Below are 144,179 nucleotides of genomic sequence, written 5' to 3'. Positions count from 1 at the left end.
ACAACAATATATAGGATCAAATTATTGAATGAAAGACATGGTATAATATTGAAAAGTCTTTGATTTCATAATTGATACAAAACATTTATTCAACAATATTAATAAGGTGCTTTAAAACAAATCATTAAAAATCAGTTAAAATGATATTGCATTTGTAATAATGAAACATTGTTATAAGACTTTATGAACATCTTTTTATTTCGTTTCGGTTTTTATACTTTTGGGGAAATGACCGCCCGGTTCATACACTGCCATATGGCCATAAGTGTCATAAATTATTTGTTTAATATAAGCTTAATATATGAACTGGAAACTGGGAAATTAAAGTTTGGGTTAGGCTGTATGTAGACTTTTTTTAGTGGTGAGGCCCCGCGGGCAAACACCCGTGGTTTCGCTGAATGTTCACAATACCGCAAGAAACACAAGAGGACAATGATTTTGGATTCTGTTTTGATTCTTCATTATACACATACAGTGCCTGGTCCAGGAAGGCAAAAAAAAAAATATAGATGAACGGAAAAGTGTTTGTCTGGAAGAGACACAAATTCTGCAACATTTAACCATTACCAAGGATTTATATAAATCCTTGATTAAACCAAGTCTCTAAACATTAGCGCCCTTTTACCTTTCTATTTCTTTCTCTTGTTATCTTATCAGCTGAATGATATATATACAAGTTTGTGATAAGTTGAAAATGTTTATAGAATGCCAATGTCTGGCGGATAATATAATATGGCTATTAACTCTTTAATGTATTACGGTGTATTATCTTACTTTTACTGGGATAAAATCACCGTGTTTACACAGAGATGCAGGAGCTATTATAAATTCTATATGTTGATATATTTCTTCAAGCGTATAAAGTAATGACTTAGTAATAATAATTCATAATAATTGTATACTGATTTGTTCCATTTTCATGACACCTTTTCCCAAGCCTTTTACCTTGCTTAGATTTTTCAATTCAAGAGTGATTGAATATTTTGATTCAGTGCCATTTTCTGGAGGCGAAACCGGTATTGGTTATACAGTTGGTTGGGGACAGCCATTTATTATCTGTTATGAGGAGAAAAACAAATATTGACAATTCACATGCAGTCTTGTCAAATGTTTTATTATATTTATAGATGATGATCTTACAATATGTATGTTTTTGTTTGTTCGTATGTTTGTTATGTTAATATGTCATCTGTTGTTTTTGTTTTGATTTGTTTGTTGTTTTTTTTTTTTTGGGGGGGGGGGGGGGGGGTCGGAAGGGGGCTGGGGTCAATTCTTTAAAACAACTCATAGAATATCATTAACCATTCTGCAGAAATGAGTTGAATGTGTAAAATTTGTTTCTTCCCAGGTTCACGCCGATGTCTTTATATCGGTCGTATATGGTACTTCTATTTTCTATTTAAGAATTATGCCACCAAAGGTGTATTTAAGGGGCAGGGTGCTCGGGTCCCCCCTTCTGGAACTAAATTTATGGTTAATGCAGACTTTTTACCTAATCAACTCCAAACATTGTCTTTTGTCCGCCTCTCCCCTTTTTTTAAAAATCCCGGATCCGTTTCTGACCACATTCACATACCATGTAGCTTGTTTTATCTTCATGTGTCTTGATGTCACAGTAAATTCAAATGTATCTAGTGCAGTGAGTAAATTTTAGATACTCTTGGGCGCTATCTGCTGTTCAGTATATGAGGTTGATATATATTCATAGGTATAGGTCTATTCTCAAATGTCAGTAGTTGACTCTTGTAAACATTTTGAATAGACTCAGTAGCTGCAACTTATTTTTCAACAAGTCGGTCACAGCTGGTCGGTCATACTCTGTGATTCGAGGGCTCGGTGTCTCTATGTTACTAACTGACATATGTTGGGAGACGCAACCTAGCCACATAAAAAAACATCTGCTATTAAAGTGAATATTACAATTTTCAGGAAAAGAAATGTGTTTTCCTGTCGTTTTTTTTTTTTTAAGAAAATCGTAACAAATTCCGGGGTAATTTGTTCAACTAGAATTTTTGTTTCTGTCTAATTTATTTACAACTTTTATAGTTTACGGATTATTTAGTGATTGACATATTGTATAGACACCTGACTGTCTATTGTTGAAGACTATGTTTTCATCTAGATTTCTTTTGGATATGTTTGTTGTTGGTTTGCTGTCTCCTTGACGTAAATACCTCGCCTACTTTCATTCACCCTAAACTGAAAATACAAATTTGATCGGAATACATCGGAAAAGTCCAAAAGAGAATTTATATAATATTATTAGAAATTTCCACAGCAGCTCAGTATAATGATGTACTGATCACATACTTGCTTGCAGCATATTAAAAACACAGCTTAATTCTATTTTCAGATTTTAAATTATCTGCTATTAACCTTTACTAAATAACAAATTATAGGTTATACGAAAAGATTTATGTGATTGCAATGGAAATTGTTCTATTCAGCGCAACGAAAATGTATAGCTTAACATCTTACTGTGACTTTCACTCTCTAATGGAAGGCCATTAATAACCTGAACTGCATCATCAAACCAAACGGTTCAATTGTTAAAAAGAGAACCAAAGTGCTCTTGGAGAGCTGTGCAATCAATTTGTTAATGTTAGTAGTACATTACAGGAGTTAAACCTGTTTACAATTCTTTATGCTTAACATATACTTAACTCTGACAACGACGGGTAAGGAAAGGAGGATAAGGAAGTAATTTCATATTAATATGAGTTACTTTTTTATACCCTGCTCGAAAGGAGTAGGCTTTGCTACTGAACCTACATGTATGTCTGTCCGTCTGTCCATAACACATGTCTGTCACATTTTTTTTGCAAAAAGCTCAAGTCAAAGGTTCTTGATATATGGTACCAAGCTTCATCTGGTGTCACCAACATGTGTGACATGCTTTTCAGTTCCTTCAAGGTTCTACTTCTGATTGCTGAAAAATAATATTCAAAAATGTCATGTATGATAAAATTTTCTTCGCATTTCAATAACATTGAGCGGCGATATAACTAATGAACAATTGCTCACACTTTATGTGTGTTTTTTTTTCAAATATGTTCAACTTTTAAAAACTGAACTTCATTTAACGAAAATATACAATACTTAGCAAAATAATAATTTTTAGTCAAACTACAAGAAATGTATGTTTACAAATTAGGATAAATGGGAGATATTCCAATATACGTGCTCCCTCTTTTTTTTTCTATAAAGTTGAATTCAGTAAAATTGATAGTGTCCAAATTATTCATAATTTGCTGTGAATAAGCTGTGTTTTTCCTCCCTTCAACTTAAGTTATTATTTAAAAAATCAGAATGTTATATATATATATATATAATAGCCTTTTAAATCGCCTCAACCTGTGTTAAGTAGGGAAAATACAACATATTTTTGAACTTTTTATTTTAGCTTGTTTAAAAAAATTTGGGGAACACAAATATTCTCCTTATTCAAAAGTATGTTCAATTGACTATGCCCTAAAATATTTATCAATTAGTAATTATTCGACATTTCTTTAAAATTCTTTAATGAAATTTCTGATCCAGCTATAAGTTTAAAATAATTTGAGTGTTGTCTGCAAACTGGTATAGTTTTACTTCAATTTCTTTTCTTATATTTAATTCCTCTGATATTTTGACCTTCTTATACCAATACCTAAAATTTCTGTACATATAAGACAACAATAGCATCACCAACTTTTCCATTAAATGCAGTTAATTTCTACACACATAACAAAATATACAAGAGGCAATGGTATAGTCTTTTATTAAAATATAGAGGTGATCATTTTTGGTTCAATTTGTTCTTACATCATCAAATTGTGTCACAATATACAAGGTACCTCATTGAGTTCTTGTTATAATATACAAGGGAACTCTGCAAACTCATGATATGATATACAATGGGCCTGAGCGAACTCATGGTATGAAACTATGATCTGCAAAGGGCCTAAGTAAACTAATATCATAATATAAAAGGGACTTTTTTGAACTCATGTCATAATTTCAAAATGGTCTCGGTGAAGTCTTGTCATAGAATACAGGAGGCTTCTGTAAACTCATGTCATGAAATATATTTCAAATTCATTACTTTTTTACTAAATTTATCATAAATTTAGAGATTAATTGTGGAAGTACGATTTCGCTTCGCGGAATTTAATAAAAAGTCTGCATCCAACGTTCTACATTTATATAAATAATAAAGCTAGCAAGTTTAGAAATCATTCTTGAAATCTTTTCTGTTATAATAGTGATTTTAGAGTTAAGTGCAATTCCTGTACTGATTTTTACTGTTATATGTACATTTTGTAAGTTCAGATTATAAATGGGGAGGGTATAGATCTCAAGAACTAAACAGTGTCACATATTCATATGCCTGTCTGGAAGTTGCAAATCTTGTCAGTGGTCTGAGTTTGTGTCACATCTTAATGTTTTTGTTATTTGGAGAATACAGATCTTTGCTTGTTTCTGTTAAATGTATTCCCAACGCTAATGGACTCTGGATGATTTAGAGCTTGACATATAGATTTAGTCAACCGTCTATTGTGGAAAACCGTATGTCCCCTTTAGATGTCTTTTCTTATTTTTGTCATTGGATTGATGTCTCATTGACATATGGTATACTGTATATCCCACATCTCATCCTTAAATATTCATCCTTTTAGTCAAATTGACATCATTGAACTCATGTCATAGTATAAAGGGGACCTCGAATAACTCATATCATAATATACAAGGGTTCTTGGTAAGCTCAATTCAAATAATACAGGAATAGAAACGGGGAATGTGTCAAAGAGACAACAACCTGACAGAAGAGCATAAAACAGCCCAAGGCCACCAATGAGTCTTCAACGCAGCAAGAAAATCTCGAAGGAATTCATCAACTCATGTTATAACATACATCATCCTGAGTATTTATGAAGTATTTCCAACTGGATATCAAGTAAAATAGAATCAATCGAAAAAAATATACAGGAAATCATGAGAACTAATAACATATCTGATGGACCTCAGTTTTAGTTCATAATACAGACAGGACTTCAGTATGCTTGTCATAAAATACATGTGGACCCCAGTGAACTTATGTCATACATGTACTATGCAGGGGACATTGGGGAACTCATGTCATAAATTACAAGGGACATTAGTAAACTTGTTATGTACATGGGACTCTATGGCAGAGTCAACTAAATAGTTGGTTTGAATCTTATTGTACAGACCAGTTCTACAACTACTATGGAAGGGGTTTGATAATCAATATTATTAGACTGTACTATCAAGAAATACCTCTGATTGGTCTAAATTACAAACGCATGACAATTGTCAAGTTTCTATTTACATCATCACAAATTACACTACCAAGGGGGACAATGATATTATTACCCTCATGACAACATAAAATGTCCTCCACCAAGTGATAACCAAAGGTCATAATTGAATATCTCCAGAATGTGATTTACTTCACACACTTTGGTTTCCTACAACAATCAAACTTACTGTCATTATATCGTGGTAAGTGTTAAACAACCCAACATAACAACATAACACAGAAATATATTATATCACAAACAAAGTTATAATTTGATTATTTTAATACATATACATAAGTCCACAATATCATGAACACATTTCTCATAAAATGCAGTCAAATTTCTTTAATAAATAATAAATTTACATTTAAAATTATATTAAATATCACATAACACATTAGAATGAGATCATTATACACTAATATCTCTTAAAATTGAAGTTAATTACTGAAAGGAGGTACTGTAGGTGTAATGGCATTATTTTATTCTATTTTTCATATATCTATTGTAGTTTTAATCTGTTGTATTGTGTAACCTAGTATGCCTGTATTAAAGCGTAGACAAAAAAATATATCATAATTAATATAATTGTGATGATACAGAAAAGCCAGTTTTCAACCTTTCCTTGAAAACACATATTTTTCCACTTTCTGAATTATTTTTTTAATACTCAAATATCCAGTTGCAAAAACAAGCAAGGCTTTTTACCACAAGATAAACGAAAACATATCTTCATTCGATTTTATTTTTCTTTTATTTCAAATTATGCAAAACTATGACGTCAATAATCCTGAAAATATTTTTGAAAAATAATGAGTACTGGCATAAGTCCAAGAAGTAATGTACAACAACAAAATTCACGCTATTTTGTGTTTATTCTAAGGCCAAGAATTTTAATCTAATAAATACAAGCCTTTATATACAGATTTACACACAAGTATTTGGTAAATTTCACTTTCTCAATGATTCAAGTCTTTGAGAGTGAGAAAATAATAAACTAAACAAAAAATTTAGATTAATTTTCATCAACTTTCATTTCCAGTTAATTGTATTTTCATGTGACATTTAAATTCTTTGTCCAATATTTGGGTATCTTAGCACAACTTTAAAATTGTTGTCAATTTCCTTGAAATTAGAGGAAAGGGGAAATTTTAAGAACCTTTCTAAAAAATATAATTTTAACACAAGAAATATCATAATGATATTAAACAATTATGTTTTGTAAGTTGTTCTGTAAATGATGTGTATGTATATCAACTAAAAAAATATACGATCATTTACTTCTGCTCTTTATAAAGTGATTATAAACCCTGAGGTGAATAAAATTGAATGCAATTTATTGAATATCTAAATCTTCATTGAACATATATAAGAAAAAAAAAGCTGCCAAAACTAAAATGAACACTAAAAAAGTAAAATTTCAGTATTTTGGGTTTTGGTCCTTTTTGATGCCCTTATATTTTAACACATATAGGGCTATACCAGACTTGTTGAAATGTTAGGGATTTTGTCATGAATTCATACACCACCTTTTTTCATTAATAGTATCGTTGATGATTGCAAGTTCGTTATGCTTGCAAGTTCGTGACATTTGGGGATTTCCACTTTATTTGTGATGTCATGCATAAGTATTTATCATCAGCAACGTGCTACTTCAAAAAAACTTAACCGGATATTTTGCATTGCATTTTTACTAATATCGGCTTGAAAAAGAGAAGTTGTGTATGTTCTTGAATATTGTTTGTTTAAACGTCTATTTCCACTATGACTGTTTTACTCCTATCCTAGAATTTCGTTGAATTCTTGGGAAATCCTTTCAGCAATGTTTTGGACATCTCAACAATGAGTCATCATCTATATTTAGGTTATGTGGCGCTCTTTTTCTTTTTTTAAGGCCAAGGGTATTATTTTTCAAAGTTTGTATGTGAGCGGATTTTTTAAGATCAGAAAATGATTTGATTTATTTTGATAAAACAAAACCTATGGAATATTGGCTCGTAAAATAAATTTAATCTTATGGTATTGAGTGCAAATTGAATGAAAAAATACTTTGATTCATTAATCACATCGTGACATCGTTGTAGTTATCTTAAATGTGTTTCCATTGTTTAATTCTGGACTTTCTCATTGACCATTGAAAGTCACGTGTAAAAATTAGAATACTTGTTGTAGGGAGAATACAAAAGTTAGTATGCCCCAATTTCTCTTTTTTTCAAGATATTCATTTGTTATTTGATCTCAAATTTATTATGTAATGCTCAAATACATAATACAATAGGCCTGACTTATATATTGTTGCACATGCACAAAAGCCAACGTCCAAGACAAAGGTCACGAACTTACAAGCATGTCTACTTATTTTACGGAATCGGGTCAAAATACGAAACATAGAAAGATTGACCATGTTTCTGAAGCTATTCATCAATAAAGTGTATCAGACTTTTTGCAAATAAGTAAAGAATAATTACATTCACAGTGGATAATAGTTGCTCCAAGGTTGTGATTTTTTTCTTCTGTTTCGAGTTAGGGTAACGAACTTCCAATCATCGAGGATAGTTTTTTTTTAAATATTTTACAAGTATACATACACTAATATCAGAACTTCCAAAGTAAAGATATCTTAATATTTTTCTATGCGCCTTAAATTGTGTATTTTTGATTTAACTCAAAAACATAAAAGGTAAAACTTGTTAAATCCTCAAGTACACCAAAAAATAAAGATTTCAGACAGAAACTGGCCAAATATTTAAACCAAAATTTTTTTTTCAATGAGTATATTATGGAATGAGAATAAAATAAAAACATTTTAACTTTATAATATGACAAACTATGGCTTTAACCTTTTATCTGTTCATCACATTATATGCTGTTGGTCGTTATGTTCTGTATTTCTTGGTTTTTCAGTGTTAAAGTCCAGTTTTTCAACACAGAATTTAACCAGATTTTTAACAAAAATTTTGGCAAATTATGATATGTACACTGTAACAATAATACTATTTCTAAGATCACAGAAGTATTGATAGCTAAATAAAGCTCTGACACAATCTTTGAGGAAACCAAAATCAGTAATACAAAGCTTATCTTAAAAAATAATAGATAAAACAATATCATTCACATTGTTTGTCCCTGACAACGTGTAAAATATAATGTAATATCAGTTACATAAAAAATAATTAGCAATGTAAAGTTTAATATCACAGCAAAAATAAAGCAATAAAATAAATATCTCTTTTTCTTAAAATACTCTGATAATCAATAAAAAAAAAGCTGAATGTAAAATCAACAAATTCATGATAAGTATTTTGAAATCTGAAATCAGATGATAATAATGCTTAACTGGTGGGTATAAATTCTTATAAAACATAATAGATATTGTGAACAGCTTTAAAAAAATAATTCAAAACATTTTCAAAATAACATTTACAAATGCTGAGTATTAAATGAACAAAGTAAATAATTCATGAATGCTATCTTTAAATGCCATGAAGAAGTTTTGAAAAATTTCAATTAAGAAAACAACTATAAATTTAATAGAGGTATGATTCAAAAATGCCCATTCAAATATAACATAGCGATTTCTCCATTATAATGTTTGGAGACGAGTGTACATACAGAACATGTATCACTGATCTTTGCTTGTTATGTTCCTATATCTAATATAACACATACATCCCAATCATGTCCCTGTCTCTGTGAAAATATCTTTAGAAGACAAATGAATTATGTTAATTTTTGTTTAGATTTTGTGTTAAAAAAACAGAACTAGTAATAATGTAACACTTAAAAATATCAAAATGAAACAAAATTTTTTAAACAAATAAATAAACACAGACTCGGAATAATAAAAACATAAAACAATTGAAATGACCAGCATAACAAAAAATGTATATTTAAATGTACACACTTGTATGTGTCAATATAAACACAGTGTAAAGTTATACTTAATTCATTGTTTGATACGTCTTTTTTTGCTGTGAATAAAGAATAGATTTCTAGAGTCCAATATAAATGAAAACTTCTCGATGAATTCATGAGACATGTAATTAAAATTTGTAGAAAATGTTAAATAGAAAAATGAACTTGTACTAATTTCCTGAATTTCATTAAACCTGATTTAAACCTTACCAAGATCAGGGCTGGTAAAATAGAGGAAATATTTCTATGTAAATTCATTGGTTGGAAATAAAGGAATTTATTTCATCTGGCTTAAATATTCATTAGACTTACAGCCTATAAATATTGTACATCATATATATTGGTCAAAGTAAGGCACAATAAAATGGCAAGGAGCTTTCCCACATGGAAAGAGTGATGTGTATCAACTGGGTGATTCAAAAATATACTTGTATATAAAAACTAATAAAAATTGAGATATAGAACATTCTGTTATAAAATTTTACAGATACCTCTGCAGCAGATATGGCAACATGACATATTTAATAGTTTAGGCAATTACATTAAATACTATTGAATACATAAAACAAGCATTTAACAAGAAAAAGTAGATGTACTTAAAATATATTCTCAATCATAAGTGGATTCATATATTTTTGTGGATACCAATATTTGTAGATTGAGAAACAAATGTATTTTCTTGGATATTTGAATTAGTGGTTTAGCCAAAGTCTCCATACAGGTCTAGATCTATAGAAAATTTATACTTATTAGACATTTAAAGTCGTGGTTAACCTGTACCCACGAAATACATGAAGATTGGTATCCCATGAATAATAATGAATCCAAAGTATATCAAATTGGGTGAACATTAAATGGGCGTTTGTAACCTTGAAAATAAAGAGTTATGTTGATATCCATTATAAACAAAACAAGCAGGTGTCAATTTTTTATTGTTTTAATCTGGCAGTAGCTGTCTGTTTTGGCACATCTGTTAAACTTAATACTGGCTTTCTTCTCCATCTCTGATTAGACTGTATCATACCTGTAAAGAAATTAAGAAAAATTTAAATCACTTTTGACGTTATAAATTGGATACTTATTTACATGCATTTCATTATTTTTCAGATATAATAAGTGTTCTCCCAAAACCAATTTTCAATATATTTTTCACCATCATAATCAAAAGTGTAATATGCTATAATTCTTGTTATACACTTTTTTAAATTAATATCTCAACAGAAACAAATAAGATTATCATTAGATGCAGAAGATCATTAATTAGAAAAAGCAATTTAGTATTTCATTTATATCATAAAACATCCCCCACTCTAGACTGTCTAAGCATACAGAACATTCATTGGTTACATGCACTAATCAGAATATTAATATAATGTGCACTATCAATTCTATCTAATGATGTCTTACGAGAGATGTACAGAAATATATTCATGCAAGAGAAATATAAACAACCATGCTTAAATGTAAAGTGTTTACAGACAAATAATCGTGTGATTTTCCAATCAAATTGCTTTGAGTACCAGCGTTCAATATATATATATATATATAAGTAGTAGATCTCTGATAGTCTCTAGTAAATTCATTCACAATTTTTGATTGATTGATTGATTGGTGTTTTATCGCAACTTTCAACACTATTGTGCTATTTCGTGGTGTTCACTTTTTATTGGTGGAGGAAGACGGAGTGCCCATAGTAAACCACCGACCTTTGGTAGGAAAACTGACAATCCCAGTCAATTAAGATTAGAGTCGAGTGCACCTGCCAAGTGCAGGATTCGAACTCACAACCTCAGTGTTGACTGGCTAGTTATAAAGTAGTTCGACTACTTAGACCACTTGGCCACCGAGGCCCCACACAATTTTTTTAGACTCGGGGTGATTTAGAGCTTGACATATTGTAAACTGTCTATTATAGAACAGTATGTTGACCTCTTAGATGTCTTTTGATTATTTGTGTGGTTTGGTTGCTGTCTTACTGTCATATAACCCCATTTATTTTCATTCATATATCTAAGTTAATCCCCTAACTGACATGGTGGTTTAAAGCAAGACCATATTTTTTCTAATTTGCAAATAAATTGGAGGATACTGATAAAAAAAAAAAAAGTAGAAACTTCAGAGCTAAGTACACAAAAAAAAATGTAAACCCCTCTCGTTATTGTACATTGATGACAAATTCAGAGCTCAATAGGTATCATAAAAATTTAAAATCTAAAATTCTCTCAGTCCATGATTTGGGTTATAATTCAAACTGTTGTTCATAAGCTATGTCTATTTAAGGCAGTCAGACATAATGAGTCTGACAGATGCAACAGTGCTGGATAGGTCATGTTTATCCAACCTATTGGCAAAGAACCATGAACTATTGCTCACTAAAGATGAGGACCCCCGTTTTAAGTTTTTGGTAAACAGGAAGTTGAAGAGCGATGAAGATTGATACAAAATTTTAGAAAATTCCTTATTGTAATATCTGAGAAAAATGTGAAGAAAATATTATGGGATGGACGGGAGGACACGGGTAATGCAGTCCCTTCTTTAAAGCGGCAGTGTATTAGTACAATTCAATCTATCAGTCAGTCACCACCGGTTTTCCTACATGACTTTAAATTGTAATCCTCAGACAATTATATTTTCAAAGCCGATTGCATGATTTATCAGATTATCAGGACAAATTTTGAAGGTAAAGTTTACCTAAGTCAGTTTTTACCTCAGCTTTCCAAAAATTTGGCTGTCAGTGAACCAAAACCAGAAAATATTCATCAATCAAAGCAAATTTGAAATGTTTTACTTTCATGATTGTTTATTCAAGATACAAATTTTTGTGGATAGTCCCTACAATTTTTAAAGAAAACTTCATGGTGGAGTAAATGTATATATTATATAGAAATACTTCATCTATAAAAAATAGATTCATACATATTTTTTTCTATAATACACTTTCATGCAATTTTTTTTCACAATGAATTATTGTACCGGTACTTATACATGTACAGCAAAACCATCAACTCAAGAAATGTAAAACGTACAAGGCATTTCGTACTAACCTCAATATCTACAAAGATCTAGAAAAACAAGAGCTATAAGATAGTGTGCAAGAAACAGACAGCAGAAAAAAGACACTAAAGAAACAAAAGACAAACATACACTACAAACAGTACAGATATTAAATACACAGAAACAATGAACAGTTAGTATAAGAGATAATTTATGATTACAAACAGCAATGATTTAAGTTGATTGACAAACAGATGATTTATCTCAAGGTTTTCAACAAAACTAAACAAGATAAAAATAATGGTAACTATTGTTAAAGAGAGTTAAGAATAACAACAACATTGAATGATGTTAGAAGTAACAGATGATTTTTAAAACAGGTACATTCTCAACAAATAGAGCATTTGTTTTTTCTGTCAGGCTGGACATATCATAAACCTTTATCAAAAGTGAATGATTCAACCTCATTAAAAAAATAATGGAGAATGTGTCCATGGGACACAGATGATGCCCCTGCTTGCATAGAATGTTATAAAGGGGCATAACTCGAGAAAAAGAGTGACGCCACCCAAATTCGAACTTGATCTGTGTTTTGTGGTAAGAAGCATTGTGTATAAGTTTCATGACATTTGGTTGAGGCAAACTAAACCAATTTTGGGACATACAGACAGACAGACAAGACAGACAGACAGATGGACAAGGGTAACACTTATTTTCATACTTACTATCTATATCATTTTCATATTTTTTCAATGCAAAAAAAAACCCAAATAACTAAATAATTACTGTTGAAAATTGGTCTATATTACCCACATGTTCAATTTAAAGGAAACAGAAGCAGGTGATACCAAAGGTACAATTAAAGAGAAGAAGTCAAAGAAAATACGGCAATACCATGGCATAAAATTAAAAAGACAATCAACAGTCAACAAAACACTACATAGAAAACTACCTTATTAACAAGACATAATTAACTATACATTATATATTTTGTATCTTCTTCTGAATTGTAATTTTTCAATAACAAAACAGACCAAACCATAGAAAGTTATGAAATAGAAAAAGATGTCCAAACACAAATTATTAATCCATATATAATCCTGAAACCTATCAAACATTCATTTAATAAATAAGTGACAAACTTTGACTTTACAAGCTAACAAGTGAAAATGTGTTCAATGAATTCAAGTAAAGGAGACAAATATATGATTCGAATCCATTTGATATTTGATATTAGTCAAAATATGAAGCATTTTAACAGAATTTAAAGCAAATGTCATAAACTGAAAAAGAAAGTTTACAAACATGTTGATTGAAGAAATAACCATACCTTTTCTCCTCTGAATCAATAAGATACTGAATTTTTGCCAATGAAGGAGCTCTTCCTAGAAACTGGAGTATTCTAAGATATAAATATCCTAGATTAATGATCCATCGTTCTGTAATGATACTATAGTCAAAGAGGAATCGTTCCCAACATGATTTCAGACGTCCACCTAGACTTAGATCCTGTCCTGCCATCTTATTGGCTCCAACTATTGCACTATAAAATTAAATGCAGTCATAAGTTTAAGTTTACAATCATGATTAAATCTAACAGATTTCTATCATAATTGATATTTATGGCAGTCTTTATGTTCTTCTCATATATTTTATGACGGTATAATACTAAACCCCTAACAGGAGGGATTGTGCCTGATATTCATATGATGAAGACATAATCTTTCAATCAGTTTAATTGAGGTCTGAAGCTGGCATGTCAGTAACTGCTAGTAGTCTGTTGTTATTTATGTATTATTGTCATTTTGTTTATTTTCTTTTGTTTCCTATTCTGACATCGGACTCGGATTTCTCTTAAACTGAGTTTTACTGTGCGTACTGTTGTACGTTTGTTTTTTCAACATTGGCTAGAGGTATAGGGGGAGGGTTGAGATCTCAAAAAACATGTTTAACCCCGCCGCATTTTTGCGCCTGTCCCAAGTCAGGAGCCACTGGCCTTTGTTAGTCTTGTATCATTTTTAATTTTAGTTTCTTGTGTACAATTTGGAGTTTAGTATGACGTCCATTATCACTGAACTAGTATACATATTTGTTTAGGGGCCAGCTGAAGGACGCCTCCGGGTGTGGGAGTTTCTCGCTGCATTGAAGACCTATTGGTGGCCTTCGGCTGTTGTCTGCTCTATGGTCAGGTTGTTGTCTCTTTGACACTTTCCCCATTTCCATTCTCAATTTTATTTGTCCATAGTCAGTAGCCTGTAATTGTCATTTGTTGCCATTTCCAAACTTGTATTTTTTTAATTATTTTTAGCATAAATAAGGCTGTTGGTTTTCTCTTTTGAATAGTTTCACATTTTATCATACTGGGGTCTTTTATTATTGAAGGCCTTACAATAACCTGCAGATCTTTACATCCACATATTTTGTATCTGGGGGATAGTTGTTTCCTAATTTTTATATCATTATGAATTCCATCCTGGATTATAATCTGTTATTTAGTAAATTTACATAATTGTAATACTTCTGTAACATGTAGAGTACTAATGAACTAGTCTTACCATGCCCTATTTCTCTCTGTCCAGTAGTTGTTCTCTTTCTAGAAAGATGTTTTTTTTTTATTCAAAATTTAATTTTTATCATATTAACCAATAAAAATCAACTGATAGACCCCCTACTGGGTCATTGAACAGCAGTAAATCTACTTTAAATTGGTTCAATTTTTCCCAAAAAGATGTTCGAAGTTTGTGCTAATAGTAAGACAGAAAAGACAGAAATTAAAGACATGACCACAAAATTTATTTAACAGTTCTAAAATAGGGTTCTAAAAACGTCAGATGAATGGAGCAGTGGTAAAATACTTTATAATATACTATGACCGACACAAATCAACAATTTCACTATGTGTTTTGTGCACAAAACATTATATATTTTTGAAGAGGAGTCATCAAATGCAACAAGAAATCAGGTCACTTGTGCAAGTTTTCCCCCATTAGAATCAAAATAATTGTTGGCAGCTTCTGGTTTGTTGGAGATTTTACCAAAGGAAGGTTGTATTTTCATTCAAATTTTTCACTGAGGGAACCACAAAGAAGCAAAGGGTTAAATTAACAAAAATAGAGCCTCAGCATGGTTAAATTGAACACAAATCCGGGGCTGCTATAAACATGATAAATTATTACTTTTAAAATTGGAATCATAGTACCAACAATATATACATCTGTCTTCAAGAATATTTCTAGTTCAATCTCATTTGCTTCAGCAAGTCACAAGTGTTTTCACCAGGCCAATATCAGTACTCAAGAATTGGAAAATATATTACAAACCTATTGGAGAGGTGATATTATCAGACTAAATCTTCTGTAATGATGACAGATTGGGGTTTAATGTCAAGTTGGCCAATATTACAAGCATATCAGGACAAGATTGAATATGAACCCTGCACTGTACTTTACCAACAAGCTATAGATATTTATCTTGCTAGTTCAAACGGTAACAGTTTGCTGAAAAGGAAGTCGTCACCCTACCTGTACACATCATGTGACTCTGGGCTGACGAGTCTTTGCTCTTACTTCTAAATGCTGGATGGAGAAGCAGCAAATAACAATTTTGAAGTCTTTGGTTTGACCATGCCAGGGAAGGAACCCACAAAATCCTGCACACAGAATCTTCTTTTATAAACTAACTTGAGAGTACATACCTTCTAGCCATTATCCCATATCTGTCTATAACATGACCATGTTCTCGGCAGATAGCTCTCACAGTATTCATGTTTCTGAAAAGAAAAGAAAAATTATCATCGTTGGTCTTTTATTTTTTTATAAATACATGTTAACAAATTAACTAGTTATTGCAATGTGTTGAAATATCAAGTTATGATTCTGAGATATACAGTGGATGGCCAAAAGTATTCTTTATTTGGGATATTTCACTATATATTTCACATAAAACTACGGTTTTTCCTGAAAAATATTGAGGGGTCATTTCTTGTCGGATTTTAATCAACTTGGTACCAATAGAAGCAGAATTGTCACATACTTATTTGTTTATTTGGTTATTTTTTTGTTGGGGAGCTTTTTCATCATCTGATGATTTAAGCACAAGTATTATTTTTTGTTCATAAATCTGCTATATATTACAATTAAATTCTAAAAAATCATTATACATGTTCATATCAAGAGAAAACAAAAACAAATTTACAACAAAACTATGACCAAATAAACAAATATACTTTAGACAATTCTGTATCTTTAAAAACCTGGTTTGTAAAACTCCAACAATAAATGGCTTCAAAATAATTTTTTGAAGAAATTTGTTTTAATATAAAGTATATAGCAAAAAAAGAAAGGTGACAAATACTTTTGGCCATACACTGTATATCTTTTTCACTTGCTAAGTATTGGTTTATATTACAGGTAAAATTTGTATCTGAAAAAACTGCAACAGATTCTGTAAGGGCATATGACAGAGTAGCAGTGGAAGATTATAACACATATAAAGATAACATGATGCTTTTGCAATGTTGCTAATAATACCCATTCAAAACTCAAGGAAAATTTACCGTTGTCAACAAATTGGGTATATGGATTTGAAAACAGTTGCAGAGTAAAATGAATATGTTGTTTATTTAGGCACACCAAATCTATTATGGGGACATTACATTCAAAGCAAATGAAGATTGTTTAATCTTCTATCACCAATAAGTTTCAATTTTTGAACATACCTCGTATTACATTTGATATACAGTGGGAATATCTCACAGCAATGTCTTATTAAGAATACATAACATAACTCGTATTACATTTGATATACAGTGGGAATATCTCACAGCAATGTCTTATTAAGAATACACTGCAATTTTATTTAGTGCCAAAAGAGGAAAATGGGATCTCCAGCATTAAAAAAACTATGTTTTTTATATTAGCTAAAAAATTGTCTTCAATGTTGAAAGTTGAAAAAATGTGCAAGAAATACTTAATAGAATTAAATATACTACAAACTATGTGTTCCAACTACAAAATGAACAATTTCACAAATGATTATTTCACAAACCTTATAATAAGTAGAAGTGATCTAGGCATTTCTTTTAATACAATCATTATAGCATCAAAATGTTGCTGTGCCCTTAATCTAATGTATTCTAGATCTTCATCAGATAATTTATTTGGGAGATGCAGAGTTTCCCTTTGAATTGGCCTCTGTACAATTATTTCACCTAGAACATGGTAATCTGTGAATGACAAAATGTTCAAGCAAATATAAATATTGAAGCAATTTGGAAAATTTAGATTTGTATCATTCTTTGTCATCAGCTACTGTCCTTGAAATCTGAAAGCTGTTTAAAGGAAATAAAATATAAAACCTTGGTTACTGGATTGCCGCTAGCATTGACTCAGGCGCTTTCTTTTTGTTTTCTTAAAATTCAGAGTTACTTCCCTTGTGAGCAATTATATAAAATTTAGATTTATGTTTCTGGTGTTTAAATTTTGTAATAAAAGATGAATGTATAAAATTAAAACATATTTTTCATTCAAATTCCCTTTACAAGTAACTGTAAAGATTCACAAAATTTTAACTATGTCATAAATTTTCAAAAGGAAAATAAATGAGAATTTTACATGTTTAACAAAAAGAAAGAACATTGAGTTCCTGAATACCTTGTGTTGACTGATTTTTTTTTATAATATAGATATTTTAGAATTTTTGATCATTTTGTCATTCTATTACCTGATTTATGATGACAGAAAATAGAATGCTGTGCAAAATAGACAAATAATGTAAATTTGAAGGATGTGAAGAATGAAATGTACAACAACAAAAGCATGCATTTCAAGTGAACATTTTAAAAAGAACAAGTATGGTTAGTAATTAGTCAATAGTGGAAATATGAGCCATCCCAAACATGGAGGTGAATAACAAGGTGTTCTGTATGTAAATGGTTTAGCCATAGAAGGTAGACAATTAATCATTGACTAACAATGGCACAATTTTTTTTCAGTGATCCTAGTTTCACTGGGGTGACGTTTGGACTTGATATTTTTTTTTGAAGTTGTTAAAATTTTAATCTAAGAATCCAACAATTGACAGTACAACCAACCAAATATTCAAAAAGGACTTCCTGACTTGCCAAAATTATTAAGAAGCCGAAATTTGAGTGGTAAATTCTATAAAATGAATGAAAAACAAGAAAAATTAGCCATACTACATTTTAGGTCAAAACCAAACACACACTTCCAATAGGCTATAATCTAGCTCTAATGTGCACCCTGGTTACCTAAATATAAAGAATAAAGGAGCAGGCATTGCCTTCATCACATCAATTGTACGGTCCCAAAGTCCATGGTAGTCCTCCAAAAAAATATCTTTCTTCTCTTGGTCCAGGTTGTAAAATTCTTCCTTTGTTGTAATTTTCACTCTAAATAATGGTGGGGCTTTATGTAACTTGACTGGACCTTGTTTCACCAAAAACACAAATATCTGATAATCTGAAATTTCACTAAATATTTTAATATTATCTACTGGCTAATCATACAGGCAAGTTTTTCACTGGTTTGGACTAAAATAATCTTCTGTGAACTTCACCTACAAACTACAAGCATGATTAAAAAAGTGTTTTCTTATATCTGTAATAAGGCATGTCAAAAGAATGATGTCTGTAAATCAATAAAGACCATATAAAAAAAATCTTTTGCTTCTTAAGCCAAACTTTAAAATTTAATGCCTTTCTTAATTCAGTGAGGAAAACCTGGAATCAGCTCAATTTCCCAAATAAAAACGGACAGGTTTTGTAAACACAAAGAAGGCTATGACAATCTTAATTTGTCTTCTCCTTTGCCTATGTATCATACCATTTAGAGTTGTACATCATTTGAGAGTTTTCATTTGATTTTTTTTGGTATCATTTGAGCAGAAACTGCTAACCATTCCTTTACTAAAGGTTATTGATTACCTCTTAGGTATCTTTTCTTTATTTTATAGAAAAAACATCAAAATAAAAAAAAAATGTACAACTATTTTTCATTTTGACCATGCATGATAAGATGGAAACAAACAAAAATCATTGTAAAATCCAAGCAAAGGGATTGAAGTAAATAAGTAATTTTTACAATCAAATGTACTGAAGAATTTCAATATCAGTGGACAACAGTTATAACAGAGTTTGCCAATTCAAGATTTTTCTTGACTAATTCTTTGCATTAAGTGCAGGGAATCACAAGAATTTTTGGGACAGAATAATTTTTATACAAAATCACCCAACAATCTATGTTATTACTATTTCAGATTCAAACCATGCTAATGATTACATTACATTTATCTTACATTGAAGAGAAAACTAAACATGAAACCTACAGCAAGTGACAGTTTATGATAATTATATATTTTATAAAATTGACTTAGTTAAAATCAATATGATCACAAACTGAAATGAATCTTCAATACCGTATTATGAAACTATAGATCATTCAGTAAAATAATGAAACTTTTATACAAATCATAAACAGTAATTCAGGATTACCTAATTAAATTTAGATTCTGAACTACTCAGTGCAGGGCATCTGAATGAAGACTTAGATAGTCCTAGATCTTTAAGTACCATAGAATATACTTTCAATCAAAGTCAAGAAGCATGAACAGTACACCAAACAGACTGTTCACCTATCCAATGTACTTTTTAAGCAGTTGTCAATGTGATAAATACTGGACTCTTCCTAATGATTCAATGTTTTGATTGGTACAGGTGCACATGTGTAGATGTGTGTAGATGTGTGTATGAAAGAGTTAAAATTTGGAAAAATAAAGCTAAAGCAAAGAGCACAGTTTCAAATTTACAATTTTGAGAATCGGAATCAATGCAACTCATTTCGCAAAAATTCTTATGAGAAAAATTACTTGTAAGTCATGAATGTTTCAGCATATCTTACGATCAAAGTTAGCCTTAAGATTTTTGGTGAAAAGAGGCGCCTGAACTGATCACTAAATTGGATGACCAATAAGTCAATCTTCCTAATAACTATGATATTTGAACTAATGAAAATATTATATAAGTTACCATCAACTCCTAGCTCCTTAGAGTATTTCATCATTTTATCTTCATCTTTCAATACAATGGCTTTAAACAATAGACTTAGTGACTGTCTGTTCTGTTGTGTTAGTGTGTCATACAGTCCATGGTCAAGTAATACTAATTCTGCTTTCTTATCTGCACCCTTTCTAATAAATACTGAAAAAAATAAAAAAGAAAGACTTTAGTTAATGGTTAATAATTGATTCAACCTAATGAATGAATTTTGAACAGCAAATGTGCAATAAGAACATGAACCATCCATCCCATTGGCAATTACAAAATAAATGGGGAAGTTTGTTGTAAATGGTAGAACACAGATATTATCTTAAATTAACTAAAAAAAAATGAAATCAATAACTTTTTTTCACTACGTTAAATTCAATGGTACAACTGTAACTGGATACAAAAATTATTGAGCCAAGAAAATTTGCATTCGTTTTAAATTTACACAGTATTCTGTCACCCACAAAAACATGTTTCTACTTTATAAAAAATAATTTATCTTAATTCTTCAATAAATAGATAGTTTTTGATAGACACAAATTGATTAAGAGTTACTTCCCTTTTGATGCCATGTTGGAGATCTAAATGCACAAATTCCTTCTTAAATCAGCCAAACTAAACTTGTTATACTGACAGATAGACTTTAGAAAAATTTTAATTTTCTGAATAATTTTAATTTCTGTATGATCTAGTAAGGATCCTTTATCAGACTTGTTTGTACCACATTTTTCAAGTTGGTTGTCAAATAAGAAATTCAACCATTTACACCTCCAAAATGACAACCAAGTGAAATTACTCAAACTCAAATTAAGCCTCATCGTAACCAATCTATTACCATTGCCTGGATGTGGATCAGCATGAACAAATCCAGTAAGGAAGATCTGGTCAGAAAAACTCTCAACTAACTTCTTATCTACCTATAAATAAAACAATTAAAATAAGAAAACAATCAAGATATTTTATCTAATATTTTGTAATAAATAATAGTGACTTTGTAAATAAAACGGAAATATAGAACTAAAACAACAATACAATTTTTTTACAAAGTTTTGAGTTTGTTATACTTGTTATAAGGAATAGAGACAAACTTATATGGAATGGATATTATCCCTTTTTTTAAACTGTCAAGTTTCTTAGGAGCAATATTTCAAATAATTTGAATTAAAGAAAAAAACAATTATAAGACCATATACTTATGTAAATGCTCTTTTGTTCCGACGTTGGAAAGTTCCGGGCGGAAAGAACTAACTAGCCGAAGGAGGATGGAACTTATTAACTAGTTACTTTGTTCTTCCTCTGGTTTAAAAGTTCCACCGGAACAAAGTGACTAGTTGAAAAGTTCCAACAGAACATATCAACTAGTTAGAAAGTTCCTTTTTGCCAAATTAGTCAAAACCGGAACTAACAAACTAGCCCAAAAGTTCCAACGGAACTTATCAACCAGTCACAATTTTAAAGTTCCATTTGGAGAAGTGATGCAAAGTAAAAGCGCAACATATTATATTTGAACATTTCAAAGGGAAACCAAGATACTGATTACAAAAGTCAAAAGGAACTTATCAACTAGCCACAAAGTTCCTCTTTGGCAAATAAGTCAAAACCGGAACTAACAAACTAGCCCAAAAGTTCCAACGGAACTTATCAACCAGTCACAAAGTTCCATTTGGAGAATTGATGCAAAGTAAAAGCGCAACATATTATCTTTGAACCTTTTCAAAGGGGAACAAAAGTGTCTTATATACTGATCCTCAATCTTCCCCCTCTTCATTATTATGGTACTTAACTCGGTCAGAATGTTGCCTTCATAACGGAATAAGTTCTAATTTATTGTTATACATTAATCTGAAATTGATATTTTTGAAAGTACCCACATGAGGAGGGGGATATTCTTCCCTCTCTTGAGGGTACTATGAATACTAAATTTGCATGATAATGCAACTTATTCTGTTTGCTACATTGTTCCAGGACTTTTCAACTAGCTACTTTTTTCCGGAACTTTTCGACTGCACTCGGAATAAAACAACTAGTTGGAAAGTTCCATCGGAACGAAATAACTAGTTGAAAAGTTCCGCCGGAACAAAGTAACTGACGGAACATAGTGGCTGTTACACTTACATCATGTAATGACAGACCCATGGCTTTAATCTGTTCTTTATCACTCACTTTACATCCATCTATATACTCTGAGGTCAAAACTCTCTAAAATTCAACAAATACTAAGTCATTATAGTGAAGCAAAATTATCATCTAGAAACTAAACTACCGGTAATGCAGGTTCTACAAATATTTGTTGTAGCAATGCTTGATGGTGTGCTATAATTGCTAATAATAACAGCTTTTGAACTCTGGTGGATAGTTGAAGGCCGTACGGTGACCTATTATTGCTTATATCTATGTCCTTTGGTCTCTGGTGGATAGTTGAAGGCCTTACAGTGACCTATAATTGCTTATATCCATGACCTTTGGTCTCTAGTGGATAGTTGAAGGCCGTACAGTGACCTATAATTGCTTATATCTATGTCCTTTGGTCTCTGGTGTATAGTTGAAGGCCGTATGGTGACCTATAACCACTTATATCTATGTCCTTTGGTCTCTGGTGGATAGTTGAAGGCCGTTCAGTGACCTATAATTGCTTATATCCATGTTCTTTGGTCTCTGGTGGATAGTTGAAGGCCGTACAGTGACTTATAATTGCTTATATCCATGTCCTTTGGTCTCTGGTGGATAGTTGAAGGCCATACGGTGACCTATAATTACTTATATCTATGTCCTTTGGTCTCTGGTGGATAGTTGAAGGCCGTACAGTGACCTATAATTGCTTATATCTATATCCTTTGGTCTCTGGTGGAAAGTTGAAGGCCGTACGGTGACCTATAATTGCTTATATCCCCGTCCTTTGGTCTCTGGTGGATAGTTGACTCATTCACAATCATACCACATCTCCTAATTTTTATATTTATACCAAATTTTATGACGTTGTATTATGTATTATACATTAGGTGATAACCCTTATTGTCCTATTCAAGATGTTTTCTATCTATTCCTTGACTTCATACTTATCTTTCAAATGTACACATAATCTATTTCAGTCCTGGTTACAATTTTATGGCATCAAATAAAATATGCTGTTTAATTAAAATTGTCAAAACCTGAAGTTACAATCCATGAAACACTAAGCATATTGGATTTAAAATGTGCTATTTTTTTAAGTTGTGAGTTTGCATCACTAAATATACAGATACCTTGCTTGTCTTGTTCCAATCCACCTTTGGCACATAAATATACTTTAGATGCTTCAGATCATTTTGACAACGCTCTGCATTTTTACCCTCATGAATGAAATCAAGTTCTTCTGCCAAAGTAGTCTTCATGTCCTGTAAAACATTATTGCAGATAGAAGTATTTAGTCTTTAATAATGCAAGTAACAGGGGATATATATAAAAGATCATAGTGCTATTGGTTCCCCTACCATTATTATAGAAACAAAACTATTACAATTAAAAGTATTTATGTAAGGAGATGTGGTATGACCGACTATGATACAACTATTTACAATAGAACAAAGAATGATTGAGGTTAAAACAATTACAGGTTACCATACAGCCTTTAATGGAAAGCAAATCATTTTTAACTAAATCAACTGGTGGGTTAAGACAAAATCCTGGCAAAGCTTGAATTGATTGCCTCGTAGTTTTAATGAAGATGAACTTTTCAGAAAAATTTAACATATGAAGTAAAATTGGCAATAGTTGCCATCTTATGGGAAGGAAATTAATAACCACTCATATTGATCCTATTGACCAGGCAAACTGTACCCATTTCTTGTCCCTAAAAATAGAGGTAACAAAACTGCACAGTACAGCGTTGTACTAAGGACATCCCCATTATATTTTAAAAGTATCAGAAAACAGGAAGTAGGTGCCTCACACATATGAAAGCTCATTCACTTTACAACTCATCGATGTTGAACTTCTGACCATATATGAATTCATTCTGTTCAGTGGTATTTGAGAAATGGGTGATGAAAGCTCATTCAAGATATTGAAAAATTCTAAGTCAAGAGTCAGCAAAGAGGAAGAAGGTATCTGACAGATCCTAAAAAGGTACAAACATTACAACGCATCACTGTCAAAATGCTGATAAAAAATCATTCCAAAAAAGTCATTCTAGTAAGTAGTTTCTGAGAAAAGAGTGACAAAACTATTCGTTGGACAAAGGGATGGACAAGCAGACCGACAATGTTATTGCAACAAAGCCCCAACTTCTATTGAAGTATTCAAATATTTTGAGGGTTAGATTCGACGTTCCGCCAGTCTGTAACTAAAGAAACCCACCATTTTGAGTTCCGAATTATTTTGGTATGTTATTTCTAAAAAAATAAACAAAAAAGTCACAATTTGTGCCTCAAAATCTTCTTTTTGCCAATATTTTAACCATTCAGAAGCATACTAAAAGTATAAAATACATCTAGTGTATATACTTGATGTAACAGTTTCTCAGACTTTTTCATGTATGACATTTTAATCCAAAATATTTACAAAAATGGATGTAATTTTAATATGTGGCATTAGAATGGAGATAGCTGTATTGTATTGAAGCTTGGCCTTCCTAAAACTTGATTTTACTGTCACAGATATCCGTTTTCTTAGCTCTGCTACACGTCACTAGGTAAACTCAATTTGCAAAAATAAAATCTACATTTTAGGAAGGCTAAGCTTAAAATATAATACAATTATCTCCCAAATACATGCATCAATTACCTGTAAAACCCAAGCAAATCCAAATTTAGGATGAATCCAACCAATAAGTTTCAAAAGAACCTCACATGTTCTGATATCTCCAGCAAATCTATCTTGTAAGTCTATATACTGAACCTGCAGGAAAATATTAATACCAATAAATATCTATATGAAAAACATTTCAGTTCATTTCATTTTATCTAACAAATGTACTATATACAACTGCATGAACAACTTTAGTGATTGAAGGATTTTCCAAATGGACTTTACCATAAAAATTTATAAACTTTGACAAATTTTAACTGAAAAAAAGGACTAGAAGTATTGGCAGTTCCACTAAGCACCTCTTTATCCTGTTGGTATAGGTCTATGAAAGAATTTTGTTGATCAAAACACTGACTACAACTTTTTTCATGCTTTTATAGATTTCTTCTTTTCTTCTTACCATCGATCATGCACAATATTTAATTTGTGATAATGAACATTATTAAAATATTTTAAAATACAAACATGGTTCCTTTTAACTACCATGTTAAACTGCCAACAAATTTCAGGGAGTGATTTTCATTCATAAAATTTATACAATCACATTAATTAGATTTCAAATTTTTGCCAAAGGCTAATTATAAGGAATAGTAACTAAGATTTGAATGCTTCTTTATGTAATTTTATTGGGCTATAAATAAATTTGGTGTATTTACTGTCTTCTGATTGGTTAAAAATATTACCTTTATTTTCAGTGTTGTCAATTTTTATGGCGACACGCCTACTCTGACGTTGTGTATTCATACGCCAACATGTGTGTACGTTGTTATTGTTAATATAAATGTTATAAAAAGCTCTTTGAGCCTTATCTTTGATAGAAATTTATTTATAATGAATGACAATAATTTATTTTGAATTTATTGAACCATATAATTAATTTTTGACTCTTCACATTTTACATAATCCGCTTCGCGGATTATTCAATGTGAAGAGTCAAAAATTAATTTTATGGTTCAATAAATTCAAAATGAATAATAGTCATTCATTAAGTAAAAGCATTAACCAAAGCACATTTTTTCCGCGCTTCATATTAAAAATGTGTGCAATCCTATAAAATAATAAAAAGAAGAATCCAATTTTTTTAATTACATTTTTATACTACTGTTAGGAATATGGTATTATACCAGCAGTTTATTCGGAACTAAATATACTTGGCTTTATCATTATCCATTTACACTCGGAGAACTACTACGTCATACAAAGGAATTCCGGGATTCCCCATGGATTATTGGGCAGTCATAGTTTAGTTGTTATCCTGATCGGACGTCCCCTTTTGATGAGCGGCCTATAAGATAACCAGTGACTCAAGCCTAAGATTGTGATATTTTAGGTAATATACTGCATACACATATCCCTATAAAATCATTACAGTGGTGTCAGAAGTCGGCACGATTCCACTTATTTACACTGCGGTTTATCGGTGACATTTATTCCCGCCGAATTTCATATTTTTTTCTTTGTTTTCGCGAGAGGAAAATTTTTGTTTCTTCTCTCCCGCGATTGTATTATTTCATGGCGCGCTGATTTATCAGTACTTTTGATATTTGCGCAAGTGATATATTCGTTTCATATCCATATTGTGATTATCAGACTTTCCGTGTGATAAAATTCCCATCCCCCTTTTTGTAACACATTTACAAAATACACAGATTTGCATACACCTTGAGAATAAGACAAAATAACCTTAAACAAACTACTAGTGGATAGTTTTTGATTATCTATTTGGTTTATTGCAGGTTTTGTTTATTTATATTAATACAAATCAACACAATTTTTTTTCCTCATTCATTGATATTCCGTTGTGCGTCAGATCTTCTGATGTCAAATATCATTTGTATGTTTTTCTTTTGTTTTTCATTAATTATTGATACAACTGTGTGCGTCAGATCTTCTAATGTCATAGTTGTTATCAAATTATTATTTTTTTTTTTTCATTTTGTTTAATTGCTTTTTCGGTGTTACCGTCTGAAAAGTGTTCACTCATTTACGATAAAAGAATGTGTTGATAATAAACTTGTACTACTATTTGTTGTGAATTGTGTATACATACGTCATTGTTTACAATTTCATACCTGTGTTTAAATAGTAATTTTTTTTTCTGAGTTTATGAATTTGTATATTTGATATTAAAAAGAAAGACAAATATAAATATTTGATTGTGTCACTTATATGTTTATTTACATTTATTCATATGTGGAAGTTTTAAATATTTATGTCCCTTAACTTATATAATACTATAAACAGGGTTATTAAAATTAGTTAATTTCTGAAACAGCTTTGCGCATCAGATCCTCTGATGTCATAGGTGTTTTCAGATTGTTTTTGTTTTTTTGCTATACTTGTGTTTTCCTTGGCAAATCAGAATAAAATCAATATACCAAATTTTCTAAAATTGTGATTGTATGTAAAAGTGTTTGTGATTTTAAAAAAAAACCAACTTATTCTGTTTGTGGTTGTAGTGTTTTTGAGCTTGTGTTTTAAAGAAAAAGCTTATTGTTTTGTGATAGTGCTTGTGTCTGTATTGTAATAGCCTATGCGTACATATTACTTTTGTTATTCATCTTAACATTAGTCAATTCTTATACTTTGATAGTAACATACATAGATTTTTTTTTTGTTTTTTTTGTTTGTATAAAAGTATATTAGATATTGGCCATTATGTCGCAACCTATCAATATAAACACAGCTTCGTTGGAACAACTAAAACAGATATCAGGAATAAGCGACAGAAGAGCACAAAAGATTATAAATAAAAGAGAAGAGAAAGGCTCCCCTCTTATTTTGGAAGACCTAAAACTTATGACGGACATTCCTAATACCATGTGGGATCCACTGATGAAGACTGGAGTTATAACATGTATAATATTAGAATCATCCGAAGAAATCCAAGAAGAGATCCAAGAAGATGTTACGGGGAAAGCAGAAGAAAATGCCAAAGAAATAAAGAAGATGGCAGCAATGATTGAAAAATTAAAAACAAGTTTTTCAAATGCAGAGAAAGAAAAAGCACTAATGAAAACAGATTATGAACACAGGATTGCAGCTGTAAACCAGGACTTCACAGTTAAGATGAAAAACAGAGAACACGATTACGAACAACAGTATGTAAACCTTGCCATGAGACATAAGGAAGAAATGGAAGAATTGATTAACAAATTTAACGAAAGAGAGCTGAAATTAAATCAATTTATAGAAGAACGAGACGAACAGATGAAAAAATTACAGATAACTATGAAGACGGAGACAGATGATAAAACGAAGTTACAGGAGATGATTGGAAAATGGTCATTACCAAAAGAGAAGCCTAGCATGAAAATAGCTGAAACTAAAGACGAACCTAGTTGGCAAACCAAAACCAATACACACACAGGACAGGGCAATAAACGACAAGATGGTCCATTGCCACCTAAGATGAGCACATATGATGGTAGGAGTGACTGGCGACCATACCTTGTCCAATTCAATCATATTGCCAATAGATATAACTGGACGAATCAAGACAGACTTGACAAGCTTATTGAATGTTTGAGAGACAGAGCACTAAAGTTTTTTACCACAATGCCAAAGTCAGTCCAGGAAGGATATCTAGCTGTTTGTAAGAAGATGGAAGACAGATTTGGAAGAAAGGACTTACCTCATGTTATAAGGAGACAACTGCAAGACCTTCGTCAATTGCCAGAGGAACCTCTTGATGAGTATGCAGAGAGAACACAGGATCTTGCAACTGATGGGTTTCCAGGAACGCCTGATGATTTTATTCAGATAGTTGCCACTGATGCTTTTTTGAAAGGCTGTATGGACAAAAAGGCAGCTCTAACAGCAATGGATAAGGATCCTGATAGTTTGGACAAAGCGCTTAAGTATGTAAAGAGTGCTGTTACCAATCAGAAAGTTATTTTAGGAAATAAAAAGCCTGAGGTTAAAAGGGTGACATTCCATGAAACAGAAACAGACATGTATAACTCACATGGGGATCATGAATCCACCACAAGTGTAAGAGCTTTGTACAGAAAAGGAACAGGTGATACTGATGTAATTAGTTAACTTGAGTCAAGACTTAAAAAGACAGAAGAAGATGTTCAAGAAACAAAGTCGAGCATCAAACAGATACTGGACATCCTGAAAAGAGATAATTCAACCAATAGATTCGGACAATCACAAAGATTATCAAGTCCAGGAAGAAGTCCTATTAGAGATAATAAATGCTTTAACTGTGGTGAAGAAGGACATTTTATTGCACAATGTGAAAAACCTAAAAGTAGATCGCCACAAAGATATGGAAACAGGTCAAGGTCACCCTCACCAAATGTAAACAGGGAATCTTTAAACTCCAACGGGTTGAAGCAGTAGGCCGACCTTCAGCCCATCCAGGTGATACTGGAAGGCCACCAACTCTCTCTTTGGACAAACAAACTGAAGTCAATTTATACAAGACAAATATCCCAGACTCAGACACCAAGACATTATATATTCCTGTAGTGGTGAACAGCAAGAAAACTTTCGGAGTAATAGACACGGCAGCACAGGTGTCGGTTATAAGTAAGACATTCTTTAACCAGTTAACTTACAAACCCAAAGTCAAAGGTAACATCATACTAAAAGGTGCTGGAGCTTGTTCAGAATTAAAAGCAGGAATAGCAGAAAATGTAAACTTGGACATAGGCAGTTCCACAGTAAAATGGGATATGGTTGTAGCTGAAATAACAGATAATCTCATTCTAGGTATAGATTTTCTTGAGAGCCAAAAAGCAGTTATTGATTTGACAGACTATTCTATCAAACTTAAAGGTGAAAAAATTCCATCCTTCATGACTTCAAATAGACAGGACCAACAAATGAAAATATACAGAATAAAGATAAAAAAGAAGACAATCATACCACCTTGCTCTAGTAAAGTTGCCATTGTTGAGTTAGATGAGAAACCGATGAATGATATTGTAATTCAACCAACCAATTTCATGAAGGGCCTGTTGGTGCCAAATATGCTCTGTATGGGTAAAAAACAAATTCCTGTAATGCTAAGAAATCCAACAGAGCAATATAAAACACTGAAAAAGGATTTTCAGATGGGTATAGGATTAGAGATTAATGCTGTAATGGAGGAAATGGACAAAAATAGCTTAAAGTTGAATAAAATTGATTTTGATCAAAAACAGTCCTTTGACCTGGACCAGCTAAGAGAGAAGTTACCAACACATTTAAAAGAACTATTCAACCGATCACTAGCAAATTTGAACAACCAACAGTCATTGCAGCTAGTCACACTATTACTGAAGTTCCAAGATATTTTCGCTAAGGATGACCTGGATATTGGACTTTTCAATGGAGATATCCAACATACGATTGATACTGGAAGTTCTCATCCTATTAAACAGAAAATGCGCAGAACACCCTTGGGATTTGAAAAAGAAGAAGAAGAACATTTACAGCAATTGTTAGATAAAGGAATTATAGAACCATCTACTTCAGAATGGGCATCACCACCAGTCTTAGTAAGGAAGAAAGACGGAAAGCTCAGATACTGCATAGACTTCCGGAAGTTAAATGACGTCACTGTAAAAGACGCGTTCACGATTTCGAACATAGACACCTGTTTAGACACATTGAAAGGAACCGTTTTCATGTCAACGCTTGATATGGCCTCAGGGTATTATCAGGTGAAGTTAGACGAAAAAGACAGACACAAGACAGCGTTTGTTACTAAATACGGTCTATTTCAGTATACAAAACTTCCATTTGGTCTACTGTGGATTCATTATTATTCGTGGGACACCAATTTTCGTTAATTTCGTGGGTAGAAGTGAACAACGAATTTAAATGTTCAACGAATAACGAATTCTCTGTAGGTTTGTATGCAGACTTTGACAAACCACGAAATCAAATATCCACGAAAAACCAAGTTTTCCTCAATCCACGAAAATTGGTACCAACGAAAATAAATGAATCCACAGTATGTAATAGTCCTGCAACATTCAGCAGAATAATTCAGCTTGTTCTTCAAGGCCTTACCTGGAAAGAATGTTTAGCATATCTTGACGATGTCATTGTTTTAGGCAAAGATTTTGATGACCATGTCTGTAGCTTAAGTGAAGTGTTTTCGAGGTTCCAGAAGTACAACTTAAAATTAAAACCAAGCAAATGTCAACTGCTACAAACACAAGTGAAGTTCTTGGGGAAAATAGTCAGCGCCGACGGAGTTGCGGTGAATCCCGACAGTATAGGATCTGTAAAGAAATGGCCAACACCAAGGAACAGAAAAGAAGTGGAATCCTTTATTGGGTTCGTTAACTACCATCGTGATCACATAGAACAATTTGCTGAAATTGCGGAACCTTTACATCGACTTACTGGTCCAAAGGCAGAATTTGCATGGAATGAAGAACAAACACAGTCTTTTCAAAACCTTAAAGAAGCTTTGATAAATTCAGTGATATTAAGTTATCCAACACCTGATGACCTCTTTATTTTAGATACAGATGCTTCACAAAAATCTATCGGGGCAGAATTAAGCCAGATACAAGATGGAGTGGAAAGAACAGTAAGCTTCGCAAGTAAAGTCTTAACACCGGCTCAGCGGAATTATTGTACAACTAGAAAGGAATTATTGGCCATTATATGTTTTACTAGGCAATTTCGTCACTATCTATTAGGTCGGACTTTTGTGATAAGAACGGACCACAACAGTCTAACCTGGTTACTAAACTTTAAAAATATCGAAGGACAACTGGCAAGATGGATAGAAGAACTGTCTCAGTATAACATGATTATACAACACAGAGCTGGAAAGAAACATATTAACGCAGATGGATTGTCAAGAATACCTGATGACATTGAAGCATGCCGTAACTACAGACCAGATGTCAATTTAGAAGAGTTACCTTGTGGAGGTTGCAAGTTTTGCACAAGGGCACGACAACAGTGGCAAACATTTGAGGAAGAAGTGGATTTTGTCGTCCCCTTAACCATTAGAAGACTTGTTGACGACGATTCATATAATACAAATTGGACTCCGTCATACTCTCCAGTAGAACTTCATGAAGAACAAATGAAAGATTCTGATTTAAAAACTTTAAAGAGATGGATCGAGGATAAATATGAGCCAACTAAAGCAGAACTCAAACTGTGTAGTGAAGTAGTCCGACATTTTTGGTCATTACGACAGCAAATACAGATAAAAGACAATATTTTGCTTTACAAGTGGGAAGATCCTATTTCGCCAAGACTCCTCTTCATGACACCAAAACAGATGCAAAATGAACTTCTACATGGATGTCATGATGTTGCCTCGTCTGGTCACTTGGGACAGTACAAAACATTAGAAAAACTGAAACAAATAGCTGTTTGGTTCAACATGACGCAATCCTGCAAACTTTATGTGAAATCATGCACTACATGTAATCTTAACAAGAAAACAACACGAACCGCCAGATCGAAGCTAGGGCAATACCATGCTGGTTTCCCAATGGAACGAGTACACATGGACATCTTGGGGCCTCTTCCTGTTACGAAAACAGAAAGTAAATATTTGCTTATGGTAATTGATCAGTATACAAAGTGGTTAGAATGCTTCCCAATTGCAACACAGACAGCTGAAGTTGTGGCAAGAACCCTGGTGGATCATTTCTTTTCTAGATTTGGCTGTCCAATTGAGCTCCACACAGACCAAGGAAAAAACATGGATGGAAATTTAGTAAGACAGCTCTGTGAACTACTACAAATTGCTAAAACTAGAACCACACCATATCATCCGTCATCTAATGGGCAAGTGGAACGGTATAACAGAACAATACTACAGACAATAAGATGTTATATCAAAAGTAAACAACACAACTGGGATTTATTTTTACAACAACTAGTTGGAGCTGTCCGAGCAACACGCAACTCGCAAACAGGATTCTCTGCTAACATGATGATGCTGGGAAGAGAAGTTTTCCAACCACTTGATGTAATTTTAGGCACGTCAAACTGGAATGCTGACAGAAAAGAAGTTCCACAATATATAAAAGATCTAGTGGAGAATTTAAAAAAGGTGCATGACATTGCCAGAGATAATCTGAAGGCTTCCCAGGAACGACAAAAGGGCATATATGACTTGAAATATAACCAGAATATTTATAATGTCGGAGATGTCGTTTATAAACTCAATCAAGCTACAAAGGTGGGACAGTCTGGAAAATTGAAATCTCCGTGGAAAGGACCATATTTGATAACAGCTTGGCGATCACCTGTATTATACAAGATTAAGGATAGGAAAACAGAATCTTGGATTCATCATGACAGAATTAAACTTTGCGAAGACAGAGAACTTCCAATCTGGATTAAAAGGATGAGGAATCAATTAATGGATCAAACTATGGATGAAGAAATCAACGAGATGGACGAATGCACACTTGGATTGCCAGATATATTTAAAGAAAACACTAATGTCATGAGTTCGTCAGATCCTCTGATGTCTCATTTCATTAGTGATGCTGCTATTGTGAGTGCGCCAGATCCTCTGGTGTCTCACACAGTCAGTAATTCGAATTATTTTGATCCTGCGTCGTCTTTAGAGAATAAAGGTCTGACCGACATGTGTGAGAAGAATATCAATGGGGATCTTCATGTTCATGAAATGGACGCATCTGGTGTTGAATCCGATATGTTAAGTAGGAGGAGGCAAAGGAAAAAACCTGCTTACTTATCAGACTATGTTGAAGATTAATGATTTTGTTACAGATAATCATTATTTATGTATAATATTGTAATATAGTTTTTGTCCATTATTGTTACATAGGAAAGACATTTTTAGCCAAAATGTAACATATTTTTTAGCTTTACTACATGTATTAATGTGTGCGCGATTTTTGCTTATAATTTTTGCTTATAAATATTTTGATATTTATCTATATTTATCGTGTATGTCTCATCTCAATGTTTTTACTTATTCCTGCAGTATGCATGAAGATGATGAATTTGAGCCAGACTATGGACCTTTCGAGGATGAACTGCCAAAAAATGATGCAATGTATATTCGTGCGAGTACAAAGAGATACAATAAGGGAAGAAAGTGTCCGACGTGTGCTGGAATTTTCACTAATGTCAGCAGACATGTGTTGAGAACGCACCTACCTTGGTATGTTGCCGCGCAAACTGCTTGCTGGCAGTGCAAAATACAATTTGCCCAGAATAGTGTTTTAGAAGCTCATATTGCAGAATGCCATCAATCTGACATTGGAAATACAAATATAAAATTTTCGGAAGACAAATATGAACGTTGGGTTAACCTTATGAATGGTTTGTTGGATGTTGTTTCTAAAGAACTCGGATGTGATACGTTACAAGATCTCTGTAATTTAGCTGACAAAAACTGTGTTTATCCCAAGCATTCGGAGCCCATTTTTCAGGAAAAAGATTTAAAACTGTTATCCATATTTAATGCCACGAATGAATATGTATTTGAATTTGGAAGTAAAAATATTATAGTTCAATCTCCATACAGTATACCGTTCTTGTTACATTGGAGAATATTAGCTTCGTTGATCCAGCAAACAGAAATGGGCGAGAACATCATCTCCGTAGAAAAAATGAAATCTTTAAGACCAGTTTTTGAGGTAAACGAGACATTACATCTTACGGACTCTCATTTTCATTTAGATATGCTATCAAAAAAAAATAGGCACCATTTCATTACCTTCCTATTTTTGGACTTGGAGCAGCAAAGATTATAAAATATCCCATCTTATTAGCAATTACTGTTATCCCAGAAACTGGCCATCTAGTGTAGTGCAGATGAAGTAGCCAATATTACGACCAAGAACGCTACTGATGTCTACAACATCATTTAAGTCATGGCGGATATTTTGTATATAGTAATCATTTTGTACATAGTTATTGTACATAGTTTATTGTGACCATTTTGTGACATTCCAATATTATGTCTACATGAATCTACTTCAATTTACGGACAACTGTATTTCAAATTAAGGATTCATTTTTGCATTTAAACTTCAAACCGTTTGTACCTTTTAGTGTGAAGATGTAAAAGGAATACCCATAACTTTATTCTACAGAACGGGTTTACTTCTATGAAAGAGGGAGGAATGTTAGGAATATGGTATTATACCAGCAGTTTATTCGGAACTAAATATACTTGGCTTTATCATTATCCATTTACACTCGGAGAATTACTACGTCATACAAAGGAATTCCGGGATTCCCCATGGATTATTGGGCAGTCATAGTTTAGTTGTTATCCTGATCAGACGTCCCCTTTTGATGAGCGGCCTATAAGATAACCAGTGACTCAAGCCTAGGATTGTGATATTTTAGGTAATATACTGCATACACATATCCCTATAAAATCATTACACTACAACCATAAAATTAAAGGTAACATCAAGCTTTTCTTATTTTTCAATGCATTACTTTAACATTGTCACAGATAGCATGTGCAGTCATACAGAAATATAATATGATGTTGGAGTGCCTCATGATTGATGTCAGCCAATCAAAATTACGGATTATGGTCCAAGTACACAGTTATCGTCCTTTGATTTTCGTTGTCCACGAATATAGTCCCTAGTGTGGACAGTGTGTTACTTGCCAATTTTTTTTATACCTCTTCCAAATGTATTTCTTCATATTTTATGCCTCAAATAGCAAGTATGAAATTACACTGTAAAAAAATTTGGGTCATGAATTTTAAAGTAAAGTAGTGATTTGGTCCAGCTGAAAAAGGTTAAAAATTAGCACTCTGGAAGCTGTCAAAAGATTTCAAGACCCCCATAACATAAAATTGTCCATATTTTGAGTTAGAGCCAATAAAGTTTTCTATAATTTTGATATTATTTGTCCCAAAAGTAGTACTACACACTGTAAAATTATTATTGAGAAAGCGCAGGTGGGATTTTTTTTATTTTCATTTATTGTCTAAAAGAAATGCACTACGAAATAACTGTGTACTCAGACCTTATCATGAAACATATATATGTAATGTATAGGTGCATTAAATTCTGAATTTACAGTGTTTAACTACATACCTTAACAGCTACTCTCTTGTCATCTTGCGTCACAGCTTTGTGTACCTGGGCCAGACTAGCAGCAGCAATTGGTTCTTTTTCAAATTCTTTAAACATTTTCTGAGGTGTCATACCAAAGTCTTCTATAAACAGTTCCTCAACCTTTAATATGTTTATGCATTTGTAAATAAAACATGTCACAATGTTAAATATCAACAAATTCAATGGTACCATGTATTTCAATATGTATCCTGATAATCTTTTTTTTATATTTCAAATTTTAAGATCTCACAAAACAAAGTTTAAAGGATATTTTATTGTGTATATCTTCCCCATTGTGTGACAATTCCATACAGTCATCACAAACCTAACATTGTCTATCACTACCTCATATGATCTTGTGACTATCGGAACATCAAAGAAATTATACATCAAAGAGTGCTTTAATTGTTGTTAATTTAATGATTGTTTTAGATCCGTTACCATACATCATGCCTAATCATTGTAAAAAAAAAGGGAGTCAATGTAAACTCAGTATTTGAGAAAAAATGGATAAGCATTAGTTCTTTGTGAGCTTAAATAACCACATAATTCTCTACACTATTATTCAATAGGTTTTCTATAATCAGGTTGATGACTTTATATAGAAGATGAAAATTAGTCCAATTATGATTCAGAAATGCATTCCTTTATTGAAAAACTAAAGCATAATCAAACTAACTTTCCAGTAAAACATAATGGTACTAGAAGAAAAAAAATATAAATCCCCTTCTTGATATACCTTCCTACTATGCAAAAGCCTGCCCTTCAGGGTCGCATGCTTTTTAGCGGTAACATTTTTTATATTAATTTTCTGTGTCTTTAATATTTTTTTGGTCTTTTTGTCTTTCTATTTTGGCCATGGTGTTACATGACTATCATCAATTTACAATTATTTCAATTCACTGCTCCCAATGTATCTTGTACATGATTTATAAAATAAGCAGTGTATTTACTGTATGGCCAAATTTCTTAACAGATAATCATCTTATAAGAATATTTGCAGATTATCTTTTATACTCTTTTAGGTACCATTGGAAATAAGATATTTGTAGCTAGTTTCTTACTAACTTTTGCTTAAATTTACTTACCTCATCAGGGTGTCTAACTAAAGCTCTATCCTGTAAAACAACTAAAGTGTCTATATATTCACGTGGTAGAATATGATTCATTGAGACAAGACCTTGTCCAAGTTTAACATAAAGTCCTCCATTCCTTAAACATCCAACTAGGAGTCGGTCAGCAGCTCGTTTGTGACATAATTTGATAGCATCATTGTATTCCTTAGAGTCTTCCTTTAATTTCCATAAGTTCCATTTATAATCAGCAGATACAACTAAACCTATTTTTAGAGATCTAAAAAAGAAATGGTCATCTTTATTATTGACCATCTGTATTCAATAAACAAATACAAGGCTTTCTTGCATTATTTTTTTCTTCTTCTAATCTCTGTGTATTGACAAAAAAATCAGCAAAATAATTATGGTCTATGTTTTTATAATCAGCTTTAAAAGCTGTTTTAAATATCTACATGTATTACACATGACCCTACAAGCCTACATTATATCATAAACTCTTAATTTGTTTCAAATTCAATGTTTGTAATGATTTATTTTTACCTTTTGTTTTTTCTACTTTATAGCCTTGCACATATACATGTATATATCATTTATATAAATCCTACAAAATTTCCATTGTTGTTATGGTTTATTTACTTGTGAAAAATATAATATTATTTTTCAAATCTTCCTCTTTCCACCTACATGACATGTATATATATATATATATATATATATATACACAGCATTACATGATCTTGTTACAAGATTGATTGATTTCTGTTTAATGCCACTTTCAGCACTATTGGCTATTTTATGGCGGTCATTTTTTATTGGTGGAGAAAGCCAGAGTGCCCGGAGAGAATTCCGCGAACCACTACCTTCGGCAGGAATACTGACAATATTCAAGTAAAATTGGAGTTGAGCGCACCTGCCACATGCGGGGTTCGATCTTACAATCTCAGTGTTGTCAGGCTAGTGATACAGTGGTTAGACTACTGAGACCACTCGGCCACAGAGGCCTCTTTTGATACAAAAGGAATTATATCTATGGTCAGATTGTAGCTATCTCACCTCCATTGAAATTTACCTGTGTTCAATAACTGGCAGCATCAAACCAAAGACTTGAATATTGGTATTTGCTGCTTGTTCCAAAGCAAGCAAAATTTAGGAGTTAAAAATGAAACTCTGTGTGTCCATCTAGTTCAAAGCAAGATACATTAAACACCTTTATGACCTTATTGTACTGAAAATAAATATTTACAGCCATCAATTAATCTTACCTTAGAAATCTGCCTACTCCACCAACAACTACTCTGATCTTCCTTCGACTAGGTTCTTCTAATGTAACATAAACAACTCCTGTAGTTAGACAGCCTAATCCTATACCATATGCTAGCTTTCTTTTCAGTGATGTCTTTTTCACTTTATCAACTCCCTGTTGAAGACTGTCATTTTTCCTTGACCATTTTGATTTGTGGAATCTTCGAAATGTTTGTTTTGGCACACAATGATCCAAAAGACATTTGGAACATATTCTTCTGCATTCATTTCTCAAGAGTATTGTGAGCAAGGAAGACATTACTAAATAACTGGAATTAAATATTACAAGTACCTTAGATCATGTAGTTTATAAATATGAGAAATAAATATTGAAGTATTTGAATGCAAGTCCTTGTAAAGATAAGGCATACCAATTCAATAATGACATCACAAAACAGTTTCTTTTCAGTAGGGAAATAAATTCAGAATTCCTGTTCACAGAAAAAATTTCATAACTATCCTATACTATCATGACTATTCTTTGTACAGTTTTTTTTTCTTTTTTCATGAATATTCAGTTAGTTATGTATACATCTGAGGCCATAGTTTTTTTCCATTGTTTTGTGTCATCTCACTGGTTAGATTTTTATGTTCTGAGGTAGAAAATAAACACATCTCCTTATCTTATAAAAAAATATTGTGAAAATCAAGAAATTCAGATTTTTAAGGGGAACATTAAAACTCTCTATTTATAGCTGCATAAGAGTCATATGTTTGTCTTAACTCATATTTTCTAGTTAAAAATAGAAGTATTCTATATAATAATAGTGTGTGTTTACAAGATGAAATTGCTGAGCAAGAATGATTTTAATGTTAAAATGTAGGTAATGTTAAATTATGGATGTATTCCTATTTTTGTGTGTTTTTCTATCTGGATGGCTGATAGGTCTTGATTGGTCATCTTGTTGGTATCTGTACCGGTAATCTGCAGGTTTTTTATTGTGTGTTCAACTTAACGTATATAGTGTCTAGATAGGTACATATACATTGAGAGGTTTGTGCAAACATTAAATGTGTTTAACCCCACCACATTTTGTACTTCATGTACATAATGGCTGTCTGGACCATGTGTTTTTCATTGTTGTCTTTGTTTTTAAGTCTATATTTTTGGAAGTCTGGTGTTGGTGGCTGGTATGGCTGCTGTACAGTTCAAATTAATATACTTCATACTCATACATATACATGTAGTATAAACTATACAGCATCATCAAATTTTTCTCTTAACTATTAAAGGAATGGGGGCCCAGTAAAAAGTCTCGCCCCTTTCAGGGTTTTACAAATAAATTTCCTGCAAAGTTAGAACTTACAAGCAGTTTAAACAGCCACCAGTGATGTAAGTATTTAAAGGACATCAATTCTATAGCTACTGGATTTTGAATTTATCATAAAATTTTCCTTGAATACAAAAAAATTAACTTATCCTTAAATTTTCCTTGAATACAAAAATATAGAGATGTGGAATGATTCGTAATGATTGCAAATGAGACATCAATCCACCAGAGATCAACTGAAGTGGATGTAAGCAATTATAGGCCACCATACAGCCTTCAACAATGATAAAAACCTATACCGTAAAGTCAGCTATAAAAGGCCAAGACAACAAAATGTGAAACAACTAATGGCCTAATATAAATTTTTATTAACCATGTTAACAAACCAATTTACGAAAAACATATTTGACAGACATGAACCAATGACAACCATTGAACTACAGGCTCCTGACTTGGGACACACACATAAAGAGTGTGGTGGGGTTAAACATGTTTGTAAATTCTGAACCCTCCCCTAACTTGGGACAGTAGTGTAACAGCACAACATAAATACACACTGTAAAAAATATTTAAAAGTTTGGTTCCAATGAATTTCTCAAATGTTTTGCCCACATTAGTGACTTAAATTTTCGAGGATGAACACATGATATATAAAAGAAGTAGGTCAGAACATCTAAACTGCTCCCAAAGTAAGATTGTGTTTAGAATAGCAAAACATAATAAAATAAAGTGGGTTCCATTCCCAAGCCTGTCTGTGCATGTACATAAATCCCCATTCAATGGAGTACAGTACCATTTAAACGAATCGATTCGAGATCGTTTTTTTCCGATTTCCGTGTTTTTCGGATGTCACACCGCATACCAGGGATTTAACTCCCAAATTCCTCCAAAGATTCTCTCCCAAATCGGCGAAACTGTTCATGTTTATTGATTTATTACCCATCAAAAACCATAAAGGTTAATGATGTGTGAGGCTCCCGCAGAGTCAAAAACGACCTGCGACCTCCGGGCTTTTTAGAGGCGACTTCCGACCTGAGGGCCTTCTAAAAATGACCTGCGACCTGTTAAATTTGGAAAAAACAACCTCCGACTTCACCCACGCTAAAAACAACCTTGCCATTTTGGGCGCGATGTTTTCCTTTGTCGCCATTTCGGTTATCTGACAGATCGGCAAAACGGCGCGGTTACTGGTTCTCTGTATCTATAGTCGGTTAGAAGTCTTCGTTTATTTGTTTATAGAGCCTGATAAGCTACCAAATTGTCAACTTATGATCATTTTTGGACCATTTTTGTTTCCTAAAAAAGATTTAAGTTGGTCTGGATTATCATGATTATTGCTTCAAATACACTATGGACACTATGGGCGATGGTCATCACTAGCGCATAGGGCACTAGCTACTAGCTTCTCTGTGTGTGCTCCAAAGAGACAAATGTACAACTAACAAATCATATGCATGCATTCTAGAATTTACGATTTGGTCATTTTACTTTGAAAATTTGTTTGTGTCTTTTGCCTCTATTGATACAGACAAAAGTAAAGGAGTAAAACAAAAACACAAATGGATACCCCGTAAAATAGAGATTTTTACTATTTCTATAGTAGTATCTGTAGTTTCTATAGTGCTGTTTTTTATTGTTTTACTTGAAATTTACTTGGTTTACCACTGTTTTGTCAACGGATACACAAAAATTTATATAGTAAAATAATTCTTGGGATTTTTGACAGATTAAAGGAAAGGGTACAGGTTGTTTCATAACCTGGTTGTTTCGTACTTAGTCGATTCGTTAACTAACTACAGTAGGTCGTTTCGTAACTGAGACCTTTTGTAACCTTATCACATGCTTATAATGATATATGATGATATGAATTGTAGGTTATTGAAGAATTGTTGAATAAATATATCGATTATAAAATATTAAAACAATTATTGATAATTTATCCATGCCTTAGTAATTGATCAACTTACATTTCTAATTCAAATTCAATTCATTCAAAATACTTCACTACAGATTGCTCTATTATTGATAATGTTTATAATGTAGAATTTGCTATAATTAAACATAAAGTAAAAATGTTTTGTCTTTCAATGATAATAATATTTTGGTATTTCACAACAGTGAGTTTAATTTTTAATATTTGTTTTTTTAAAACATGTTTAATGTCTAAATTAAAGAATTCTTTAGAAAAAAAATTGGTTACAGAACAAAGCTCAGAAAGATTGATTGTCATTATGACTGTAAATGAATTTTCATTAATCAAAATCTCTACATTTTGTAAATTTATTGAATGGCTTCATGTTCAGGTGGTAATTGTGAACAGTAAAAGTTATGAAAACCATAGCTACAATGTAAATGTTAAAACAAGTTATAATTAACAACTAATAACTTCTATGCTGTTATCATGGTTATACGCTTGGTATACATGGTATATGCTAGTGTTAAATAAAAAATGTTGTTTTAAGTTTTTAAACACAAATACATGTATTTAAACTTTAGAGGGTAGGGATAAAATCAAACATTTCTATGTATGGTTTCCCAAGGCCGAGCAACTAAAATAAAATTTAAATAATATAAAACATAAATACAAGAAATTTGTTTTAACCTTCAATATATAGACATTTCTAAGAGTTTATCACTTCCAGAGACAAAACTTGTGAATTAATTTATACATAACATATTGTCTTTAACTATATAATTAATTACTGTAAGCGGCTAAAGCCAAAAGGCAAAACTAGAGACACTTTATACATTTGTAGCCATATAAATAAATTATTATACAACAGGTACGAAACTTATCAGTTACGAATCGACCAGGCACAAAACGACCAGGTACAAAACGATCAGCTAACGAAACGATTAGCACTTTAAAGGAACAATTCAACGTCAAGTTCTTGGAAAGTTTTGTAACTTTTGATTTGTTTGATATCTCATGTAAGACACACACTGCATCTCGAAAGAACTACACATATTAAACAAACACCATTAGGGTATAGAATTAGGGTGATTTTTCTCTTAACAAAGTTGTGTTTACCTGTTTGTTCGTTTACCTTATCCTTATTAATCCAATAAATAGTTAACGCAATGACATTAAAAATTACATAAAATTTTCTGTTAATTTAAGGGGAGACAACCATTTTAAGGAGTAACTAATTCCGGTTTACGAACGGTTTTATTTCCGGATTTACCTAAATAAATCTAGCAAGTAAGGTCAATGTTGATAAATCTTAGTTATGTAATTAATCATGTGATTTTATACTTGAATTTTTCAAATTAAACATTATGGTTGCAAAAAATGAAAAAAATTATGACTATTTTAGTACACGATTGATTGTTGGTTGCTTAAAATCCAGTGGCAAATAGAGTCATCATATGTTCAAGACGATGTATACTATTTTTCTTCAAGTACATATACTGATGTTATTTCTGTTAATATTAAGTGATTGATGTAATACTGCAATATGTGGTTATCAGATTACAGTCCATAAAATCATCATAGTGTAACTTGTTTATATAACTTTATCAAGATTCTCAATTGCACTATTAAAAAACTTGAATTCCTATATAACGTATATATCTTAGTTATTTACTAGTGTCGGATGTCCGTTACCGCAGGAGAACCCCAAGTTATTGACTTCTGACTTTTTTTGTTTGCTTTTCACCATTCTAACAATGTGTATATCAGTACATACACTGGCATAGCGTCACGGGGTTTCGTCACCATACATTCTCAAACCCATTACTAAATTCTTTCAGAGATAAAAATAATGGGTTTTGTAGAAAGGCTGTATTTGCAGAAATCTTATAATCAACGGTAATCACATGTAAAAAAAATTTACTGTGTTTAATTTAATTTTGTTTGTAGAGCTCATATAAACAAACAAGCCATGATACGACCAATTTTACAAATTTGTCCTTCGAGTAGATACATTCTGCCACACCATCTAATCTTTAATAAAAAAATAATTGCCAAAAGATAGTGGAGGTTCCAAAAATTGATGAAAACTCGTTATAAGCCTCCAAAACATATGGGCTATAAAGACAGCTATGTGTAATGGTGCAAACTCATATGGAACATAAAAAAATGTAAATTTTACAAGGGGCTCTGAAAAAGAAATGAAACACCATGATAGAGATACCATCGTACTAGTAAGAATTATAAAATGTCTGGAGCTTCAAATAAAATGAAAGTAGCAACTTCTGCCAAGGAAGTGAAAGATTGCGAAGGACCACAACCTCCGGCAAAGGATATTCATGTATGAAGAAGGATTGGTGGAGTTGACCAAGGACAATCCAAGAAGAGAAATATCTGGAGAAGCAGGTGATAGAATTGCTTGTAAATATGGTGTGACAGCATTTTCTCGTATGAAGAAAGAAGAGTTAAGAAAGACGATCAAGGAAACAAAATCTTCAAGTTCCTGGAAGACTACCGATCCGCTCAGGTTAATAATCAAAGATTTTTGACAACAGAAAAGCTATGAATGGAGTATTAAAGTTTTAGAAATAAGCAACAAACATATCGTGAGGAAGATTGGAGAATCCAATCATGAGATCTAAAGAGGTTAATGTAGATCTCAAGGTTTTTTCTTAACTAAGAATCGCACTGCCACTGGAGAAGAATATGCTGCAGCTTATGTTTATTCTTCAATAACTACCATGACTGAAGCAACTGATATTTAAGAAGAGTTAATGGAAATGATAAAGACAATTCAGGATTGAAGAGAAAATGGATTACTACACTAAGGAGGGAAGTGGATGGGTATTCAAGCAAGTGTTCTTAGTCTTACCATTCAAACCAGCAAGTACAAACCTCTGAAGGAATCTTCGTATATTCCTCTTCCGAAGGAACTAGCTTTCAAAAAACAATTACCAATATGAAACACAACGATAACAAATGATTTCAGTGGAATTCTTATTAGCTTTACACTGTCATGAGTTAGATAAAAAATCTACCATACGAGTGAGTCAATACCAAAAATGGTCAGACAAGATGTGGTTCGATGACCTCGACTTCCCAATAACCCTACAAGCCATCCAGAAGTTTGAAAGGATGAATTCAGACACGTCCGTGTTAAAAAATACATATCAAATGCGAATATCCAACATCAATGTAAACACAGAATTGGTCGTTTACTGTTTCAGTTGGACGACAGGCAGAACTTCTGCTGGATGAGGAATCTTCGCGCCTTGTATCTGTTCAACTATCTCATAATGAGTATTGGATGTTTATTTGTCGCAGACGTTTGAATTTGGTCACTTCTTTAGAGGTCGAACAAAGCATAAAGAGTATTGTCACAATACAAGGCAGTAAAGATTTAAATACAAAAACCTCACACGATTGCTTTACCAATCAAGGACATTACATACAGGTACCGTTTTCGTGTATGCTAACTTTGAGAATTTTACCCCAAAACTGGATACGTGGCAACCTAACTCACCAGAAGTCTTCACGAAGCAATAACAAATTCACAAACCATCAATGTTTTTGAGACGTTGGAGAGTACAAGCAACACATCGTTTATTGAGGCGAAGACTTTGCAGCAGAACCCGTCAGAAGAAAGAGTCGGAAGCGTTAGCAATTGGGGAGATTTACAAAAATAACAAACAATTACTAGTACCATAAAATTATGACGGACACAGCAGACACGAGCTGTTTTGAGTTCAGTGTGAGTTGTCACATCTGCAGTGAAACACTAGTTCGCGATCATGATCACAAGTTTCAAATACAGAACTGGATTTCTTCCCATTGTCTTTAAACACTTAATTGTCTTTTTTTTTATACCAAACTCGTTGTATAACTTGCGACCAGTTCAAGACCACACTGAGCAGCACAATTTGATGACAAGAGTGACTTTGTCATCAAAAGGGAGTTTATCCCTACCGCTACCGCTACATGGACGATGCCGAAAAGTTGAATGACACCAAGCTACTGGCAATTAAAGAATTTCATTTAAAACTGTACAACGAAAACAGAGATGACAAGCTACAAACATGTAAAACAAGGTTGGGATCAGATTGACATGAAGACAATTGGCGGCTATCATGACTTGTTACACAGTACATTGAAACCGACGAGTTGCTTAAGACAAACATTTTTGAAATCTAAGGGACATTTGAATGAAGAATTATCATCTAGATCCTGCTTGGAACTACACAGCACCATGACCTACACACGATGCTGCGCTGGAAAAAAAACCCCATGCAAATGTGAATCGAACATGATTTTGTTTGAAAAGGATATCAGAGTAGACGTGGTTGAGGGAATATATCGACCTGAATAATTGTTTGTGAGCAAAGAGGTTTTATTCTAATAAGTTCATTAATAATTCCTTCTTTGGTCGGACGATGGAGAACATCAGAAAACGAGTTGATGTCAAGTTGGTGAACCCTGAGTAGCAAGTACTTAAGTTGATTGTCAAGATAAATTTCTACCAAAGGACTTACGTTGCCGATAAACTGGTGGCGGATCATAGGAGGTAAACGAAACTAGTGTTCCACAACCCGATTAACCTAGGATGTACCAAGTTCGACTTGTTTCGAATACTAAGGCACGACTTTAATTACAACTGTACGAAATATGCACGGAAGCAATGGACAGCTCTTGTTCTCTGATACATACCGTCTTGCCTACGGAATTGAGACAGAATACTTTTACAAGGACACGACAAGTAAATTTGACTCGTCAAACAACCCAACTGATCAGCCATCTGGTATGCCTTCTGGTTTTAACAAAAAGGTCTTAGGTATGGTTAAATATCAATGTCATGACCAGAACATGACAGAGATTGTTGGACCGCGTGCAAAGATGTATGCGTACAAAGTGGAGGATGACATAAAAAGAAGGGGTGAAGACGACCATCATTCGGAGTAACATCATCTTCAATTACAACAAGATCTGTTTGGAGACGCAGCGACAAGTGTACCAGCCGATGGACATCATCAGAAGTAGACTTCATACTAAGTAATCCGAAGAGGTCATCAATATTCACCTGTCAGATGCAGATACAAAGCGACATATACTAGAAGATAAGATAAGCACCTTACACTCATAGTCATTACAAAATTGAAGACACATTAGATAAGTCTGCCTCAAATCTTGACTTACATATAGAAATTGACAATGAGGGTCGGTTGAAAACAAAACTTTACGACAAAAGAGATGATTTCAGCTTCCCAATTTTGAACTTTCCATTTCTATGTAGCAACATTCCAGCAGCGCCTGCATATAGAGTATATATCTCCCAATTGATACGATATTCCCGGGCTTGTATTTCCTATCATGATTTCCTTAAATTGGTAGAGGATTGCTGCTCACAAGGAAGCTATTAAACCAAGAGTTCCAAATAGTGAAGTTGAAATCATCCCTTCGTAGTTTTTACGGACGCCATCACGAGTTGGTTGACCGTTATGGAATAACCGTTTCACAGATGATATCGAATATGTTCCTTATGTCGTAACTACAATACCCTTCCCTTTTCAAGAATGTGACCTACCGAATTAGACTATTTACCGGATTTGTAATAACATAAGCAACACGACGGGTGCCGCATGGTGGAGCAGGATCTGCCTACCCTTCCGGAGCACCTGAGATCACCCCCAGTTTTTGGTGGGGTTCGTGTTGCTTAGTCTTTAGTTTTCTATGTTGTGTCATCTGTACTTTTATTTGTCTGTTTGTCTTTTTGTTTTTGGCCATGGCGTTGTCAGTTTGTTTTCGATCTATGAGTTTGACTCTCCCTCTGGTATCTTTCGTCCCTCTTTTAGAGAGATCCAACTTGAAGATCATGATAATGAAGTTCCAGGAATTGTGTATGAGGTGAATCGTAAAGGATAGGATTCCATCCCACGATCTTTCGGGATATCAGAATGTGGTAAGACGCTGTTGAATAACCTTTCTTTCCATCGGGGTAGCTAGATTACGATCCCTTGTACGTCTTCGAAAATCGCACCACCAGCCCATCTTCCAACAATTTTGCAAAGCTATGGAGAAGCGATTTACTAAAGAAAATACACGCGATAGCCTGTTACGAGACCTCGTCGATGCGCTACACCACCAGATCAGCCAACCGTCATCGATACGTTTTTCTTCGAGCATGAGGACGATGTGCCAGATCAGCGCGAACTCGATACAACTCGTCAGAATCAGACGATCTTTGACGACCTGATGCTGAGCAAACAAAATAACTGCAAAGACTACTTTGTCAAAATGCAGCACAACAAAATTGACTATTTCTACCACGGCAATAATACTTCAAACTACAAAGACAGTCAATCAGAGAAAACGACAAGAATCTCGATCACCTCAGATCATTTTGACAAGGGAGCAATTCAAGACGTTTAGCGATGAGTGTTAGTCAGAACCTTACGGATTCATTCGCTACCATCGATCTTACGAACAAGGAAAATGCAAGAAACAGACAGAATTTAGATTAGTTCTACCAAGTCTGGTATAAATACAGGCATAAGACTTATTAAAAATACGCTTTGAAAGGGAAAGCCGTAGAAATCACCAACGACAAGGATTACCATATACATACGGTATCTCTTGTACCTACATTTCACATCGATACCGCGTTTGAAAGATAGGCATGAGCGGTGTTCTTGAGACTTAAGACATGAGTGGGTTCCCAACCACGAACATTAAAAGCAAATGCTATAAAATTAGTACTGAAAAGATTACTGACCACAATCCCCGAACTGACAATTGCTACACATGAAATGCTGACAGGAATTAGCATTTGAGGGTAAATTATCAATGACAACAGAAGCAACCGCAATGTAGTGCAAAACGACCAGATGACATAAATGCACTAAAAACTCATCAAAGATACAAGGCTTACAATTTTGTACGCCAGACGCGCGTATCGTCTACAAAGACTCATCAGTTACGCTCGAATAAAAAAAGTTAAAAGGCCAAATAAAATACGAAGTTGGAGAGCATTAAGGACGTAAATTTCCGAGAGTTTTGCCAAATACACATAAGGTAATCTATTTCTAGGGCAGAATATCCTTAGTATTTCCAACAATTCAAAGTTTTTAAGCCATATCAACCAAACTAAGACCAATGACTCAGTCACTTACGGATGGTGCATAACCCTCAACAACTATAATGTAGTGCTTACGAAAGATGACACCAATGGAATCATCGGGGTCAACCGAACCAAAACACATTTGAACGCATCACTGGGACCAAGACCAATGCATCAGACACGTAAGGATGGCGCGAAAACCTCAACAACCATAATGTAATGTAAAGATGACTAGAAGACATCAATGTACCAAGCTATGTCGACAAAACCAAAACCAATAAATCAGCCACTTAAGGATGGCGCGAATACTTCAACAACCAAAATGTAATGTAAAGACGACCAGAGGACATCAATGTACCAAGCTATGGCAACCAAACCAAGCCAAATAAATCAGCCACTTAAGGATGGCGCGAAACTTCAAAAACCAAAATGTAATGTAAAGACGACCAGAGGACATCAATGTACCAAGCTATATCAACCAAACCGAGACCAATAAATCAGCCACTTAAGGATGGCGCTTAAACTTTAACAACCAAAATGTAATGTAAAGACGACCAGAGGACATCAATGTACCAAGTTATATCAACCAAACCAAGACCAATAAATCAGCTACTTAAGGATGGCGCTAAAACTTCAACAACCAAAATGTAATGTAAAGACGACCAGAGGACATCAATGTACCAAGCTATATCAACCAAACCAAGACCAATAAATCAGCCACTTAAGGATGGCGCTAAAACTTCAACAACCAAAATGTAATGTAAAGACGACCAGAGGACATCAATGTACCAAGCTATATCAACCAAACCAAGACCAACAAATCAGCCACTTAAGGATGTCGCTAAAACTTCAACAACCAAAATGTAATGTAAAGACGACCAGAGGACATCAATGTACCAAGCTATATCAACCAAACCGAGACCAATAAATCAGCCACTTAAGGATGGCGCTAAAACTTTAACAACCAAAATGTAATGTAAAGACGACCAGAGGACATCAATGTACCAAGCTATGTCAACCAAACCAAGACCAATGCATCAAACACTTTAGAATGGCGTAAACACAACAATCGCAATGTAATGGAAAGATGACACAAGAACACAAATGCACCATGCCATTTCAAACCAAGACCAGTGCGTCAGAAACTTACGGATGGTTCAAAAACCTCAACAAACACAATGTAGTAAAGAGGTAATCAGATGACATTGATGCACCAAGCCATGTAAACCAAACCAACACAAATGCATCAGACACTTATTGGGGGTGCAAAAACCTAAAAAAACACAATGTTATGCAAAGATGACCAGAGGGCATCAAAGCACCATGTCTAAATCATGTCAACCCAAACCAAGACCAAAGCACCAGACACTTCAGGATGGCGCAAACACCTGTACAACCACAATGTAATGCAGACGACCAGATGACATCAGTACACAAAGCTATGTCAACTAAATCACGACCAATGCTTCACACTATAGCAATCGGAGCCGATAACTCAAGGCCTTTTCAAATTGGTTATCAAAGGCTAGATGTGTTTAGCACTATACATATAGTGGTGTTTGTAAAATATACTCATCCTAATTAGCAGGGTAAAGCTCTTGTAAATTAGTTGATTGTTTTAAGTTTTGTTGTGTATGTCTGTGATGTATGTTTAGACAACTATGGCTGCTGGATCCCAATTATTGTCACATTAACCTATTGTCTGTTTGGGTTGATCACCCAATTTTGTCAATATTACGGAACTATAAACAACTTTTATGCAAGTGGGAGAGTTAGCTAGCTATAAAACCAGGTTTAACCAAGCATTCTATTCGGAAAATGCCTGTACCAAGTCAGGAATAGGACAGTTATTTTTCACTCGTTCCGTTGGTTGAAAACGTTTGGTCTTGTCAGTTTTTATGAACTTCCCTCTTTTTGAATTTGCCTTGAAGTTCGGTATTTTTGTTATACTTTTCTTGCATAAAGCTATTCAAAACATCCGAGCAAGCAACATGCAACATCGACTTAAAAAGCTAGGATTGAATCATGACCTCTCCAAAGTGTTCAAATACCTGTACTTTATAACAACCATCACAAAACAAGGAATTGAAAAGTTCCCCTCATTCAGCATAAAACAAAACCTGAAATTAGACGCAAGACAAAGCAAAACTAAAAAGTATCTGAAATTTTCATGTCAAGAAGTATGATACACATTTTTGTACGTATGGCATGTTTTTCTTGAATAGCATTCCACAGCAGTTTGGAAAGCCAAAAAATTTAAAAATCATAGGGCATATAAACCAAAACAGTCAAGCATGTTTAGATCAACATTACCTTAGAAATTTGAAACCTCATCTTTTTTCCTATATCATATATCATGCCAGTACAATTGGACTGGCTACTGGGGAGATAGCACTCTACGAAATTTATTAATAGATCATGACTTGTGATAACACAAACTGTACCAATTTTACTGCACCAGTGAATTGGAAAATTAATGTAGGCTTTCGATTCGTATATTCCCACTAGCACTCCATAAATAAGTCAAGTCATGTCATATATCAACGAATATATATCACAATTTTACCAAAGGTATTTGTTTTTATACCAGGACTGGTGTTCATCTTCATGAAATCCAAAACCATTATAAGTATAAAACCAGTTCAATGAGTACACATGTTTTGTTACAAAACTATTGATATTTTTAAGTTATTGTGTAACCATGGTGGCGTTATATTGGTATGATATGTATTATTTAGGATTTTTAACTGAAATCACAATTGAGTTTTATATTCATACTTCTTAAATGGTAAACCCATTAATGGCTAGTCTATGCTTTGCTATATGAAACTACAAAGCCTTTTGGTTAAAACAGTAAAAGAATCCCAAATGCAATACTAGTATAATCACTGATGCTTTTGTGTGTTTCACTACAATCATTGTTATGTTTGATGACCAATCTTATAACAGTATACATGCAGGTATTTTGTTCTTCTGTCATATCAAATATTGAAGGAAACGTAATCTACTGGTACATGTGATATCATTCTTAAACAAGATAACCTAGGCATGATTCGTTTAAGTCAGTTTATATTTGACCCTCTTGTTCCATCATTGAAGATTATTAAATTGTTTTAAAGATGTTAACAGTTCTAGATTGATAGATGAACAACAAGAAATGTCAATAGGTGGCCAAATGATTTATTAAGAAAGAGTTTATAATTCTATTGCATAATTCTACTGAAAAACCTAAAAATTATTCAAAGTTTGAAAATATGTGACTTTTGTAACAAGATGCAAAAAAAATAATGTAATTTTCAATGAAAACAGGTATGGCCAACTTACCCTCAATTTCACTAGCAGGGTTAAAATCACCAATTTAATAAAACCAAGTGGTATCTAAAACAGTTGAAAGTCTTAAAAATATGCTTAGGACTTTCAACTGTTTTTCATATCAATATTTCAAAATCGTATTTACATAAAAGAATTCCAACAAAGTTCTTGTTTTTTTAATGTGGAGGTTTGAAAAGTCGCATTACATGACATTTATCTATGTATCTATCCGTTTTTTTTAAACAGGTGAATACATCAAATGGAATGATTTAATAGATTACCACTTATAATATTCTACTGCTCTTTTCTATTTTAACCACCTAAACCTAACGAAAACCTACCATAAAGATAACATCATCAATAGGTTGCTGTTTCCATGGAGATAACATAGTTTACCCAACACTGCATAGATTTCTGACTTAATCAAGTAACTTGTGGATTTTTGAAATCGGACACAGAAAATCAGACTATCTGGGAATGAAAGTATATTATATATTTCTGATGAAGACAATTTCAATATTCTGTAAAATTATGCTTCGAAAGACAACCTTAACCAAAATAAATTTATTTGTATCTGGAAGATAATACATAGCTATACTTGCTATAGAATTTAGGTTTTAATCAAGAAGTCCTCGCTTTTTTTTTGGGGATAAAAAACTGCATGTCACAATTTATAACAAGAATGTGTCCATAGTACATGGATGCCCCACTCGCACTTTCATTTTCTATGTTCAGTGGACCATGAAATTGGGGTCAAAACTCTAATTTGGCAATAAAATTAGAAAGATCATATCATAGGGAACATGTGTACTAAGTTTCAAGTTGATTGGACTTCAACTTCATCAAAAACTACCTTGACCAAAAACTTTAACCTGCCCACTCGCACTATCATTTTCTATGTTCAGTGGAAAGTGAAATTGATGTCAAAACTCTAATTTGGCATTAAAATCAGAAAGATCATATCATTGGGAACATGTGTACTAAATTGCAAGTTGATTGGACTTCAACTTCATCAAAAACTACTTTGACCAAAAATTTAAGCTGAAGTGGGACAGACGAATGGACGGACAGACGAACGAACTGATGCACAGACCCTAAAACATAATGACCCTCTACTATTGTAGGTGGGGCATAAAAATTGCGGTTTTTAGCAATTTGTTTTGCATTCACAATCAGGCTAAAAATATTAGAAGTATGAAATGTTATTGTCTAATTCAATTAGAAACATTGTAATAACACAAAAAAAACAAAAGACTTCTGGGGTCAACATACAGTCTTCAACAATAGACAAGCTCTAACTGGCCAATGCCAAAAATATATTGAATAAATAACCCATATGAAGCTGTGATCTTATTAATTTTTGTAAAGATTGAAGAACTTTTTCCAAATAACCCTCATGTTGAATAAATTATGGTTTTACCTTACATCTCTGGTGTTTAAAAGAGAGATGAGAAAATCAACCAAAATAACAGCAATCAAAAACCATCTGATGCCACATAATACTGTAGTAAACCTGATGCATGGAATAATTAAGTAAACAAAGATTAATAGATTTCATGCTGTTTATTTAACAAAACAAGTATTTATCAATAAAAAATTATGGTAATAAACAACAATTAATAATGTCATTACAAAATTCATAAAGGGTTCCATGAAACATAGCGTCTCACCTGCGACTGGTGCTGTCAGTGTTAAAGTGTAATGTTGACTGCCTATTATCATGATGATCAGACAGTAAAATATGGAAAAATAAAAAAAAAGTTAGCTTTTTCTCAAGATGCTATCTCTTGATCATGAAGAAGCTTCTGTTCAAGCTTCATAAAAAACCATGAAGGTTTAACAAAATAATTGGTTTTTAAAAAACGGTAATCACTTACTTTATCTTAATGTGAACAACATAAAACTATTTCAATTTATCATGTGAAAAAACAAAGTTTTTTTCCAATTTTGCTATGGATACTTTCTTGATCATGCAGAACCTTCTGTCCCAAGTTTTGTAAAATTCCATTTATATATGGTTTAACAAAGTAAAAAAAAATTAACCACAGACTAATCATAAATGCTGATGTCGCATACAACCTTAGGCAATTTAAAATTAATTTATATAGGTTTTCATCCCCACCCCTCCCTACAAAAGTTTTCCTGCCTGTTTTTTTTTTTCATTTAAAAAAAAATTGTAATTTCAGGATTGTGTTAATTTCCTTTAGGGGTGTTGATCATTTTGTTTCATACAAAACTTCCTGTTGCAATTAAACACTGTTTTTGTATATCTTCCAGTAACTTAACTAAATAATAATAATTAAGTCAACATATTCCGCTACTCTAAGATGGCTACATTACCTTGGGTGAAGAAGAGAGATTGATTATGGGAAGGGCCTGAATTATAAGGTTACAAGTAATTATCGGAGTCAAAGAACACAAATTGCTGTACATCACAAATTTCAATGATTAAAAAAACGTGGATTTTTTATTTATACAACTTTGTGTCATAAAATTTGGACCATCCACCCCTGTCAATGATACCCAAAGTGCAGAATCATCATTGCACACATTGGTATGAAAAAACATGACTATAGTAAAGAAACTGACCCAAGCACAAAGTTGTGCGATGTATTTCTCTGTTTAGGACTTATACGGAGTACAAAACATCAGCCTACCTATAACTAGATTTATTTTCCAAAAGTATCCTTATTTGTTGAAAAAAAATCAAGACCATGTGTTCCCAGCCTCTAAATGAAGTCATTTAACAACTTCATTTGGTTCAGTCCATGATTTCATGGTTTTAGGATTGGTCAAAAACTAGCTATATTGTTATCTTGCACACAAATGAATCTTAAAAACATCAGTGTCTATAGACTTGTTTTTTCATACCTATGTCTGCCATTATTCTTGCTCTTAGATATCAATCTGATGTGGATGTTAATCACTACAAATTCACTTGCAGGTCTTATGGTGTTTTGAAGCACTGCTTCATTCAATGGGTACTAGCTCAGAAAGCGAAAGAAATTTGAAACTAGTAGTCCAAAAGAAAGCAATCTCCCACATTGGTTTCTAAAGCAATTAAAACAGAGGTTGCCAAACATAAATATTATTTTAAAATTTGGAAATATATGAAAAGTATGTAGAATTTTATATATAATATAATATATAATATAGGATTCCTTTGTCTCATCGCAGGTGAGACATTGTCAGTTGGACAAAGAATACACAGTTGTTTACAACAAACACTAAATGGAAAAGTGTCTTGAGTGACATATGCACTTAAGAAACATTAAAAAGACGTGCAAAAAAAAAACTATTCTAATAAATGATGTTACAACCTTGATTTTGATGAGAAAAACATCATAGGGTTAGAACAACTTCATTATTTCATGTAATGTCACAAACTAGCTGCTAATATTCTAATATTCTCCATGATACAGTCAATTTGTGATTTTGTAATAGTAAACTGACACATGTTTCATTATTACAATGTCTGCTTTGTATATATCTAACTATTTACAACTAATGGTATTTCAAAACAGTACAATTCTTTCAGGGTAGGAGACCTATTTTATTGCTACCAATCTTCATGTTTTTTTGTTAGCATCTTACACCAATTTTTCATGTTGCAGTTTTGGAGATACCGTTTTTTGGCTTATTGTTCCTTTATGTAGCTATATTTAAAAAAAATTTCAGTATAAATTCAAATTAATGAAATATGAAGAAAAAAATGATTTTTGTTTTAAACTAGTAATGAACATCAATGAACTCTTAGTATAAAAACAAAGTACAAGGCAGTATAAAATATTTGAGTGCTGAATGTTTAATCTACATCACTATACATGTTAATACAAGATGTTCTGAATATAGACCATATAGAGTTCATTTTTCTGAATGGGTTACGCTAGGGTCAACAAGCGTAAATGAGATCATTGACCATTTGATTTGTACTGTGATGTAATGACATTAGCATTGTGACATTGAAAATGTAAGGGAAAAGTGCTCTATAGAAGGTAAAATCAATGATGATAAAAATTACTCTACTTTCTTTCAATATCCAAGTTCTACCTTTGATCTAAAAAAAAGGGAACCAACCAATACAAAATTAAAGAGTTCATTTAAAAATAGATTACATTGGTCCCATCTTCAAAAATAATCATAACAACATTCATTCACAGCGATAAAATAATACTTGACTAGTGACGAGGGCCACCAAATGACTGAAGCCAAATTACAAACAATAGCTATACCGCTTGTTTGGATAAAGTGAGCTCAATATTATGTTTAGCTTTTCCTGAAACTACCCAAACTAGTTTTGATGGGAAAAAATATTTATCGTGATTATTAATTATCAAATTAAAAATTCTACAGAGATTTCTTAACAGCAATAGTATGACCAACACATGCACTCCCAATCTACATTATATTGAGAATACTAATGAAAATTTTAATTATGTAATTATGTGGAATTATTACATTATTTCACAAACAATAGCATTTTTACACAACAAATACTAAACATGTCCTTCAAACATTTTATATCAACAAACATAGCCTAACTTGCTTTGCATTGATTTTCTCTGCTAAATTCTGTATACGGACCAATCTCACTTTATCGGGATTATCTGCATTGAAAATTCTATACACATGGAACTTGTCTTTGTTCTCTTGTGCAAACTTGATCTGTGGATATGAGATTTCAAAAATTTCCTTTGTACTAGACAGCGTGCTTTTAACTTCAATATAAACAGTAAATTCCGTGTCTTCAGTCACTACACCTACTTCAAAATCATAAGGCTGACCCAGCTCCTCATCTTCATTGCACCAATTAACAAATGTTACTGTAGGATTCTGATCCATTTCATTAAGTAAATACTGATACACTGTAAGTTCACCCAACCTTCCAATCTCTGGCATTTCAGAGGTCTTGTCACTACTGGGCATCAACAAACTAGTTGGCAATTTTAATCCCGCACTATTTGCAAGTTCTTCTTCTTCATATTCCCCTAGTTCTTGCTCCCATACTGGCATACCTACAACAAAGGTATTCCTTTATTTTATTGATGTTGATTTGCAATAAATAGAACTAATTTTTACTGAAGAATAGAGGTTTTTTTCCTTTTTGACTGCAGTTGATCAGTCCATATGGATTTTAATGATGTATCAGGAAATTTTGATGTGGCATATGCAATTTATTAGTGGTACTTTTCATTTTAATGATAAATTACATCATTTTGTCTTTTGGCAATTACAATTTATTTTTACAAATACACACTTTTTTGATTAATTCAAAACTTTACTCAACAAGAGAAGATAACTCTGATAACTTAGTTTAATAAAAGAATGTACTGCAAATAATCTATTTTGTCATGTAGCAACAGAACAAGTACAGTGACCCTATTTTTATTTCTATTTTCTGGAGGCATTCCTGGAAATTCAGAAATTTTGGTGATGTTTTTCACTATTCAGAAATTTAAACCCTCATTCTAAGTTTTGAAAGCATAATCTGAAGGTAGCTTTTCCTGATATTGTAATAATTAATCTCCATTTTTTTTCCCATTGTTTAACAATCAATCGTGATTATTGCTCTATCATTGTGAAAGGAGGATAATGGGAAAAAAACTGTCAAAAGCCTAACACTTAATTGATGGATGTCTTATGTCATATTTATTATTGTTTTTCTTTATTTTGAAAATTTGATATTTTATGTTATAAACATTCATTCACAATTTTTTTAGATTATAGATGATATAGAGCTTGACTTTGTGTATAGACACCAGTTTATTGTTGAATTCTGTATGTTGCCCTCTAGATGTCTTTTAGCTTTTTGTGTTGTTGGATTGTTGTCCAATTGACATGCACACCACATCTCCATTTAAATTATAAATATTATAGATACTAAATAGTGGCATTTATAATAATCATTTTAAAAGCATTACAGGTTAATTATTTTTAAGCATCCAAATCATTATCCATTTGAAGTACCATTGCATAACTTGAAATAACTATTCCATCAGACTTTAATCATTATCTAGTAGAAGTAGACATATTTGGAATAAATAGTCCCATGTTAAGGCATGGCAATTAATCAAGCATATTATATAGCAATTCAACTGCATTGATTAATGTTTAAATAGATCATTAGTAAGCTGTTTACTAAACAAAGTATTCAGAAAATAAAGTTGTAAACTTACAATTATATGTTTGTAAAATTTAATATTTGTTGATAAAATTGTAGATTTTTACCATATACTGATCCTGATATGAAAAGTTTGTTTTACCAGATCGATATTAATTTATACACCAAGCTATCTATATACATATTTACAAGTGAGAAAGAAATATGCAAGTAAGCCAAGCAAGTACCTAGTCTAAGATCAGGCTTCTTTGCAGACGGTTGGGTCTGGGAGGAATCACTACCTCCAGACTCACGACGCCTCTTTCCTAAAGAGCTTCCATCTTGTTCAGGTATTGGAACACCTCCATCTCGTCTTGGGGTGGAGTAATATGCACCCTCTTGATGTTGTCGGTTTTGATTATCTTCCCTGTTTCCATGGCTACCTGCATGTTCACCAAGAGGAACACTGCCTTGATATGAGGTTGAAGGATGTTCACTTTCACCTTTTGGATGCAGAGTTTGACCCCTGTCTTGGTCCATGTTTGGTGTTATTTCCTCCAGGAAAGGTATAGGTCGATCACCATCTTGAAATGGATATGAAGATCTACCATCTTGGTAAATAGGATGTTGACCTCTTCTATCAAGGGCCGAAACTGGCATCTGACCTTCTTCATATTCTTGATGCTCACTTTCTCCTGAAAACCAAAAAGAAATGACATTCACTGAGAGAATTTTATAAAATCCTGTCTAAGCTTTGAAAAAAAAATATCCTATAAAATTCTTTGTGAAAATAGCTCTGTTTTTTTTTAAAATGTTTTGTTTTCAAATGATGCATACTGTTTGTTTATTGATATTGCTGTACTTTATTGTTGTCACTTAAAGTCATTGCGTGCACAATCTTCTTCATCTTTTATATACAATTCCAAATACCATGATTCACAGTTATATAATACACTTTTGAATGATACAAAAAAAAAAAAAAAAAAAAAAAAACAGAAAATGTGTCATTTGACAATTTAGACAATTTGATCAGAATTCACATCAATCAAACAACTTTGAAATTTTGAAAATGAAATTTGATAAAGGTGCACTCAACTTATCAGTAAGTATTAAATACAAATTTGTTTTCATATATATTGATCGAAATCAATCAGAGAATTATATTGAGTTACAAAACAATACAAAAAAAAGACCAGCAAAGATGAATAAAATATACTGTATTTTGTAAATACTTTGCTGTAACACTTTACATAAACATCAAATCAAATTGAATTTTACTTTTAATGTCAATTTAGATCAAATAAGATAAATGTCTATAGGACACCATGCCCTGCTCACACTATCTTATTTCCAAGTTCATTGAACCATAAAACTCTGTCAAAACCCTTTTATGACATATATAGTAATAAGTTCACATAAAAATGAACACGTGTAGAAAGTTGATGTGATCATAAACCACCCGGAACCAAAATTTTTACCTTCCTTAAACTAAAATTATAACCTGATATGGACTAATTGATGGATGGATAGACTCACAGATCGCAAAAACATAATGCCTTTCTTCTGTTTTAGGCAGGACATTATAAAATTGTATAGAATGTACTGCAAAGTATTTTATGAAGGAAATTAACTCAGTAAATGGCATCAGGATTACCAGCTTGTTATATAGATAACACTGATCTAGTTACAAATGTACAGAAACAAACTATCTTAACTTTTTATAATATCTCATTATCCGCCTCATGTAGTGCAATATCAAAATTGAAATGTCCTGTGTTTTATCCTTCATCGATAATTAAAATTTCACAAAATGTGCCCATATTCTGCTTGCTCCTCAGTTCTTACAATTCATAGCATATAAATTATCATGAGATTTATCTATTTATCTGATAATTATGACTAAGAAAGTGATATACCATATTGTTCTTGACCAGGTCTCCTATAAATCTGAGTACCATATTCTGATGATTGTTGGTCACCTTCTGGTCTGTCCTCCATTACTCTGACACCAGAGGGTAAGTCTTTAACTGACTTTATGTAATCTGGAGCCCTTGGAGGAGGCCAGACTTTGGATTCTTTGTTCTCTCTATTCACTAAAAAAACAAGGTTTTAATCAATTAAAATGTATACAAAAAGTTAGTATACATGATTATTTCAGTCCAATTTGTACAAGTTCTTGCATAGATGACTAATTTTAAGACTGTTTTACTTTCTATATTCTGTTTATAGAAACAGTAACCATGTTGATGTATTGGTAGAATTGATAAACAACAATCCTCAAGAATCAGCTATGATAAAGTGTTTTTAAAGATTTTTTTATTTTCATGCTTTCACATAAAGTTAAACCAGCATATTCTAATTATGTTTTTTTTTCCATTTACACACTATACTCAGACCCTACTTTACACACTATACTCAGACCCTACTTTACACACTATACTCAGACCCTACTTTACACACTATACTCAGACCCTACTTTACACACTATACTCAGACCCTACTTTACACACTATACTCAGACCCTACTTTACACACTATACTCAGACCCTACTTTACACACTATACTCAGACCCTACTTTTAGCTCTAGGAGGATGAGTTTTTCCATCAGACATTGGTGGCCAAGCCCTCATTTGGTTAGGTTCTTGTTCCTTAGGTTTGTTTTCTTCTTGCTCTTCACCCTCTTTATCCATAATGTCTCCTTCTTCCATTACTGCTTCACCTGTAAATTATCAAAAAGGTCAAAAACAACAAAAAATGATACAAAATTAGTCCAAAAAAGTAAGAATTTTACAAGCAATTAAAACCACAAAGTTTCAAATGTTATTTTATTACGCTTTAGGTAATTTTTTATTTTGTAGTTAATGTGTTTTTTCAGAGAGTTGGCAGTCTTGTCTTACACTCTTGAATAAACCTATATTAGCCTTTTCAACAAGCTCAGCTCTCCCTAAAGTGGCTTGCTGAATTTTTTTTTTGGGGGGGAAGGGGGTTTGAGTGGAAGTGGTTACATACCAACATGTTCAGGTTCAGGTTCTGGTTCAGGCTCGGGTTCAGGTTCTGGTAACAATGGAGCAGGAACAGACCAAACAACTTCTGCATCAGGCATATATCCAGCATTATACCTGTTCAGACATCTGTCTATAGTTTCACGTGTTTGTCCTAATATACAACTGTGTACATCAGTCAGGAAATTTCTGTAAGAATAATGTGTTTGTATGTTAATAATATACAACTTGGTATATCTTTCAGACCATTTTCAGTAAGGAAACAAATTTGATGTAATTAAACAGTTAAAAGAGACTCATCCTGGTTGGAGTTGAAGTTTGATTGCAATGTTATGAGTCATTGCAAGGAAAGGGTATGCTACATATAAAAACTTTGTCTGTAAACCATATTTGCCATCAATTCAAACTCTGTGATTAATTACTTTTTTGTGTTTTCTAAAATTTAGAACCATTTCTTAAACATTTGAACAATGTGTCGTTAGTTTCATTTGTCGAGAAAACTGCAACATTGCCATGAAAATGAGAAAAATAATCTATCCTTTATTGACATATTCAATAGTATTATGAGGATGAAATGGCCTGCATTGGTTGATTGTACATTTCAAATCCACCTTTTTATTGAAACTGATATATCTTGTCCAATGTTTTGTTTTGTTTTATTTTCATATTTTTTTGTCAGTATACATGGAATTGAGTGCTGATGGCAGATCTTTGATAGTCTTGAATAAATTTACTCACAAATTCTTAATTCAGTCGGTTTTAGCGCTAGACATATTGCATAGACACTTGTCTCAGTTCCTTTTTTTAACACATCTCTTAAAAAAATTCTTAGTATGTCACATTCAATATCTGATCACTGTTTACCTTAATTCCCTAAAACATCCACTGTCATTGTTACTGAACACCCTGGCTATGACCTTGTTGATTTCACCATAGGATTCTACAGAATCTTTATGGAAAATAAATTCTTCATTTTTCAGTGTACAATTTTCTGGTCTGATGGCATAGATGTCTTGATCATGTTTAAACCAGTATTTCACTTCCAGTTTGTTTGTCTGCAATGTACATGTAACATAATATGCATAAGATTCAATGTTTGTAAAATCCGACAAAAACAAGTTCCTCAATATATTTATTTCTGGAACAGCCTAAACTGTTAATATGTTAATAATATTATAAAATTTTTCAATATGCTTGTATGGAGAACTTTAAAAACCTAAAAATCAAGTATCCACAAAAACAAAATTTTTCCTGAATCCACAAAAATTGGTTTCCACATAAATAAATGAATCTACAGTATGTAAAAACTCCATCCATTTAAATATAACAGACTATAACATATGTACCTCAACACATCGAAGTTTGGCCAATGTTTCCACAATACCAGCTGTAGTTAAGTTCTGGTAGATACTTCCATAGTTATATACATTTCCATAATTATTATACAGGAACTTTTGTAACAATGGTACACACTGTACCATATAAGCCTGTAACTTTGGACAGGGTATATACATGTCAAATATTATTTGTTCCTCGACAATGGCACTCAGGTCTTCAATCTCACACATCCTAATTAAGCTCATCATTGCTTCAGTATTTATCTTGTAAGATCCACCTGAAATCAGATTAAAGTTCACATTAGTTATAAATAGATTGGTGGTTGCTTAATCAACTGGAAACAATTCATAGTTGAGAATTCTAGACAATAGATCTTATTAAATCAATACATGTATTTGAAAACGTGTTACTACTGCTGTTGAAATAAATAGGTGTGTTGTCTGAACTTGGAACAGTACTTAGCAGTTGTACGTGCCATATGAACTATTAAAGAAAGGTACCATGGTATCTGAACTTACCAGAATCGGAAGCAACTTGAAATTTGGAATGACAGTAATGTTTGCCACCTTTATTTTATTCCATGTTCAAATTTATTTTTAATTTGAGAGAAATTTTAGATAGAAATTGATATTTAACATTTGGTATGTTTATAGATAAAAATACCCATTGATCAACTATTTACCTTCTGTATTGTACTTCCTCCTCTGGACCTGTTCCTCCACCAGTACAAAATGAACTTTCTCATGATTCTCAAATATGTTTTCATATTCCTTGCTATCAGCCATCAGAGGCTTATTTTCAAGTGATGTCCATGTCTTTCTTTTTGTAGGTATTATGTTCTGTCCTTTAAAAATATTTAATATTTTCTTCTTTTTACTGTCACAAACTAGTTGCTTAGTTTCCTTCTCGGGATCATTTTCATCAATGTACATAAGTTCTCCTATCATTGACAATATTTTCATCACATCCTGTAATGTCTCTGATTCCACACGATTTTGTGCACCGGCCACATGAACCAATAGTTCTGCATATTCTTCAACATCTGGACACATCTGAATTCTTCCAGTTTTGAAAAATTCTCTCAGACCAGATGACACAGAATACTTCACATAGCTTGAAAGAATTTTCTTGTTGCCAATATCTGCATGAATTTCTGTCAGAATTTCCTGATATTTCTGGAATAATCCTGTTTTGTCTTCCCACCACACTTCCTGTCGGCAAAGCATCTGACCAGCAACATCCACATCAAATTTTTGTTTGAATAAATCTCCTTTGTCATACCCTCTTGTCATTACTGGAACAAAAATGACTGGTTCCTTGTCCAGAAGGTCTTGAATCTGTTTCTTTGTCAGATTTTCACTAAGATGATTGTAAAATGACATAATGTGCTGGTGTGAAGTTGGAAACTTTGAATGAGTATCTCCATCTGACCTTTGACCCCATTTTTTCAAACTGTTTATAAGATCATCTAATGACACCTCAAATTTCAAACCCAGAAATTTGGCAAATGTACTTTTATCAGTATTGAAATTCACATCAACATATGTCACAGTGTAATATAACAATTTTACAATATCTGGAAATGGATAATATAAAGCAGATGGTTTCATACGGCAAATTTCTTCTGTATACTTGATGATATCATTAGTACCCACTTCTGCCTTCACTTCAATGGCAGGTAACCAGTCACAAGTCTTCAACCAGATACAGAAGGATGATTCAACATCCCTCTCATGTTTGTTATCCTTTCTGATTAGTTTTGTTTTTGTGTATCTAACAAATTGTGTATCCCAGACCTGATCTAGGTATTCACAAAGGGATTTCATCTGTTGTTCATATTTCTGAGGACACTTGTTAGATTTCAACAGATCCCTGATTTCATCACAGCTGTAATCTTCTACAACACAACCCTGGCTGAAGTCTTCAGGATACAACTGCTCTATAGTGGACCAGGCACTTTCTTTCTGTAATTTAAATTCAATAAACACATGTGCATAAGCTTGAACTTAAGGAAATCTCCAATTAGTTTTATACAAATGGAAATCTTCATTCTCTTTCACTTTTATGAATTATCATTTGACTATCAGTGGTAGTTTGTCCAGTAAACATTACTGCTAGATTATTATTTATTTTCACAATATAGAGGACTGAGCCACTTGAAACCTTGTTATAGCTACTCAATTCATTAATGGTGGAAATTATTTGAAACTTTACTGTAATTTGTTTTTGTAATATGAATACTATAACTATAAAATGGATAACAAAATGAAATTTTCATAAAAATTTTCCTAAATGGGAGTTTGTTTAAACATATTTTATTTGCTAAAAAAGGCAAAAGGGATGAGACACAACTAAATAAATCTTATAAAGTCTTCTTCTTCTCCCAATGGGAAAATAACCCACTTTTGAGATTTACAAAGTAGACAGCTAGGATAAAGTTAATACAAAGCTGTGATTTATTAAGCTACTAAGAATATGATACAAGAAAAAAGATACCAACAAAGGACAGGGTTAACTCAGTAAATTCTTAGAACAATGTAAACTAGCCATTTTTAATGTTATTATTACACTCATTTACTTTTTCTTTATTTGTTGTACAATAGTGGAATTCTTTCATTCATGAATGGCATATTACAAAGATAAATTTATTGCAGAAAATTAATTTTATATAAGTCAATTGAAGCTATCAACAACATAAAGTAATCAAGATTTGTATGTTTCATACTAATTTCAACTATCTAAGTGAACCACAAATATCTACCACAACTGCTACTTAATAAAAAATTATTCTTCCACAAAATAAATTTACTCAAAAGTCTCATGCTTAGAATGTCATTTTTTTATATATAAACATACCACTGATTCAGAATCCAGCTCTACATGTACAGGTCTAACAGTAATGAAATCAGTGACACCAAGTCTGGAGAAAAACTTGTGCCATTTTTGTTTTTCTGTGTTATTGGCCATGTTTTGTATATAAACACTGTCTAACAGGAGCCACTCATATCCTAAAATCATACATAGCATTGCAATAGAATATAAACTTTTCATCAAATCCGAATTATTTTGTTTTACTCTTGCAATTTATTATAAGGATGTGTACCTTTAGGTGTAATACCACCAAATCATAGTACGTCACATCCGGTTGCATACGAAAATAGGTCGAAAAAAAATATTCCCTTGAATTTGACAGTTGTAGGTAATTGATCCTACATTTCATTGCAGTAAAACATTTCTGAGTCATAAACATATATCTTGGGTATTTCAAAGCACCATTATTTCTTTATTTGGGGTTTCTATAGAATATTTTGGAAACTTGAGGTTACATGGTTACTAAAGCTTGTACACAGGTTAAAAAAGGGGGAAAATTTGATTGGTTAACTTCCAGTGATGGTTATTTTCTTATATGCAATGAAATGTTATGTGAAATTTTTTCTATAGTACTGGACAGGATAAAACTTTACTCATGCCAAGTATTTCTTTATTTGAAACAAAGATAAATTCTGCACAATTTTTTGAAAAGTGCAAATTTAACAAAGACTAATAGGGGAAAATCAATGGTGGTATTACACCTAATATGGGAAGCTGTACATGCACCTTTGACCTTGTGAGTACTCTCATGTGTTAAAATTTCTTGCTATTTAAGTGAAATATTACAAATAATGAAATATTCTGAGTGGATTGAGTCTCCAAAATACATTTTATGAGAAAATTTCCTTGAAATAGGACTTTACCATGAATATTAGTTGACAGAACAAGCCATACTTAGAGTCTTGGGGAGCTTTTTCTCCTTATTTCTCAATTCTGCTATACTAGAAAATTTTTCCTAAGAAATACTTTAATAAATATATAGTTTTAAGTAAATGAAATTATTTTTAAAGCAGTAACAACAAATTATTCACCAAAAGAGAAGTTTTTTATGTCCCTCTCTGGAACGCGGCGTAAATTTAAGTTTTACGCAAGGACTTATTGAAACCTCCTTGGAGACAGTAAACTTTTATACGGATAGTTCAAGCAGCTTGAATACTTCAATTAATCATTTATAATAACATTTCTATCATAAATGAGTGAAAGTTACCCCAAAATTTTTATTTAATGGCCTAAAAAGTAGAAATTTTGAGGAAATGAGAGGTATAAATGGACCAAAAGAGACTTTATAAGGAAGAATAAGAGGTCCATTAGTAGTATTTATCATCCTAAAGTCATCTTTTGTATCATATTCAACTGTTTGTAGGCAGATGAGATAAATATTTGATCATTTATTGGTCCACACTATATTCTATCATGATGCGGCTTGGTTTGAATTTTTCGAAGAAATTTTGCTCGAATCGCTGTAGATGTCGTCTTACATTATACTAGATTTTTCTCAAACTATTGAACTGATTATGACAAAACTTGACAGGAATGCTTGAAATAACCAGTATTACAAAGGAAAAAAGTCACATTCAGTTTATTCAACAAAAAAGTCTTCTTTAGGTGTAATACCACCAAATCATAGTACGTCACATCCGGTTGCATACGAAAATAGGTCGAAAAAAAATATTCCCTTGAATTTGACAGTTGTAGGTAATTGATCCTACATTTCATTGCAGTAAAACATTTCTGAGTCATAAACATATATCTTGGGTATTTCAAAGCACCATTATTTCTTTATTTGGGGTTTCTATAGAATATTTTGGAAACTTGAGGTTACATGGTTACTAAAGCTTGTACACAGGTTAAAAAAGGGGGAAAATTTGATTGGTTAACTTCCAGTGATGGTTATTTTCTTATATGCAATGAAATGTTATGTGAAATTTTTTCTATAGTACTGGACAGGATAAAACTTTACTCATGCCAAGTATTTCTTTATTTGAAACAAAGATAAATTCTGCACAATTTTTTGAAAAGTGCAAATTTAACAAAGACTAATAGGGGAAAATCAATGGTGGTATTACACCTGTACCACAAATTTTTCTTCAATTACAAGTTCAAATATATATATCTCTTTGCCAGGACAGCTGAATTTATTATCTGATTAAATTTCAATGGTCAAATAGCTATATATAGTAAAATGTTTTACATCTGAAACAATTAAGTCTTCTTCTAGTGGAAAATTTATCATTCCATTTTCCTAATTTGAAGATGCATGTATTGATAAAGTTGCTCTTACTATTATTTTTTTTATTTTTGCTGTGAATCATCTATTTTTTTCTCATTTACAAAATAATTCATTGAAAAAATTTTGTAACCTTTAAAACAGGGCTTCCAATACGGTCGTATTTTCCGGACATGACAGATAAATTACAAATATGACTTGTTGTGCCAAACCTGAAACGGACCTTTAACGTGGGTTTTCCATTTTAACATAATTCAGAAAAAAATGAAGTTTTTGCGATCTTTTTGACCCGACCGTTTGCCTTAAACAGCCACATTTCTGGTCATAAAAGTGACATAGTGAATAAGTACTATCAAAACAAACCCTACGTTAATACCCTCTCATTACAATCAAGAGTAATTAGTTGTCAGACAGTTGAAATTTACCTGTTCAGGTAACAGGTAAACTAATATATACCGGACATTGATCGGTCTATTTGAAGTTATTTTCATAAATTTCAGCAGTTTGCATCTAATCAATTTAATCAAAAAGATTTAAATGATAAAAAATATGCATATAAATATGATCAAATATGATTTGATTAAAATTTTTAAAAGGTAGTTATGAAGGTTTTAAGCGAAAAAATCGTCAGGACCACGTTGTTTGAACAAAGTACATGCGTGCGCATGTGCGCAGTTGTGAGATTTAATTATGCATCTGAATTCTTCAAAAATACTAAAATTATCATTGATACCTTTATCTAACGTTCATTTCAAGTATTTTCTTGAAGAAATAACGTTGGAAAGAGCTAATTAAACTCGATTGTGCTTTGTAAACGTACACATATTTTTCTATCCGTCTCCGGTCTGTGTTTTACCATTATCAAGTCAACATCCGGTATGAGAAAATATACCTTCAAAAACGAAAGTAAAGATTTTGACAACGTAATTTTGCACAAATAAAGATTCTAAGGCAGATATAAGTACGCTAATGTTGCATACTTCGAATGATGCACTGTCAATTTAACAGTTTACGTCAGTACATTGAATTTGTATCAAATAGTCAAGTTAAATATCGTTTTTATGTCAATCATTCATTGTTTATATGATGCCCAACTGATTAGCATGATTGCCTTTTGTTATGTAGTCTTAAGGGATCAAATTGGGATAAGACAAAAAATGTCCCACTGGCACAAATATTTTTTGGAAGCCCTGCTTTAAAATACTTCAAAATTCAGAAATAAATGCTTGCATTTATAATTGCAAATCCTTGACCTCTGACAAAAATAGAAAATTTCGTAAAAGCATTTGCAAATTTTTTTTGAAGGAAATCACCTCTGAAAACATGAATGTGATTTGTTTTATTGCGAATCTGATACTGTTGCATTTTCCACATTAATAAAAACATTGTAATAATTTCTGATTTAACAGTGTATACAAATTCAATAATACCTGGGAATGTTTGTACCAAGTTATATTTGTTTCCATATATAGGTGTAAAATGAACATTGTCCTTTTGAGGATTCTTTTCACCCTGATTGGTCATCACTATGGCAACATTAGCTAACTCATCCATATTGACCAATGAGCTGTTCTTTTCTGTCTGGTCCTTGATGTAGACAAGGTAGCTTATCAATGTTTCCCTGCTTTTTGTCTGAAAACAAAATAAACTATAAGAGCATTATTGCAATATGGTTTTATACTTATTGACATTATATGGATATACATTTTGGAAATATATGTATATTCCATGCATTTTAGCTATATGAATCAATCTCAGAATTCCTGCAGTAGTTAAAAAAAATTCTTGGACAAAGGAATAATTTTATCTCTACAACACTGGATCAGACGTAACAAACTTTAGTAAATCATATATGGTATGTAAGAGCATTGTAAAATAAATTACATGTAGGTGATGTAATACTGTTGGAGTTACAAATGGCTTCTATAATATCCGATGACAAAAATGGTATGACAACAGTTCAACACACGAGAAACCTCCGAAAAAATAATTCAAATCGGCCCTAAATAGGAAGCGCACATCATCAATATGTTTGCAATCATTGTGCGAAGTATGAATAAAATTGAAAGAAAACTACTAGAGCTATGTATGATACAAAATAGATACCCTCTGTGTGTTTCAGACAGACAGATGGAATGACAAAGTGTTTAATAGGCTGCTCTTTCCTATGACAATGCAAGTCACAAAACTTGTAACAGTAAAAACATTGAACATTTAGCATCACCCAAACTAAAGCTGATAGGCATACCCTCTACACTTATGTCACATGACCTACCTTACACATATCTGACTTTAACACAGGAAGTATATGATAATTGATGACATCATGTGGTGTTAACTGACAGACACTCATGTCAAATGACTTACCTTCCAAATATCGGACTTTAACACAGGAAGTATATGGTGTTTGATGACATCGTGTGGTGTTAACTGACAGACACTCATGTCACATGACTTACCTTCCACATATCTGACTTTAACACAGGAAGTATATGATGGTTGATGACATCATGTGGTGTTAACTGACAGACATACTAATGTCACATGACTTACCTTCCACATATCTGACTTTAACACAGGAAGTATATGGTGGTTGACGACATCATGTGGTGTTAACTGACAGATATATTAATGTCACATGACTTACCTTCCACATATCGGACTTTAACACAGGAAGTATATGATGGTTGGTGACATCATGTGGTGTTAACTTACAGACACTCATGTCACATGACTTACCTTCCACATATCTGACTTTAACACAGGAAGTATATGGTGGTTGATGACATCATGTGGTGTTAACTGACAGACATTCAATTTAGCCAACATTTTCTGAACCTGGGAGTTGACTTCATTGTCGGGTGCTGCCAGAAACCATGGATGGATAGTGTTCATGTCTTCTTGTAGATAAGACAGTGGATCTAGAAAAAAAATGTATGTTGTTAGAAAATTACAGGAACTGCATGGGAGGGTTGACGTCAAATACTTTTGTAGTGAAAATAAAAGTGAAATTCTAAAATTTTGTCTTCCCTGGGTACCATGTATGATTTAATACAACAGCCCTTAGTGTAAAGAACTGCACTGTTTAGGGTTAAGAATCAAAACTTTTCTGAATTTAGTTGATTGGTAATCATAAGGCTATTGCTCGGGATAAAATAATCGAATATAAATGTCCAAACCATGATTAAATGAAAACAAATCTACAGTGGTCTTGGAATTATTCCTTAAACATTAACTTGTCATACCTCAGTGTTGTGGTGATCTTGCTTTCGATTCATGAGAAGGAGGAAAAAATACAGCATTACCCTTACAGGAAACATGCACATTAACTTATCATACCTTTGTGTTGTTGTGATCTTTTTATCTCTTCCATAGACAGAGGAAAGAAGACCGTATTCTCCTCTAAAGATATATAGACCTGTGAAGCCAGAGGTACCATCTTCATCTTTTTTAGTTCACTGTAAATCTCCTGGTTGTCATGAAATTCGTCCAAGCTACGATACACACAGGCTAACCATTTGGCAATTAGAAATATTCTGGTATGGGGATCTACAAAGATGAGATAAAATAACCCGATATAAAGGCTTAGTTTGGCAATAATAAATTGTTATTTAATGAAATGTTCATTTTCTGTTGTTTGATTATCAAATAATAATAAACTGTTATCACAGAGATGTGTCTTGCCTTTTTGTAATTTTGATAATGCAAATGTTGAAATTGAAATAGCAATACTTTAACATGTAAGTTATGCAAATATTCAAAGTCGATGAACCATGACTGAAGGTACATGGATAAACAATCTCCATGGAATGAGATGTGCCAATGCTAATACAACTGCATACCAAATACCATTGACTTATTATAAGTCGTTCCCTTTAAACAAACCTAAACACAAACATTAACTTGTAAACTATGTAAAAGTTTCAAAGTCAATGAACCATGATCAGGGATGGGGCTATATAATCTCCATGGAAACGATACTTGCAAATGCCAATAAATTTGCATACCAAATATCATTGACTTAACATTAGCAGTTCATCTTAAACTGATTTAACCACAAACTAATACATGTAAACTAAGCAAAAGTTTCAAAGTAAATAGACCATGACTAAGGGGACGGGCCCAAATATTTTCCATGGAAATGAGATGTGCTAATGCTTATACAACTGAACACCAATTAACATTGGCCTACCACTAATGGTTCCCCTTGAACTGACCTAATCACAAACTAATACATGTTGACTTAGCAAAATTTTCAAAGTCTATAGACCAAGACTAAGGGGGCAGAGCCAAATAATCTCCATGGAAATGAGATATGCCAATGTTTATACAACTGCATACCAAATATCATTGACCTACCACTAGTGGTTCCCCATAAATTGACCTAATCACAAACTAATACATGTAAACGATGAAAAGTTTCAAAGTCAATAGACCTTGACTGAGGGGGCAGGGCCAAATAATCTCCATGGTAATGAGATGTAATGTGCCAATGCTAATACAACTACATATCAAATATCATTGACCTACCACTAGTGGTTCACCATGAACTAGACCTAATCACAAACTAATACATTGTTGACGCTGCCGCCGCCAACGGCGGAAACAGCATACCTATGTCTTGCTTTTTGACTCCGTCAAGGCGAGACAAAAAAGAATGAATAGACACTAGATATCCAGCAGGATTAAGGAAGGTCAGAAAAAATTGCTTTCTTTGGAAAACTTTTAAAGAGTTATATAGTGTTTTTATATGGTTAATATTTTGTATCATTCCTATAAGAGTCTACTAACAATTTCAGCAAAATTATATTTAATAGTTTTCAAGATAATAGCCAAAAACCCTAAAAATTGTTAAAAATCTTCTTAAGATCAATATTTCCAAAAAAGATCAACTTACAATTTTGGCCATTATAATTATTTGAAGATCTAAGATAGACAAAAACACAAAAAATTGGTAAAATTCATTATTTAAAGCCAATAACTCCCATGAGAGGTTGTCCGACAGTTTTGACGTAGATAGATAGTTTGTAGATCTCAACATTTCTGCCTGTCTGTTTTTCTCTATCTATAGTGGTTTTGCAAGAAAATAAGTCAAAATTTGCATTTTACCCCTAAAAAGATATCAGGAATTACAGACTTAACCAACCACAAACATAGTGATTTTGCTAGCGCTCGTCATTTTTGTCATTTACGAAAAGGTTTTCAAAATGACAAAAGTTTTTCAAATCAATTTCGTCACTTGAATTTGAAAAGAGTAAAAATATTTTCGCATGAAAATACTATAATTCTACATGTTCTTGACAAGTTTATGACCTCATCTAATTAGTGTTTACAACAGGTGTTATAAGTTGTGATTACAGGCCTAGGTAATCCGCTTATTGCCATCGGATGAGTTACTAATCCGTTCATTAATAAATCTCATAAATTATTGACCATCATAATTATTTTTCCCAATAAAATCGGTCAGTTTGCATTTCAATTTCAATATATTTCTCAAACGACCACAATTTGCAGTTCGTTTATATCATAGTTTCATCAGTTGAACAAAATGTTTTCCCCCGAGGCATTCACATTTTAATTTCAATATTTCTCAAATGATAGCAATTTGCAGTTCGTTTGTCGTAGTTTTGTCATCTTTTATATAACTTCTCATCAAAAACTTTCAACAATTTCGATTAAAGAGTAGAGAACTTTATTCAAAACGTTCAGAAATATTTTCATGAGTCAAACAGGTGCTTCCTTTACATGTATTGCGCATGCATGAAAGTATTCTTATAAATTTGACATTAAAATGTAAAATGCGAAATCATTTAGTATCAAAATAAACGAAGGAGACAAATATATTTCTTACTAAGCAACTTGATTTAGAAATATGATAATTTCCTGCCTTTTGTTAAAAACGAACCAATCCGTAGATGAATCCGGATTAATTCTGAATTTATTATCCTCCTGTCACTCCCCGTTTTCATTTCGTTTAAAAATCGAAAGTAAATGTGATCTATTCTTGATTAATTTACAATATACAGTCATTAGAATCGTTCCAATAAGGATTGTACAAATCCTTGTTTCTTAGTTTATAGAAATGATGGATTAAACTGTTTTTACAAGGATAATGATTATGCAGTGAAATAGTCGTTACAGGTTTATTTATGCTGTGATTCCTGGTTGAAAAAAAAAGGAACCCAAATTTTATTGATCAGGAATGTCCCCTGAATTTAACTGAAGTGAAATTGAAAACTAGAAATCCGGATCCTCATTAGATCTTATTATAATCTACATATTTAAGCACCACATCTATCAAATTATGCAATAACTGCCTGAGCAGGCCTAAGTCCTTCAAAGATGTATAGCTAGTAATACATATCTTTGGTCCATTGCTTTTACCCAAAAAAGGTTGATTTTCATCTCGCGCAAAAGTGACTAAAGCCCTCAAAATCCTAGCTGAAACCCTGACAAACACCTGACTCCACTGAAAAAAATAGACATTCTAACAACAAACATTTCCTTTACCTATTTCAGTATTGCCAGACATAGTTATAGCTTTTCCTATCTGTATTAGATGATTTGTGGTTAGAGATTCTATCCCTAGACACTGTATCAATGTTGGATTCAACATGTCTGTTACTTCTCTGTGAAGGTAGAAAAGATCAAAATGCTTCTGAAGGAACTCAGGTGTGACAACTTCATGAATGAGTGCATCCTTTACTGTGACAACTTGTGTGGGTAACTTCCATGACACAATACCTGCAAAATCAATATTAGATCTGTATATCTTTTATGTCAAGTTTAATAATATAATATAAGGATTGCTAAGAGGACACAATTCAATTTTGTGAAAAATGATGAAAATACAGTTTTCACTAACATGTTAGTCAAAAGGCACTTAACATTTGCCCTCTTTAGGGCATTTAAATACATCTTCACTGTGTGCAAGATTTTAATAAATTTGTCTGTATACTTTTTACACATCACATTGGTGAAATATATAAGTTTTAAGCACAACTGACAAGAAATAAACTTTTTGAAATGGATATATGGTAAATCAAAATAGATCCAGATACTTGTAATTATTGTATTATACTATAACCACGCAAATCATTAATCACTGATTGATGTAGATTGGATGCAAAATAGTTCTATACTTCCTAAAACTTTAAGCTCCTTAATAATGTTGATACTTTGAAATTGTGACCTCTAAACTTAAAGCACAATAGGATCTAAGTTTTTTCAATGGCTAAATGTTGACCATGTAGCTTTGTCTACTATGATATGTGAAACTAAGTATATCACAGAACAATATTGAAAATGTATTACTAAATATACAGAGATATTAACCTTTATTATTTGGCTGTGTAGGCAGACACGGTTTAGCCCTCAGTTGTTTCAGAATTTGTGTTGAAACTGGTCTGAAGAAATCAAGAATCTCATCTTCTACTGGGACAAACTGTAAAAAGTTTATCAGGGCCTTCATTCCACTAAATTCTTTATGATTCTGAAAAAAAAGCATTCAACAGCCTGAATTTGAAATATTGAACAATTTATGAGTATCTGTGTTCGGGATGGTCAGTTCTGACTGAAAGAATGCTCACTTCCAATGAAATGCGATTGTGCACATAACATTTGAAAATGAAAGTCAAATTTCTAATATGATGAAGCTTGCAGACTTCTAAAATTTAGGTTCTGAAAAATGTGTTTAATATTATCCAAGGCAGAAATTTATGTTGAAAATACTATATACTTATGATTCCAAATGGCTGATTCATTAAATCTTTTATACAGTGGTCAGTCATCTTACCTTGAAAACTTCCAGAGCCTCCAAAAATAGTTTGTGGATTTCATTTCTAATCCACTGATTCCATGCACTGTCTCTATCCACATCCTCTCTACTGGAAGGAACATCAAAGTCAGCTGAAAATGTGTATAATGCTATTTAAGAACAAACCAAATTCTTTTTTAAATTTCTTTTTAATTCCAGCTCTCTTTCAAAGTTGCATCATGTTGCAGGTTTCAATGTTTTCTAAAAGTATACCCCTGTTTTTATCAATATTCATCCAACCATTTAAGAGGTGTTTTGCTTTTGAGAGACCATAACCACATATTGCAATATCGAAGTAAGAAAGTTTGATTATCTCCCCTCAAGTAGTGTTCTACAGCAGTGGAAAGTTTGAACAACATCAATCCAGCCGTCAAGGAGGAGTTGTGCTTACAATGCACATGGACAGACAAGATTGCTATATACCTCCAAAAAGTTTGTTTGTGGTGGGGTTGGGTATAAAAATGCTCAGCATTCTTAATCTAGAAAATAATTATTTTTATATTTCTTAATCATGTCAATCTTACCTTGAATTATGAATCTGAATCCATAGCTTCTCAAAGGCAGGAAAGCAAAAACAGGCTGTTTAGGGGGCATAACCTGTAAATACAAATTATGATTTACCAATAACAGTCAAACAACTATAACATACATATCAAATACAATTTCAGCAAGCTGTATTACTTTCTAGTTCAAAAGAAATTTTTGTATGCCAGCATGTTTTAACTTGTAACAATAATATCACCATTACAGAAGAATGTGCAGTTCAAAATGTTTAAAACACAAAAGAGTTGCAACTGTTGTATCATTGTACATAATTGTGGTGTTTTTTCTTCAAAATACCAATAACTTATAGAAATTGTATTGTTATTACGGAAAACAAGTCCTTAATTACCATTCATAGAAAATAATTTGCTTGCATATCATATAAAGTTATAAAGGGACATAACTGAAGAACAGTAAAAGTGACGCTACCCAAATTTGTACTTGATTTGAGTTTTGTGGTAATAAGTATTGTGTACTGTAAATTCAGAAATTATTGCAAGGTTTTTATTAATGCGAATAATGCAATTACATGAGTATTGCAATAATAAGAACTCGCATTATGATATCTAATACATATATTTCTATTCACTTTTTCCTGAAATCAAAATTGTGTTAACGTTAATAATCATTGTGTATAAGTTTCATAACATTTGGTTGAGGTAAACTTAAGTTAGAGAACGGAAACAAAAATTCAGCAATTTTTCAATTTGTAAAGGGGCATAACTATAGAATGGTTAAAGTGATGCCACCAAAATTCAAACTTGATCTGTGTTTTGTGGTAATAAGGATTGTGTATAAGTTTCATAACATTTGGTTGAGGCAAACTAAAGTTAGAGAACGGAAACCAACTTTGGGACGTACGTACGGACGGACAAGGGTAAAACTTAATGCCCCCTCCACTAGGGCGGGGGCATAAAAATCAATACAATCAAATAATCAATTACATTTTTAAGGATTGTGCACTGAAATTTGAAACTTTTAAAGTAATTTGTTCAGTTACAAATTATTTCTTGTTTAATTATATTGTCAGTCCTAACAATTTTCAAATTTGTAAAGATCTTTCTTTAGGCAGCTAGTACTAAAAAATGACTAAGTCCAAATATCTGGCATTTTGAGAATATTTAAAAAAAAAAATCAAAATCCTGTGGACAAGCATACCTCTGTTATGTGCAGAAACATCCTACAAAATATTAAAGATGTAGCACAAAAACTGTAGGAGGAGATAGCTGGACATATCATGTATCTATATCCAGACAGACAAATGGACAAATGGACAAAGACAGGTGGACAGACAGGAGTAAATTAATATGCCCCTCAACATTTTGTTGCGGGGGCATAAAAAACAGCATCTTTAGGCATGTATCTTTCTTTATAATATGAGCTGAAATAGTAGGCTAAAAAGTAAATTGCTGCTACAACAATAACAATCTAAATTGTCCTTCAAACTTGTCAATTACAATAATTCTGATCTAACAGAGAGAATGACGGTGCTTTCTCTGTAGATTCTTGGTGACATTTCTAAAGGACCGGTCTAACAGATGGAAGGTCAAACTTTGTTTGTTCTCTATGTCTAACCTTACTTAAAATAGACTGATCCAACAGGAAGAATGCCAAAGCAACTTCTGTATATTCTCTGTGATTTACCTTACTAAATTTCTACGACTTAGCTTCATACTCAAAATAGACTGATCTAACAGAGGATATGTCATTGATGACTCTAGATTCTTTATGACTTGGATTACTTAAAATAGACTGATCTAACAGAGGATATATCATTGATGACTCTATAGATTCTTGACTTACCTAACTCAAAATAGACTGATCTAACAGAGGATATGTCATTGATGACTCTATAGATTCTTGACTTACCTAACTCAAAATAGACTGATCTAACAGAGGATATGTCATTGATGACTCTATAGATTCTTGACTTACCTAACTCAAAATAGACTGATCTAACAGAGGATATGTCATTGATGACTCTATAGATTCTTGACTTACCTAACTCAAAATAGACTGATCTAACAGAGGATATGTCATTGATGACTCTATAGATTCTTGACTTACCTAACTCAAAATAGACTGATCTAACAGAGGATATGTCATTGATGACTCTATAGATTCTTGATGACTTACCTTACTCAAAATAGACTGATCTAACAGGGGGAATGCCAAAGCTATCTCTGTAGATTCCACTTCAACTCCAGATTTTGCCTACAAGAAAGAGATAATGCCTTTGTTTTATGAACAAGACTAATCAATGATGAATAAATTTCAGGAAGAGGAGGAATAATAAAATACCTAATCATTTTGTAAATCTTAAATTAGCTGCAGGACAAAATTAAAAATAATTAGAGATGTCTGCATAGCAAGACTTATACCCACATACATGTATTTTAGTTGCTGCTGTGAAATTCAGTATTGAGAAAATGACCTTTTTGGCTTTCAGCATAGGGGTCATGGTCAAGGTCATCATCTGGATCATACGATGCTTCTGCATACAAAATTTTGTCAATCTAATGCTACTATACAAAAGTTATAAAACGTACACAAATCAGACAATGTTTTATCATCATATAAGTTTTGTCAATTTAAGTGCTATGGTACAAAAGTTGTGCACCGAACACAAATCAGATAGAGTTTTTTTTATCATAGGGATCAAAGGTCAGAGTCAAGTTCAGAGTGACCAGAATTTGATATATGACACACCCCATCCCATGATGCATCAGCATACCATTTCTTCTCAAGTTTGGTCAACTTAAGTTCTACGGTACAAAAGTTATGCGTAGGACACAACTCAGACAAGATTTTACTATTGTAGGGTTCGAATTCAAGGTCTGAGTGACTTGACTTTGATGTATGAAATACAGCCAGCCCATGATGCAAATGCATACCAAGTAAAGAGGTATAACTTTAAAACAATTTGGTATACCTGAATGAATACTTTAGTAGAGGTATGATTTAACAAAAGTGATGCAATACCTGGAGAGATATTTTGCCTGGAGAGATAGTTTTGTACAGGGTGAGTTACACCATACCTGGAGAGATATTTTTGAAGCATCCAACATCTTCTTGACGACCAGCCATCGGTCTATTCCATTGTTATGTTCTATTTCTATTACACCATTACCTAAATCATTTCTTTTCATCACCTGCGATGAATTCTCTACCTGAAATTGTACTTTCTTTGATCAATTTTTCATGGTAATTATTGTAAATTAGTAATACTCTGTTTTCTGGTGAATTGACAAAAAATTAACATATACTGACTTTCAAAGAGTAAATAGTATATACTTTTGCTGGACTACTGGAAATCTCCATTTTGACATACAAAAAAGGAATGTAAATATGAGTACTACTAAAAGTTTTTCCAACTGCAGTGTTTTGATAGTGAAATAATTGGTGGTCAAAGATAGTTAAAAAAGTTGAAATAAAAAACACATTTTACACACAAAGTAACAAGTATTTATACTCATTTCTTATTAACATCGAGCAATGATTAATGAATGGTAGACATTACGTTATTCAGATATAAGAAAAAATAACTTCATGGACAACAAATATCCAAAGAAAGTGTGATCCCAAAAGGTGACCACTTTTGGGTAATGGCTCATTTTAGGGGACTAGAGAATTCTTTCCAAAAATATTATATTATTGTTAAATATACACTTAAATAAGTGTGTTACATTGTGAAAATTATCTGAATATGAACTTCTTTTAATCAATTATATTTTAAATGTAAAACTAACCTTGTTATCAATAGTAATTTCTCTCAATCTGTGTAGGAACAGCAGTAAAGATGGATGAATGTCATTAAATCTGGCGGCTAATGATCTCATATGAATCTTCATCTCTTCTTTCAAGGGAAGGACTATCTTTGTTGTCCAACTGTAATAAACATAAATCCAATTTGACAGAAATGTACCACCAAAACAGTTGAAATTTTGCAGTTTTGTCAGTTCCATATGAGTTGCGGTTTCAGTGTCCCATATCAAGAAAACATATACGGTATTGAAAGTTCAAGGTATTCCATAATTAGATGCAATTCTACACAGCCATGCCGTGACTCAAAACCTTTGTGGTGGCACAATACAGATACTATTTAAAAGAAGTTTAAGTGACTGGTTTTATTAGGTCATTCTCTTTTTGTCCCACTGAAGAAATACCTATGCATTCTGAACCTGAACTCCAAAGTCAACTCTCTTATAAGGCCAGTTTTGTCTCTTCTTGAGGGAGACCTTTATATACAGGTTTAATTGAAGAGGCAAAAGTGACAACACAAAACTCTAGTTCTAAAGCTGGATATGGCACTATTTGTTGCGCCTTTTCCAGATCAATAAAAAACATTTAGAGTTAAACTTTTGTAAAAAATGTCATTGTAGCACTGGATTAAAATAAACTTATTACAATGTAACCAATGAAATTAAAAGACAAAATGTATTTAGATTAAATAGTTAAAAATTAAAAAGATTATTGTATACTTTTCTCCTGTATCCCATTCATCTTTTATCCAGTGTGGTAGAATGTATCCCATTGGTCCACTCTGTACATCAAAGCAGATATGGTAGCCATTAGAATGTACCTCTGGCCTATCTGTCACACGGAACACTGATTTGAACCCTATACCCTTTTGACCTGCAAGAGAGATAACAGATATGATAGCCATTAAAGTGTACTTGTGGTCGATCTGTCACACAGAACACTGACTTGAACCCTATACCCTTTTGACCTGCAAGAGAGATAACAGATATGATAGCCATTAAAGTGTACTTGTGGTCGATCTGTCACACAGAACACTGACTTGAACCCTATACCCTTTTGACCTGCAAGAGAGATAACAGATATGGTAGCCATTAAAATGTACTTGTGGTCGATCTGTCACACAGAACACTGAATTGTACCCTATACCCTTTTGACCTGTTTAGAAACATTTGATTCATTAATTCAATCTATACAAAATGTAAATAACAATTTCACTCATTAACTTCATGTACCTTTAAATTCATATTTTTCAAGATGAACAACATTAATTTTTGTACAGTATTTGTTGCAAGCATGATGTACACCAGTATATGCATTATTTTCTCACCAAACAATGAATTTTCAAGGTAAAAAGAGACGGATGGACAAAATTGAGCTGTTACTAGACCTGCTTTCGCCTATGGGGACACAGGTAAAAATCAGAAACAACATGTAGAATATACACTTAAAAGTTTCTAAAGTGGCATACCTATATATCCAAATTTGTGTTTTCCTTTTGTGCTCCTGCCTACATCACAAAGAGCTCGGATATTTTTCTCTACAAAACCACTCTCATTGTTGAGAGCAATCACTCCATCTGTCTGCATAACAAACTTCACAGAAGCCATCTGTCCATTTCTAGCTAAGAATTCTGGGTAATCATTGTCGTCTGCATTCTGTATCAATTCCAGCACAAAATGAGTATCTTTACTGTACAAATCTTTTGATAGACGATCCAAACTTCTACCAAGTCTCTCATCTTGAACTATTTTCAATTTTTGTCCGTCCTCATTTAATTCTATACCTATTCCAAATTCTTCTTTACGAATTATATTTACAACTTTCTCACAGTCTTTTAATTGTTTCGCTTGAGCTTCTTCTTCGGAGATGATTTCCATATCTGAATCATCTGTTTCCTCTGCAGCTGTTTTATCTTTTTCTTCTTCTGTAGTCTTGGTTTCTGATGTTGGTGTCTTATTGTCCTCCTCATTCAATTCATCAACTATTTTGAATTCTGAAAAAGAAATTATTAATGCTACTGTAAATTAAAAATTATTGCGCGCATTTATTATGGCAATTTTTTAAGGATGGACAAAAATGCGATTATAATTGCGATTTCAGGAAAATTTGCATACAGACATATGTATCAGATATCAGAATGCGAGTTCTAATCATTGCATATCAATCCACTTCTTATTCATTCCAAAAAGCCCTTAGTATAATACAAATTTCTTTAAAATTATTACCAAACTGTAAAGAATATATTATTGGTAGATATTCATGTCTGTACCACAACCAATAATGTATGCTTTACAGTTTGGTTATAAAATGACAGCAATAGACCTTATCGCTATTTGGAAATCAGTGCCTCTAGAACTATTGATGTCATTCAACAATCACTTTTCATTGTGGTGTCAGTTATTTTCTACTGTGACGTCAAAATTTTATGGGAACCTTTGTGACGTCCAGTAATGGTGGACAAATAGCGATAAGGTGTATGTCTTCTCTAAACTTTTCTAGGCAAAACACATCTTTGGGGGGTAATTATAAAACCAACACCACAATCACAGTCAAACCAGAACAAATCAGAGCAATTAAAAAAGTCAGTTCTGATACTTCAGCCACTGGTGGTTAAAGATTACCCTACCAATTATTTACTGTTCACTTCTTCAAAAAGCTGTGTTGGTGTGAACTTTTTATTTTAACAGTACTTATGTTTGTAGTCTTTTATTGTCTGTCGATTTAGCCTTATTTCTATTATTTCTGATAATAAACCAGTCTATAATATGAATTTATTCTTTTAATTTCAGTACCTGCATCATCAATATCCGGTTCTGTCTGTGTGTCCTCGTCACCAGTTGATAACTCAACCACTACTGATCCTTCTTTTTCTTCTATTTCCTGCTTTGTTTCTTTCTTAACATCCGATGCTTTCTCCATTGAAACTATCTGAACATCATCATCTTCTCCGTCAGACAGAATGGAACTGAGGGAGGCTATAGAGGTTATATCACTTTCTACATCACTTTCCTTGTAAAAGCAATACATTTTTTAAATGTTAAAATTTTTGTCTGTTATTTATTTTGTTTTCTACATAAGGCATTGACTAAACTAGCTTTCATCATATATTTTCTTATGAAATAGCTTTAATAAGTTTTTTCCAAGTTTTTTCAACATTAGTTGACCAAATAGCGAGAAATAAGTATGACCAATATATGGAACATGAAAATACCTCTTGGACAGAGATGTACCCCTTACAATTATTTCAATGACCAAATATAGTTGACCTGTTATTTATATTTACTAAGATAGTGAATTTTAAAATCAAAACACAATGTTGAACAATGAACATGAAAATAGAGGACAACTACTCAATGAAAGTACCATATAAGGAACACAATACAAAGATTTTAATATCAAGTTATTAACTATTAAAATGAGGTCAAGGACAACTGTCATGTAAATCAGATCCTCAAGACTATAAGACATCTGAGTAAATAATTAGGATGATGTAGCTCTTCTACTGTAATATATATATACAAAGAGTAATCATCAACACCAGATTATCATACATGAGTCACTTTCAGGGAAAACATTTTGGTTGTGTGAACCAAAGCACTTTAAAACCAGCTTCACTACTTGTACTCAATTTGCAAATCCATTTCATCTAATTTTTTTATAAATTACATACATCAATGTACAGCATAAGTTTTCTACCATCATAATTCGATTCAGATGTCTAAATACGAAAGAAATAACAAATACTAAGTAAAGATCACCATAAGAAGTATAGTCTTTTTCTATGGATGCCCTCTTTCATAGGTAACAACTACATTAACTTAGTATGTCACCAACCTCTCCATCATTGTCATCCAGAACAATCATTTCAGCCTCCTCCTCCGGTACAATTTCTACGTCTGTCATCATTATCTGACATTTCTGTTGTATCTGACTCGTCCATTCTCCTACCCCTAACATACATCCTAGTTCCTGTAGTCTGTTAGTGTCGTCTGCTGTCTGACATGCAGATAACAACAAAAACTTGGATTTAGATGATCCAACCACCTGTCCTAACGGCTCTAAAAATATCTGAAATGGATGAAAATTAATATTGGTAAAAACATGAATAACTTGAGTTTTCTTTAAATATTTTCTTACTGTCTTCTACAGATTTCAATGAATGTAATATTTTCATTACTAAAAACACTTTACAATAGGGGTATATTGATATCATAAAGTTGAATTTCACTTTTTCTCACAAAATAGAGACTTATCTATTATGTATAATTCTACCTAGTTTTATAATATAAGTTGTACTTAAATCTGAGAGTTGTTGTTGCCTTGCTGTCACACTCACATACACTTCTCTTTTCCTTTTATTTATTTTTAAATTTTAATGCTCAGAAATAATATGTTCTTCTGTGCATGTATTTAAATTGTTCTCTGAAGACAAAAAATGTCAAAGTTTATTTATGGATTAAAGATAAAACAGACATTCTTGAATTTTACCTAAATAATGTAAAGCCACATTTATAACTTGACAATTTATGTTGCAATTTTCTTTATAAACAATTAAAGCAAAAATGCTAATAAAGCGTTGATCTTTTTGCACAGTGATAATAATTATCTACAAGAAGTCTGATGCCATAAAACTGTTTCCTAATCAAATTTTACCTGATTAGCTAATGACACACAAGTTTTAACAGGTAAATTAACAAGACATGCCAGGACAAACTGAACAGCTTCATCTGTACGGTTGTCTGATGGTGGTGCTCCTAAAATAAATGAAAAAGTAAACTCTTACTTCTACAGTCTTGACCAAGAGGCTATGTAATCTTGGGCTCTTCTCACAAAAAAACATTACAACTAAAATTGATAGTAAATTTTTTTTTTATTTGGCCAACAACATAAGTTACATGTTTTAGACAAGAAAACTATGTTAGAACAGGAAAAAATATTTTCTGAGGACATGAATGCCCCTGCTCAAGCTTGCTTATAAAATGTGAAAATACTTTTGGGACAGATGGAAGGACGGATGGAAAGATGGACAGTCAAGGGTAACACTTAATGCCCCCTTCGCCTAGTAGCGGGGGTCTAAAAAAATTTGAAATGATTTGTGTCATAAATTTTTTCGAGAAGGCTGCTTTTTAGGTGGGTAGGTTGGCAACATCAAACAATCTAAATTTTATTTTTGGCCCTGGCACATATGAACAATACTGACTTAACTGAACATTTATCACCATAGGACTTTTTAAAATGATTTTCCACTATCGATTTTGTAGTTACGTAGAGACAAATCTTATTGCAACTCTAGTTTGATATTAAATAGGGTATACTACTATCTATTAAGCTATTACTAATAGGGATTGTCCTTTAAATCTTTCTTTTTTGATAAATGGACTTAATGATAATGGCTATTAGTTTACTTTTAATGTTTATTTCATGAATCTGGTATTGAGGAATGTACATCAAAGTAATAATTTATAATATGAAATAACACCAATATGCTGCTGTTATTTTTTTGGCATTAAAATTCTGTATAAATTACTTTCTTGCATTGTACATATTGTGTCTTCTTATATCATCCTTGACATTGTTGTACAGTCACTAATATTGATGAGTTGGACGGTATGATTTCATATCAACAAGTTAAGTACTTTGAGCTTTATTCTATTATCAAGGTATTTCTGATATGGTATTGTGTATTATTGCTTTGCTTGTACTTTGTTTGTTGATTTATATAAACCTACCAGGTAGACTGTCATTAGTATCAGCAGCATGCATGGTAAACAACTGAGATTTCATCTGATTTGCTATGAGAGCTAGTGGTGAATTCTTCATGCCTTTATTGGCAACAATTAGAGACATCAATTGTCCACAAACATTTCTGGGGTTCTTTTGCATCAAAGCCTCTTCAAACATTTCTGTGGAAGTTTGGCTTGTCAACTTCAGTAAAACTCCTGGCGCTGTTTCCAAGGCAGCAATATGGTATGTAAATAACTTTTTACCACCTTAAATTAAAAAAATCTTTCATAATCAATATTCATGATATTAATTCATTTGATTTAATTTAGAACTAAGAAACAAGCTAGTAAAGTATATATACTTTAATATGATGACCTAATTTCAGTAAAGGATGACCTACTTAAAATACAAAGGCCACATCTCTATGCAGTTTTACATTATTCTGCATCTTACAAGTACGATTTCACAATCAACTTTTATCAATATAAGTGAACAATATTTTAGGCCATATTAGACTTATCTATACATTTTTTGACTCACCCTCAACTGGAAGAGTATTTGTTCCTCCATATTTCTGAATAAAATCTTTAAGTTTGCCCAGTTCTGGTTCAAACACAAGAGACCAGTGGCTCCATATCTCCATGTCTTCCAATAAAGGGCAATTATGTAGGCAGGCAAGGGCAGCTTCTCTGGTTTGATGGCCTAACATTCCTATCTTTGTTTCCTGACTTTTCCTGAAGAATAAAACATAAACAATGAATACAAATGTTTGATAGTTTTCCCATGTGATAACAGAGCTATATTGACAATTATTTTTACCAGTAATAAACTGTTATCACAGAGATATGTCTCGCTTTTTTGTAATTTTGATTATGCAAATGTTGAAATTAAAATGGCAATACTTAACAAGTTAGGCTAATATTCAAAGTCAATGAACCATGACTGAGGTACATGGCTAAACCATCTCCATGTAAATGAGATGCGCCAATTCTAATACAACTGTATACCAAATATGATTGACCTACAACTTGTGGTTAACCACAAACTAGACCTAATCACAAACTAATACATTGTTGACGCCGCCTCCGGAAACAGCATACCTATGTCTCGCTTTTTTGACTCCGTCAAGCGAGACAATAAAACTAGGTGTTGATCACCTGAATCAATGTGCATCTTTAACAATGGCCATATTAATGCCAACAACAACATACAATATTTTCTAATGTTGAAAAGTTTACACAGCAATCCTTCACATCATTTCTAAATAGTAATACCTGACATCAGTTCCCATGGCAACTTCAAACACCAATGAGTGTTCTTGGTATTGATGTTGACCTGGTTTCTTTGATGCTGTCATCAGATTGGTTATCTTCCCATAACCTAAATGTTTGGTCTCCTTTACATTGAACTGGTTACATAAAGCTGCACTTATATCTTCTTCCTGAATAAACAAAAAGATGACAAATGATTACAATGGTCAACCTAATAAACAGTCAGACAAATACAATGGATTACCAAAATAAACTACATATTAAGTAAACACAAAACAATACTGTAACGTGGCAATAAATGTTGCAAGGGGTTTATTTTTTGCTAATTTCGTGAATAAGATTAATTCGCTAAAGTAATCCCTCGTGTAAATTTGATCTAAAAAAAACTTAAAGAGTCATGAACAAGAAAAAAAATCATTCATGAATAAGATTAATTTGCCAAAATAATCTCTCGTGTAAATTTGATCTTAAAAAACTTAAAGAGTCATGAACAAGAAAAAAATAAAATAAATGGGGAATGTGTCCATGGGACAAAGATGATGCCCCCGCTTGCATATAACATTATAAAGGGACATAACTCAAGAACCGTAGATGTGACGCTACCCAAATTTGTACTTGATCAGAGTTTTGTGGTAATAAGCATTGTGTATAAGCTCATTTTATTTGGTTGAGGCAAACTTAAGAAAGAATTCAGCGATTTTTCGATTTGTAAAGGGGCATAACTCTTGAACGGTAAAAGCGACGCCACCAAAATTCAAATTTGATCTTTGTTTTGTAGTAATAAGCATTGTGTATAAGTTACATAACATTTGGTTGAGGCAAACTAAAGTTAAAGAATGGAAACCAATTTTGGAACGTACGTACGGGCGGACAAGGGTAAAACTTATTGCCCCCTCCGCAACGGCGGGGGCATAAAAACATGATTACCCGAGTCAATTTAATAAAATCTATGCTTTCATATCCATAATTAATTACCACTGTGACTTCACCACACATTCAAATTGATCTGACATCATAATCACGATTTTAATCATTATCTATAATTGTTCCAAGAAAAACATCAAACAAAGGAAACTAAAATTGTGAAATTGGAAAACACCTTATAATGGAGGTGGTCTCTGATGTACAGGAATTGTGGGCTTATAATAGAAATGATCTTTGGTGAGGAAACAATACTCTGCATAAGAGAGTACCTCCAATATGTAAGGCCAAAACATCTAACAAGAGACTGAGAGATCACCTCCCATTTTAAGGAATAATTGTGACCTTATAATGGATGTGGTTTCTGGTCAGCAAGAATTGTGGCCTGGCAATTGAAATAATCTCAGGCCAAAAGATTGTTGCCTTATTGTGGAAGAGGTCTTCTCAAATGATTAACTATTTAACTCTGAAAAAAATCTCCCCCAAATACAACTTGTGAATACCCGCTATATGACAATGATGACTGACATTACTGTTACTAAACCTAGTTGCAGTGTTTTCGATTCTGTACTAAATAGTACATGAGTGATTAAAATCATGAAAATTTCTGAATCTTATGATGACTGACTTCCTGTTTCCTCAATAGTTTCCTGCCCATTCTTTTAAGTACTTACCAAGTCCTTTCCACATTGTATACACTGATGGATAAAGCTCAGTACATCTGTATGTGAAGGTTTGTAACCACTATCTATATCACTGCTACCTGTCCCTGAACCTACTGATGTACCTCCAATCTCCTCTAGTACCTGAAAATAACATTATATAACAGTATACAATATACTAATACAGATAAATTTATCACTAATTAAAAACATTAAAGCATACAGTACCATTTAAACTAATCGATTCGAGATCGTTTTTTTCCGATTTCCATGTTTTTCGGAGTCAAACCGCGTCCCGCAGATTATACTCTCAATTTCCTCCAAAGATTCTCTCCCAACACCGTGTGGCTGTTAATTGATTTATTGCCCATTGGATGTCCTAAAAATTAACGACGCGTGACAACATAATCGGGTTGCTAAAAGTAGGCCAAGAAAAAGAGTGACAGAAGGACATACATTAGATAATGGTAAACCCTATCTCCACGTCATGTAGCTGAGGCATTAGTACTTACTCCTTTTGCCTCTTGTAAGGTAAAGTGTAGAAATCTTCCATAACCTAATTCAGCAAATGATGGGAAACTACATTCTTCTGTAATTTTTTCTTCAATCTTGTCAAGTAAAGATAGATTCAAAGTTCCATGTTGAAGACAACGGTCCAGATACTTCTTCAGTAAGTTTAGAACAGTAGCTATCAAATAAAGGAAAAATTATTTCTTGGGACGAAATATTACAAATATACTATGGTAACATATGTATTAAAAAAAAAATTCAGACTTCACCGGTGATGTCAGAATCTACACAGCACTTTTAAAAACCTATCACATGACTGCAGTAATGAAATTTCACTGTCGTGGTGACTTTTTAAAATTATATGAAATAGTTCCCTCACATATAAATGCTTTCCAACTCTTTAACAATTGATCACCACTTTTTTACAGAGTGAAGGCAGAATTTAATTATATACTTCATTTTAATGTTAAGAAATACAGCAATGGATAAAAAATTATGGGTTCTTGTGTATTGATTCATGACACAGAATCCCTACATGCACATGTAAAAACTAAAACAAAGGAATAGTACTTTTATTTTTTAACATGGTGCTTTTTTTTTGCATATCTGAACAAACAAGTGAAATTGCGAGCTACTGCTCACTGATGATACCCAGCCGCAACTGGATAATTTCAATAGTGTAAAAATATGCAAGTGTTCGGTAAACAGGAAGTTGTTGAGTGATGAATCTAAAAAGCATCACACAGTATAGCTGACTTATATAAACACCGAAACTAAATTTCAAATCCTTATGATGTAGTTCCTGAGAATGATGCGACGAAAAATATTCATGGGACGGATGGACAGACTGACGGATGGATGGACAGACAGACAGAGGTAAAACAGTATACACCCACTTTTTTAAAGCGGGAGTATAATAAATTTTTACTGTTAAAAGTTTTTTTTATATACCTGAATTAACATCATGAGCATTTTAATTACCTTTAGATGGTTTAACTCTCTCCTCCGCTACTGGTTCAACCACACTTTCTTCTTCATTTGGTGCCAATATTTCCAATGCCGACTCCTCGAGTACAGAATTACTGACACATATAGCCAGATGAAACAAAGTTCTGGCCATCACATCATCTTTCACAGTATCAAGAAAACTAGATACTGCATTTTTGATCTTCTGCTGACGTTTTCTCTCTTGTTTTGTTTTTCTGTCTGGTTTTGTTGAATCTATTGAAGGTTCATCGATTGACATTATAAGGTGAAACTTCTGAAATATTTCTTTAATGGCCATTTCAGGAGAAAGTCTCATGTAATGGTTTCTAACTTCCCATGTACCATCAGTTGTAGTGTGCATGACTGTCATTCTGAATTTCTGTAACACTGTCTCAATGTCTTTCTGTAATTGATCTTTGAAACCTTCAGTTACCATTCGTCTTGTCTGACCAGTATGTCTCTGTGCTGTCTTCAGTACCTTCAAGTATGGTATCATAGGCAATTAAAAGATTAATTGAAAAAATGGTCATGGTAAATTTTTACTATATTTGCATTTTGTGCATTTTTATATCTTTTAAGTTTTAATTGTATAACAGATCGGGATGTTTGTGTACAAATAAAACTGATATAACCACATTAAATGTGTGCCTATATACCAAGAGGGATATCTTGACCATGTGTTATTCATTGTGTTTGACTATATATATAGCTATGTGTGTTTGTGTTTGAGTCCAGTGTTTGAGGTTGTTGTAGTCTTGTTTTAATGTGCAATACTTTTGATAATTTCTGTTATCCTTTTTTATGTATCATTCAAAAAATGTTCTTCATCATTTGAACTCTGGTGGATAGTTGTCTCTTTAGCAATCATACCATAACTCCTTATCCTTTTTTTTTATAAGACTAATAACAAGAAAAATACAAACCTGTACTCCTAATGCAAGACTTCTAATCCTAACACCAAGCTGGAAAGCATCCTCAGCTTCATACTGGTCCACAAGATATTCCATGAAATCTTGTAGATCAATTCTCTCAGTCCATTTCTGCTTCTTAGTTAAATAATTCCTTAAATGCTCCAGTACATCTAATGTTGTAATCTCAGGAATTTCTTCTATATCAGTTGGAAATTTAAACATCTGATATATAATTGGTAGTCTTTGTAACGGCCCCAAGTTCAGCTTGTTAAAATCTGATTTACCTGGTGCATATTCTTTCAAGCAATCTTTAAGTTCATGTAGTGTACAAATTGTTCTCACTTTGAGAAAGGCCTGGACGTAAGCATTGATCTTTGCCATTATTCTATTATGTTCATGTACACAACCAATCTGGTCAATATAACGGGGTCCTATTTCCATTAAGTTTCTCACATGAAATCTCTGCAGGAGTAACTTTTCAATTCTTTCCTGCGATACATAGTTATTAGATTCTGCTATTATTTCTATACATTCTTGGGCACAATTTTCAACTTGCTCTGTTGTTGGTCTTGCATATCTATTCATCCTTCTCATTGGTGCTACATTTAATTCTTTTTCTTCAAACCTCTTTTTATTAACTGGTCTTGCATTTGCATGTAAAGACTCATATGGTGCTGGAGCATCAATTGTTTGTCCTTGATTAGGCTGATTGTAACCTTCCATGGAGAAGTCTTGTCTTCTATTATTTTCTAATGATCTGTCTCTGCTCTGTCTTTCTAATGATCTGTGTCTGCCCTGCGGCCCTCTCTGAGTTATTGTACTGATTGTGGATGGTCCAGGTGTGTCTACTGCCAGAGAAAGGAAATTTGGGGTATCAGCAGTTAAATCTATAACGCTATCACCTGTTAAGTCAATAACTGGTTTCTGACCCTGCATTAAATCTTCTTCTTGTTTAATCAACTGGTCCCAAGTCTGAACTGGACACTTACGTTTCAGATACATTTCCTGATATTTCGGTTTCACTCGAAGTTGTTTTTTCTTGCCATCTGGATTTGGTTTAAATCTTTCAATGGCATCTGGAAACATCTCTGTAATTTTTTCTATCTTACAACCAGCATGCAGAGCAAATGGTGCATTGTACCGTCTTTTATACTGATCAACTAATTTCTTTTGGTGCAATGGCCCAGTCTGTGTAAGTATATCAACTATTCTCATCTTTATCAAACTATTGGCAATTCTGTTCCCAGTGATAAGCTTATCATCGATGTCAAATTCAGACAAATCAGAATCAACGTCAGATTCAGAGTCCTCTTCCTTTTTTGTGACATTTTGTACAGAAGGATTTATCTCTGGTCCTGGATACTGGACTATTGGAGCCGGAAGGAGAGAAGGCATCGGACCTGATGTCCGAAATCCAGGCATCCTTGGACCTATTTTTCCAATTTGATGGGCTAAAAAAGCATTAGATGGCATCTGTGGAGCTTGCTGAGCTGGGCTTCCAAATGGTATATATGAAACATTACTTCTATTTGATGGCATACTCATTAAAGGCTGTATAGGAGTGGCTACAAAGACTTGAGAGGATACTAGACCAGAAGAAGATTGTTGTGATGAAGTACCTGGTGTCATGGACTTCATTGCTCTCTGTTGTACCTCATTATTGGCTTCCCAGGAAAAATGTTGATTTAAACAGATGTATGTTTTACCACCTCTTTGCTCTTCATGTACCATATCCTCAAATAGTCTAAAAATTCCATCCATAGACCCCACTCTGAATTCTGAATTGTTCAATCTTAGTTTTGTCTTTGTCATAAGAAGTGGCCAGACATTAACTTTTAATATCCCATCTGAGTATTCCACCAGAAGTTTATAAAGGTCCCTTTTCAACTCCAGCCTTTTCTGGTGAGTTTCAGGTGGGATGGAAGGCATGATGTAGTTTGGATATATAACCCACCTGAAAAAGGGCACATTTGAGTTATGGATTATAGTAAGTTAATAATTGAAATTTGTGGTGATCACATGGTGATGCTAAATAACTAATAGTTTTTTGGAACTTCATCACTGAAAAAATCAATAGATGACTTTCTATTTCATTCACTTTTCCATACATTTCCTATGTCACAATGCTTATGTTATTACAACACAGTCATGACAGTAAGAACCCATCGTTCAGAGACGTCATTTATGCCAATTGGCCACCCGTCAACCAGTGTAATTTTTCCATAAATAAACAGCGCCATGAGCGCATGATACGCCCATTGCTTTTTTAAAGAAAGTTCAATAAGTTCTCAATGTCAGATCAGAAATTTATAAAATACTAAAGGGAGGTTACTTTAATAGATATAAACCAGTCATCAAAGTTTCATGAAAACTGCTCAAAGCACTTTAAAGATATTGTCAGAAAACTGGAAAATCAACCCTTTTTTATGAATAAAATCCCATAACTCGGAAACATACAATCTAAACATTATAAAAATCGAAAGGGAGCTCAAGTCAACAGATATAAACAATTCACCAAAGTTTCTTGCAAATTGGTGAAAGTGTTTTTGAGTTATTGTCCGAAAACTGGAAAATCCACCTTTTTTAATGAATAAAACCCCATAACTTGGAAACGAAAAATCTAAAATTTATAAAAATCGAAAGGGAGCTTATGTCAATAGATATAAACAATTCACCAAAGTTTCATGCAAAATGGTTAAAGCATTTTTGAGTTATTGTACAACATGTTGACAACGGACGGACAACAGTTTACCATAATACATGTATGTCCCGTAAACGTGCTATTAAAAATACTGGAGATTAATCTATGGTAGTTTAAAAGGCACTCAATTTAATGGTTTCATATTCATCTCAAAGTCAAGAGAAACTGATTCTCCACTTACATTTGTATATATAAAACCTTGCCCAATACTTTCACAGGATATTGTCAAGTCCTTCATTTGTTTTTGATAAATTTAGAAGCATGTCAAGAAAAGACATGCAACATTTGCATCAAACTTATTCGCATTATTAAATCGAAGAGCTTGATAGCTCTTGAGATAGAAGATTTATTATTTTTTAGTCAATAAACCATAAAAAAGCTTGAATGATCACTTTTGCTAACGATCTTTACATTTGATGTTCAACATTTTTTATTTCTACATCGGTCCTAAAGGCAAGACAATTGTCAGACCTCTTACAACTCCAATCATTCTCTTGTTTAACATAATGAATCCTTCAAAAATGATATAAATTGATTAAGACATAATTTACCATATATCATGTGAGAGTAGAATTCCTTTTAGTCAACAATATCTGTTAATAACATTTATTAAAATGACACTTTTTTATATTTCCTACTAACCATAACTTTTTATATTCATTCATGATTGTAACATAATTGAATTTACTTCAACCCCTTTTACAAGTACCCACAGAATATCATGCAGTGTCCAATCCTCTGACACATTTTTTCCTGGAATAGCCTTTACAGAAACTATATCTTATTCCTTTAGATTCATTATAGCCAAAGAACAATAAATCTTTATAAGTCATTATAATGACTTGAAATCCAATTAGTTCTTACCTGGTCAACAATGGTTAGAAAAGGTGTGAACTCAAACAAAAATGTTTATCAATCACTACTTTACATGTTTACCATTAACCTTGCATCTGAAAGGAAACAATTAATATTTACTGTATGATTACCTGTACAAAGCCATTATTAAATTCAGGATGTAAATAAATAAAATTTGTATTTCTACTTTCACTTTTACTTTCAAGGAAATACTCAGATCATTTAAATGTCAAAGGCTAACATAAACTAGAGGCTCTAAAGAGCCTGTATCGCTCACCTAGGTCAATGTGCATCTTCAACAATGAACACTCTCCAACATTGTGGACAAGAACAGAACTCATGACAAAAATCTCTTTTTTGTTGATCTTGTAAGTTGTATCAATGTGTATTGCAGATTTCTGTTTACAGTTTCTCTCTATCTTCTATTGAATTCGCCCAAATCACAAAAACAAAAATTAGTCATGTAAGGGCAATCACTACGATAAAATGTCTACTAGTGATTTCGACAAAACTTGACTTAATTGTAGATCTGATCTTGCTGATCATCTTTGCTATTTAAAGTGTCTATTGTTCCCAGTTTTGAAGATAATATGTGTTTTGGCTATTATCTTGAATGCAAAATATTGGTAAACATCGTCACACTCCAAAAAAGGAGTTGACTCACCATTTCAGCATTGTTGACTTATTTGAAGATCTTGTCTAGCTGATCATATTTGCTATTTAAAGTGTCTATCTATCATATATAGTTTTCAAGATCTAACAGTCAAAAACACTTAAAATGGGTAAAAATCAATATTAAAGAGCAATTACTCCAATAAGGCGTCGACTGAAGAGTTCTGCTATTTGACTTGTGCATAGTACTTGTCTTGCTGATCATATATGCTTATTCAAGTTTCTATCTATTGTAATTTTTTAGATACAGGGGAAAATGCAAAAAACTTAATAAAAATCGTCATTAAAAAAGGGCAAATAATCCAATAAGTTATTGGAAGATTTCCTCCATAATGACTTAATTGTAGGTCATGTCTTGCTGACCATTTTTACTTATTTAAATTTCTATCTATCTATTATAATTTTTAAGATATAAGGCAAAAACCAAAAAATCATCATTAAGGGCAAAAACTCTAATTAGTAGTAGTCTGAAGATTTTAGCAATGTTGTCTCAATTGTAGATCTTGTCTTGCTGATAATTTTTGCTAACAGAAGTTTCTCTCTACCTATAAGAGTTTTCAAATTATTAGGCAAAAATGCAAAAAATTGGTAAAAATCATCATTTAAGGGCAATAACTCCTATAAGACGTTTGACAGTTTTGATTTAAATAGACAATGGGTAGATCTCAACATTTTGAACATTACTGTAAGTGTCAGATTTTCTCTATCAATAGAGGTTTTCAAGATAATAGACAAAACTTACATTTTACCCCTATGTTCTATTTTTAGCCATGTTGGTTGGTAGGCGGGGTAATCCGACACATTTTTAAAACTTAATGCCCAAATGATGATTGTGGCTATGTTTGGTTGAATTTGGCCCAGTAGCTTCAGAGAAGATTTTTGTAAAAGTTTACAGACGACGACGACAGACCCCAAGTGATGAGAAAAGCTCATTTGACCCAAGGGCCAGGTAAGCTAAAAATGTGTGGTACCTATTCTGTGTTCTTATATATAGCTGCAGGATATGTAAGTTTACAAATATTGGAGTTTTTCTGTAAATATTTACATTTTTAAATTAACTAAGCTAGTTAATAATTCCATCTTTGGGGAGATATATCACCGCATAAGATCATGAAGATAGAAAAGGTAAGCTGTTTATTGTTTGGCCATTTTTATTATTCACTTTGGGAAGGAATGTGGGTGAAGCCTGACACAGGTCATTTCCTGGCTAATCGTAGCTTGGGGGACCTGGGACAGGTTGAGCCCCTCCAGGCCCATGTAATGGTTCCTGCTAAACAAATGAACTGATGAGGGGTGTACATATATATATAAGAGTAAATACATTTTTTAATGTTTGCTATTGTTATGTATTCTGTTACATTGTTTTAATATGGAAGAGCCTGTGGAAACATCTAATTGTGTTTTTATCCTTAAGTGAACCACTAGTTAAACCGGGGTCTTTATTGATAAAATTGCGGGAGAATGTAGGTATTTAGTAAGACCTGTTAATTACCAGTGTTACCTATTCTGTACATTCCACCTTTTCCAGATGAACCACTTCAGTTGGTAATGCCTCTTGAAGTGTAGAATCCCCTATCCTATATTTATAGAATATTCAGCATTCATTTTAAAAACTTCTTCTTTATACACTTATATACACCGCCACTACACTTATTTATAAATATTCAAACTTAGGACATACATGTACTGCTGGAAGAACCAACAATCCCCATCTTTGGATGAATTGATACTACGAAGCAGATGCTCAATTAAACACAGAGAGCCATCCAAGAGCATCAGTACGAATACGTACTAATCCACAGGTAAGCAGACACGACAAAATATCATTAGAAAAGAAAAGCAGGTATGGATGATCAAATCCAAAAATCACTTCACACTGAGAATCCTTAAACGTAAAAGGGAGTGTAGTGCACAAATAGTATACAAGGATATTGTTACAGTCTATATTAAACTTGACACATTAAATTCTAAAAGTTAATTTGTCTGCAAATGATTAACGATTGCGACAGGAATTGTCGAAATTTTATTTTAATCATTCTGTATAGGATCCATGTGCTGTTAAGAAGTTTATTCCCAAACTGAACACACTTACCTTCACTGATAACAGGCAGGTTTCATTAAGCTATTGTCAGTATTGACTCTTTTCTTCTTCTCAATATAAACTTTAATTCATAAATTTTTATTATTTTTTCCCGATCTAATTTCAGAAAATGTGCTTCCTTCTTTATACCAAATAAATGACGATAAAAGCAGATGTGCATCGAAAAAAGCGACTGGTTTCCAACTCAATTATACATTATAACCAAACGAAAATGGTCATTGGTATCAGTATAATGCTATAACAAAGATCTCGAACCGGGTTGGTAACTTCAAATACATTTAAACCAAAAAAAAAACCAAAAAAAACCAAGTAGACGAGGATATGAAAAAAGTTTCATTTACACTTATTTGTGAAGGAAAATCAGCGAGAATAAATTTACATCTGGACTTCTTACTTTTTACTGAAAAATTCAACATTTATTTTCTCCATTGTGTTTTACATTTTCAATCCGATGTTTTAACTCTAAGGGAATGACCATTTAACTTTAAGGGGGGGGGGGGGGGGGGGGGGGTGTTATTGTTTTTTTCCTAAAAAAATATTCTGATCTCCAATTTGATGAAAAAAAAATATTGTGGTCAAGCAGATGACAAAAAAAAATATTCTGAATCCAGATATTTCCTATACCTTATAGTGTTAAATTTTGAAAAAAATAATTTTATTGATAGCGTCAAACTTAAAAAATGTTCGTGCTTTGCGTGAACAATTTTTACAGACTCAGACAAAAAACCATAACCCCCCCTTGAAGTTAAATGGTAGCTCCCTAACTCAGCTGCTTAAAAAATAGTGCTTTTAGGTCATTTGAAGATGCAGTTGTTTAAATGTTACTCATATATATGTATATATTATATTGATTCCAACAAAAGCTCAATATTGTGTTTAATGCAATCATAACATGAATACACTCCTCTCTTATCATGATAAGCATACCTCCACATGTTATTCAAAGTATCAGAAAACAGGGTTAGGTGTCCTACAGATAAAAAAAGTGATCACACATTACATCTCATCATTGTCAAGCTGCTAATCAATTATGAAGTCATTCTGTTCAGTGTACTACTGGAGAAATGTGTGACAGAAAAATGTCTCTTAATTCAACATATTGAAATATTTAAAGTATCAGCAAAAAGCAAGTAGGTGTTCGACTTGCTCACATGCTTAAACTCATCACTGTCAAGTTGCTGACCAAATATGCAGTCTTTCTGTTCAGTGATTCCTGAGAAAAGTGTGACGAATATTTCTTGGATGAAAGAACAGAGGAACGGACAAGATGAATGCAATAAAACACCCACTTTAAGAGAAGGGTATAATAAAGATATTTTTTATTTCATCTTATTTCCATAAATGGGATGGTTGATGAATTCCCAAACTATGTTTAATGCATCCAGATTCTTTATGTGCCTGTCCCAAGTCAGGAACCTGTAATCCAGTGGTTGCCATTTAATCTGTTTTGTTTGTTTTGATCATAAACCAGGCATTTTTCTTTTTCTTTAGAGCAGTTTAACATTTTATTAACCTGAGGCCTTTTATAGCTAACTGTACAATATGGGATTTGCTCATTGTTGAAGGGCTTATGGTGACCTGTAGTTGTACACATCCATAGCCTTTGATCATTGGTTGATAGTTATGTCATTATTAAGAACAATAATACCCAACAAAATCCAGAGGTGAGCCTAGGTACTCAAAAAGGACAAACGATTTCTGCTTGAATTGTGGCACATGTCCTGTTTTTCATTATAAATGACACTAAATTCAAATTTCCCTCTGTCAGGAGACTGGCATCTTAAAAGGATTTTTCAGATCAAATACTTATGGTAATGGACATGTAGAGGCTTTCATGAGCCATATCTCGTGTTGAGAAATGTTTATAAACAGGATCACAGCTGATCTTTCTTGATGCAATGTGATTTTTTTTTTTAAAGTCAGTGAACCAATACTTTGGATAGATCTTTAACAGAACCTACATTCTCTGTTTGGTCAACAACGATCAAATTCTTATTTCAAAGAAGACAGGGTGAATATTATGACCCAACAATATACAGGATACAATCGTACAAAACTAAAAAAAACAGTACACAGCCTGAGATGTCTTGCCTGCTTTCCAGATCATGATTGAATCTTATATTTGAAGTCTTTAGTTTAAACCATATTTATTCAGATAAATCATCACATAACAATATAATACATATGAAATAAATATCTAAAGTATAACCAGTCTCCTAGTAAACAAAGAATGCATTTACCAGGTCAAAATGATGATTTTAACATGCTGTGCAATAAATATATAAATTCATATGAAAAAGGTGAAAAGTGTAAAGCAAAATAAAGAATAAACATGAAATCATTTTGTAATGTATACAGTGTGAAATGCTTGGGTTCTTTTTGAATGATGGAGCATTAACATTAATGATTAAAATATTTGCTTTTAAACCTGTATTTCTACACCAAACTAAATAACAAGCTATTCTGCTCTACTGAGAGTACTATTGAACCGAAAAGTAAAATATTGGTGTCTATTTGGACTTGAAGGGCATATTTAGTTTGGTGGAGTGATGTTTCAACAACTTGTCAATAGTCCAATAGGTAGGAATTACGCATCCATGTTATTATACTGTGCTTGTACTGACATGACCCACAATTTAAAATTCCTTCAAAAAGATCTAAAAATCCTTTCATTTATATAGTTTACTATGTAATGAGGATGTCCTATAAGTCAACAATTCTGTTTCCTTCAGTGTGAGACTAATATATTTCATATATCCCATTGAATTTAAAATTAAGGATACCACAAATAGGACTTATTTGATATCTAGAAATTGACAATAATAGACTACTAAATCTCAAGTTGGTTTTTTTATGAAGGAGTTACAATGGTTGATCTCAGGTCATTTGGCCTAAATTACGTAATTGAACAATCAATTCTTACTGTGACATAATAACATAAGCATTGTGACATAGAAAATAAACAGGAAAATGCATTTATTTGAAAGTTGTCTATGGAAAACTCAAAACTTGATGTCAAAATCAAATGTTATGTTTTTTTAATTTTCCTAACTAGAAACATACCCTGTGGCCAATCCTATGGAGAGTTGAACTTACATGCTTAAGCATGGTCTAACAGAGTGAAAGTGAAGGCAACAACTCACATTGACCCTTATCATCAGGTTACTTAAAAATACACTTCTCATTGTGCAAAAATCCTGAAATCATATACTTGTTTATATCATAGAGAAATGGATAACACTGGTTTTTTTTTCATTTTCCATCTTTAATAGCTTTCCTTGCATTTTCTAGAATTTGTTTCTTCCATTGTTCATAGTCAGTTTTTATATGCTGCTCTTCCTCTTCTTTCTGTTTCTTAGGGGTAGACACTTCATCTGAAAAGCAGTCAATGAAATTTAAACATCATTTACTCTCGTACACAATATGAGAAATATCAATTTTTACAAGACCTTGATAAAATACTTTAACATGCAAAGTAAATTATATAACAACTATAGCATAAGCTAGTATCATAACAATCATAGCAGATAAATAGTATCATCACAATCATAGCAGAAGCTATTATCATAACAATCATAGCAATAAATGTTACTTTATAGTATCAACACAATATAAATGAAAGAACTGAATTCTAATGTCCCCTGCATTGCACATATATCTGTTCAAAGCCATTGGGGGTGCTTATAAACTTTTTATAAATATCCTTCAGAAATGTAGGCTTTAAAGCACTTACACACACTTCTCCATATAATTAATATTTCCAAGGGGCATAATTCTTTTAAATTAAGTTGATCAGCACTGATTTTTAAACTTGTCTGAGACATTGCTTTATATAACTTTGATATAAATTTCATAAATACCTGGCAAGAAATGCACACATGAGAGTGCTTACAATGCAATTTTCCATATTGTTAATATTTTCAAAAGAGGCATAATTCTTTAAATAAAAAAAGTTGATCAACACTAATTTTCAAACTTGTTTGAAACATTGCTGATATAAACCTCTAATATAAAATTGATGGAAATCTGGCAAGAATTGTACATGTGAGAGCTCTTTCAATGCTAATTTCCATATAATTTCTATTTCTATTAAAGATGCATAGCTATTTTTTTTCTAAATTGATTGGCACTGATTTATTAATTTGTCAGAGACATTGCTGATATAAACCTTGAATATTTATTTCATAAAAATCTGTCAAGAATTGTACAAGTGAGAGTGCTCACAATACAATTTTCCATATAGTTTATATTTCCAAGGGGCATAACTCATTTAAAAATAGTCAATCCCCACTGATTTTCAAATTTTCCCGAGATATTGGTGATATAAACCTGATATAAATTTCATAAAAATTTGGCAAGACTTGTACACTTGAGAACCCTAACAATGTCATTTTCCATTAAATTAATCTCTCCAAGGGGTATAACTCTCAAAAAAGTTTATCGGCATTGATTTAAGAACCTGTCCAAGACATTGGTGATATAAACCTTTGATATATAATTCTATAAAAATCTGGCAAGAATTGTACATGTGAGAGCTTACAACACTGGACTGATGGATGCCTGATATTTCTATGTCCTCTGCAACATAACCTTTATCAATTATTTAATGGGGAAGATATAAAATACTTAAAATTCACAAATTATTGTGTTCTTTTATTATTGTGATTGTTGAACAATCTACACAAATGTGAGTCTAATTATTGAGATTGTTGAACAATCTACACAAACGTGAGTTTAGTTATTAGGATTCCAAGAAATGATCCTTACAAATACAAAATTTACCATGCAATTTTCACAATGATAAAAACGTTGCAAAATTTCTGAATTTACAGTATATCTCCTATATTGGTTTATATTTAGTTTATCATATGCTCTATTGTCAGAATTGGGCCTACCAATTTAACATGTAGACAAAAAGACCGAAATTACCACATGGTTTTACATTTGGAAGATAATTCAACAACTGAATTATTACAAACTTACCTTGACTGAGCCTTTCAATATCATCAACAATGGTGTTTTTCTTCTTTTCTTGCACCACTTTCTTGTTCCCTGTAACAAATGAAAATAACTGCATGTATTACTTGAAGGTTCTACACTGTCTCAGATATTTTATAATGTCTTAAATCTTGAATAATTTCAGTTAAATTTATATATACACTTGTCTCGATTCATAAAGATTTAGGGCTTAACACATTGTATAGATACTTAGATAGAATATGCTGACCTCCAGATGTCCATTTCTATGTGTTTTATATTGCCAACTTATGAAAATATACCCCGTATCTGTGCACCACAAAAATATCCCCATATTGATATTATACAGCTTAAATCTCAATAAATAAATGCAAAGTCTGAGAGAACAGAGTCAAACAACATGTATTAAAGTGGACACCGCAAATAAATAAAAGAAGAATGTGTCCATGGGACATAGATACCCCCGCTTGTAAATATGCAAGGTTAATGTACTAACTCATACCTATTGACATTTGATTTCTTTGAAACTTAATGACATTTGTTTCTGTATGTTGTCATTAGAGATTGCTTGGGTGTTTGAGTGCTTTCATTGTTCAATAACAAACAGTAATGGGGAACTTGAGAACAGTGTAAGTTACACCACAAGTTATAGTGCGGAAACGACAAATTTGCCAAATTTTCCATTTATAAAGGGACATAACTTGAGAACAGTGTAAGTTACACCACCCAAATTTGAACTTGATCTGTGTTTGGTGGTAATAAGCATAGAGTATAAGTTTCATAACATTTGGTTAAAGTAAAGAAAGAGTGCATAAACGGCAAATTTACCATCTTTCCATTTATAAAGGGACATAATAAAGTAGAAAATGCAAGGAACTTTATGTTTTCTTTTTTCTACCCATTTCCAATTTGTTTTGATGCACTACAAACTGCTCAGAGTCTGAAATGACTAGTTTTTGTGCTCGACCAGTAAAGTCGAGCACAGATTTTACTCGACTTGTCTCGACAGTACTTAACTGTACTCGACTTTGGTCTCGATTTTACTTAATAAGTCGGATTCAGTAATTGATGATCTTGGTGTAGTCTGAAATGGTCTCGACCAAGGCTCGACCAGTCTCAACTCAGTATCGACCAGTCTTGACCTGTCTCGACTAGTCTTGACTTTCAAGTTTAGTCTCAACTGGTCTAAATCAGCCCATCTAACTAAATTAAATATTGATCTTACAAAATTCCAGGTTATTTGGTAGTTGGTTCATTGCTGGGAAATTAAAGAAGTAAATTAATAGGTAAAAAAAAAGCAAGAATTTTCAGTTTTGACTAATTTCAGATAGTCGTCTTTAATTTTTTCTATAACTTTTTCAAATCAACTTGGATTTTCATAAAACTATACAGCTATCTCAATAATACATTGATCTTACTGAATCCCAGGTAATTATGTAGTTGGTGTTTTGCTGTCAAATTTCTGAATTTAATTAATAGGTAAAAAAAGCTAGAATTTTCAGTGGGACTGAATTCAGCTAGTCAACTTTAAATTTCTTTATTTTTTTTTCAAATTTACTTGGATTTTCATATAACTATACAGCTAATTTGGTTGTACATTGATCTTACTGAATCCCAGGTTATTATGTAGTTTGGTGTATTGCTGTCAAATTTAAGGATTAAATTAATAGGTAAAAAAAAAAGATTTTTCATGTTGGTTAAATTCAGATAGTCAAATTTAATTATTTCTATAACTTTTTCAAATCAACTTGGATTTTCATCAAACTCTACATCTATCTCAATTATACATTGATCTTACTGAATCCCAGGTCGTTATGTAGTTTGGTGTATTGTTGTCAAATTTAAGGATTTAATTAATAGGTAAAAAAAAGCTAGAATTTTCAGTCGGACTGCATTCAGATAGTTAACTTTAAATTTGTTTATTACTTTTTCAAATTAACTTGAATTTTCACAAGAGTGCACACGCTGAAATGTCTCGCCTTCTTTACTAATCAATGATATTATGTTGATAGTCCTAAATATAAAGCTTTACTACAACTATCACATAAACTTAACATGATCCAAGAAAATGATGTCAAGGTCATATAAACCAAACAAGAAATACATGTACACCTCACAATCATTCAATACACTAAATATAGTTGACCTATTGCTTATAGTTTCTAAGAAACAGACTTAACCATGAAAACTAAATACTGACCAATGAACCATGAAAATGAAGTCAAGGTCAGATGAACCAAGCCAGTCAGACATGTACAGCTTACAATTCTTCCATACAACAAATATATTTGACCTATTGCTAATAGTTTAAGAAAAACAGACCAAAACACAAAACTTAACACTGAGCAATGAACCATGAAAATGAGGTCAAGGTCAAATAAAACCTGCGAGACTGACATGTACATCATAAAATATTTCTATGCACCAAATATAGTTGACCTATTGCATATAGTATTAGAAAAAAATACCAAAACTCAAAAACATAACTTTGACCACTGAACCATGAAAATGAGATCAAGGTCAGATGACACCTGCCTGCTAGACATGTACACCTTACAATCATTCCATACACCAAATATAGTAGACCTATTGCATACAATATAAGAAAAACAGACCAAAACACAAAAACTTAACTATAACCACTGAACCATGAAAATGAGGTCAAGGTCAGATGACACCTGCCAGTTGAACATGTACACCTTACAGTCCTTCCATACACCAAATGTACTAGACCTATTGCTTATAGTATCTGAGATATGGATTTAACCACCAAAACTTAACCTTGTTCACTGATCCATGAAATGAGGTCGAGGTCAAGTGAAAACTGTCTGACGGGTAAGAGGACCTTACAAGGTACGCACATACCAAATATAGTTATCCTATTACTCATAATAAGAGAGAAATTAACATTACAAAAAATCTTAACTTTTTTTAAAGTAGTCACTGAACCATGAAAATGAGGTCAAGGACCATGGACATGTGACAGACAGAAACTTCGTAACACGAGGCATCTATATACAAAGTATGAAGCATCCAGGTCTTCCACTTTCTAAAATATAAAGCTTTTAAGAAGTGAGCTAACACCGCCGCCGGATCACTATCCCTAAGTCGAGCTTTCTGCAACAAAAGTCGCAGGCTCGACAATAAAACTATACAGCTATCTCAGTTGTATATTGATCTTACTAACTCCCAGGTTGTTATGTTGTTTGGCATATTGCTGTCAAATTTAAGGATTTAATTATAATCAAGGTAAAAAATGCTAGAATTTTCAGATTGGACTAAATTCAGATAGTTATCTTTAAATTTTTTTATAACTGTTTCAAAGCAACTTGGGTTTTCATCAAAATCTACAGCTATCTCCATTATGGCATGTTATTGGTTGCAAAAATTTGATATTTTTCATTTAATAAATGCAATATTTTTTATTTAATTGATATATTTCTTCATTTAAATGCAATATTTTTTTATTTGAATGGTACATTTTTTCATTTAAATGGTATATTTTTTCATTTAAATGCAATATTTTTTATTCAAATGGTATAATTTGTCATTCAAATGCAATATTTTTTATTCAATTGGTATAGTAGTTTTTTATTTATATGCAATAATTGCATTATGGGAAATTCTTTGACGTCATAAGGTCAAAATTTGCAACAACGTTTGTGATTGGTCGGTAATTGTTTGGATTTCTCCCCTTTCTTTCTAAACATAAGTGACCAAGAATTAAAAAACGCGTCAGAATATCGCCCCTCAAACTAAATCTGGCGTTCGTGCGAGTTCATGCACTGGCTGTTAAAATCTTCTGGTCCTAACTATTATTTCTATTGCAAAATTTCAATGGTCAAAACGTTCGGACCACAACTTTTTAAAAACTTTCATTGTATATGGATCTATATGCAAGTATATCGTTTTTTTTTAAATAGATTAGACGGCACCGTTGGTTTTCCCGTTTGAATGGTTTTACACTAGTCATTTTTGGGGGGCCCTTTATAGCTTGCTGTTCGGTATGAGCCAAGGCTCCGTGTTGAAAACCGTACTTTGACTTATAATGGTTTACAAATTATGACTTGGATGGAGAGTTGTCTCATTGGCACTCATACCACATCTTCTTATATCTATATACAACGTAAACCAGACGTTTCTCAGACTGTTTTCTTTTTTAATAAATCCTTTGCTGCGCGTTGTGTACTGATTGATACTTCAGTCTGGGAGAACAAGATTTATTTCAGTACTAGTTATTATTAGCTTTGAGCAAACTTCCACTGAGTAATTGAAAATACTCTAATGTCGGTGCTTTGTGTCTATTGTCTTAATGTTAGTTTTTTGTGTGTGTCTCGTACCGATCTTTTGACTAATTATAACTGATTAGTGCAGGTTGTTTTTTTAATGTACTGTTACACCACTGTCCCAGCTTCGGGATGGGTTGAGTGCTCACAAACATGTTGTTGTACTGTTACACCACTGTCCCAGGTTAGGGGGAGGATTGGGATCCCGCTAACATGTTTAACCCTGCCACATTCTGTGTGTATGTGCTTGACCCAAGTCAGGAGCCTGTAATTCAGTAGTTGCCGTTTGTTGCTGTGTTATACATATTTGTGTTTCGTTCATTTTTTGTACATTAATTCGGCCATTAGTTTTCTCGTTTGAAATGTTTTACATTTGTGATTTCGGGGCGTTTTATAGCTGACTATGCGGTGTAGGCTTTGCTTACTGTCGAAGGTCGTACGGTGACTTATAGCTGTTGATTTCTGTGTAATATGGTCTCTTGTCGAGAGTTGTCTCATTTGTAATCTTACCACATCTTCGTTTTTATATCAACCCTACCATATTTTTTATTTGCCTGTCCCAGGTCAGGAGCCTGTAATTTAGTGGTTGTCATTCGTTCATGTCTCGACTCATATTTGAAATTTGGTAAATTGTTTTGTTATGTATAATTAGGCCATTAGTTTTTTCGTTTGAATTGTTCACACTTTTCATATCGGGCCTTTCATAGACGACTTTACAGTATCAGGTTTTTGTCAATGTTGAAGGCATTACGATTGTCTATAATTGCTTACATCCACTTCATATTTGAACTCCGGTGGATAGTTGCCTTATTACCAATCATATCCCATCCCATCTCTTCGTTTTTATATTATATACCTGACTTCTAAATTCGTGTTTTCCTGAACAAGCATGAAATATTTGTCACTGGGCGTTAAAAATTAGCAACAAACAATCAATCAATTTAAAATTGTGTTAAATAAGTGAAAAACCATTTGATATTTATCTATTTGTTGGGGTGGGGGACAGAAGGATTTCATATATGAATATGGTTGCCTGGTAAGAGCTGAAAAATAGGCATGATTAGCGACAGATTAAAATGAATAATAATACCCTCTCTTCCCTTCCCCATCCTTCATCTATAAATTTAAACTGACCACCATGGAATAGCCCAATAGTGTTCAAAGTAACGGACTTCTTCTGGCTCACTACCGAAGAACAAAAATACGCGCCCCATTAATATGTTTTAAAAATGCCTTGTCCCTACCCTTTTTTCCCAAAAATTGGCATTGTTAAATATATATAGATATAAGAAGATGTGGTATGAGTGCCAATGAGACAACTCTCCATCCAAGTCAAAATTTATAAAAGTAAACCATTATAGGTCACAGTACGGTCTTCAACACGGAGCCTTGGCTCACACCGAAAAGTAAGCTATAAAGGGCCCCAAAAATTACTAGTGTAAAACCATTCAAACGGGAAAAACCAACGGTCTAATCTATATAAAAAACGAGAAACGAGAAACACTTATGAACCACATCAACAAACGACAACTACTGAACATCAGATTCCTGACTTAGGACAGGTGCAAACAAATGCAGCGGGTTTAAACGTTTTAATGGTACCAAACCTTCACCCTTTTTCTGAAACAAAAGTGTAACATCACAACATAGAAAGACACACTATAAAATATCAACTGAAATAGCTTAACTTAATCAAAGGACATATTAACACCATTGAACATACACTGAACAAATAAATTTGACCTATGATATAATGTAAATACAAAATAAATAAACTAAGGGAAGAATAATAAAAGTAACATGTTATATCGGTAAGAAATGTTAAACAATTAAAGAAAAACAATATGCTCGGACAAAAATATCTGCCATTTGCAATAACTTTAAACACAAGTAAATGAAAATAATTTTGTTGTTAGGTATACGTGTACAGTACCAATAGAAAAAGGAAATATTTTTACAAAATAAATAATTTTGATGTTCATAGTACGAAGTTAAAATTTATAGTAATACCAAACACTTATCAAAGCTGGTATATAGACAAGATATAACCCTGAATAACATTAAATAACAAAAAAGCAATACAATTAGTATCAACAGGTTAAATAAACAAGAAAGTACGATTTGCGAGTACTCGCAGTTACTGACAGCTAGTTAAAAGCCAAAACAATTAATAATAAAAAATCATGCATCAGAGACTAAAATCAACTAAAACACATCCCAGGGATTTAGTATTTTAACGTCATGGACAGTCAAAGAAGACATGACTAGTGCAATGCCAAAAATAAATGTATCGACAGACAGTAGGATAGTCAGGAGTTTAACCTCTTTATAGATCAAAACGAACATATATATATAATCATCATTACAATGCTATTGTATTTTTATAAGACCTACTTTATTGCATGATCTGGGACTAATGACATCTATCTATAAGTCCAAGCATACAGTAAATTATTACAATATGAATATGTTTCTTGTTTTAATAACCACATATGATGCTATGCATGAGTCACCATTTATCAGGACAGGAATTGGGTTTACATAGAGAGAATAATGTGCAAAAAATAGATAAGGGGCGGGACCAAACCTATAGATAACATAATAAAGAAATGATGAAATATAAAGAATATGTTGATTGTTTTTTGGTTGCCTTATGTCCAGTGGCAAATATTTCATGCATGTTTAGGACAAATATAATAGAGATCAAAGGATAAAGAAAAGAGTGAAATGGTAAAAACTAAAAGATATAGAATTATAGAAACAATCTTTGATCTGAACCCCCTCCCCCTCCCCTTACACACACACCATAACCATTACTGCCAATACTCACATATATGGGGGGAGGGGGGGCTAGCTATTTTTTTTTTTTTTTATTTCAATGTGTAGACTGTAGGGGATTTTCTTCAGAAAGGGTTTTCATTGGAGGCGTTTTTGCCATGCACGCAGGTATCTGTTTCTATCCATGAACAGGTTGTAATTATCAATACTTGTCACTCGCATTTTTTGCTCGACCTGCCAGTGCATGAACTCACACGAACACCAGATTTAGTTAGAGGGGTGATATTCCAATGCGTTTTTTTAATTCTTGGTCACTCATGTTTAGAAAGAAAGGGAAGAAATCCAAACTATTACTGACCAATCACAAACGTTGTTGCAAATTTGACCTTGTGACGTCAAAGAATTTCCCATAATGCAATTATTGCATATAAATAAAAACAAGAGTGGACACGCTGAAATGTCTCGCCTTCTTTACTAACCATTGATATTATGTTGATAGTCCTAAATGAAAGCTTTACTACAACTATTACATAAACTTAACATGATCCAAGAAAATGAAGTCAAGGTCATATAAACCAAATGAGAAATACATGTACACCTTACAATCATTCAATTCACTAAATATAGTTGACCTATTGCTTATAGTTTCTAAGAAACAGACTTAACCAAGAAAACTAAACATTGACCAATGAATCGTGAAAATGAGGTCAAAGTCAGATGAACCATGCCAGGCAGACATGAACAGCTTACAATCCTTCCATACAACTAATATAGCTGACCTATTGCTTATAGTTTAAGAAAAACAGACTGAAACACATAAACTTAACACTGAGCAATGAACCGTGAAAATGAGGTCAAGGTCAAATAAAACATGCGAGACTGACATGTACATCATAGAATATTTCCATACACCAAATATAGTTGACTTATTGCATATATATAGTATAAGAAAAAAGACCAAAACTCAAAAACTTAACTTTGACCACTGAACCATGAAAATGAGGTCAAAGTCAGATGACACCTGCCAGTTGGACATGTACACCTTACAATCATTCCATACACCAAATATAGTAGACCTATAGCATAAAGTATAAGAAAAACGGACCAAAACACAAAAACTTAACTATAACCACTGAACCATGAAAATGAGGTCAAGGTCAGATGACACCTGCCAGCTAGACATGTACACCTTACAATCATTCCATACACCAAATATGGTAGACCTATTGCATACAGTATAAGAAAAACAGACCAAAACACAAAAACTTAACTATAACCACTGAACCATGAAAATGAGGTCAAGGTCAGATGACACCTGCCAGTTGGACATGTACACCTTACAGTCCTTCCATACACCGAATATACTAGACCTATTGCTTATAGTATCTGAGATATGGACTTGACCACCAAAACTTAACCTTGTTCACTGATCCATGAAATGAGGTCGAGGTCAAGTGAAAACTGTCTGACAGCCATGAGGACCTTGCAAGGTACACACATACTAAATATAGTTATCCTATTACTTATAATAAGAGAGAATTTAACATTACAAAAAATCTGATTTTTTTTTTCAAGTAGTCACTGAACCATGAAAATGAGGTCAAGGACATTGGACATGTGACTGACGGAAAGTTCGTAACATGAGGCATCCATATACAAAGTATGAAGCATCCAGGTCTTCCACCTTCTAAAATATAAAGCTTTTAAGAAGTTAGCTAACGCCGCCGCCGCGGGATCACTATCCCTATGTCGAGCTTTCTGCGACAAAAGTCGCAGGCTCGACAAAAACTACTATACCAATTGAATAAAAAATATTGCATCAAAATGACAAGTTATACCAATTGAATAAAAAATATTGCATTTGAATGACAAATTATACCATTTGAATAAAAAATATTGCATTTAAATGAAAAAATATACCATTTAAATGAAAAATTATACCATTTGAATAAAAAATATTGCATTTAAATGAAGAAATATACCAATTAAATAAAAAATATTGCATTTAAATGAAAAATATCAAATTTTTGCAACCAATACCATGCCATACTCCATTATATAATTGTCTTAAAAAATACCAGTTTATTTGTTAATTTGGTTTATTACTGTCAAATTTAAATATTTAAATTATAAGTATCTGTCTGAATTTATTCAAAACTGAAAATTTCAGCCTTTTTAACCTATTACCTTAGTCCTTAAATTTGACAGCAATACACTAAAATACAAAACAACCTGTCATTCTGTAAGATAAATATATAATAAAGATAGCTGAAAAGTTTGATGAAAATCCATACTGATTTGAAAAAGTTATAAAAAAATTTAAAGGTGACTATAAGAATTCAATGCGAACTAAATTAACGGTTAAAATAAATTTCTCTTTAACTGACATGGCAACAGTCACAATAAGATAAAGATATATTTAAAAACAGATTTTTACATCCTTACATGATTCTCAGATTTATCAAATAGAGATAGTTAAATCAAATTATCTTATATGGTTTGGCATGTGTTTTTTTTTTCTTAAACCTAATTTTCCTAAATTCCTGAAAAAAACTAGGTTTCATGGTTATACAATAGTTATATAATTATCTTTTTAATGAGGTAACAACAGCCAACTAAATCACTGAAATTGTTTAATAAAATTGAGAATGGAAATGGGGAATATGTCAAAGAGACAGCAACCTGACCAAAGAGCAGACAAGACATGAAGAGAGCAGACAACACATGAAGGCCACCAATGGGTCTTCAACGCAGCGAGAAAATCCCGCACCCGTAACCTTCTATTAGAAATATATCTATTATTATAATTTGGGATATAGTATATATAATATATATCAAAAGCGGATAAAAAATTATAGAAATTAATAAAATTGTTCTTCTGATTAGTGGTGAAGTATAAAGTAATACCTCCTGCTTTGGCCTAACTCATTAAAAAGATCACAACCTGGTCAGAGAGTATTAAATTCTAAATAACATTCATTCAAAATTGCAACATCCTGTTTAACTTAAATCGCAAGGCCTTTTGAATTCACCAGATAAGTAATACATGAGTTTAAGAAATATAGGGCTTTCTTTTTACCTGTAAAACACACATATACTGATGTAATTAAACCTTATTAAAGTGCTTCTTGTATGCCAAGTCTTTAATTTTGACAAAAATTATTTCAAATGGTTATCAAGGATTCCTATGAAAGTTCTATTATCATGATTATATTAAATTCTTGTTTTAACAAAACAAAGGTGGCATTTTAAAAATTTTATAACTTTTTGAAATCAGCTTGGATTTTCATCAAACTTTTCAGCTATCTTCATTATATTTTTATCTTACAAAATGCCAGGTTGTTTTGTATGTTGGTGTATTGCTGTCATATTTAAGGACTTAGGTAATAGGTAAAAAAGGCTGAAATATTTTAATTTGACAGCAATAAACCAAATTAACAAATAACCTGGTATTTTGTAAGATAAATGTATAATGGAGATAGCTGTAGATTTTGATGAAAATCCAAGTTGCTTTGAAATAGTTATAAAAATATTTAAAGATAACTATCTGAATTTAGTCCAAACTGAAAATTCTAGCTTTTTTTACCTTGATTAATTAAATCCTTAAATATGACAGCAATATACCAAACAACATAACAACCTGGAATTCAGTAAGATCAATATACAACTGAGATAGGTGTATAGTTTTATGAAAATCCAAGTTAATTTGAAAAAGTAATAAACAAATTTAAAGTTGACTATCTGAATTCAGTCGACTGAAAATTCTAGCGGTTTTTTACCTATCAATTAAATCCTTAAATTTGACAGCAATACACCAAACTACATAACGACCTGGGATTCAGTAAGATCAATGTATAATTGAGATAGATGTAGAGTTTGATGAAAATCCAAGTTGATTTGAAAAAGTTATAGAAATAATTAAAGTTGACTATCTGAATTTAACCAAAATGAAATATCTCTCTTTTTTTTTTACCTATTAATTTAATCCTTAAATTTGACAGCAATACACCAAACTACATAATAACCTGGGAATCAGTAAGATCAATGTACAACTGAGATAGCTGTGTAGTTATATGAAAATCCAAGTTAATTTGAAAAAATAATAAACAAATTTAAAGTTTACTAGCTGAATTCAGTCCCACTGAAAATTCTAGCTTTTTTTACCTATTAATTAAATTCAGAAATTTAACAGAAATACACCAAACTACATAACGACCTGGGATTCAGTAAGATCAATGTATAATTGAGATAGCTGTATAGTTTTATGAAAATCCAAGTTGATTTGAAAAAGTTATAGAAATAATTAAAGACGACTATCTGAATTTAGTCAAAACTGAAAATTCTTGCTTTTTTTTTTACCTATTAATTTACTTCTTTAATTTCCCAGTAATGAACTAACTACCAAATAACCTGGAATTTTGTAAGATCAATATTTAATTTAGTTAGATGGGCTGATTTAGACCAGTTGAGACTAAACTTGAAAGTCAAGACTAGTCGAGACAGGTCGAGACTGGTTAAGACTGGTTGAGACAGGTCGAGCCTTGGTCGAGACCATTTCAGACTACACCAAGATCATCAATTACTGAATCAGACTTATTAAAGTCGAGACCAAAGTCGAGTACAGTTAAGTACTGTCGAGACAAGTCGAGTAAAATCTGTGCTCGACTTTACTGGTCGAGCACAAAAACTGGTCTTTTCAGACTCTGAGCAGTTTGTAGTGATGCTACATTATCGTTGTTGTCTTGACAACACCATTGTTGTATGACATCAGAGGAGTGAAGTCATTGGATTTATTTTGAAAATGTTTGATCTTTGTAAAGTTTTACTATTTTGATGTAATACAGTACTTCTGAGAAAGTCCTTTTCTCCTGATCTGATCTCATTTAATACCCACCAGTCACATGATTACATCAGAAAGTAAGGCATGATTGGGAACAATATCATGTCATCTGCATGAAATATCAACTTATATGGGTAATGTCATCTGACCACAAGTTTACAGCAAGGTGAGGATGTCAGAACAGAAAAGTGGTTGATATTTTTTAAGTTGAACTCTGTTTTTAAAGGAGACATGACACAATTTTCAATTTTTGTTTCAAAATGTTTATTTATACATAACATTCCCCAAAAATACATCGATAGTAATTTAAGTGTCAAATATTTGGTTAAATATGTATTTTAATGCAACGATTTATCGATCTGTCAAATATGCATATTTCCATCCCGGAAGTCCATCAGAACGAGGCTACTACGTCACTGGTTACTTTCATTCATATTGACAAATGGGTACAGCGCAAATTTAGTTTCTATTATTATACAACAAAACGTGACAATGATAAACAATGATTATGTGTGAAGACGATGGATTCAACAATATAATTAAAAAGAATAATGACATGATATTTTCTGTTTTCCAAATGACACGCAGACTTAGAAGGTGTAAACATAGGACTTTTTAACAAGAAACTACACTTCTTTCCGCCCACTTTCTTAAGGAATTCAGAGTTGGGGTCTCGGGTGTCATGCCAGGAGTTCATCATAGTTCACAGGTGTGCGGTATAGGTGATTGAAATTCACAATTTCAGGTCCCGTTTAAAGTTGTAAGATTCAGATGTCACGCCACATGTGGGATTGATAAGACATAGTTATTACGCAATATTACTTCATAAGCTCTTCGTGTACATCCTTGATGTTGGTTTTGCCGAGGGCACAGGTGATATTGGAATATATTATTGTTACAGTAATACAGGTACAACTACCTGATATTTAATAAATACCTGAAGTACGACCATACAATACCCTATACACCACCAATTAAATACCCTAACCAGCGTTGATAACTAATAGACAACCTGTATATAGATCTTATTTTTATTGCTTTTAAGAATATGCAGATATAAAAAGGTTTATTACAGATGCATTTTTTTAATTGACTTCTTCTTGAGATGGAAAAGTAATATTCTTGTATGCTTGCAAGTTTATAACTTCATAAGAAATTGTTAGGCATAAAGCTCGATAAATTAAAAGAAAAGATACACAATGCTGGTTTAAAAGCTTGGATGAACGGCAATTACCCCCTCCCCCCTTTGAACCCCTCCCACTTTCAACTGTGGCGTGCCAAAACTCTGTTTTGCCACATACCCCTATTGTTGACATTTTTAAATTAAAAGTCGATACTAGTACATGAAATTAAATTACTTTTAAACTATATTGGACTATCAAAAAAACTTTGAGCTTGTCACTCTCATTAATTTACCGACCACCACACACACACACACACACACACTCACACATATTCTTTGTATTAAAAGCATAAAAAGCAAACAAGGAAATAATACGAGTATGTGAATCATAAGGCTTTCAATTACATTCATATATTGAACATCGAATATAATTATTGACTTTCTAGTTGGTAAAGAATCAGATGATGAAAAACATTTCTTTTTAAAATGGAAACTTAATTATAAATGAAAAAAGTTTCGTTTGAACCAATTATTTGGTATAACCGTACGGCCTCCACAATGAGAAAACCCCGTCCCGTATATTCAGCTATAAAAGGTTTCAACATGTAAAAATGTGAAACATTTTAAACGAGAAAACTAACAACCTTATTTATAACAAAATAATTTCTGAAGAAAAAATATGACAGTCATGAACCAACGACAACCAGATCTACATGCTCTTGCTTTAAGACAGGCACATACAGAATGTGGCGGGGGTAAATGTTTGTGAGCGCCTACACCCCCCCTCCCCCCCTTTTCCCCCTAACGTGTGACAGTGGTCTTACAGCAGTATATGAGAATTATAAAAACCAGTCTTACTCAAAAGATCGGTACGAAGTACAGAAACCACTAACGTAAAACAATAGAGACAAAGCACAAATACTGTAAGCTAGATCAAAGCCAAGTTCAACTAATACATAAATCATGTTTTTTTTTTAAATGACCCCTTTTTGAAGAAATGTTTTCAAAAAGAACATTATGAGTTGTGAATATATTCCTGAACTCGAGCATTTTGCTGGTAGCAATAAACAAATTGATTGCTAAATGATAATTGGGAGATAAGGGTGGAAATATGTGAATTTGAATTAACTTTGTGGAATTCCTTAAATTTGAAGTTAGATTTATAAGGGTCTGGATGGAATTGCATACTTTAGAAGTGTAGTATTGCTATATTTATTATTTTTACATAAATATTTTTTCTTTAAAATGTATGGTTTTAAAAAGTAAATAACATAACACGTGACTAAATCACACTACAAGTGCCTTTTAACCTTTCACCAGGTCAATTATGCTATAGGTGTCAAAATTTTATTACTAAAACAACAGCCTCCAATAAATGTTTACACAAAAGGGGGAAGTAATAACATTGTTAATTGAATAATTTTCCTAATGCAGAAATAGTGTGATGCATGGTAAAAAAATATAAACATAACTTTTGATGATAATTTATACCTATTAAGTGTCCAAACATAACAACAACAAAAAATCAAAAAAAAAGTACCCTTTTTTTCTTTCTGCTTCTGTCGCACACATAATTATAACGTTAACAGAGAGAAAAAAGAACAATTTGATCATCAGTAATTAGAAATTTATATTTTCAATCATAATTAAAAGTAGTTTTATCTAAATAAAGAAAATGCAGAAAGCGGTTTATTAAATTTATTCATCAGACCAGAGACATATATACACATATGTGTATATATGTCTCTGATCAGATGAACCCATATGTATGGTAACAATCCGACCGGTATTGTCAGAAAAATCACCTTGTTGGACTCTTCGCGTCAAGAATTTATGTCCTTTTCATGGTTATTTTCCACACACAATGGCTCAAATTGATGAGGTCAATTGTCTTCGTAGTTTGTCAGTTATCGGGAAAAGTGCTGTCAATACCGTCCTTAGTGTAATTGTGCAGAAAGTGATCGACATCGTCCAGTTTGACACATTTTCCCAGCTTGTAACCAGTGACGTAAGCACGATCACGTGATCATTATCTAATTAAAAATCATTCATTATGACAAGCGCTGGATTCTTTGACCTAAAAAATGCCGATTGATCAGGTTTTGACCAGCAAAATTGTACAAAGCATGTTTTAAGACTAATATTTATCATGTTTATTGATTTAATAATAAAAAAAAAAAAAAAAAAAAATTGTGTAACGTTTCCTTTAAATCATTTCATTGCCTTAATTTGCATGTGAGAAATACAAGGCAAATGCCTAGAAAAATGTCCAAAAAATTTCAACCTCCATGTTCCCATCTCAAATTCCCACTTGCAATCTAATCAGTAATATAAGAAGAAAATATAATATAATAAATTCACAATTAATGACCTCAGATTTGAGGTAAGTAAGTAAATAAACAGCTGCGCCATGAGCGCATGATACGCCCGTCTTCTTGTGTGTGAATTTTTATGCAATAAGCATAAATAGTTTCTGACATACGGCGTGACATGCTAAAACACCCTTTTTTTTTTTTACAAAAAACTCAATATCTCTAAAATAAAATTTTGAATCAAAACCAAAAAATATTCAGATCTTTAGATTAATATAACTAAGAAGTGTGTAAAATTTTAAGCAATAATCATAAATCGTTTTTGAGATACGGCGCGACATGTGAAACACCCCTTTTAAAAAAAAAATCAATATCTCAAAAAAAAAATTTTGAATCAAAACCAAAAAGTATACAGATCTTTAGATTAATATAACTAAGAAGTGTGTAAAATTTTAAGCAATAATCATAAATCGTTTTTGAGATATGGCGCGACGTGAAAAACCCCTCCCCCTTTTTTTACAAAATACTCAATAACTCAAAAATAAAATTTTGAATCATCACCAAAAAGTATACAGATCTTAAGGTTAATATAACTAAGAAGTGTGTAAAGTTTTAAGCAATAATCATAAACTGTTTTTGAGATACGGCGCGACATGTGAAAAACCCCTCCCCCTTTTTTAACAAAATACTCAATAACTCAAAAATAAAATTTTGAATCATCACCAAAAAGTATACAGATCTTAAGGTTAATATAACTAAGAAGTGTGTAAAGTTTTAAGCAATAATCATAAACTGTTTTTGAGATACGGCGCGACATGTGAAAAACCCCTCCCCCTTTTTTAACAAAATACTCAATAACTCAAAAATAAAATTTTGAATCATCACCAAAAAGTATACAGATCTTAAGATTAATATAACTAAGAAGTGTGTAAAATTTTAAGCAATAATCATAAATTGTTTTTGAGATACAGCGTGACATGTGAAAAAAAACACACACCTGTTTTAGTTACTAAGTCCCGTAACTCAAAAAGGTCTAAACTTATTTTCACCAAAAAGTATACAGATCGTTTGACCATCATAAGAAACAACTATGTTAAGTTTCATGAAATTTGGATAAGTCATTCTCAAGTTACGGTGCGACATGTTTACACCGGACAGACAGACGGACAGACAGACGGACGGACAGACGGACAGATGGACAGATGGACAGACAGACGGACGGACGCCGGACATTTGTATAACATAATACGTCCCGTCAAAAATTTGACGGGCGTATAAAAACTGGATATCTTATGTACACACAAACTAACCAATCAACTTTGTAGCTATCTTTTCCAAATCTGTTGTCAATTTGTCAAATGTTGTCCTCTTTATACTGCAAACCTCTATCAGTTTTGTTCTGTCAACTTTAATTTTTAATACTCTGCAAATTGAGTGTAAATAAAATCTTTTATAATTAATGTTAAGTGTTTTTTCAATAAGTTGTTACTATAATACTTTGTTGTTGAAATCTATTTGAGTTTGTCAGTCCTTGTGGCTTATGTAGCATTTTATGTAGAACAATGTAGATTATAAAACACTCCTAATTTCTGGTGGTCCTCGTCACAATTTGCCAGTCAGTACTGACAGTACAGATGCATTTCAACATCTTTGAGCACATAAAACAAAATGTGATTTTTGAAAAATTTTGATAATTTAAATTTTCATACATCAAAAATATTTTTATTGATATGAATTTCACTGATTTTAGTTTTTCAGTGAACAAAACAAGAAAAAAAGGCAATTTCTTTTTCCAAATACGACCCAAATGAAAAAGAATTAATTTCAGAATAAAAGATACCTGTTTTGGAAATAAAGAATGTCACAGCAGTTATACCTACATGAATATAAGCCATTCATTCCATCAATATTCTGGATTATCTTTTGGTTGTACATATGAAAATTAAAACATTATTAGTGATTTTTTATTTCACAAATACATTTACCTGCATGCTGCACAAAGAGATGAAGCCATAAAGAGTGATCCAGAGAAATCCATATCGGCTCCACTGAAAGACTGTTCATATCTGTAATCATGTTAAAGGAACATTAGCTTTCAAATTCATGTTCACCAATTTGACTCAAATTTTCATATTTGAATTATAAGATACTAAAACGTATAACCAAATTACAAAAAGTCCAAAAGAAACAATTAACAATGCATGGATCCATCAGCCTTCTGTGCATATTTTAGACTAGATGTCATATAAATAACCATCTATATGATCTCCAAAGACTGTCCATGGTCATATCTATACTACTAAAGGAAGAGACCAATTTCATTGAGCCGCAACTCCTCTGAAACCATACAAAGTCGGAAAAATTTGTGATATGACGTATAAATGTAGTGTTATGTACTTCTTAAATTTGTCTTTGAAATAATCTTTTTTCCACAGAAAACGCCAATTTTTGAGAAAATATCCAAATTCTGAGACCGTTATCGATCTGTGTCTTATACATGTTATAGGCTTTCGTGCACGCTCAGTTTACTTTTTGTAGACCAAATTTTTTTAGCCGGTTTGTCTCCGAGCCGACGATCGTCTGAAGTATTATATAATAATAAATAGTTAGTATATGTTATGTACTTTATAACTTCATATAGTAATTACTTTAATTAGCATAGCTTAATTAATTAAACCCAAAATAAAGTTCCGTAGCTAGTTCCTTACCGTCTACGTTTTGTAAGCAGGCGGAAATGGTTTTGTATTGAATTTATGACCACAGCCAACTCGCACCACTCAAACACTCTCACTAATTATTACAACTTGCATCACTTTATCAAACTCGCACCACTAAAAAAAACAAAAAAGAAATATAACAAACTCGAAGAAATGTGTTTAATCATTAGATTGGTTTCTTCTTCTCTTAGTAAATTTCTCCTTTCTCAGATCACCCATGACACACAGATACAGAACTAGCACCATTCGAAAAAAAATACTCATACTCGCACCACTGAAGAAATGTTTTAAATCATCAGAGAGTTCTAGATTGTCTTCTCTTAGTTATTTCCTCCGTTCTTGGAGCACCCGTATCACACAGAGACAGAACTTGACTCGCACCATTCCAAAAAAAAAAAAAATACTACAAACTAGCACCACTGAGAAATGTTTTAATCATATCTTCTTCTTCTCTGAGTTATTTTCTCCGTGTAAAACCGAGACAGAAGCTACTAATTGGACATTCAAACTCCTATGGAAGAAGAACTGGCAAACTAATCAAAACTATCAACCTAATGCATCAGTGCATAAAAACAGTTTGAGAAACATGAACCCAAGCTGTGTATCACCACAAACATTTCAAGTAGTCTTCAAGCGGGTTTTTTCTAGTATATATAAAAAATAAAAAGAAGTGGTATGATTGCCAATGAGACAACTCTCCACAAGAGACCAAATGACGCAGAAATTAACAACTATAGGTCACCATAGGGCCTTCAAAAATGAGCAAAACTCATATCACATAGTCAGCTATAAAAGGCCCTGAAATGATAAATGTAAAACAATTCAAACAAGAAAACTAAAGGTCTGATTTATGTACAAAATAATGAACGAAAAACAAATATGACATACAGCAACAAACAACAACCACTGAATTACAGGATCCTGACTTGGGATAGGCACATACAGAATGTGGCAGGGTTAAACTATCTTGAAGGCCCCAACCCTCCACCTATGACTGGATATAAATATATCTGTAAATATAAAGAGACAGACAAACACATGGAATTGTACAATGACGATTTTTCTAGGTCTGTTTGATTTAATGTCATGGATTGAAAAAATATGTAATCATCATTTTACCTGTATAACAATGATTTTTTTGTGGGCCAAATTAGTCAACGAATTCACTTTTCAATGTTGACATTATTTTCTTTTTAATTTCTGAACATTTTAAGCACAAACATACCCGGTAACCATTCTACAGCTAAGTGTCAATTGAAGGTCGCATGAATTCAGACTTGCAAGCCAATAATACAGCAGAAATATTTTGGGGCTTATTTTGAAAAAATTGAAACTAGCTGACTGCTATAAATTAAATATTCTTTCAATATTCTGTTTTTTATAAATATTTGAAACACAAACAATAGTGGACATGCTGAAAAGTCTCGCTTACTTATTTTTCAATTATAATTGAATAATAATAATGAGGTCAAGGTCAAAATAAACCCTATCAGACATATGCTCACCTTCTAATAATTTCATACATCAAATATAGTTGACCTATTCTAATCAACTGACAAAACCATGAAAAATTAAAATCAACCAATGAACCATGAAAATGAGGTAAAGGTCACATGAACACTGCCAGACAGACATGTACACCTTACAATCATTCCATACACCAAATATAGTTGACCTATTGGTTATAGTATCGGATAAAGTGACAAAACCATGAAATTTTAACATTGACCAATGAACTATGAAATAAAGGTCAAGGTCATAATTGAAACCTAATAGTCTGACATGTACACCTTCCGATCAAGCCATACACCAAATATAGTGGCCCTATTGCCTATAGTATCTAAGAAAAAGACCAAGTCACAAAAACTAAATATCGTTCAATGAACAAGAAAATAAAGGTCAAGGGTTAGATGAAACCTGCCAGTCAAACATGTACAGCTTACAATCATTCCATACACCAAATATAGTTGATCTAATCACGTAACTTAAACCTTGATAACTGATCCATGCAATGATGTTGAGGTCAGGTGCAACCTGTCAGACAGACATGAAGACCTTGAAAGGATCCCACATACCAAATATTGTAATCTTATTATTCATAATAAGTGATTATTTTAAAATGACAACAAAACTACAATTTTTTTCAAGCAGTCACTTAACCATGAAAATGAGGTCAAGGACAATGAACATGTGACAGACAGAAATTTCATAACATAAGGTATCTGCATACAAGGTATGAAGCATCCAGGTCATCTACCTTCTGAAATATAAAGCTTAATACAAAGAGTTTACTCTTTTGCCGCCACTGTTGCTGGATTTTAATCCCTATGTCTCAAAATCAGCAACTTTCATCGCAGGCGAGATAAAAATCAAATTTTATTTTTTGTCTTTTGCCATCCAACATAGTTTTCAAAGAGAACCACAACAACAGAATATTATCTGTATCCTATTGTTCCTGTAGGCTTTATACTAAAATTAACAACATCTGTTGGTGTAAAACACTTTCTAAAAGTCAAATTTCATACATTTATAATGTGGTCCTCATATATGCTGGTAGCTAGGGAACAATAATCCTAATATCTTTATTAAAACAGGATCATAAATAAATTATTTCTCAAAATCTTTGTAGCCACAGGTCTAATACAAGATATTCTGATTTTTTTTTATTTCAATATTTTTTAGTAACGGTGGTAGCTATTTCTGATTATGGATAGAATCAAATACAATGTACTATACTTTTCAAAGGAGATAAGGTGTTTACCAGATATCTGGCAGCAACTATTTAATTTTTTTTTTTTAAATATGTTAATTTATTCTCTTATAAAGAACTGAATAAAGCTATATTCAGTAGTTACAGCCATCTTTTTATTACATTCACCTGAGGGAACCATGGAGGTATATAATTGGACCTAACCTTTCTGTATGACCTCTTCCTTCTTTAAGGGCTTACCATTGTGTCACAGGATGTAATGATGGAAAGGATGAAATGGTTGGACTGAGTTTATTAAGAACCACACTTCTAGTACAAAAATGGACCCTGTGGCATCATTTGCTATAAGTAGGCTCAATTGTGGACATTGTTGAAACAAAATTTTCTGCACGGTGCACCTACTCAACCCTCCATACATTTTTTGTGGCAGTCAAAATTCTTTTATGTCCAATTGCAACCCTTTTCTCATTCCATTCCATGTTACTCGTGGAGTAAACATGTACATCAACCATCAGTCAATCTATCTAAAGTGTAGTCATTAAACAATGAAAATGATATTAAGAACATATGAAAACATAAGGTCTCTATAGCTCTTCTACCTTTTGAGATTATAAGTGATTAAATGGCCTTACGATTGTAAAACTTGACATGCCAAATCTGCAGCTCCAGTACAACCAAATTTTATTGCCAGATCTCTGATTGTGGTCTGTTCTTCTAAGCCTAACATACTTTCAAGAGTTTTAAGACCATTTCTATAAATCTTTTTATTCACTCCAGATAGTCTCAAGGCTTCACCCTGAAAAAAATAATTATATAATAAGTTCTGCTATACAACTGTGATGTCCTTCAATTTGTCTTTATCATGTTTATGTTAAGGGTAATAAAAACAAAATCATAAAGTTGTTATTTAAGTGTTACATTGGTTAAATGGTAAAAAAATCTGGTGGACTACTGGATAGGGTACATATAAGGCAAAAAAAATATAGTTCTGTTTCCTGTCTCCCTATCTACCCTAAATTTTCATGCCTACCATAATATATTTTAAGGACATTTTTGGTAAACGGACTGTTAAGTCCAGTAATTTAGGTTGAGCACTGTTAAACATGTTAGAGTACAGATCATTTCCCTTTAAAGTCTATGTTAAACTTTTTAAAAAATAAAATCCTTGTATCTACATGATCTACGTACCTACTCTATTTTATTGAGGCAGAAAGTTGATTCACAACAGATAGCTGCATGTGGCCTACATGATTTAACAAGTAAACTTTGACACTGTACCAAATTTAGGAATAAAATAAAAGATACATATAATTATACAAATTGCACATATGCACATCCTCCATTTCCAATGGCAGTCTGACCTTCTTTACAAAATCTACCAATTTTTTTTTTTAATAATGTGTACATTAATTCTAAAACCAGTTGTTGGCATGATATGGGTTATGTTTTTCTCATATATTTTATGATGGTCTGATACTAAACCCCTAATGGGAGGGATTGTGCTTGATATTCATATGATGAAGAAATAATCTTTCAATCAGTTTAATTGAGGTCTGGAGCTGGCATGTCAGTAACTGCTAGTAGTCCTTTGTTAATTTATGTATCATTGTCATTTTGCTTAGTTTCTTTTGTTACCTATTCTGGCCTTTGTTAGTCTTGTATGTTTTTTAATTCTAGTTCATTTATATGTTTTGGAGTTTAGTGTGACATCCATTTTCATTGAAATATTACACATTTTTGTTTAGGGGCCAGCTAAAGCCCGCCTCCGGGTGTGGGATTTTCTCACTGTGTTGAAACCAATAGGTGGCCTTCGGCTGTTTTCTGCTCTTAGGTCGGGTTGTTGTCTCTTTGACACATTCCCCATTTCCATTCTCAATTTTATCTCATCTTGAATATACATGAAGTATTTGCAAATGAATGATAAGCAAACTACAATACAATTTTGTTGAAATGGGAAAAGGGGTAATGGGAGGGACAATTTTCTAGGAAATACTTGTAGATAATTAAATATAGTCACTGTGAGAGCTTTAACAACGAACCTAACAAACTTACATCTGCCAAAGAAACATATCAATCTGAACAAGTAGAACTGTGAGCTATTGCTCACTAATGATACACATTCTTTAAGCATTTGTCAAACAGAAAGTTGAAGAGCAATGGATATGTCAATGTAAATAATTTAAGGAAGCTCTGATTTGTAAAGCCGGAGAAGAAAGCAACAGAAATTTTATGGGACAGACGAACATACAGATGGACAGACAGGGGTAAAACAGTTCCTCCTGCAGGAGCAGATAAGTATATACACATAAGTACAATGACTACATATTAAGTAAATAAGTAAAAAATGTGGAGATATTTATAGATTATCAATAGTTTTTTTTAAACAAGAGTGTATTTTTCATCCACAATCTCAATGACAGCCCTGAGATGAGATGTAGCCAAGTAACACCTGAGTTTGATCATCTTTTTATCAAGTTTTCCTATGCAATGTAGGCATATGACATCATACATTATCTTTCTATATGACTGAGAAAAACCCATATCACTCGAGTAGCATGATCTAAAAAATTATCCCCCCCAAAAAATCAAAGCAAAATTTTAGCAAATAGCGTTAAAATTTACTTTATTTACTGGTTGTCCTGAACCAGTAGCAGCCAAGTCTATACACATAACTACACAACATGATCCCGTAAGATTGAGAACAGTTAAACTTTGGCTTCCAACTCTTATATCAACCAGTTGTAACAATTCTTCTGCTTTTCTGAAATATAAAGTGTTTTCTTTTCATTTCAAATGTTGAATTTTAATCTTCCTAGTAAGTATTTAAATAGACATGATAGAGACTCTAAAGAACCTGTCACACCCACCTACATCTTCAACAGTAGCCATTTTTTGGTAATAATCATCATGAAAAGGTAACAACTCTCTAAAGAGTTAACTGAAAAATTTCAGTCATGTTGACATATTTGTAGATCTTGTCCTGCTGATCATGTTTGCTTTTAAAAGTTTCTATCTACATTGTAAATTTATTACTATTACACTTTTCAAAATAAGAGGCACAAATTCCATAAAATGGTAAAAATATCTTTAAAGGGAAATAACTTCAATAAAAGTCTCTTACAGATTTCAGTCATGATGGCTTATTTGTAGATCTTGTCTTGCTGATAATTTTTGCTATATAAAGTTTCTATCAATCTATCAAAGTTTTAAATAAATGGGGAATGTGTCCATGGGACACAGATGAGGCCCTGTTTGCATATCTTATAAAGTTATGGTTGTGGTAATAAGTATTGTGTACAGTACAGGGCTTCCAAAACGGTCGTATTTTCCAGACATGACCGATCAATTATAAATATGACTTGTTGTGTGAAACCTGAAACGGACATTTAACGTAGGTTTGTCATTTTAACATAATTCAGAAAAAAAATGAAGTTTTTGCGATCTTTTGGACCCGACCTTTTGCCTTAAACAACCACATTTCCCGTCATAAAAGTGATATGGTGAATAAGTACTATCAAAACAAATCCTACTTTAATACCCTCTCATTACAATCAAGGCTAATATTTTATAAATAGTCGTGTCCATGAACCAATCCCAGCAAAACTTACTAATACCATTGTCTATAGGAGATTTTATTTCTTGTCTGTATCGAGTTTCTATAATGATTTTCCATGTATCGCTGTGTATACTTTATATGCAATTTTATATGCATTTAAATGTTTGTCTTCAATTACAGTTTTATTCTGTTATTGTTCTGTTTATGCATGATTTGGTGATTCATATATATAGCATGTTTCGCTTATATATATTTACTTTAATTATATATATTATCTTTAACTGTTAAAACCTGATTTGACCTTTTCTCGGTAGATTGTTCTGTGGTTAATTATAAACTTTTACACATCTATTTATTTGAAAGGATTTTCCCAACGTAAATGATCTGTGGTAATCAACTGGTCGTCTATGAATTTCTTTAATTTGATGATATTACACCTGGTGTTTCGGATATCATTTAGGTCAAGTTCGACCAAGGCCGTTCATCCTCGTCAGGTGCCCTGGCCTAATTTATTTTTATTTACTATAACATTTGATTTTAATTACTTTTTTAATTGTTATCAATATGTTTCTATCGTGTAACGTATCAAATGCAGTTACATTTTGGGGCACTTGTTGTGTGAAACCTGAAACGGACATTTAACGTAGGTTTGTCATTTTAACATAATTCAGAAATAAAATGAAGTTTTTGCGATCTTTTGGACCCGACCTTTTGCCTTAAACAACCACATTTCCCGTCATAAAAGTGATATGGTGAATAAGTACTATCAAAACAAATCCTACTTTAATACCCTCTCATTACAATCAAGGCTAATAAGTTGTCAGGCAGTTGAAATTTACCTGTTCAGGTAACAGGTAAACTAATATGTACCGGACATTGATCGGTCTATTTGAAGTTATTTTCATAAATTTCAGCAGATTGCATCTAATTAGTTTAATCAAAAAGATTAAAATTATCAAAAATATGTATATAAATATGATTTGTGTATAAGTTTCATAACATTTGGTTGAGGCAAACTTAAGTTAGAGAACGGAAACGAAAAATTCAGCAATTTTTCCATTTGTAAAGGGGCATAACTCTATAACGGTTAGAGTGATGCCACCAAAATTCAAACTTGATCTGTGTTTTGTGGTAATTAGCATTGTGTATACATTTCATAACATTTGGTTGAGGCAAACTAAAGTTAGAGAACGGAAACGAAAAATTCAGCAATTTTTCCATTTGTAAAGGGGCATAATATAACTCTCCAACGGTTAAAGTGACGCCACCAAAATTCAAACTTGATCTGTGTTTTGTGGTAATAAGCATTTGGAATAAGTTTCATAACATTTGGTTGAGGCAAACTTAAGTTAGAGAACGGAAACCAACTTTGGGAAGTACCGACGGACAAGGGTAAAACTTAATGCCCCCTACTCTACGGCAATAAATGCAAAATATTTGGAAAAATTGTCATTAAAGGGCAATAACTTCAATAAGGAGTCAACTGACAATTTTTGTAATGTTTCACTTATTTAAGGGTTGGGCACTTGCTATAATAAATTAAATACTCTTGTGGAGAGTTCTCATTGGCAATCATACCACATCTTCTTTTATATTTACTGCAGGGTTTGTTACTCGTGCTGTGTGGATGCAGTAGAATGTGTCCCCGTGCCTGTAGTGTATGCCCTTATATTTTTACAGTTAGGGTTATTTTGCTTGTGAGAGAGCTGTCTTCATATTCCATTATCATGATTATTTTTCTGTGTCATTTGGTCTCTTGTGGAGAGTTTTTTCATTAGCAATCATACCACATCTTCTTTTTTATATAGACTACCTTTTGCATGAGTATATTTTTATGGAAGGGAATATCCGCCATAATTATACATTTCTTTATTTGTAACATGCAATTTCATAATTTGTATCATGCAATTTCTTTATTTGTAAAATGTAATTCTTAATTTGTAACATGTATTTTTACATCCGTTACATGAATTTCTACATTTCTTGATTTGATGAATATGTAACTTTTTAATGTGTATTTGCAATTTCTTAATTTGTTAACATATTTTCTTCGTTCGTTACATGAAACTCTACATTTCTTAATTTTTTAAATGTTATTTGTTTGAGTCACGTTTTGGGAGAATGTGTCAGTGTAATTGTTAATGCTGCCAGCCAATGAGAAGTTCCGTTTCTCAAGAAAAACTACAAGTTAAAAATCAACAAGTTACAAATCAAGAAGTTTTACATATCAAGAAGTTATACAAATCAAGAATGAAATAGATACACAATATTCCGCACGAGGTCGCTGTGTATCTATCAGTCAGGGGACTTATTGAAATAAGTGATTTTTAAATCACTTATTTAAGTAGCAAATTAGAAGTTTTGTCACAAATTGTGATTTTGTAGTTTTACCAAAATTTTAAACACATAGCTTTAGATAATATCTTTTCATTAGTAATATTGAAAAAAATGAACTTTTTGCCTCTTTTAAGCATCAAGGTTTATGCCTTTGATGCAATCATTTAGCTGCAAATTCTATTTTACTTGAAAAAATGCTATAAAAATGGCTTTACATAATGAACTGATACTTTCTCAACAGATTTTTCCCAGCAGTGGGAGTATTTTTCCTGTAAAATTCAAGGTTTCATCTTAAAGATTATGTAATAAAATTCTACTGTTCGCGATCAAAATTTCACTGTTCGGGGGTGTTGAAATTAGTGGGGGTTATTAAAATAATGATACTTAAAGAAGTGAATTTTTGGAAGGAAATTGAGGTATGATACTTGAACAAGTGATTTTTATGTCATTATCCTAGATTTAGTACAAGGTCATCACCTGACATGACCTGGTCATCCTATCAATACAGATGTTGGTTCTGATAATTTTAGCAACATAATTAGTTCCTGGATCATTAGTATTCTATACTTAAAGCTACAATAAAATTAAATCACTTAGTCTAGTGATTAATTTGTACTACTTAAATGGGTGATTATTAAAGAAAGACAACTCTTACTTCCAACCTTTATGTTCATATACATGTTAAATAATTATAATCATACAATGTTATAATTAGTGATCAATAGTTAGTGACCATAGGGGGGCGGTCCCGGGGGTGAAACCCCCTATTTGTTTGACAGTTATTGCTTTTGTATGGAAACATATGGTTGGAACCCCCCCCCCACCCCCACCCCCCTTTTTAAATGACTTGTATGTGTTGGTCCCCTTTTAAAAAATGAAAACATAGATTTCGGAATAAATGCTGCCCCAAAGTCCGTTGAGTTTTAGTAATTAACTTTGTAAAAGCCAAGCAGGCCGTATCTGTTATAGTATCTAAATAACTGTAGATGTAAAAACGTTTGGACTATGTTTAATTCTTGTGCTGGCTTTATCGCTTCAAGAAGATCAGAAAGGCCTTCATATATACCGGTAAACTAACTAGAAAAATCTTCACGCAAAAATCAGTAAAAAATATCCTTCTTCCATATTCTATGGAGCTTTTCTTTTTAAATGATTTTTGTGTTGAACATGTGTTCAAGAAGATCTGCTAGTTAGTTTATAAATGAAGGCATTTCGAATCTTTTTGAAGCGATAAAGCCAGCATAGGAATTAAAAATAGTCCAAAAACATGGATATAATCGTCTGTTAGGTTTAAACTATTTAAGCTAGTTATCATCATTTCAACAAAAAATGCAGATGTATCATGTCCAAGAACTAGAGGCTCTAAAGAGCCTGTGTCGCTCACCTTGGTCTATGTGCATATTAAACAAAGGACACAGATGGATTCATGACAAAATTGTGTTTTGGTGATGGTGATGTGTTTGTAGATCTTACTTTACTAAACATTCTTGCTGCTTACAATTATCTCTATCTATAATGAACTTGGCCCAGTAGTTACAGTGGAAAATATTTTGTAAAAATTTACAAAAATTTACAAAATTTATGAAAATTGTAAAAAATTTACTATAAAGGGCAATAACTCCTTAAGGGGTCAATTGACAATTTTGGTCATGTTGACTTATTTGTAGATCTTACTTTGCTGTACATTATTGTTGTTTACAGTTTATCTCTATCTATAATAATATTCAAGATAATAACCAAAAGCTGCAAAATTTTTCGTAAAATTACCAATTCAGGGGCAGCAACCCAACAACGTGTTGCCTGATTGGTCTGAAAATATCAGGGCAGATAGATCTTGACAAAATGAACAATTTTATCCTTGTCAGATTTGCTCTAAATGCTTTGGTTTCAGAGATATGAGCCAAAAACTGCATTTTACCCTATGTACTATTTTTTAGCCATGTCGGCCATCTTAGTTCGCGGACGGGGTCATCAGACATATTTTTTAAACTAGATACCCTAATGATGATTGTGGACAAGTTTAGTTAAATTTGTCTTAGTAGTTTCAGAGGAGAAGATTTTTGTAAAAGATTACAAAAATTTACGAAAAATGGTTAAAAATTGACTATAAAGGGCAATAACTCCTTAAGGGGTCAACTGACCAGTTTGGTCAAGTTGACTTATTTGTAGATCTTACTTTGCTGAACATTATTGCTGTTTACAGTTTATCTCTATCTATTATCATATTCAAGATAATAACCAAAAACGGCAAAATTTCCTTAAAATTACCAATTCAGGGGCAGCAACCCAACAACGGGTTGTCTGATTCATCTGAAAATTTCAGGGCAGATAGATGTTGACCTGATAAACAATTTAACCCCCATGTCAGATTTGCTCTAAATGCTTTGGTTTCAGAAATATAAGCCAAAATCTACATTTTACCCCTATGTTCTATGGCGGCCATCTTGGTTGGTTGGCCGGGTCACCGGACACATTTTTTAAACTAGATACCCCAATGATGATTGTGGCCAAGTTTGGTTTAATTTGGCCAAGTAGTTGCAGAGGAGAAGATTTTTGTAAAAGTTAACGACAACGACGACGGACGACGGACGCCAAGTGATGAGAAAAGCTCACTTGGCCCTTTGGCCCAGCTGAGCTAAAAATGTCGATGAAATCCGGAAACAGCAGTCTTTTCTTCAGCACACAAACATTTAAGAAACAAAACTTAAAGCTATCGTTGTTCAATTTATATTCACTATTTACAGTTCCATTACTGGTCGATTTCTTTTTAGATACATTGTGTATAGGCCTCTTGCATCAACCCCCTATCTGCCAGAAGTTGGTGGAGCATTTGTGTCAGTGGACGAGGGGACAGTCCCTGTCGCTATCTTTTGCTAGGTGGGATAGCACTAGAGTAAGACCCTTTTGTGGTCGTGTCATGATTTGTTGACGAATAGCTGGTATGCTCTGTTCTAGATTCGTCTAATACATTGTCATGAATATAGACCGGATTGTCTTAGACGAATAAATTATCTTTAAATATTTTTGATATAAAAACAAATTGCATCAGATTGTCAATCAATAAAGAACAACTTTATTGTATTTGTATGTTTCTATAATATATAAAAGAACATAACAACTTTAATGCATATAAATAATAAAATATTGGGGACAAGTTGGTAGAAATATGAGTTGGTTAAGTATGAGTTGGCTAAGGTACGAGTTGACATGGATCAACAGCAACCTTGTGCAGAACATTTTTGAACTATTTCATTCTTGATTTGTAAAACTTCTTAATATGTAAAACTTCTTGATTTGTAATTTGTTGATTTTTAACTTGTAGTTTTTCTTGACAAATGCTTGAGAAACAGAACTTATCATTGCCTGGCAACGGTAACAATTACTCTGACATATTCTCCCAAAACGTGACTCAAACAAAGAAATTACATATCACAAATTAAGAAAAGTAGAGTTTCATGTAACAAACGAAGAAAATACGTTAACAAATTAAGAAATTGCATTTGCACATTAAGAAGTTACATTTCACAAATCAAGAAATGTAGAAAAGTATGTAACGGATGTAAAAAATACATGTTACAAATTAAGAAACTACATTTTACAAATTAATAAATTGCATGTTACAAATTAAGAAATTGCATTTAACAAATTAAGAAATTATAATTATGGCAGATATTCCCTTCCATATATATTGTCCCACCTTTTAACATATATTACTTAATGTCTTTTACAGAGGCGGATTTAGAGGGGGCCCAGGGTACCCGCCCCCCCCCCCCCCCCCCCTTTTGTGGGAAAAATTTGGTTGATTATATAGGGAATCACTGAAGCATGACTGGTCGGGTCTCCTCTTAGGCAGTTTACAGTGTGACATGTGGAATAATGCCTTAAATCTGATGATTAAGGTCCCATAACTACACAAAAACACAAACAAGAAGCTCATTATAGCCTGATTTGCTCGCCTGTCAAAATTTCCTGTTTATAGTTTTTACCTCACTATCATAGTTTTTGAGATAACAGACAAAAACTTGAAATAAGTAAGAAATCTTCATTTGAAGCCAATCACCTCTTTGATTGTAGTCATGTGCAAAGGGCTTTTAACTCCTATACAATGTCAATTGACAATCTCGACCATGTTGAAATATTTGTGGATTTTATTTGGCTGAACATTTTTGATAGTTACATGTACCATGTTTCTATTATAATTTTTACCAAAACAAAACCCTCAAAACAGCATGCAAGAAAGAGTAAAAATTTGTAAGAGTTCCGTGGAACCCAGTGTCTCACCTATTTTTGCTGTTAATCGCAGGCTCAACAAAAATGAGGGAAAAAAAAAAAAAATATTCCTCTGGATACTATCTTTTGATTGTAAGAAGCTTCTGTCCAAGTTTAGTAAAAATCCAGGATAGTTTATGAATCTAATAAATGTTTTAAAAACTTTAACTGCAGACTGTATGTTATGGTAACTGGAAGAAAAACTAAGTCCATTTATCATGTTTATAAGTAAAATACGGAAAAACAGGAACAAAATTTCCTTCTAGATACCAGCTTTGATCATAAAGAAGCTTCTGTCAAAGTTTGGTACAAATCCAGGATAGTTTAAAGGAAGTTATCAAAATTTTAAAAACTTTAACCACAGAGTGAATGTAATGTTTCCTGGCAGAAAAACTAAGTCCATTTATAAGTATAATACGGAAAAAATGGAATTTTTTTTATACAAAATTTACTTCTGGATACTATCTTATGATCATCAACAAGCTTCTGTCCTAGTTTGGTAGAAATCCAGGATAGTTTAAGAAAGTTATTAAAATTTCAAAAACTTTAACCACAGAGTGAATATTTGAGGACGCCACTGACGCCGACGGAATGTAGGATCGCTATGTCTCGCTTTTTCAACAAAAATCATCAGTCAAGGGCCATTATTCCTATAAAGTGTCCATGGATTATTTTGGCAAAGTAATCTTAATTTTTTATCTCGTTCACAAAATATTACAGTTTTAAATTTCAAAGTGTTTTAAATCTATTCTTTAAAAATTTTCAAGATAATGACCAATAAATTGCTTCGCAGGACGCAGCTAGATACGACCACAGAGGTCCAACCCTGAACAGTTGGGGCAAAAATGGACACAATATTCACGCTCTGAATTTGGATTGTAATTAAACATTTGACACATAATAGGTTTCTGACACAGAATAACTGTAGTCAAAGAACTTAGAACTGGTTATATGATTTGAATTTATATTAAATTTTTTGCTTTTGTGCAATACACAAATTACCAATGGAGCTTGCAACCATAATTGCCAATTTAAATACATCATAAAAGTCTTAAATAGATAATTTAAAAGCAGTGTAAGAGAGGTAATCCAACATTGTACAATTTTGTTTTTGGATTACCTCCCTTACACTGCTTTTAAATTGTCCATTAACCAGGAAACCCTTGTTTTTCCCCCTTTTTTGCCCCTAATTCCTAAACGGTTTGAACCATAACCCCCCAAAGCCAATCCTAACCATCCCTTTGTGGTATGGAAACTTGTGGTTTAATTTCAGAGAGATCCATACACTTTAACACAAGTTATTGTCTGGAAGTTACAAAAATGCTTATTTTTGGCCCCTTTTTCCTTAACCGTTGGTACCATAACCCCCAAAATCAATCCCAACCTTCCTGTTGTGGTATTTAACCTAAAGTTATTGTGCGAATACCAATGTGTCTTCGAACGACGACGACGACGCCGTCATACCAATATATGACTGCAAAAATTTTTTGTGGCGTATAAAAACTACAAAATTTCTAAAAAATAAAATTTCAGGCGCAATAACTCCAAAGGGGATTGTCCAATTTGCAAAAACTCCAAAAAAGGGTTCTTACAATTCCTACATGTAAGTAAATCAAAATTGACCTGCTGATCATATATACCTTTTGAAAGTTTAAGGGCTACTATTTCTTCAATTTTTCTGAAAATTTAAAATTAGACCCCCACCTGCTGTTTTGCTCTAAATGCTTTAGTTTTTGAGGTATATAAACTTGAAAACTACAGTTTTACCCTGATGTTCTTTGTTAAGTAACAGCCGTTATGTTTGTTTATATTAAACCCCTAGATTCAATTGTAAAGCTGCATTCCCTTAAAAAACTTTCAAGAAAAGTTTGGTAACATTTGGCCAGTAGTTCAGGAAAAAATTTAAAACAAGAGATTCCCTGGAGCTTTTATCCCTTAACTGGCATTTTTGCCAAAAACAAATTGAAACAATGCAACAAGATTATTTTGCAACATGAATGGTAATTTTTGCTATGATCTTCGAGTGAGTTAACTTCTGCTATTTCTAGACGAGTGCATTAACTGACAATGCATGTCATAGGAAAAGCTAAGAATGGGAGGATCTTAGACTAGTGCTCTAACTTCTATCTCCAAAGTTGTTATCACACTGTCTAGTCCGCTTTGGACTAGTAAATAATGAAAGAGTAAAACAAAACGTAACATCAATGGCCATACAGTTTCCCTATAAATTTAAATAAAATGCATAAATCACAACATAAATTCAAGGGAGGAACATGTTCTTCAATTTAACCCTAACTGCTCTCCAGTAACTGTGTAAAGCAAAAGATTGTCCTATGAAATATTGTTCCCCAAGACAATATTTCACGACTTTGTATCATGAAATTTTGTCCATGTCTATGAAATGATGTCCAGAAAAGGACAAATTTCTATATAAAATTTTGTCCATAAACAGACAATATACATAGATGGATAGTATGAAATCTTGTCTTGTTTGAGGGGGTTATCCAAGGTCTATATATTGTGTATATTGAGACAATATTTCTTAGGTGGATTGTATTGCAATTTTGAAAGGGAGGTTATATCAAAACATTTAGTATTTTGGATAATGGTATCATTAAAGTGTTTTATTTGATTGATTATAACAAACAAACCTGCATAATTAATTCATACAATAATTTATGGTTATACACATACTTCTCATGAAAAATATTGAGAAAAAAAAATCCAGAAATGCTCACAATTTCATGGCAGAGGATTTCTCAGTGAATACATAAGATTGCAAAAAATTTTAAAATAATATCATGGACAGAATTTCACAGTGGAATAGAAAGATAGATAATTTTATTTTAAAGTACAACTTGGTACATATACATGAAATACAATATATTACAATTTTACACATATGCAGTCAATAAACATGTATATTTATACCAACCAGCCTTTAGAGGCTTATGATGCACTGTCATTTATGTACGAAATATTATATGACTAAATTTCAAAATCATGTTAATCCTTATTATATTTGAGGCTTTAATCTTTTTAGATAGTTTCAATATATCAGTTGTGTTAAAAAAATGTGAAAATAAAGATGAAAGTTTCTAAATAAATATTGTCATGGACAGTATTCCATAGTAAAATATTGTCTAGAAGGAGGTGACAAAATTTCATGGACAAGGACACTATTTCATAATGAAATATTGTCCTGGACAGTATTTAATTATGAAATAGACAGTAGTGTCCACTGACAATATTTTATAAGAAATTTTGTCTGATTGACAGTATTTCATGGGGGACATGATTTTATGTTACAACCTTGATAATTAACTGCGGAGTACTCAGAGATCTGTACTTTGAGTCTCCTGTGTTTGTAGCGATATGATTAGTCAAGCCCTTCTTGTCTGATTTTTATATTTGCTCTTATGTTGTGCTGTTACACGAGATTTCTATGACAAATATATATTATAATAATCCCAGTGTTACACCACCATGACCACTGTCCCAGGATTGAATGATTGGTGTTTTAAACGCCACTTTCAACACTTTTGCCTATTTCATGTGGTCAGTTTTTATTGGTGGAGGAAGCCAGAGTGCATAGAGAGAACAACCTACCCTCGGTAGGAAAACTAACAATTCTAATCAATAAGATTGGAGTGCACCTGCCTGTGCGGAATTCGAACTCATAACCTCAGTATTGTCAGGCTAGTGATACAGTAGTTTGATATACCACTCTGCCACAGAGGCCCCACACTGTCCTAGGATAGGGGATATCCGAGTTGTTGGTGCCCACAAACACCTTGAACCCCGTCAGTTTATTTGATCTACTACTTCTAAGGGATGTTTAACGACCCCGACTACCCAGGTCTACCGTGAGGGTCTGGCATGGTTTGTTGGTTGATCTAACATTATATCAAATGATGAATTATACGTGAATTGAGAGATACAACCTGGGACAAAATATATAATAGTCCCAGATACAACCCACCACATAATTGCTTATACATGACCTGTCAAAGTGAAGTATTAAATGCATATACCTTATGATCGATTGGGAATTTACACCTAGATTTTGAGCTACACTTCTAACAGCATTTTTGCTCATGATTATTTTGGAATGGATATTGCAATAAACAGCTGATTGTTCTTGCTTAAAATACATTTCCCGCCTTTTTACATAAATGTAAAAATATCCCGGTAACATTTCCGGATAAAATAATAATGTTGACTGGGGTATAATTTTAAAGCTGAAAAAAACCCCGTTTATAATTAACAAATAGGTAATGGGGGAAAACGATTCATTAAGCAGTGTTATGTTATGCTTTTAATATGTATAATAAGAAATATCATATTAGTTTTTCGAACGAAAATAATAGTCCCAGAACAAAGTCATTATTTTTCATGGAAAAGTCGAAAGTGAAAGTAGAAGTTGGTTTTTCAAAAACATAATTTCATAAAGACAAAATGCAGGAGCGGTTGCAGATAATGGAACATTTATTTTTCAAAGTGATAACAGAGAATTAACACTTTCTGAATCTTGTAAAATGGTAAGAATTTGTAGATATATTATTATTCTATGATTAGATATTTGCTGAGAGAATTTCGATTCATTTTTTATATATCATGTATGTATCCTCATTCAAAAGAGGAAGAAGATTAAAAACCATAAGTTGACGAAAATTAGACAATGGAAAAACCATTTTAAAAAACAGTTCACATAAAACACTACACAAAACTGGGACGATCTTTTCGATCACCACTGTAGCATATAGCACTGAAATTTATCCAGAAGCATAGCTACAGCCTACAGTGTATGTAAGGTTGTATCTAATGAATCCATACCTTCTCAAAATATTTCATACAAACTGATAAGGTCTGTCTAATTTTGTTTTAAATATGGCATCTGTAAGCGTACTTTCATTCCGCCGTGTATTTATCATGTTTATTCCGGGTAACTGTTTTTCACTAGAGAATATTGGATGTAAATAGTGTGAAAGCGTCGATCTTGATATCGTTGTTTTGTTGATATTAGACCGGTTTATTGTTTACATAAATAAATGGGTTAAAATTAAAATGATTTTCAAGGAACCAGTTTATAAGATATGATTTTATATCCAAGTCGACCGAAAAGCAAATACACAGAAACACTTCGGCAATCCAGTAAAAATAAATATTACAATTAGTGACAATTTTAAAAGCATATGATTTGATAGATTTGCATAGAAAAATTATTTAAATCTTATTCGTTAATATATAAGCATTATTGTGTTTATATCGTGCGTTGAAAATGAGTACTTTAATCACTTCATCAATGTATGGATGGATCCAAAGCACTGGTGTAATTAATCCCGGTATAGAATAACTAGTGCAATCATTCCGGTACAAAATCACTAGTGTAATCATTCCTTGTTTAAAAACACTAGTGTGAACATTCCTTGGATGAAAACTCTCCACTTTTTACATAAATCAACTATGCAAGTTTCAAATACACTAAAAACTATAAAGCCACATTTTATATACATTTCCCCTTCAAAAAACCCTTTTTAGAACCTTATAATGACTGGTGGATGTTTTACACTGGACCCGGATAGAAAAACCTAGTGAATTTTCGTTGGTGGATAAAAATCACTGGGGATTTTCTTCCGCCGGATAAAGTACACTGGCGGAATCAAACCACTGTTACACATCCACCTCCATTTATTCCAAGCATTATATAATGCACTCATATTGTAATCAAATTGATATGCATGCATGTTATATCAATTAATCACTTCATTAAGTGTTTTCAACTAAAAATATTCATAGAAAGTTAATTTTATGCAAACTCAAATTTTATCATGTGTTTATCTGAAATATTTGCTAAGTAAACAACAACCATGAATAAAAAAAACATAACTTATAAACGCTCTTGATAAAATATCTCCATTTGGTATACATGGTATTTTAAAATAATAAATAAATAAAATTCTTTATTTAACAAATGTAACTCATTTAACAATTATTTACATGTTAATCTTTCCTGAGGCCATTAAAAACTATTAATACAAATAGATAAAATACAAACAAATAAACTCAGCATTATATCAGCATGAGTGTTTTTTTTTTAATATAAGAGGGAAGGAATGCCCTTTACCATCAGGCGTTAAACGGTCATTTTCGGCTACAGTTAGCGTCAAATGGGTTAAAAATTTACCGTGATTCGTCAAGATATCCTTATCATGATTCATCAAAGGTCTCAAATAATTATCGTTACCGTTATTTTTGGAAAAAAATTTACCTGATTCGTCAAAATCTGATTTTTTTATCGTCTAAAAGAAAGTGTACATTTTATCGTCATGCACCAAAAATTACTGTTAACGTCATTAGGCAAGAATTTTTACCATTATTCGTCATGAAGGTACCCCCATTACGACCCTCATATCAGGAATAGCTAAATGATATGATATATTAGTGCATCTTTAGCTTTGTAAACAACACTGATAAAATTCTTGATATATATATATATATACTTAGCGCAGACTCAGAGATGTACATAATAATGGCTGTTACAAAATACCTCCCACGTAAATCCACATGTATCGTAACCTATGCCTATTTCGTTGTGTTAAACATTGCAATTGAAAAAAAAAAGTACAGAACCACTTCTTATTCTCCTGCATAACAAAAAAAAAATAATACATTAGATCTTGGAAAAATGTACGAAAGCGTATTATAGCGCCTCACAATTTAAAAAAAAAAATTTCTTCCTATGTTTACGTTATACCTTTGCGAAATAGTGCAAACCTTTGTGTTACAATGCAAACCTTTGCGAAATAATGAAAATATTTGCGAAATAACGCAAACCTTTGCGATATAGCGCAAACATTTGCGAAATAACGCAAACATTTGTTTTATCTTATTTCTTATTTACGTTTCAAAGGATGCAGCTGTTATAAATGGAGGAGGCTGGATATATCAAAATTAATCACCCTTTTTACTCATTGCAAAGTAAAATGCTTGAGTGTTTAGCACACATAACGGGATAATAATAAGCAGAATAATACATGTATATATATTACAATGAAAATTGAGTAATTTGAAGTTATACCAAAGAAAATAAAAAATCAACCCTGTTTATGTAGCCGAATTTAAATATACTTCCAAAGTAAGCGCTCTTTTGAGCATTATGTAAGATTGGTTAGATCCAAACAAGCTACCCTTTTGCAATAAATGTATAAGATGAAGATGTTATTTTATTATAATTATGTTCTCTACATTCAAATTGCTACCCAAGCATCTTAAATACCTACTTCACTAGATTGAAATTAAAATTCCATGACTTTTTTCAAAGAATCTTTATCATATTCTGAGATTTCAACAAACAATTTCTTACATCAAAATATAAAAAAATGTTTTTTTCTGAATCATAGATTTGATAGCAGAAAGATCATTTTGTCTATTTGACTCATAGTTTCACAATTGTATGACATTATTTTTGCTCTTATCTACTAAACCACTTTCCATTAATCAAAATTTTCAAAATCTTGGCCTTTCAATTAAAATTTGCCTAACTAACTAACTAACTAACTAATTTTATTCAGTATAAAATCCAGTACAAAAGGATCATTGCTGAAAATACATGAAAACATAGAAAAAATAAAACAAAAAATAGACAGCAATTTTGTGACGTATAACAAACAATAGACAAAACACCCACATCAATATTATCAGAAGTCCATTACTAGACGAAGTGTGCAACCTGTGCTATATAGTAAGGCGATCACGATGTCCCCTTTATCAGTGGAAAGCGCCATTGGTGGTCCCCCTCAAATCTCATTTTATAACTATGGAAATTTTATAAACGAATTCATTGGTACAATTTTTCATCGCGCAAAGGCAAATGAGAACTATAAAATCTGCCGTGTCGGACTTAAAATGCATCGTTTATCTAAAAGATGTAGTCGTTTTTGTCAAAATAAAGTCATAACTGCACATGTCTCCTTTTTTAAATAGAACCGCGTTGTGTTGACGAATTATGTCTCGGTCATTTACAGCACCAATGAAGCTATATACGGTGATGAAGACAGGGTTTTTTCTTCGCTTCTAAAGAAAAACAATAATATCCAACCATTTGTTGCTTCAGATGACTTCGAAACAATTTCGAATTTCAAAAGTCTCTTGTTTTTTTTTTACCTTTTTTAAATTAAGAGACATACTTTTCTCATGTTGTCCGTCATTACGTTCGCTATCTAAAGATCACGGTATACGTGAGTCAGTGATAAACGCGTAAAAGTCCTTTTTTTTGTTGTTTTATACTCACAAAACTGAAGGCATCTGTAGATCATGTGGATTAAAAAAAAATGATTAATCGCATGTTGCTAGCGTAACATTCAGTGGGAAATATAAATATGCATATCCCATCACAGAGTTGTCTCAAGTGTAATTTAACATCAGAGATCGTAACATTCATCCTGAATACGTGAGGTACTGGATTTCACTTGAAGTAGCCTGGGATCCTGGCTAACTGCTCGACGAAGTATTAGACTGGTCAGGATGTCAGGCTAGATCTAAAGTCCCTCCTCCGACCTGACGCGGCTCCCATTAATGTATACATCCCACACTTGTAAGGAAGGGTTTTACTGTTGCAACCGGACAATTCCAGGAATTACTGACTTTATTTCTTTACGGCACAACTTAACCCTTGAGATTGATATAGAATTTGAACAAATTAAATCAAATTGTCCTACAGCTAGGTTTTTGAAATAGGACTTTGTCTTATTTCAGTATAAAGTATACTTACATAAAGAATATATATTTATTACTCATTTGTTTACAAAGATCATTATCGCAACTTTTCCTACAATTTTAACCTATAAAATTTATATGTCGAACGCACGTGTTGAGAACTGCATTTTTACATGTATTTTAACGGATAAATGTAACAATATCTGACTGAAATGATAACCTCTATTCGTCCACACTATCACCGAGGTAGTATTACCGTCAAGATCTCAGTTACGCAGGATCGAAGATATTCGAAACTGAAGAAAGGCCATACAATTATTTCCCCCTCTTTTTTTCAAAATTGAGGATACAATTTGTTAATTTTGCTAAAAATGGTTATATCTACAGAAATCCCTTGTAACTTAAAAAAAAATCTTATTTCTTGAAATTTGTAAATTGTAACATATATTCTTAAAATAAATATAATATAATGTTTATTCCTATTAAACCGTCATTCCTAATACGTACAGTGTTACTTGTACTGTTTATGGATACACAATTTTCCGACCTAATTTTTCCTTGCCAACTTTTTAAGGGCAATTTTTTCACAATTAACTCTAAAACCAAACGTTTATTGTATTAAGAAGTGAGGTTTTTGTTATTCCGTTTGACAAGTTTACTTCGTTATAATTGTAGTTTTTAAATTGATAAATTATACAAACATTTTTATCGTTTAATATTTAAACCATCATAATGACTCATGTCACTGATATAATATCGCATCTAGGATCTGCTATTCATTAACATGTCGATGGTCAAACATTATATTCAACTGTGTGCTAATTAATGTATAGGGTGTTTTGAATAAATTATCTCTACCCAGAATGCATCACAAAAAATTTGGCCATTGATTTTTGTTACTATTAATAGCAATCTCGCTCAAATCCCGTTTCAATCACAGTTGGGGACAACGTGATCGCCTTACTATATAGCGGGTTGCACACTTCGTCTAGTAATGGACTTCTGATATTATGCAATTATTCCCACTGATGAATTTCTGATCATGATACATTTGTCTATATATAAAAGAAATCTGTTGAGAACATCAGTCTTGGAACAGTTCATAAAATATCTAACAAATTGTCTAAATTACAAAAGCTTGCTATAATATTAACAATGTCATCATAAAACTTTTTCCTATCATCTTGATAGAGGTTGCATTCACATAAGAAATGAAACTCATCTTCAATTTTGTTATCAATACAATGTTTACATATTCTTTGATCTGAAGTCGTATTATTATATCTGCCTTTTGCGATGTGTAAATTATGGTTAGAAATTCTTAATTTACAGAACTGTCTAATGTATTGTTTTGAGATATTCAACTTTGTTTAAGTCTCAGGTTTATATTCCTTTTTATACTTGCCGTCGTATATTGGTATCACGTCGTCGTCGTCGTCAGCGTCGTCTGAAGACATTTGGTTTCCGGACAATAACTTTAGTATAAGTAAATATAAATCTATGAAATTTAAACACAAGGTTTATGACCACAAAAGTAGGTTGGGATTGATTTTGGGGGTTTTGGTCCCAACAGTTTAGCAATTAGGGGCCAAAAAGCGGCCCAAATAAGCATTTTTCTAGTTTCCAGACAATAACTTGTGGAACAGTGTATGGAATTGTCTGAAATTATACCACAAGTTTCCATACCACAAAGGGATGGTAAGAAATGGCTTTGGGGGGTTATGGCTCAAACCCTTTAGGAATTACGGGAAAAAAAGGGGAAAAACAAGGGTTTCCAGGTTAATGGACAATTACTTTAGTACAAAACATAATTTAAAAGCAGTGTAAGGGAGGTAATTCAAACACAACATTGACAATCTGTTTGAATTACCTCCCTTACACTGCTTTTAAATTATGTATAAAGAAATGTTGTATTGTCTTGAGGAGATTAGCTGTCAATTTATTTTTAGAAGTTACTATTTTAAAAATGCAAGGTAATTTAATTTTAGCCATGATTATGTATGTCATTTTCTTTTTTAAGACTTTTATGATGTATTTAAATGGGTTGTTATGGTTGCAAACTCCATTGGAAATTTGACAATAACTTTTAGTATAAGCATGATAAGTAAATATAAATCTATGAAATTTAAACACAAGGTTTGAAACCACAAAAGGAAGGTTGGGATGGATTTTGGGTGTTATGGTCCCTACGGTTTAGGAATAAGGGGTCAAAAAGGGGCCCAAATAAGCATTTTTCTAGTTTCCAGACAATAACTTGTGGAACAGTGTATGGAATTGTTTGAAATTGTACCACAAGTTTCCACACCACAAAGGGATGGTTAGGATTGGCTTTGGGGGGTTATGGCTCAGTCTGTTTAGGAATTAGGGGCAAAATAGGGGGAAAAACAAGGGTTTCCTGGTTAATGGACAATTACTTTAGCTTTGTTTCTTTATGTTGGTACTTTTTGCTATTTGTTTGCTAGTTCTAGTATGAAATATTTTTAGCTGTTTCTAGAA

The 144,179-nt window shown here is 32.5% G+C and overlaps 3 protein-coding genes across 6 annotated transcripts; all 3 read right to left on the bottom strand.

Moving 5' to 3' along the window:
• Nucleotides 1-5,567: 5,567 nt before the first annotated feature.
• Nucleotides 5,568-42,876, bottom strand: LOC127700674 (uncharacterized aarF domain-containing protein kinase 5-like). 2 transcript variants are annotated; one of them, XM_052204243.1, is made up of 13 exons: nt 42,782-42,876; nt 38,440-38,748; nt 37,190-37,454; nt 36,081-36,221; nt 25,036-25,149; nt 23,517-23,648; nt 22,390-22,473; nt 21,110-21,191; nt 20,257-20,427; nt 18,481-18,691; nt 15,907-15,981; nt 13,543-13,755; nt 5,568-10,242 (listed from the first exon to the last, which is right to left on the bottom strand). In XM_052204243.1, the coding sequence occupies exons 2-13, from the start codon at nt 38,736-38,738 to the stop codon at nt 10,227-10,229; spliced, it is 1,803 nt and encodes a 600-aa protein (XP_052060203.1). In that variant the 5' UTR covers nt 38,739-38,748; nt 42,782-42,876; the 3' UTR covers nt 5,568-10,226. The 2 variants fall into 2 exon arrangements, with proteins under 2 accessions (XP_052060203.1, XP_052060204.1); XM_052204244.1 differs by lacking the exon at nt 18,481-18,691 and adding an exon at nt 17,259-17,436.
• Nucleotides 42,877-53,633: 10,757 nt separating this feature from the next.
• On the bottom strand, nt 53,634-94,439 carry LOC127703021 (uncharacterized). Of its 3 annotated transcripts, none has more exons than XM_052207400.1 (32): nt 94,419-94,439; nt 90,744-92,685; nt 89,815-90,298; nt 88,836-89,011; nt 88,336-88,467; nt 86,744-86,910; nt 86,010-86,203; nt 85,475-85,735; nt 84,399-84,499; nt 83,580-83,813; nt 82,538-82,754; nt 81,214-81,738; nt 80,465-80,618; nt 79,733-79,871; nt 79,022-79,153; nt 78,120-78,197; nt 75,965-76,037; nt 75,420-75,532; nt 74,960-75,116; nt 74,135-74,368; nt 70,964-71,173; nt 70,364-70,545; nt 69,055-69,256; nt 65,383-65,534; nt 63,209-64,490; nt 62,535-62,803; nt 62,053-62,243; nt 61,196-61,377; nt 60,762-60,905; nt 60,102-60,278; nt 58,434-58,880; nt 53,634-57,100 (listed from the first exon to the last, which is right to left on the bottom strand). In XM_052207400.1, the coding sequence occupies exons 1-32, from the start codon at nt 94,430-94,432 to the stop codon at nt 56,604-56,606; spliced, it is 9,462 nt and encodes a 3,153-aa protein (XP_052063360.1). In that variant the 5' UTR covers nt 94,433-94,439; the 3' UTR covers nt 53,634-56,603. The 3 variants fall into 3 exon arrangements, with proteins under 3 accessions (XP_052063360.1, XP_052063363.1, XP_052063361.1); XM_052207403.1 differs by having other exon boundaries at nt 58,488-58,880; XM_052207401.1 differs by lacking the exon at nt 94,419-94,439 and adding an exon at nt 94,297-94,377.
• Nucleotides 94,440-99,220: 4,781 nt separating this feature from the next.
• On the bottom strand, nt 99,221-137,500 carry LOC127703113 (origin recognition complex subunit 6-like). Its single transcript, XM_052207561.1, has 7 exons — nt 137,000-137,500; nt 125,426-125,564; nt 123,436-123,599; nt 119,362-119,442; nt 118,687-118,799; nt 102,044-102,112; nt 99,221-100,434 (listed from the first exon to the last, which is right to left on the bottom strand). Exons 1-7 carry the CDS (start codon nt 137,161-137,163, stop codon nt 100,313-100,315), a joined length of 852 nt encoding a protein of 283 aa, XP_052063521.1. The 5' UTR covers nt 137,164-137,500; the 3' UTR covers nt 99,221-100,312.
• Between the last annotated feature and the right edge of the window lie 6,679 nt (nt 137,501-144,179).

This window comes from Mytilus californianus, unplaced genomic scaffold (genome assembly GCF_021869535.1).
Source record: "Mytilus californianus isolate M0D057914Y unplaced genomic scaffold, xbMytCali1.0.p SCAF_5, whole genome shotgun sequence".
Taxonomy (NCBI): Eukaryota; Metazoa; Mollusca; class Bivalvia; order Mytilida; family Mytilidae; genus Mytilus; species Mytilus californianus.
Note: the sequence above shows the minus strand (reverse complement) of the source record. Positions and strands in the feature narration are given on the sequence as shown.

Excerpts from the sequence above, each read along its gene's own strand:
- LOC127700674 (XM_052204243.1), bottom strand. The coding sequence starts at position 38,738 with ATGTCTTCCTTGCTCACAATACTCTTGAGAAATGAATGCAGAAGAATA. Across the intron at positions 23,649-25,035 it reads GATTTGCTTGGGTTTTACAG|GACATGAAGACTACTTTGGC; the intron begins GTAATTGATGCA and ends AATGTTTTACAG. Across the intron at positions 21,192-22,389 it reads TGGGTCTGTCATTACATGAT|GTAGATAAGAAGTTAGTTGA; the intron begins GTAAGTGTAACA and ends TTTTATTTATAG.
- LOC127703021 (XM_052207400.1), bottom strand. Across the intron at positions 75,117-75,419 it reads AGGCTCTGGAAGTTTTCAAG|AATCATAAAGAATTTAGTGG; the intron begins GTAAGATGACTG and ends CTTTTTTTTCAG. Across the intron at positions 60,906-61,195 it reads ACCTGAACCTGAACATGTTG|GTGAAGCAGTAATGGAAGAA; the intron begins GTATGTAACCAC and ends GATAATTTACAG.
- LOC127703113 (XM_052207561.1), bottom strand. The coding sequence starts at position 137,163 with ATGTTACCGGGATATTTTTACATTTATGTAAAAAGGCGGGAAATGTAT. Across the intron at positions 119,443-123,435 it reads GCATGTCAAGTTTTACAATC|ATATGAACAGTCTTTCAGTG; the intron begins GTAAGGCCATTT and ends ACATGATTACAG. Across the intron at positions 100,435-102,043 it reads TATTGAAAGGCTCAGTCAAG|ATGAAGTGTCTACCCCTAAG; the intron begins GTAAGTTTGTAA and ends ACTGCTTTTCAG.